Source organism: Cajanus cajan, chromosome 1 (genome assembly GCF_000230855.2).
Source record: "Cajanus cajan strain Asha chromosome 1, NIPB_CcT2T_4, whole genome shotgun sequence".
NCBI lineage: Eukaryota > Viridiplantae > Streptophyta > Magnoliopsida > Fabales > Fabaceae > Cajanus > Cajanus cajan.
In genome coordinates this window covers 82,793,281-82,937,459 of record NC_138517.1, presented here as the reverse complement: position 1 = coordinate 82,937,459, position 144,179 = coordinate 82,793,281, and the positions used below count along the sequence as shown (strand labels likewise).

Genomic DNA, 144,179 nt, shown 5'->3' with positions numbered 1-144,179 from the left:
CCCTACCGCTGAACCACACACTTAGAGTTAAGATAAATTATAATTAATAAAAGATTACAATTTTACCCTTCTATTACGTACGAAAATACTAGTAAAAAGATATTAAGCAGAATGATTGTTCATTAAAAAATAACCGCATTCAGATACACACACTCAAATAAAATAGCAATATAAATGAATCCATTGAAGTAACAAAATGATCTCATTCAAATAAGAAACAAATGTGATTTGAATAAAGCAAACCATTGAAGAATATATTTGAATAACAAAATAGCAAATTTGAATAAAAGAAGCAAAGAGCCATGATCTAAAAGCAACTAGTGTTCCAACCACACTTCCTCTCACCACCTAGGCTTGGCCATCGACCAAGTAAATGGTCAAACTGGAAGGAAGTAAGGAGCTCGAGAGGGATAAGAACTCGAACCTTCCCTGGAGTCTAACAATGGGACTGGAAGAAGTCGATTGTCTCATAGTGACGTTGCTGACAATTCCACTGCCGCTCAATATGCGAACTCCGACAGAGACTTTCCACGATGTCGCACGTGTCTACCACCTCCATCACGTGAATTCTCATGGCATTGGCGCTGTCGCGGGTATCATAATGGGCTGGCTTGGAATTGGTGGTGGTGGTGATGGAGGTGCAAATCCCTTGTGCGAAAAAGAGGGGAGAGAGAATGAACAATTAATGAGAGATTAATTTATAAAAATTAAAATTTATTTATAAAATAATAAATTTGATAAAAATTATACATAACATTATTTAAAGAAGAAGGATCCAACTTTTGAGGTGTCTTTAACATAGTGAGGAGATTAGTTACTATTATCGGCGATAGATATTTCAGGACGAACCAAAAAAGAAGAAGGATCTATTTATTTCAGGAGTAAGTCTATCTAAACTTAAATTTACTTCGTTCAATAACTCATGCTCTACATCAAATTTCAACGATTCAACCGTTAAGTTTAAAGTTCTTAATATATAGATCAAATTTGTAAATTAAAAAAAAATAAAAATTATTTGATACTTCGTTTCATTAATTTAAATCAATGTATAAAATAATTTGATGATTATTCGTCAATTTGAATTAATGACATGAAATATTAAATAATTTTCAAATTTTCTAAAAACTTGTAAACTTGATTTATGCATTAAAAATTTTAAATTTAATAGCTAAATCGTTAAAATTTGATATAAAACATGAATTATTAAATAAAGTAAATTTAAGTAAACTTATTTCTAAAATAAATGAATGTTTCCTCTTATTTAAATAGTCTTGTTCAGATAAATCATACCCTATTTAAATATGAGTTAATCACTAATACATTGTCAGTGTAAAACTTTTTTATACTGGCAACTAATCATATATTTTAATAGTGTCATATCAGTTACTTATTTAATGAAATAAAATAAAATAAAATAATTTAAAAGATATGATTAATTGCTAATATAAAAAATTTTACACTGACGATATATGAATGATTAACTATTTAAATATTCCTAATCACATACAACATTCCCTCTAAATAAAACTTAGGGAGGTGTATTGGATTAGGATTTTAAAGGATTTTTTTAGTTAAAAAAAATCTTGCGGATTTTAAAAGACTTTGCAGGATTTTCATGACTTTTAAGATTTTGCAAGATTCTATAAGACTTCAAATCAGGATTTTAATGGATTATGCAAGACTTTTAGATCAGGATTTTAATGGATTCTGTGGAATTTTGTGGATTTTGTATAATTTTTGTGGAGTTTTGACATTTGATAAGATTTTAAAAAGATTCATACATTCAAATTTAAAAGAGTCAAAGACAAAAATAATAAAAAAATAATAATGTCTAGATAAATAATAATAATAATAATTCTCCATAATATCTTATCATCTTTTTATAGCATCCACTATCAATTGTAACAATTCATCGGAATCCTCCTTGGTCCAAGCTTCATATTTTTTTCTCTTTTCCTTTTCCTTTATTATTTCCTTGTGAATCTCCCATTTGAATTACTAAAACAATATATGTTGAAAACTAGTTATATAAATAATTATGGATAAGAGACAAAATCAATAAAATTATATTATTATTTTTAGAAGTACACCAATCATACAAGATCGAATATATCTTGGCTATCCAAATGGATCAAATACCTCAGTCATTATATAAAAAAAACATGCAAAAACAGAAATATAGAAACATAAGATAATTTTTTATATAAAAAAATCAGTATATTTGATACTGGAAAAATATTTAGATATATAATTTTTTTATATAAACGGAAGTATTTAGATATAGAGAATATATATATATATATATATATATATATATATATAGTATTTTATATTATATGATGATTTTTAACGATATTTATAAATGTAAATTATTCTAACAAATATTTTAACAATATTTCCTTTTTTTTAAAAAAAATAAGCTAATGAAGGCATAAATCCTAAACCCTAAAATATTAGATATTGCAATGTCTTATGTTAATTTTATTTTTTTAAAATATAAAAAAATTCTAATTTCACAATATAAAAATAAAAAGAAAAATTCATAGTAAAAAAAATAAAATAATTGTTGAGTCATAAAAGGAGGATGGATAAGAGTAACAAATTCAAGGGAAGGAGAGAGATCGCAATTTTTATGCTGAGAGGGTTCTTCCCCTAACTAAGATTCATTTTCATCTCATTCTACTCACACAAACCCTAACAAATTCATCTTATATATATTGTAGAGATTATGATATCAATTTCATTTTTCACCTTTTTATTTTCTTGACGTGTGTTATAAAAAAAAATTACTACTTGAAAGTTAAAATTTCAAGCATATTTTTTGTGTTATATAAAGGAACAAATTCAATTACATAGAATAAAATAAAGCAAGTCAATTAAAGAGAACGAACAGAAAAATAGAGCAAGTCAATGACACTATCATTTACATATCGGAATTTCACAAAATAGGGGAATGAGATGAGAACAGTACTACAATATTATATATGAGCAATGAACAATAGTGCAATATTATTAGTAGAGAAAAAAATGGAGAAGACAGGAGCATAGAAAAAAAAATGAAAAACTCACTTGAAAATTCTTGAAACACTTGAAAAGTCACTTCAAACAATCCTTCAAAATTCGATGGATTTGAATGAGATTGTTTTCTGAATCTATTATTTATAGATAACACTAAAAAGTCCTTCAAAATCCCTTTCATACAACAATCATTTAAAATTCTTATATTTTTGAATATCAATGGATTATTTTTAAGTTGTAAAAAATCTCAAATGAATACCAGTGAATTTTAATGGACTCTTTAAAAAATCTTGAAAATCTAGATTGAATACCACTGAATTGTTTTTAAGTAATATAAAATTCTGATTGAATATCAATGGACTTTTTTACTCAAAAAAAATATTTTAAAATTCTACGAAATCCTAAACTAATACACTCACTTTAGCTAAAAGCATAGTTTTAAAAACCGGACCAGTCATCGAACCGGTTAAGGTACTGGGTCAGTGGGTCAAAGGTTGAACCGGTAGGTCATTAGTTGAACCGCATGACTCGATTTTTATTTACTTTTATTAAAAAAATATTCATATTAAATATATTTTATACTTATAAATTTTAATAAATTCATATCTTATTTTAAATTTTAATTTTTCTATCTTATTTAAAATTATTTTTATTTTTATTTTGTAAAAAAATACATAAAAAATTACATGTTAAACGGTATATTAATACAAATTAAAAATAGAAATAATATGTACATATATAATATGTTTGTAATTAATATCACAAAATAATATATGTAATATTTACATAGATATTATATTATTAAATATATAATTTAAAATTAATAATATACTATAAAAGTTATTTAAGTTGTATATATTGCAAACAAATATATTAGAACAAGTAGTCATTATTATATTTAATAAGACTCCTTGCTTTTCTATTAAGAGATTCAATTTTTTTTATTATTTTTTGTGGTTTATGGTCTCTTAAAAAAAAAAAAAGTGGTTGAACCGGTTTGACCCATCGGTTTACCGGTTGAACCGGAAAATTGACCGGTTCAATCCGGTTTGAAACGGGTCGACTGCATAACCAATCCAACTTAAGATTCGGACCAGTTGGACCACCGGTTCCGGTCCAACCGGTCCGACCGGCCGGTTCGTTCCGGTTTTTAAATCACTGGCTAAAAGGAATTGCCATTTGTTTACTACCCTCTTTATTTCCTTATTTCGTGTGTGTTTCTATAGTAACAAACCGAGTGTTAAGGAAAATATAGCAGGCTGAGATGGCAAACGGCTGAAGCAGATAATAACTCCATCCCTGTGTCTGTCCCCACCAACACCATCGAAACAAACGGTGATGATAGCATGCCACCATGCCGCGTTTTGATAATCACAACGGCTAACGCCAAAAAGGTATCTCATCCTGATTCTCGTGCTAAAATCATCATCCCCATCGCGCGGGCCCCACCTGCATAAAACAATTTAATTTCTCCAATTAGTGACGGAGTTATAGATACAACAATGTTTTAATTTACATCGCCAAATGACACCAATGCCCTCGCCCCCTCTCTTTATAACCAAACGCACACTCCACACGCACTTCCCATCCCATTCTCAATCGCGTGTTCTTTCAACTTTTGTCTTTTTTTTGTTTTTTTTTCTTTTTCTTTTCTGTAATTTTATCTCTAGAGAGAGAGAGAAAAATGTTGGGAATCTTCAGCAGCTCGATTGTGTCGCCACCGGAAGAGCTGGTGGCTGCCGGGAGCCGAACGCCGTCGCCGAAGACGACGGCGGGAAGGCTGCTGAAGCGGTTCGTGGAGAGCAAGGCGTCGGCGGTGTCGCTGCAGGTGGGGGAACACGTGCAGTTGGCTTACACGCACCACAACGAGTCACCGTGGCAACCCAGGTAACAACATCGTAAATTCCGCCATGCACACTAAAGTCACGTCGTTCTTAATTGTTATGCCATTCATTTCTTCGCATTTTGTGGTTGGTGGAATTCAAAACGCTTCCTGATTCACCAATTCGGAATTCTCACTCAACTTTTAGTAAATCATTTTAACTAATCAGAAGAAAAAGGGATTAATTAATTCAGAAAATTTCTGAGAGAGTATGTGATCGGTTATATATATATATATATGCTCGTGCCAGGACATGGTTGGTGGCAAAACTTTGTTGCTGCCGCTGATTTAATGTAACGATCCTTCGGATCGATCACTGCCCACTTGATTATCGCCCTTGCATGCTTTCTATATTCTATGGTCTTGATGATTGATGGGACTTGAGAGCTGTTTTACGGTATGATACAACATGGATTTTTAGAAGGTTGCGTAATTTTTATTAAAAATTTTATAATAAAATAAAGTAAATGAAAAATTACATTCGCAATAAAAAGAACTTTGATGTAAGATTCTCCATATATAATGAAAAGACACATATATAGCTCTAAATTTAATGTTGTATATTTGTAAATATTATATTTTATATAACACTAAAATTTAAAAAATTGTCCTCTTATTGTTATTATTATTATTTTTTATTTTTATACATTTCAAAAAATCATTATGAAAATAAATATTATTTTGTATATATTATATTTTATTATTATTTTAATAAATACTTAATGTGCACTTATTAAAATTTGTCTATTCAAAATTTTTTAATCCTTTATTGTTTTTTTTTTTTTAAAAAAAACTCGGCTCATTACAAATTTCTAGTTTAGGATATAGCGGTGGAAAATGAAAATAATTTGGATTTAGGTGTATTGTTGAAGAAGGTCTTCAGAATTTGCGGAAGAGAAGGAAAAAAGGACCGACAGGAAAATAATTTTGATATTATGTATTTTCCCCAACTCACATGCGTTTTACAATTTCAAACAAATATTTTGGTCATTTGGTTGTAAATTATTATAAATCATCTAGTATCGATTTTGACTTCCATGTCTGGCAAATATATAACTAAGTTATTTATTTTTCAACGTTTTATTTTATTAGCATGAATTTTTATTTAATGTATGTATAAAAATATTTTACATCGATAATATATATGAATTACTTTAAGGGTCTTTATGATTATCAACTTTATTACCATTCTATTGATGAATGAAATGTTGGAGATTTTGCTGGCTCACGACACGATCTATTTGTAGCACTAGAGATTCCTTTCACGTCACGGTTTACGGATCCTAGAGTGAATTATTGATCCATTTCCATGGTCCTTGTGGTGTGTATAAATTTGTATTTTTTTGTTCGTCCTTGAAACAACAGTGATTAATTTCTTCGTTACGTTAGAGTTATTTCAAAAGAGTAAAATAGCTAATTCTAAGACCTTTTTTATTTGGAAATTTTCAAATATACTTAGTTTAAATTCGGAAAACCGCTGCTTTTAGTTGAACGTGCATTTGGTTGAATTTCATCGCCAATACAAAGTACAAACAATCCTTAGAGGTCAAGAAATGCAATGGGACCACTGGGTCCGATAATATTAAGTTTTTTCCCCTTTCTTTTTATGTCGCTAATATTCGAATTTTCGTGGACGTTATATTAAATGAAGACACTCGGTAGTCTACGCCATTGTTTTAATTACTATAATAGTCGCTTGATTTTTTTAAATTAATTTTTTACGATAAATGAAGTAGCGTTTGCACGCTATGTTTTATTGCCTTTTTCTATCAAATTAAAATGTATTTTTTTAATTCATGTTCAATTCTGTTCTATTTTTAATAGTTATTAAATGCTTTTTATTTTTTTATATATATTATGATTCGTCTTGATCTAATCTTTCTGCCAATTACTATCTTAAGTATCCTTTAATAAATTGTGATGAGAGTAGAGTCTATATTAAATAAAAAAATGAAGATATTTTTATGTACTCATTTTAGAGGCCAGACACTACCGTATTTAGTGTTAATTATTAAGGTCTTTGTTTTAGAGAAATAGATGTGAAATTCGGTGGCCCCTGTAACTGACTTGGTGTGTTCACATGCAATTATTAGTCTTTTGCGTCTGCATTTCCACTTCAAAATGCTGACTTTTATTCGCTGAACTGTTGTTTTCATTCCAGTCTTTTGCTTTTATGGCCCAAGGAGGATGAACGAAGATAAGGATAACAATAACATATATTAGGTTGGTGGGACCGGAGGATAGTAAACACTAAGATGAAACTAGTATTTATATTCTAAGTCTCATTAATATTAAATATCTTATTATATATACATTTTTCCTTGTTTGAAGTATCTCTCTACGTGTTCTTTTAGAGTTGGATGTCCACTAATTATTTTCCTTATATTCTTGTCATGAAGTTTTTTTAATCAAATAATGGCAGATGTTTTTTTTTAAAACATTAAATATTTTTATTCAAAATATTCTATTGAATTTGAAAATAATACATACCTACATGTTACTACTTGATTGTAGACAGTAAAAAATAAAAACTTGATTTAAGTTGTCCAAACATCTGAACTTGATGCTCTCTCCCAGTAGCACGCATATAATACATAAACATCGTTTTGTATAAAAAAACTATGATTGTAATAAACTATAATCATGTTTGATTTTAAAAGTATATTTAATTATTTATTTATTTTTACTTTAAACTGGCAATTTTTTATTACATAAATTTAATTTGAATCAAAATTAATTTTTAAATTAAATTTGCAAACATTTACAAAAACATACGGATCATATTACAATACCTGCTATAGAAATTATCTCTCAACGCATAAAAAGAAAATAATTTATTATTTCTCACTATAGAAATTACTTTGCTTTGGAGTAAATACTTTTTTCTTTACCAAATGTTTTTTCGTGTAATGTTTAAGCTTTATCAATTTGTTATTTAATAGAAAATTTTAGGCTTGAAATGAAAGTATAATTTTGTTGGGTTTCTAGGTTCCGTGGGCCCTTTTAGCGAGCTTAAAAGCAAAGTAATATACAAATTATGTGGTGGCTATTGCTATCTTGTCTCCCGTACTAATAAGAGCAATGATGCATACCGATTCATACAACATAACATGTAAAATGGTGTTGTACATGTTAGGGGAGGTTTTATATAAACTAGGTAACAATCTACACAATACATAGTAAATAATCCTATTTCATACGTAAATCATATAAATAAGTTTGATACCACGTCATAATCTAAAATCTTAAAATATTATATAAGTGAGTCTTTTTCACTTATATACTATTAACATGTTCAATTTTAACTAATATATGATTTACTTCACACTTAAACTCTAATAATTCAAGAAACATTTGCATAACTATTTTGTAGATCTTATAATTAATGGGTGAGGTTGTTTCAATTAAAAGGGCAATGCCCTGTTAATCTTTGTGTTCGAGGCTTTGAGCATACTATAATAAAGGCATTGAAAGTTGCACATTTTGCATCTCAAGATTCTCAACTAGTAATTGTTTTAGGTCAATAATGAATACAATAGCAATGGTAGTGTAATATGTGTGACGTGTTTAGCTAGATTACACTGTTTCAACGTTTCAAAATTGATTTTTATCAATCATTTATCTTTATGGTCTAAATGCTGAGTGGAAAATGGCAGATCATTTGCTGTTAAGGATGAGATATTCTGCTTGTTTGAGGGAGCCCTAGACAATTTGGGCAGCCTGATTCAACAGTATGGACTGGCCAAGTCAGCCAATGAAGTAATTTTGGTGATTGAGGCTTACAAAGCTTTGCGTGATCGAGCACCCTACCCTGCCAATCGTGTTGTTTGCCACCTCAGTGGGAGCTTTGCTTTCATAGTTTTTGACAAGTCCACTTCTACCCTCTTTGTGGCTTCTGTAAGTTATTTATCCCATCAATTGTCTTGATCATCCACCACACCATCTTTAGTCATTTTTACTCACAACATTGTGCTTGTATTGTTTTGACAGGATCAAGCTGGTAAGGTTCCTCTGTATTGGGGAATCACAGCTGATGGGTACGTAGCATTTGCTGATGATGCTGATTTGCTTAAAGGTGCTTGTGGCAAGTCACTTGCTTCTTTCCCTCAAGGTGCGTTTAATCATAACATGATTACTATTTATTGCGTACAAATAAAAGTGCTTATAGAGTTATAGTCATAGTCATCCCAGATTGGATCATTCACCCCCTCCCCTTCAAAACAATGATAATTCATAATAAGTATAAGACTTGGAGGAAGTGTTTGTCAGTAGAACAATGGAAGATACTTGGTTTTGGCTTGGTGATGTTTCGGGCAATTTCTCAGTTAAATCGGCTTACTCAGAGCTTCTTAGTTTGACCTTTGGGTCGCAACATCTAGATTTTTTTGTGGATGTGTGGAACACTAAGATACCTATGAAAGTATCTATTTGCATTTGGAGGATCCTCTTAAACAGGATGCCATCTCGAGACAACCTTATCAAGAGGAATATTTAACTTGTGGAAGAGGACGCTTTGTGTCTTGCTTGTAGAGTTGAGGCAAAATCTATAGCTCATGTCCTATTTAGGTGTAAAAAAGCTCAAAAGGTTTTGGAAAACTTGTTTTTGGTGGTTCGACGTCGTCTCTGTTCTCCCAGGTACACCGAGCTTACACTTTTATCATTACCCTATGCTATCTTGGAACACTACTTGTAGAGAGATGGAAAGTACTTTGGTGTGCTGTGGTCTGGTGTATTTGGAAACACAGGAATGCATCTTTACATAAAAATCAAGTTTTTGACTCCAATAAAGTGATTCAAGACGTTCTGTATTTCTCTTGGACTTGGCTAAAAGAACTGACAAAGGACTTCTCATACTCCTTCAATCAATGGCAAAATTCACCTGGAACTTGCTTTTGTAATTGATTTATATTTTATTAGGCATGGTTGAGTTTATTGACATTTCTTATTTATCACTTGTTAAAGTGTGTTAACTACCTTTGTATTTCTAGGTACTTCTAGTGTCTAAGTATTAATAAATTTCTTTTGCTAACAAAAAAAAAAAGTATATGGCAATTTACTAGAATAAGAGGGGGAAAATGAAAAAAAATATAAGATTTAAATGTTTTTAATCTCTCAAATTTAAGATTTCTCAAATTTAAAATTGATCTCTTCAGTCCCTTCAATTTCTAGAAATCTTGTTTTTACCCCCCTTAGGACCACTAGTAGCATAACTGATAGTCGTATAGTTATGCAGTATAAGTTGAGTTTGATAATTTTTCACTCATTATAGACATTGTTATTTTGTGAATTGCACAGGATGTTTCTACTCCACAGCAGTTGGAGGACTGAGATGCTACGAGAATCCAAAGAATAAGATTACCGCAGTACCTGCTGAGGAAGAGGAAATCTGGGGTGCATTCTTCAAGGTAACAAGATGACATGAGTTTAAATATAATTGCTGGTACAGTTCTCAGTTCTCTTAGCAGAGCATTCTTTTCATTTGTTTAGAATAGAGAGTCAATCCCAACAGTATTTGGAGGTTAATGTCAGGTGAGGTTGCATTAGGTACAAAGGGAAAGTGTAAGGTCAGAGGCAATAGAACATGAGTTCATAAACAAGCCATGCATATAGTGACATTTCACTAAACAAAGGTGTAGTGTCCAAAATGAATGAGTGACTACTTTAAACTTAATCTCCATATCTCTTTAGAAGGTATTGTTAGAGCTTAAGAGGTTAGAGTTGAAAATCCATTATGTAATTAGGCTTGCAAGTTGCAACTGAATTTCACTGAGGTAATAACATTGTGATCCATACTCAATCCTTATCTTGAAACATTTGAAATAGCAAAATTAGAATCAGTGCAAGTTTGATTTGGCTCTCAAGTGGTTGGCAAGTCTTGTTTAGGTACAAGTTTTATTCAATTCCTTACAGGTTGATTATTTTTGCATTCATGGTTTATTTCTTTTGTCTGTGTCACTCTCTCCATAAATGAACTCTGATACATCTATCTTATGATCTGTTGTGTATATTTCATGCGATGAATTATCAGGTGGAAGGGTCAGCAGTTCTTGCAGGCACAGAATAGAAGATCCATTTTCAAATAGAGTACCGTGTGGTGCATTAATGAAGTAATGTCTTTATGTGCCTGTGAAGTTAAGGAAAGCTGAGGGGCCATGTAAATAACTTAAATGTTAACTATGAGAAGAGTGCGACTGGTAATAGAGTTAATATTATATTATGGTGAAGTTTGTTCATTAGATAGGATTTACTCTGTTTTCGTGTACAGTTGCGCTTTCTGATGTAATAAAAATATGCTTCTGGCTTGAGATTCTCTAATACTCCTTCAATGCAAAGTGTGTCCGAATAAGATAAAAAGGATCACCTACTCACATACCCATTATTGAGAAGCTTCTACATGTCGATATTGTTTTACTAACAAATTACAATTACAACCGAACATGCAATTCAAATTACAGGAACTCTTTAATTAATTGGCTTGCGTGGTATGTACATGTACACAAGGGTGTTCGCGAATCGTTTAGTTCAAAACTTCAAATTTTAGATAAAATATATTTCAGTCAAATATAATAAAAATATAAATTTAGTTTGTTTTGAATTTAAAATTAAACTTGAAGTAAAACAATTCAAAATTATTTTTTTTCTTCGTTTATTTTAGTTTTTGCTTTTATTTTCTAATATATCTATTCTTATACTATAAATTTAGAATCTCTAACATAGAGAGTAAATTTCTGTTTGTTTACAATTTTAAAAATAATTTTTTAGGTTTTTAAAAATTAAAAATTTTAAAACTTGCTTGAATAGCCAGTTGTACAAAAAAAAAAAAATTAAAAAAATTTATTTTTTTTGGATTTTTTAAAGCAACAAACTAGAACAAGTTTGAAAGTGTAGGGTTTAAACTATTTTTCACCTTTTCTATGAGGTACATTTTACATACTATCTTCACAACTACTAAAAATATCTCTTTTAGTCATTTTAAAGTAACCTCATGTCACAATTTATATAATTTATCATATTTAAAATGACATACATACACGCGCGCATACACACATACTCACACACACATATTTATATATATATATATATATATATATATATTATGTGTTTACTATGAGTTGTAATTATAATATTGTATTCGATTGGTCATCATTATCTAAATCAGTCAATCAATTATGAATTATTAAGTTGATTATGCTTTCTTAGTAGTTTCATGGAGACAACTTCACCTTAAACGCTATGAAACAAGAGTTTTGTCAAGATAAAGACTTCAATTGTCACCACTCCCATGAGTATTAAGCCTAATCTTCATACATTTGTACTAAGAGTTCTCTTATATTTAAAAAAAGAAAAAGAAAACCTATGTATAAGGGTTCCAAAAAGTCTGTAAGAACATTTGATGTCCAACTATGAAGTAAAATGTTTGCCACCACATTTCACAATGGCATGATGTCGAATCTCCAATACAACTAAACTATGGGATCAACAATCTTGGAGCTTATGTCACAAATGGAGCAAATGTAGTTAAAGAATGAATGTATGTGAAAGAAAAATGAGAGAATGCAAGTTCAAATCAATGAACTAAAAGTTAAGAAGGAATAAAAGGTAAAAGTCTCTTAGTACACCACTCAAAAGAAACAAGATGATAAACCCCTAACCAACCAAGACAATGGTTTGACAACAAAGAAGTTGGTCCATAATTTTGAAGAATGAACACTAACTTTCTTAAATTAGTTTGACTCTAATGGCATATACAAGAGAGGATAATCAACTTCTTCAATCGTTTCTCGTAAGATAATGAACAAATGAAGGATTACAAAAATAGGTTCAATCAAGAGGTCATGTAAGCGAAAGATTTGGTCCCCACAAACTACCTTAGAGTTATCACCAATAGATTGAAAAACTATTAAATTATATATGATCTCGCTAGCCGTCCCCCACCAATATGATTGGATTAAGAAAGAGGTCGTAAGGGAAAATGATGCAAAAGAGGTCACAATAGCCAAAAAGAAATATAGAGATACAAGCCTAAGGCCATGATGCAACCTATAATTGTAATTCAATGGAAAAAAGTAGCCTTATAAGGGATGACATATGATAATTGTCACTTTTTACTTAATTTTGTTATCTTTATTGAGTCAGTCAGTCAAAGAAGGGATTAAATATGCTATTGACCTATAGTGATATATCATTAAACTAGTTTGAAATTGGATCACACCAATGAAATTAGTTTCAACCAAACCAAACCAACCAAACTTTTTCTTATCATAAAGCCTAATAAATTGCTGACAATTGTTGTTATTGCTTTCACATGACCTAAAAGGTGTATCTTATTGCTTTCTTATGACCTATAAAACTAAGATATTACTGGTGAGTGACATGGTTTCTTTGTTAAAGAAAGTTATGAATAAAATGTAATACATGAAAATTTAACAGAGGCCCTAACATTTTCAAAGTCTACAACTTACCCTATACTACTAAACTAGTAATGCTATTAGCTTATTATGTCACACAATTATTGTATAATTTTTTTTAATGTAAAATCAATTCAAGTAGTTCAACTAATGACTTACTAGTTTAACCAATAATCCATCAACTTAACATATTGATCGAGTTGATGACCGATCCTTGATTTTGATAACATTGGTTTATATTCAATACAATGTTGTTTAATTCATGGAATGATAGTTCATCATGAGATGAAGATATTAAAAAAAATGTGTTCAAGAATGCAAATGAATCTGAAATTTAAAATGATGTGTACACTTAAAAGGAAATTTGATTAATCAAATATTTTTAAAGAAATTATGGCTTACAAAAAATCTCAATTGAACTTTGACAACACAATTAATATTTTGTTGCATGTTGAGTTCATCAAAAAGAGTTTGTTGTAAAATTGGAAGTATGCTCTTTATTCTCTCCGGATAATATGACATACATGTTTTTCATCTTTTCTTATATTATAAGTCTATTTTGTAACCGAAACTTATTATTTTTTATATAATAATAAATAACATTTTAATAATAAATGTAAATTAATATAAATATTTTTATCATAATATTTTTTGACTAATATTTCTTTTTCTTTTTCTAAATTTCAATATTTTTATGATTTCAAAATATGTGATATCAATTTTATGAAGAGAAAAATGCACATATCTTAACCTCATTATAAATTTGAAAAATAGTTATATATATCTTCATTATTCAATTTTCTTTAGCAATTTAGGCCCAAAATTTATAACTCGTGATGATTTTAACTTTTGTAAAAAATATATATTTGGTGCCTTTTTTTAATATATATTTTTTTTTAAAAGTAATCATTTTTTTAAGGAAATAAAGTTAAATTCAAAATAATTTATTTTACGTTTGTTATAAGGTAATAATTGTCTCATCGTGAGGACATATTCGTCATACAAAAAAGTTATTGTAGCATTAAAATGGTCCGAGCTCGTGATTCTTTCTTGAACTTTCATTGTCACATTTACTTGACTTGAATTTCTCTCTCTCTGATTTGGATTTGGCATCTCAGTTTGTTCAAAGAAAAAGTAGGTATATCTTTTTCTTTTTTTTCCTGTGTTAGTATTTTCTTATTGCTAGAGGATAATCAAATATAACTTTATACACCATATTTATGTTTATATATAATGTATATAGTTTACTTTTTTTGTGATTTTTTTAGTGACAAATTTTAAAAGTTCTGCAAGATGTTTTGTTGACAAGAAAAAAAAAATTCACTTAACTCAAGGCTTTTAATTTGATGCTTGTTGATGTTCTAGGTGTTGTTGCATACATTTTTCATGTATCTTGTCACTTATCTTGCATACATTATTTTAATTTTTCACTTATCTTGTCACTTATTTCGGAAGAATGGTGTTGTTGATGTGAGTGAACCCGTTTAACCAACAAGTAATTTTCTTATTGCATACATTTTTCATGTATATTGTGACTTATCTTGCGAATGGTCATATAATAATTTGAAGTCCATTACGACAGCATGGATCAAAATCAGCAAGGTCAAGGGGTTAATCATCCAACACAAGCAGCACGTGGCAAGAACAAGTATGAATTCAACCCCATGGTGGGACCTAGCAATCCTCCAACTCAGATTGTTGGTCCTTCTAACCTTTCACCCCACCCAAGAGATGCTCCTGAATACACCAACCAGTTGCAACAAGATGTCTTACAACAACAACTCAACAACTTTTGGGCAAAACAATGTCAGGAAATTGGGGAGGCTACTAATTTCAAGACTCCCAACATGCCTTTGTCTAGGATTAGGAAGATCATGAAGGCCGATGAGGATGTGAGGATGATATCAGCTGAGACTCCTATGGTGTTTGCTAAGGCATGTGAAATGTTCATTCAGGAGCTCACAATAAGGGCATGGGCTAATGCTGAGGAAAACAAAAAGAAGACACTTCAAAAGAGTGACATTGCATCTGCAATCACAAAGAATGATATGTTTGATTTTCTTGTTGACATTTTCCCCAGGGATGACAAATTGGAGCATGCAGACATACCAAGAAGAGGCACTGCTCCAATTGAGAATGTTCCTTACTATTATTACATGTCACCCCATCAGTATGTTGCAAGGCCACCACATGGGGCTCCAGGAATGGTCATGGGAAGGCCCATTCCTGATCAGAATCAAAATGGGCTGCAAACCCGTCCTTTTTTTCCAACTCCAATGAGGCCCACTTCGGATGAATGAGAAACAAGGACTTTGTTGTTTATTTCCTTTTCCTAATGGTATGTTGGAGAGAATGTACTAGTTCTGTAATGAATTCAATCTAAATGTATGAAACTCTTTTCTGTGGCATTTGAGAATGATAACTCCAAGGTTGTTTATGGGATTGAGAGTCACATCCATTTCCAATTATCTCAGCCACATTATAAATTGATTGCCTAGACTGTGTTTAGAAATTATGAGACTTGATTTTATGTTCGAAGCTGAATTTTAGTAATTAGTTGTTAGTTGTGCCAAATTTACTTTCAATTTTTTTTTCTTCAAAATGTACACACTCTTAAAATGTGTACAAAAAAACATTTTCGTTCCATTAACTGATCATTGAATATTATATGTATTTATTTATGTATGTAACAGTAGTAAATTCATGTTTAATTGATTAAAAAGTTAATTTAAGAAAATAACAAAATATATGTTTTATACTTATAAAAATATAAAAATTTATTTTAGTTAAATATATAAACTAATGTATTAGTTTTTTTTTTCTTTCCAATCTTGTCAATCCAGTGTCTATTTCTGCTTTAGATGTTGTGCATGTTGCTTGTATGCCCACGTTAGTATTATAAACATGTTTATTTTGATTAAAATTTCTACTTATTAAAAAAAAATTGTTACGAAATATTTTTGTTTGTTTCCTTTTTCTCACTCGTTACTAGACGTTTCTCACCGATTAAATAAGTAAACTAATTTGAAAATTTTAGAAAAATCTAAAAACCTTGAATTTGAAAAAATCAAACTTAACAATTTCGGAAAAAAATAACCAAATTTTCAAAATTAAGCAACACTAACAAGTGTTCAAATTTATAGTTTTTTTTTCCTTCAAAATAAAAGGAAGTTTGATGAAATGTTATTATGAAGGATTATTTTTATTATGAATTTATTTATATTTAAAAAAACTGTAGAATGAAATGAAAACCAAAAAGATAAAAGAGAGCAACCGTAGGTCCCTTAATATCACATTCAATTCCTTAAAAGAATAAAGAAAAATGAAAAAAAGGTATCCCATCATCCTATGTGGTTTTCTCTTAAATTAATTCATCTTATGCAATAAAAATTATACTTAAAAATATGTGTTGTTCTCTTAATTTGTTCAATTATATTTATCAAACAAAACCTTAGTTTTTAAAAATTAAAGAGTAAATATTTTAAATTGTTATGCGAGGAGGAGAAATACATGTAAGTTGATATTCAAGACTATTAAAAATTCACTGATGTGCATGGGACGAATATATATATATATATATATATATAAAGATGCAAATGAATCTCATTTTTATTTAAAAAATGTATATACATAAAGGGAAATTTGATTAATCAAATAATTTTAAAGAAATTTAGAAATAAAAAAAGATTTTTGGCAATGCATTTTATGTTATTTTAAGCACATCTAATTAAGATAATTTGTTCTGAGATAGTGTTATAAAATTGAAAGTATGCACCTAATTATGAAATATGTATATTGTTTATCATCTGATATTGTTTGTGCTAAGATGATATTTTTAAATTGGTAGTATACACCTTATTCATTGTTATTCATTGCGGATAATACGGCATGTACATTGCTTATTATCTAAGATTGCTTGTTGTGAGATACTGTTGTAAAATTGGAAATATGCACCTAATTCATTGCGGATAATACGGCATGTGCATTGCTTATCATCTAAGATTGTTTGTCCTGAGATAGTGTTGTAAAGTTGGAAGTATGCATCTCATTCACGACAGATAATACAACATGTATGTGGTTCATCATCTAAGATAATTTGTCCTAAGATAATGTTTTAAAATTGGAAGTATGTGCCTTATTCATTGCGGATAATACGGCATGTATGTTGCTTATCATATAAGATTGTTTAACATGAGATACTGTTGTAAAATTGGAAGTATGCACCTAATTCATTGCAAATAATACGGCATGTGCATTGCTTATAATCTAAGATTGTTTGTTTTGAGACACCGTTGTAAAATTGGAAGTATGCACCTTATTCATTGCGAATAATACGGCATGTGCGTTGCTTATTATCTAAGATTGTTTGTCCTGAGATAGTATTGTAAAATTGGAAGTACACACCTTATTCGTTGCAGATAATACGACATGTATGTTGTTCATCATCTAAGATAATTTGTCCTGAGATAGTGTTGTATAATCGAAAGTATGCACCTAATTCATTGCGGATTATGCGGCATGTACATTGTTTATCATCTAAGATTATTTGTCTTGAGATAATATTTTAAAATTGGAAATATACACTTTATTCATTGTGGATAATATGGCATGTATGCTCTTTATCATCTAAGATAGTATCGTAAAATTAAAAACATGCATTGTATTCATTGCAGATAATACAACATGTATGTTATTCATATTTGGTCATATTATATATAATTTATAAATGTCTAAATAGTTAAAAATAACATTTATTGATAATAAATGTAAATAAGTATAAATATTTATTTTCCATAATTTTATATTTGACAACAATGGTTTTTATTAAAAAAATATTAGTATTTTTATGTTTTCAAATATGTGATTTAAAATATATAATATCAATAATATAAAGAGAAATTATATATATATATATATATATATATATATATATGTATGTATGTATGTATGTATGTATGTATGTATGTATGTATGTATGTATGTATGTATGTATGAAGAGGGATCCGTTTATTCTATAAGTAAGTTTACTTAGACTTATTCCGTTCAATAACTCATGCTCTATATCAAATATCAACGTTCCAACAGTTGTATTTAAAGTTATTAATGTATAGATCAAATCTATAAATTTTTAAAAATTTTGAAAATTATTTAATTACTTTGTTTCATTAATTCAAATTGACATATAATCGTAGAAGAGAGATCTGTTTACTCCGGAAAGTAAGTATACTTAAACTTATTTTGTTCAATAACTTATATTCTATATCAAATCTTAACGATCTAACAGTTGAATTTAAAATTTTTAATGCACAAATCAAATTTGTAAATTTTTAAAAAATTTAAAAATTATTTTATATTTTGTTTAATTTAAATTGATAATGTTACTACATTTAAAATAAAAAAACAAGTTGCATATATCTTCTTTATTAAATTTCTTTAGTTAATTGTTGTTATAGACGGAAACTTTTTCAATAAGCACTTGATGTTACTATAGAGATATATTCTTTTTTAAATATTTTTTTTTTACTTTTTAAAAAAATCTATAAGTTAAACACACAAATTTTTTTTTCAATTTTGTTATTATAAATGCCTTGGTGAGAGTACACATTCGACGAAGAAAAAAGTTACTGAAGCATTGTAATGAACCAAACCCGTTTTTGTTTCTTTTAATTGCGTTATCACCTCCTTCTTCACTTCTTTTTTTCTCTCTGGCTCGGAACTAAAATCTCAATCTATATATTCAAAAGAAACTCAAGGTATATCTTCTTCTCTTTTACTCTTGCTGCATGTGTTTTCTTAATTCAATCCAATTTCATAGTTCATATATACATCATATTCGTGTTTCTGTATAATATACATATATGGAGAGAGAGAGAGTAAACCACACACTTATTTTATGAGAGATATGAATATTATACTGTTTCTGTCTCTTAATTTAAAAATTACAGTCTGCTCATTGAAAATTTTTAATAAATGATACCTTATCAATTTTTTAAATTTTTCATTAAAGTTTTTTAAATTTTTATTAAAAAAATAATTATTATTAAAATATTATTTACACTAATATCTCTTCATAAATCTAAATATTGCATTGTCCCCTCTTTCTGTGTTATGATAAAAAAGATATTCTTAATAAATATAAATGTTACGCTTTTAACAATTTATCTCATTGTGCCCAAAAAAAATAATTTTTCTGTTAATTTTCATATTTAATAATTATATTAAAAATTATTATGAATTTTATAAAATTAATTATATATTTAAAAAATATTTTAATTATTAAAATATTTTAAAGTCATCAAAATAAAAATAATATATATAAGTAAAATAAAATAAAAATGCATTAAAATAATATTTAATTAATGTAATATTTTATAAATATTTAAATAAATAATATTTTTATTCTATAGTATTAATTATATATTAAATTAAGGTAATATATAAGTTTTAAGATATTATTTAATTGATATTATTAATAAAATATTTTAAGAAATATTTAAATAAGCTGTTTTTTTCTAATAAAATTCTATTTAAGATATTTAATAAATATAATTTTAAAATATGTACATTAAACACAAAAAATTATATTACAAATTTATTGTTAAATAAAATATATTTATTACAAATTTAATATATATATATATATATATATATATATATATGTCTGTACATATATAATTTATTTTATAAATTTTATTTTTTTATTAATTTAATAAATTGGTTTAATTTTAATTATATTTTATAATTTTTTTATCAAGTAAATAAACATAATGAACTAAAAATATTTCGAAACATATATTAATTAAAAATATATTTTAAAAATATTATAACGAATATTTTTTTAGAATGTTAAGTTAAATATTCTAAATTATATATTTTAATATAATAGGAGAGTGATGGTCTAACAATCATATTTCTAAAAGATAAAAGAGTAATTTATTCTATATTTTAATATATAAAGGGAGTATAATGTAATATTTTTATCTCAAAAAGAAAAAAGGATAATGCACATAAATTTGAAAGTTCTGCGAATTGTTTGGTTGACTTGGCCAAAAGCGTTAACTTAACTCCGGCTAGCCAAAAGCATCATATTTGTGTATGTGTTATGCGTTTTACATGCAAGCCCATAGTAGCATTATACATATAATTGTTTTTTTTATTAATGGTTTATTAATTGCTAGCTATTAAAAAAAGTTTTATGTTTTAATCTTATCAACTTTGATTGAGATTTTGATTATGGATAATCCAAATAATTATTATGACATATAATTTAAGGTTTTAACACATTTGATTTGATTTATTGAGTCTAAAGTAAAAAGGTTATGTAATGTGAGTTTTTGGGCCTAATCTTGTCTAAATTGGCAAACATGATGTGTGGATCAAATTTTGTTATTCTATTGATTTTATTTTTTTTACGACATATACAATGTTTATTTTTTTTTTTAGGATTCCTTTTCACACTTAAAACTCGAAAATTCTTCTCATTTATAGAACTATATGAGACTCTGATACATATGGTTTTTATCTTTAGTCTTTTTTATTTGAGATCCACAAATTAGGGATATACAATGTTCATTTTTCATGAATTCTTTTGTTTATTTGTTAATGGTCAAATATTATTTTGAAGTGCACAAGAACATGGATCAAAACCAACATGGTCAACCAGCAAGAGGGATTAGTCTTTCAACAAGAGAAGCACGTGGGAAAAACCCCATGATGGAAGCTACCAATCCTCCACCTCAGGCAACTAATACTTGTATACCTCCACCATACCCAATACAACAACAATATGCTCCCCATTACATGTATGACCCACAAGAAGACCACTTGCAACATCAACTCAACAATTGTTGGGCTAGACTGTGTCAAGAAATTGAAGAGACCACCGACTTCAACACTCACAGTTTGCCTTTGGATAAGATTGAGAAAATCATGAAGGATGATGGGGATGTGCACATGGTATCAGCTGAGGCTCCTGTGTTGTTTGCTAAGGCTTGTGAGCTGCTTATTCATGAGCTCACAATGAAGGCTTGGGTTAATGCTGATAAGAGTAAAAGGGACTTAATTCAGAAGTGTGACATTGAAGCTGCAATTACAAATACTGATGAGTTTGATTTTCTTGCTGATGTTGTCCCCATAGAGCATGTAGGCATATCAAGAAGAGACATTGATCCAACTCAGATTGTTCCTTACTATTACATGCCACCTCATCAGCATGTTATAGGCCCACCATTTGATGCTCCATAAATGGTCATCAGAAGACCCCTTCTTGATCAAAAATACCATGGACAACCTACCCCCAACAACAAAACACAATCATTCTTCTGATTTGGATGATTGAGGAAATAATAGGCACTTGGTGAAAAATATGGTAATTAAGGATCTTGCGTTTGGTCAATATTTTTTAGCTTTAAATAATTAAGACCTTTATTTGCTTTTAGCCTTTCCTTAATGGTATGTTAAAGGTGAATTTAGTAGTGTTGTGTTTATATATATATAAACACAAATATAGGTAAGGTGTATTTTTGTCTTTTTTTTTTCTTCTTCAACTTTTTTCCCCTATTTTAAAATAAAAATATTTTAGTTATCCTAATTTTTAAAATACAATTTTTTTGTTATATTTTTAATTTGATATCTATTTACTTTAAAACGTTAATGCGTGACTTGTTAGCATTTAAGTAAAAAGACATTTATTTATTTACACTATGTTTGATGAATATAAAATCATATTTTATTTTATTTTTAATTAAGACCAATTTAGTCTGATGATTGACATGGACCAGATAAAAAATTAATGGATGAGAGTAAAATAGGTCAATTCAATCTAGTCCAAAATCTTCATTTAACCTGTTCAAATCAAGCTAAACTAGACTAGTACAACTCATTTAACCGTTCTAGCACCAATAATGTTATCTATCTTTTTTTTTTTATTTTTAAAAATTATACTATTAAAAATTACCTATTCAATTATGTTACAAAACATACTCTATCACAAATTATAATGCTATTTTAAAAAAAAAAATTAGAATATCATCAATTCCTTAATTGATTGGGTGTCACTCATAACAGATTTTCAACACCCTTTCCCTCCTCCCCTGCAATTGACTAGTCTTGTATTAAACCACAAATAAAATTATTATCAAATAATAATAAAGAAATAATAATTATGTTTTATTTTTATATTAAATAAACTCTTAAAAACTAATTTTACTTTTATTTTTTCTGAAATCAAACAACATTTATTTTCATCTTATTTTTCACCTATTTATTTTCTGTTTCTCTACATCTATCTCCTTATTCTCTATCAAATACACTTGATATTTAAATACAGTTGATATTTAGATAACTAAAATTACAATTTATCGTACAAATATAAATTTAGAGAAGCGGATAACAAACTCGCGGCCCACTGCAAGAAACTATAGCAACACATGCCACCATATAACCGGGCTACCCCATATAAAGACTTCAGTTTTGTTCATTGAAATATATACATTAACTAAGCTTTATGTATATTACATTTTATCCTATGAACTACCTGATGCTTGAATATATTCTTAGCAAATTATTCTTGATAAATTAATAAAAAAAATATAGACAGCAAAGACAAAATCTGAATATTCGTAATATGTAAAGTGTGAAATAGAAAGTTTTAAATTTTTTTAATTACATCTCAAAAAAGTTAATTTATTTTACATCCTGTTGGAAAACTTTCTTAACAATCTACTCTACTCTATTGCACTTCAAACCAATTTATCCACTAAAGACAATGATACACACAAAAATTAGAATTTATAAACGTGTAACTTTAATCATAAGAAATATTCTTATTCCACAAGATATGTGTATCTACTATTTTTGCACAATAATTTTATTTATTTATTTATTTATATTGGAACCCAAGTTTACAAAAAAAAAAAAAAAAACACTTTGTTAGAGCAACGAACATTTTAAAAAGTTTAAACAAAGATTACCATTATTATTCTTTGGGCAAAACAAGCAACTTCACACGTTTTATATACATGTCTTGAGTCAGAAACAGCAAGAATTGGCAGGACAAATATCTTCCAAACTGTAAGAAACGATGCAGGAGCTTAAAGGTAACTCAACTTACTAATAGTAACGCACAAGAAAATTAACAACACGTCATTTGACACTTTTTTTCAACACTTTTTTAAAGTGAATGAATTTCTATATAAATCCTACTAAATAACCTAAGCTCACTCTAATAATGGAGCAAGCATGATATTTCACCTAATTTGCTTTTACGACTTGAGCTATTGGTTCATCTCAAGAAAAGACCAAACTGTGATTGTATGAGTTACTTCTCTCTTTCAATGAATGACAAGCTACAGATATAATCACAAATTCACAAGTTGCCAAAGGAAAAGTATCAATACAAGGAAATATATGATTTACTTCTCTTTCAATGCTTGATTAATGAAAGCTCTAAAAGCTGTCCAACTTTGCCGAGAGTCTTAATTTGTTTCTTGAAAACAGCAAACTAACAACGAAGGAAGGAGCAGATGTATCACAATAAGAATAGAGAGGAGCTGTCTAAGCAATAAGCATACAGTATAATACTTGAATAATATTCATAAACAATCTGAGGATTACTGTAATATATAAATTATACATAGTCATGATAAAGCAGTCTATAGCATAATATATCATCAAACACTTCTCAAGTCACATTACATGTATCAATGCTGTTTGTTTCAAAATCCAAAACACAAACCCCCTATTCTATTGATAAATCTAGGCGAGTTCAGAGTTCAATTGGATTAGTAAACTTTCAGTTCTATTTTCTTGTATATAACATGCCCATGATACAGTGAAAGTAGCTATTTCTGTTTTTGAGAATCGAATGAGTGAAAAGAATGGAGTTGCCAACAGAGAAATACAACAAAACATTTATCACTAGAGTATTTTACCTAAGATTATATGGAGCATTATCTGCCATGGATATTACATGTCATTTATGTGACTCATCGGTGAACCAAATCCTTGACAGTTGTTCATCATCTGGAATGAGTATTCAGTATTATATACTATAATGTTTAATTATACGAAACTAACCTTCACCAAGGAAATTTTACAGCGCAGCATGCAGTGGACTAGAAACTTGTTTTAGATCTTTCTCAGTATGAGAGGCATGCTTGTTTGGATATACCTAAGTTAGAATAAAGAAAAGGCTTGTGCTTACACAACCAAACTGACTACCATCAACAGATACACATCTCAGAAATAGAAAAAGTACATAGACAAGGACTAGTTGCCTGAAAAATGGTTCTAGCGCAAAAACCAGTACCTTGAAATGAGTAACTGTTTGGACAGAGATAGCACAGCAGTTGCTAAGTAGCATCTGCGTCATGTACTTCAGAACTTACTTTCTGAACAATATTTGGAACAAGAAAAAGTCCATCCTCAAAAATGTCCAAAAAATTGATCAGAATTATCAAAATCATACAGCCTATATTGAAATCAATATGCACATGGTAATCAGACTCAGACTGTGAGGTGCTTAAACATCAACAACCAACATACATACCCCATCTATTACAATTGTGACGTTTGACTACCTTTCATGTCTCATGGTTTCATTCACACAGTCCTTACAACATTGTGTAAATGTTAGGATCATACATGGAGGCTATTGGCAACGGGTAAGTTATCTCCAATACAATAGTATCATAGAACTCAAATGGGGAAAAAATACATATTCCACAACAAGGACCGAGAAAACTATATATTTGATAAAACATTATATCTTAAAGGCCCAAATTTCTAACACAGACGTAAAATCTATGTACCCTAGCCTAACAATAACTAAAACTTTTAGACATAGTATTAAAAGCTGGATAACCAGGTGATATATTGTCGTATATATGTGAAGTATTTTAAAAAAATGAAATCTCACATTACTTGATATTAGTAAACCCATAAGTACTTTGTATACTTAAGTTTGTCTTAGAGTTTTCAAAGAGGAAAGTGATAGGTGGTGGATTTGTGTGTATGAGAATGAATCTCATGGTCTAACTTTGAATCATTTTTATTTTCGATTTAGATTATTTTCTTTAATTTTTGCACAGCTTTTGAACTAAAATGTCTCTGTTATATCTTGTGATTTGTGCAGATATCACGGATAAATTTTTAAGGTTAGTGTCATATGTCTTAAGAATTTTTTTTTAACATTTTGATTAGTATTTCAAGTTTTTCTACTCGTGACATCGACCATCCATTTTTTAAACATATATTTCACCCTTGCAAATTTCAATTTTACTATCAAAATTTCAGCACAAAGTAATGTCAACTTTCTCAAGTTAAGATCTCATGCACTCATACATTTTAAGCTAAATGAGATTTTACATGAGTAAAAACTGCCTTTTAACCTCTCCTCCAACTGTTTATTTTTTTAGAACCACTAGTTCTTTGACTGTCTTTCATGTAACACTACGCCATAGTCGTAATTAACATCACCTACATGCATGTTATCATACATACATACTGGAAAAGAATAAGATCACTTGGAGACCAAAAGCAAACATTAGAAGATAAAGATAAGCTAATTTCATAAACAATTACGCAAGTATCCAGCATCATTTCAAGAGTAAGCATACTATAAGAAATGGGTCTCTTCCAAGGCCTGGATCAATGACAAGACGGTCAAATCTTTTATCCACTTGTTGTCAACTTCAGCAAGAGCCGTGATAGGTTTTTCTTGTTCTCTTCCGGTCTTCTCTGAATTAGTTTCCCACTAACAACATCCACTTGGTTTTCTGAAATGTGAAGACAGAAATATGAAGATTACATAGAAGTTGTAAAATAGGGTGCATAATCAACTCAGGACTGTAGCTTTTGCCTTTTGGTGACAGGAGCAGCATCCTTTGTACAAAATAGATGTGACAAATCTGCATACTGCAAGGGTGGAAAAATAGTTGGATAATTGGGTTCAACAAGAATAGGTAAATATCTTCCAAAGATAGCAAAATAAGGGAGAAGTTAATCGATGTGTGTTATACAATCAGCCAAACTTGGTGGAGATTTCAGCATGAGAGGGGAAAGGGTAAATGAAAAAAGAGTTCAAGAACCAACAATTTTTAAAGCTTATATGGCAGCAAAACATGGGGCACCTGTATGTATATCCGTGGCAACCTCTAATTTCAATCCAGCCTCAAACAACAATTAAATCAAACAAGGTTACCTGTATGTACATATGATTTTGAAATTTCTAACCTAGATTAGCACAACTCATCAGTCCCAGGAAATTTCGACAGAACTCCAATACCAATTTTCAAAACAAATGAAAATAAATAAAAAAATTAAAAAAAAATCAAATTTTTCGTAGGATGCTTCTACAAAGTTTTTAATTTAATAGTTGTAGGTCTTGTCTTGAGACACTGAAGTCAACCTAGTACTCTCATGTGCTTGTCTCTATTAAAATACTATTTAGCATTTACAAGAAATTAATTTTAAAATATTGTGTGAACTATATTAAAAAAATATCAATAAATAAAAGAGGTTGAAAAATAAATAAATAAAAATGATGTAAATATTAGTTTTAGGTTAAAATATATTTTTAGTATCTATAGTTTCACTTATTTTTTAATTTTAAAATAGATTTATTTAGTTCTTATACTTACTTTTTTAATTATTTTTATTCTTTATATTATAAGATAAACTCTTTTAATTTCTATATTTACTTTTGCAAACTTTTTTCAATTCCTATAGTTAATTTATTTGTCAGACTATTTTTAACTTTATGTTTGTATGAAATTTATTTTTGTTAAAATTATCTTAAAATAAGTCCATTGACATTTTGTGTTTTTTTTTTATCCTTACTTATGTCTATTATTGAGACAATCATTGCTCAACTTTTTTACTAGCTACATTGTCATATTTTTATGATTAGTCTCATGTTAATTGATATCAACAATGTGGCTCATGAAAAAATTATACAATTGACATTTTAACAATGAACATCATAATGGTAAAAAAAGTACGAGACATCAAAAGTAAAATTTATCATAACTTTGATCAAACAAATTTGACATGAAAAACATAAAATTAAAAACATTTGTCATATATCAATACAAACATAAAAAAATGATATTACAAAAAAATTAAAAGTACGGATCGAAAAGGATTCAAAGATGTATGTATAAAAATTTAAAAAATTTATCTTAAACTATAAAAAATTAAAAAAGATTAGAAAAAATAAATATAAAAAACTAAAAATATCTATTTAAAACTATAAAAAGTAAAGTGTAAACTAAGTGATATATTAAAATTATATTTTAATTTAAGTTTTATATATAACTAGCATTTTAATTTGTGTAATGTACATGTACATTTATTATATATAATTAAAATTTATAATAAATTAAATATAAATAAATATTTTATTTGAGTATATAAGTTATATATAAAAATTGAATTAAATAAAAATTTGTTTATAATTTTTTTTTATAAAAATAAAAATTAAATCTAGTTCTTGATATTTCTAACTACCCGACTTCTGGTGGTTAAATTTGTGGATAGTTTTATATAGCTGGGAAACAATTTTACTTATTCACTTCCTCTTACAAAACATAAAACCTAGACAGGCTTCAAATCCCCTGCCTCAGAGTCAGATTCATCTCGGATGGTTTAGCTCAGAATTCAAAAACGGTGAGAAAGTTTCTCTCTTTTTCATTTTTTCCTTTTCTAGGCTTTGTGGTTGTGGTTGGGTGTTCTCAATTTGGAAGATATCCAAGAACGACGTGTCGTCGGCACCGTTTTATCACTGCTATTTATTTCCTTTCATCAAAGTTGTGCTGTGTTGACTGTTGTGTGTTGCTGTTGAGTAACCCTGAAGAGACATGGGTCGAAAAGCAAGTTCAGATATGAAGATGAACGCGATTAGGTCAGGGATAGTGGTGCTGGGAGCGTTGGCATTCGGCTACTTGAGCATACGGATCGGTTTCAAGCCTTATCTGGAGAAAGCCCAGGACCAGACTAATGCGCTCTACCAATCTCACCCTTCTCACGAATCATCTTCTTCTTCGGTTTTCCCAGAAAACCCTTAATAACCACACTCTCTTTGGCTCAGGAGAAAACGAAGGAAATTTTGTTGTCCCATTTTGGTAATTAACTCGTTTTGTATTCTCTCTCTCTATTCTATTTGCTCACATAATAACATCATCAACCTTCACCCTTTTGTGGTCATGTCATCTTTAGTTTTGTGTTTGGAAATTCGCAATAATGTTGTTCTCATTACTCCCACAACCTGTAACATAGGTAATTTGATGGGGAATTTGTGTGCATTGGCTATTTGCCTGTTGCTCTATACTTTCTTCATAAATATAAAGCATATAAATATACATTATACATAATTGGGGGTTAATCAGACCCCAAAGAATTGTCACATTTCTTAGTTCACTTTTAACTGAAGAGGGATTCGTGCCAAGTTTATCAATATGCTTACTTGCAAGAGAATGATGCAGCACCTTCCTCAGACAATCATGCTTCGAACTCATGTTGAGCTATTGGTCAATCATAAAGAATCTGTCAATTGCAGAAATAGTTTTGTGATATTTTGAGTACACAGACAGCTCTATAGCAGGTTACAGTTGTATTTAGGCTGCATTGCTATGGTATTTTCTGTTTTTTCTTTAGGAAATTCATCTCATTTTAAAATTTTAGAAAATTATAGAAACTTAATTTTTTTATGTTTGACATTTAGATAACAATTTTAGAAGAACAGAATTTTTTTAATTTCTAAAATTTTATTAGTAAACTTAAGAATTAGATATAATTAAATTGAAGGTTCTTATTTGTATTAGTGTTATAAACTTTGGAGTTTGGATTATACTTCAGGGTGGCTATACTTGTGGCTTCTTTCAAAATCTCTGTTTTGTTTGATCATGAGTTGAATTAAATTGCATGATTGTTGAGGATTTTTGATCACTCCACTTGGCAATCGGACCAAGTTTCGAAGTAGTATTTAAGTATGGTCTTTAGGAATTTGAGAGTTTAACAATTCTTATATATGTTTGCAACTGAGTAAAGGTGAAGTGAAACAACACAATAAAATAAAAGTAGTAAAAACAATGTTTGAGAAATAAGGATCGGCTTAGAAGCACTTGCTAACACGTAGATCTTCTTAAAATAAATACGATTTTAATTTCATTATTTCCATGTTCATTTAATAATCCAACAAGATTCCTCAAAATTGAATTTTAAAGTCATTAATCTTAAAACATGATTCCTCTATGTTTTGAGTTTAACACTTTGCATTAAGAACAATGACTTGAACAATGTGACTAACCAAATCAAGTCTATTCCTAGAACAAGAAATGATTAGGTACACGATTCAGTTCAGGTTTTCAAAAACGTTTTCTAACTGGATTCAAAAACCAAAATCATACCACGGGTGATCAAACAACTATAAGCATTGAGTGAAGAATCAAGCACAAATAATGAGATTAAAATGCATATATTTAAGAAGAAGAGTTAGTAGTTACATCTAACCAATCCTTAATGAGTTTAGTCACACACTGCCATTACAAGATAAGAGAGGTGAAAGAAGAGATTACAAAATGAAAGATGAAGACAAGGGGTTGGGCTTCGTTCCCAAATGACCCAGTTGCCCAAATCTTCGTTCTTCTCTGTTTCTCCCTTCTCTGTGGTCTCAATCTTGTTTTTCTCTCTTGTGTTTGTGATGCCCCAAAAAGTTCCCGCCTTTTCCTTTTATATCAACCTCAAAACAGGGGAAATTTCCAAATTTTAACTCCAATGCTGTAGTTGTAGAACCATAGCTATGGCTGTGGAGAGTCCTTCAAGGTGAAGCAACTCTTGATGCTGCAGCTGTAAATCCACAGCCATGGCTGTGACAGCTCCTTCATGATTAAGAAACTCCCAATGTTGTAGCTATGAAACCACAGCTATGGCTGGGAATCTCTGTGACTATTCTTGATCTCCCAAACCTCAACGCTCTAGCTGTGAACCTACATCTTTAGCTCCAAGTCTCTGGACCCAAAAATGTGCATTCTAGATTTCCACAGCTATAGCTGCAGAACCACAGCTATAGCTGCAGATTCACAGCTATAGCTGCAACTTTCTGACCTCCTAATTCCTTCCCAGATTTCCACAGCTCGAGCTCCAAATCCACAGCTATGGCTGTGGATCTCTGCCTTCTCAAATTTTTTGCACAAATGGAGGAAATTCATTAAGATTTTGCTACTACTCTTCTACCCTTTTAGTATAACTTGATTCTTCTAATTTAGGGGGTAAAATAACATATATAAATATCTACAATTACTAAAAAGAGGACCAAAAGTTGAGTGTAAATGAAGAATAAACGACACCGGTGTAACTTTTACTAAGTGTTACACCGCTCAATAACTTTATATTAAATGTGAATTTTGTAAATCTAACCGTTAGATTGAAAGTTCATATCTCTTAGATCATATACACAAAATTTTATAGTAATCAAAGATGATTTGATATTTCATTTTCATAAAACAAAACTGACGTAATATATATATTTTAAAATATACTAAAATATGAACACTTTGATTACCTTCAAGTTGTTGTTCAATTTTAACAAAATTTGACATATATGATCTAAGAGATATGAACTTTCAATCTAACGGTTGAATTTTCAAAATTCACATTTAATATAAAGTTATTGAGCGGTGTAACATTTAGTAAAAGTTACACCGATGTCGTTTGAACCCTCCTCATATATATATATATATATATATATATATATTAAACTAGTAGTTTATTATAACAAATTTTATGCACAAATATTCGAAAGGACGATTTTGTTCCATCCTTATCGCAGCAGCATTTATCTTTCTTTCTTGAAGACCCATGAACCACCTTCTATCAGACAAATTAGCAGCATAATTAGTAACATATTGCTTGAACTTTCATACTAACGAGCCTTCGACTCACTTTATTAAAATCCACTAATATAAATGTCATCTTGCTCAGATGTTAATATACAAACTTGAAATTTGGTAATTATATATTTTCAAATAATTATAAATTTCTAAATGAGTATATAATTTTGATATATTATTATTCTATTTTTTTTTATCAATGCAAACGAATTAAAAATAAGTTTAAATATGAATGTTAAATAAATTATTACACAAATCAATAATTTTGACACATATAACAATTGATAGTTAAATGAGTAGCGTGTATGGTAAAATATTTGAGGAACTTATAAGCTAGTCTCATAAAAAAAATTGTTTAATAATAGAATTTATATTATGATCTGATATTTTATTTCTATAAATTAATTGAAGTAGTTTATAATTTATTAACTCTTAACCTTTTATTTTCTTTACTTTTTTTATTATCATTAATTTATTCTCAATATTTCTTTTTTACACTTTTTAAGTTAGAAACTATTTTGCATACATCTTACACCAAATGAATAAATCTTTTATTTTACACTAATCATTTAGCTTATTAATTAGTATTATTAAACACTTTCAATTTAATAAATTAACTTATGAACTTTTAACTTTTTAACTCTTAAACTCTTAAACTATAAGCTTTAAGTTGGTTTATAAGTTAGTTTTACCAAGCGCATCCAATTAGTAAAGAGATAGACTATCAATATGTTTTTATTAAAACTTTCATATTTAATTAGTTCATATTGTTTATCATTTTAAAATTTTGGATAATTTTTTTTTCATTTTAATTTTATTTGTTTTTATTAAATGAAATTAGACAATGTAAACATATCAAGTTGCCATCTCCAAACAGCATAATCACCCAACCATATTTCACCATCAACATCATAAATCTGATTGTGTTTTTAAACCTTCATACTCTAAGTGTGTATGATAGAGGAAATAAATAAGGGAGAAATACAGTGGAGAGAAATTAAAAAAAAAATAAAAATAAATAAGAAATAAGGTATATATAAGAGAAAGGAGAAAAAAATAATAATAAAAGAGTGGGATAACCACCTTTTAATTTTTTTCTATTCTATTTTTTTTTACCAAATAATCTTACTTATTTACATTATCTTATTTTCACTATTTTCATTATTTTTTTTTTATCTATTCTCTTTTACCAAACAAGACATAAATGATTACTCACCCAGACATGACAAATGTAGTACAAGTTAAAATTAAAAAAAAAAAAAAAACTAAATGTTATTCAAAATAGTTTTTTAAGAATTGTTACAAGTTATTAAAATAAAAATGTTTAATTTGCACAATAGTAAAATAATGTTGGGTTAGTGAAAATTATGTCTTGCTAACATAAATTACTCCTTAATTAACTTTGAAATATTGTATAAATTATATCTATACTTAAAAAAACTTGTATACATTATTTTTTAGTTAAATGTGGTCGAGGTCTTATACTTTCATATTGAATCATTCAATCATCAAATCTTAAAGTAAGTGCTTTTTTTATATAAAAAAAAATATCATTTTTTTTAAGTTAGGATGTATAGAGTTCACGTTTTTTTTTATATTTTTTTTTATATTTTTAAGTTTAAGGACTATATTTATCGATTAGAAATTACATGATTCTTGTCCACTTTTGACAGAATATTACACATTTTCTCGTAAAATAATTTTAATTTATTTAAATAAGCTTTTAACACATGTAGAGACTTTTAACACATTGACTACTGGCCCACGTCCGCGCGTGAAAGCAAGTTCCAATCAGAAGCCGAATTTCAGCCACTTTCTTCAAGACAAGTAGACAACGTGGTGCACGTCTCTTTCTTTCTTCACTTCCTCCATATTCCTTCCAATTTCAATTTTAAAATCACCCACGTTCCCATTTTCTATTTTTCTTATATACTCAAAAGTCCCATAACTCTTACAATTTTCTTTTTAACTTAATAGATAACCCTTCTGATTTTTCCATTTGGAAACTAATCCTCCCCACTAATAATAATCAAAATCTGAACAAAATAATTGAATTCAAACACACGGACGTTAAAATAATTGTAATCGAAGAAAAAAATACTAATTAGTCATTTTTTTTATTATAATATTTTTATTCATGAAAATTACAATAATAATACCATGATTTAAACTAGGACCTTATGTATATTATCTTAACTTTGACTTATCTTAATAGTTTTATAATTATTATAATATGTAATTTATTATGAGTAAACACTCAATTTAGTCCTTAAAAGATCGTAGAAGTCACCAATAGATTTTTAAAAGATTATTTGTGACATATAAACTTCTAAATTTAACTAGATTATGCAAATTAGTCTTTTCATTATACTCAATTACTTATTTTGTTAATTTCATGACTAGACTCTCTCCCAATTACCATGTAATAATTACAAGTTAACTAGATTTAGATATATGACAAAATAAGGTTTAATTTTTAATTTAATTTAAAATAATTAAAATAAGTTTGAATGATTTATTTCTTCTCATTCACTCCCATTAAGTTCTTATTCATTTCTACTAGAGGAGTTTTGCAATTCCCTAAACATAACACATTATCGAGTTTGAATGACTTGTTTCTTCCCATTCACTCCCATTACCACTAAGTTCTTATTCATTTATACTAAAAGAGTTTTGCAATTCACTAAACATAACATAAACACCCATATTCGATTGACGCATCCTTATTTGAGATAACTCATTTTGCTAAACTCCAAATTCAATATTTTAGGATTTATAATGTTAAATCTTTAGCCAAAACAAACAAGGAAATTAAGGATGATTGGGACAAAAAAAAATTCAATTATAAGAAACTCACGAAACCCAATAATAACATTCTATTTTAACTAGGGCACACATGACCAAAATATTTAAACATGACAAATTATCTATTACTGATTGAAAAGTATCAAAATCTTCCATTATAGTCTATATTAGGTGATTAGGAAAAAATAACTATTTGAGAGGAGAATCAGTGTAAACTTGACACTTAACTCCTATTTAAGAAATTAACATAATTAATAATAAAGTATTATGGAAAGATTAACTTGTATAACAAAATTAAAATCACTTAGAAACATGTTATAAAAAATCTTTTAAGAACCTATTCACCTCCTCTATCATCTTTCAAACTAAATTAAATGTTTACTCAATTTATTATACTTAAAATTTAGCAATCCACCTATATAAAATAATTTTATACTACTATTAATGAATCGTAAATTATCATGTATGTTAAGTTTATTATATACTAATTAAAAAACCATATTAATAATAATTTGTGCTAATTAACGATTTAAAAATAATAAACGGTCATATAAAAAAGTTGTAATAGTCAAATTGTGATTTGAGTTTTTAATTTTAATCACAACCAAATTAAATAGAGTATTAAATACGAAGGCATGAATATGCTTCCTTGCTTATTGATCACCCATATCTTTCCTTTATTTTATTTTTGGCTTTTCATTCACGATATTTTCGAAACTGACCCGTCAAGCAAGCCTCGCCAAAGGGGCCAATGAACATTACTTGCATGCCACCCTTCTGCGTTTACGAACTTGTCACCATCTTTCTCTTTTTTTTCTCACAACACAACTTCAACTGCCACTAACCCAGATTCTCGAATTTCAATTATTTTCCTCTCTCTCTCTCTCTCTCTCAACTCAATCCAATGTCTTCTAAGAGGTCCACACAACAACACGTGGAACCCATGCCAGTGTTTGAAACTTTAAGGAGGGTGAAGCGTTTAAGTTTAAGGTTGTTCGAACCGTCCTTGGTCGTTGCCGGGTTTTTACTAGTATCTGCCTTTGTTATATGCAGCTTTTTCTACTTGGATTACAGAGAACTCGCTGCAAGATTCGGGTTCTCGGGTCAACCTGAGAAGTTTACTTGGTCGCAAGAGAAAAGAACAGGTTCAGTAGAGGAACGTGTGCATATAGTTGAATTTCTTGGAGAAAAAGGTGGTGGGTGTGATTTGTTTGAAGGTAACTGGGTTTGGGATGAAAGTTACCCTTTGTATCACTCTAAAGACTGTAGCTTTCTCGATGGAGGATTTCGGTGTTCGGAGAATGGAAGACCCGATTTATTCTACACAAAGTGGAGGTGGCAACCCAAAGCTTGCAACTTGCCCAGGTAAAACTTACTCGTATGATGTTTTTTTTGCCCCATCTTTGGGACCAATCACAAACTAGAACAAAACATTGGCCATTGTTTTCACCACCCTTTGGCTGCTCAGAAATGTAGAATGGAAATGGTAAATTCAATTGTTTTTAGTTTCTACCAAGGTGTCAGCAAATGTCAATGTTCAATTTTCACTAATAGAAACTCGAAGTAATATTTTCCTTATAAAAAAAAACACTCATCTTAGTGTGTGAAATTTTCCACTTTGGTCACGTCATAGTGTTAATGATGCACGACTTCTTGACTTTGTGCACGTCTTACTCTATTCTTATCCGGCATCTTTTGAGAGTGACCCCGCTATTGGCCTATCGGGTGACTATTGGTTATTTTTTATGGTAATTTATCTGACCTGGGAACTTTGAGAAAATGACAATTTTTGCCTAATGCTGCTTGACTTGGCCAGTTGGGATAGATGATTCTCGATAAGTTTTTTAAGTGGTATATATATGATGATATAACGTGCTAAACAAAATTTTGAGGTATCTAATTTTCACGCGGAACTACAATCCTTTCGGGATGGCCGCATTGAAATAGACGGGGAATTGTCAATTAGTGACCTAAGAATATTATTTTGTCATTCATATTTTTAGTTTAATTTTCACTATAATAGATTATAAGTTCAAATTAATTATTACAAAACTCAACAGTTTTAGTATTATATGACAACTTACATACACATGCACACTGTCGCTCTTCTTTCTTTTTGGATTAAACAGCATTAGTTGCATCCATAGCCGTTAATCAATGCCCTGGAGGCTGGAACTATATGTTTATTCATGCTTTGTATTTGTGAAATAACGATATATATTGGTTAATTTACACCCTTATTTTTTTCTGCAAAACTTCATCTATTTTATTCGAAGAGTGATGAAGTGGACACCTTTATTGCTATTTTTTCCCCAATAATTTGTGTTCAATAACAAGCCTGACAGACTAATTTTGTTTCTGTTCAAACATAATTCATACTCTGACTGATTTGATGGATAAGTAGAAGTGAATCTAAACATTGGACTTCTCCCTAACAAACACAGATTCAATGCTACAATGATGTTAGAAAAACTGCGAAACAAACGCCTAGTGTTTGCCGGGGATTCGATTGGGAGGAACCAATGGGAGTCACTATTGTGCATGCTCTCTTCTGGAGTTCCAAACAAGGAATCAATCTATGAAGTGAATGGTAGCCCAATTACAAAGCACAAGGGGTTCTTGGTGTTCAGATTCAAGGATTTTAACTGTACCGTGGAATACTACAGAGCTCCATTTCTTGTGTTGCAAAGCCGGCCTCCTCCTACAACTAATGGAAAGATTAAGACAACCCTGAAATTGGATCAAATGGATTGGTACTCTTCGAAATGGAGACATGCAGATGTCCTGATTCTTAACACAGGACACTGGTGGAACTATGAGAAAACCATAAGAGGGTAACTCAATCCCCCCCGAATCTTATCATGTTATTTTGACTTATGCATGATATCATGCATTTATGTGTATTTTTCACGTTGGGGGAAGGATTTGATTTTTTCTATAATTGTCCAGGGGTTGTTATTTCCAAGAAGGTATGGAAGTAAAGTTGGAAATGAAGGTAGAAGAAGCATATAAGAGGTCCATTGAGACAGTGTTGAAATGGATACAAAATACAGTAAATCCTGGGAAGACCCAAGTTTTCTTTCGTACTTATGCCCCTGTGCATTTCAGGTATGCAATTTGTTTCATTTTTGCAAATGACACTCTTCTAATGGTATCATTTGCATTGCTCTCCTAAGTTAGGTGTGAAAATATGCAATGTCATAGTACATATTCTTGGATACGTGAGTAAAATTGATAGAGTTAAAAATTGTATTGAACTTAAAAAAGTTTGTTTGAACTAAATTGAATTACACATTAGTTCAAGTAAATTGAATTGAACTATATTGTAAAATTTTGAATTGAATTGTAATTTAAAATATATTAAACTATTATGATATTTTGAATAGAATAATTTTAACTTGTTGATCTATCAAGATAATAAATATTTTTAACTTTATTTTATTCTTTTATTTAATTTTTTCAAAGAAAATATATATAAAAATTTGAGTCAAAAAATTAGTTGTCCTACATAGTCTGGTTATCCTGTTGAGCTCGACAAAATTAACACAATTTTTTTGAATCACTTTTGTTAAAGCTTGGATTGTTAGATTGTTGGACTAATCTATTAAGACAGAATATGTTAGATATATTTAATTTTTACCGTTTTGTAAAAATATTTTAATTTTTGTAATTCAATTTAATTTTCGAACAATTTAGTTCAATTCATTTTTGATTCTCTGATGCAGAGGTGGAGATTGGAGAAAGGGTGGAAGCTGCCATTTAGAAACACTGCCAGAGCTTGGTTCGTCATTGGTGCCTAATGATAACTGGTCACAGTTCAAAATAGCGAATTCTGTGATATCATCACACAGAAACAGCAGTGAAGTTTTGAAGTTGAAGATATTGAACGTAACTCGGATGACAGCTCAGAGAAAAGATGGGCATTCATCCATATATTATCTAGGCCCGAATGCGGGCCCCGCACCTTTCCATCGCCAAGATTGCAGCCACTGGTGTCTCCCTGGTGTGCCAGATACTTGGAATCACCTACTCTACGCCTTCTTCCTAAAACATCAAACTTCTCTTAGACGCAACTAGTAATGCTCAATGCCCACCATTTTATTTTGCTTATGGATGTAAAGCAAAATCAATATACCTATTCTTTCCTACGAACTCCATTTCTTACTTTTGCCTATAGATTAGAGTGGATAATGGACATGTAATTATCCATTTTTGTTTATTGTTCAATTGTCAATATAGTTATACAAATTAAAATTAGCAATATTATCGTTTTCAGGGAGCGTGCAATTCACATTTGGAATCCCGTTGCATTTAAAATATGGAAGCTACACGTTAATTTATCATAAATATGAATTCACATTTCCTACTGTTGAAATGAACACCACTTAAAGTCATTCTCTGTTGCAACTTGCAACGTGACAAACATGGAACCAAACGAGATTTACGTCCCTCTCTTGCACTCAGTTTCATCTAGCAAGTCATTTCTTGAAAAATGCAGGCTAAAATCACAACCCCACTATGTTAATTTTAACTATTCAAGCAATGGTTCTTTGACCCATACTAGTTTATGGGTACCGCGCGCTTACTAATTATTAATCGATTATGAACAAAACTTTCAAAAAAAGATATACTTAAAAATAATGAGGTTTAATGGCGCATTTTGCCATTAAAATTGCACGATTTGGTAAAGTTTATTTGCTAATTTTTTTTATTTTTGCTTAATTGTCTATTAACATTGCATGTTTACTGTTTATAATATGAGAAACAAATGAGATGAGAGATGAGATGTTCACAATAAATTAATGATTCTTAATGTGAAGTGATAAAATATGTAGAATTTTAAAAAACAAGCAAAAAGAAGTAAAAATTAAAAATTAAGAAATAAAAATTAGGAAATATCATGAGATTTAGTGAGAAAAATGTGTAATTAAGCGAACTAATTCTTAATTAGGAGAAATAATGGAAGCATAAGAATGATCGAGATTGAAGAAATTGGATGCTGCCACGTCAAAGTCAAAGTAAGGGGTTACACTTACATATACATAGTGTATAGGAAGTTACAAAACTGGTATCCATTTCCGAAGCACGATTCATCACCAATGGCGGAAGCGTCCTTCGCCTTCTTCCTTCTGTTTCTCCTTCCCGTAGCCCTTCTGGCCCTGCTCTTCTTCCTGGTCCGCCCTCGTCCCGTGAAGATCCCAATCAAGAACCGCCACGTCTTCATCACCGGCGGATCCAGCGGCATCGGTCTCGCGCTGGCGCACCGCGCGGCGGCGGAGGGAGCGCGCGTCTCCATCCTGGCGCGCTCCCCGGGCAAGCTGGAGGAGGCGCGCAATGCGATCCGCCTGGCCACGGGCATCGATGTGGCGGTGTTCGCGGCGGACGTGCGGGACTTCGACGCCGTGAAGCGCGCCGTGGACGAGGCCGGCCCCGTGGACGTGCTGCTCCTGAACCACGGCGTGTTCTATGCGCTGGAGCTGGAGAAGATGGAATTGAGTGAGGTGAAGTTCACGATGGACGTCAACCTCATGGGAACGTTGAACCTCATCAAGGCCGCGCTGCCCGCTATGAAGAACCGCAAGGACCCGCTGCCCGCTTCCATTGCCCTTGTTTCCTCACAGGCTGGTCAGGTACACCCCCTCACCCTGCCCCTCTTTCTGCCCTATTTTATTTGTTCTGAAACAATTTTTTATGTTATTATTGTTTTAGGTGGGCATTTATGGTTATGTGGCTTATTCCGCGAGTAAATTTGGCCTTCGTGGTTTGGCAGAGGCGTTGCAACAAGAGGTTGTAGCAGATAACATTCATGTTTCTCTGATTTTTCCTCCAGATACCGATACTCCCGGATTAGCAGAAGGTGTGTATTAAATTGGATTTGACTTTATTTCTCATACATGTTACTTTTGCTACTTCCACTACTAGATTGTCTTTCCTTTTCTAATTAGTTTCAATCCATGATTATCTTTAGTTGAATAAACTTTTCCATCAACAGTTATACATGAAGAAAATAAGAAAGTATGTCTTTCATAAGCTAAAATCAACTTAGGATCTATTTGGAAAAACTTATCCAGAAAAGATGAAATAAGTTCTTCAATAAATTAAAATTAATTTATGCATAAGCTAATTTACAGAAGTTCTCTCTTATTAACTTCTCCAAAATCTTTATTTTAATCTATGCATAAGCTAATTTTAGTTTATGGATAAGTTTAGTTCGACTTTCCTTCCTATTTTTCTTGCCTAGAAGTGCTTCTTTAGAAAACTTATCCAAACAGACCCTTAATACATGTTAGTTTTTGAAGAAGTAAGATGATAAAGCTTAGTAAATATCTGTTGTGCTTCAGAGGTTTACAAAGATGAAAGTTGTGCTTTCGGCATGTTAAATATCTGTTTATACATCATAGCATCTTTTGTGAAGTTTATGTATCGTGTAATCAATGAGGAAGTACAAGCTGAAAGGTTACTTTTACAGAGAACAAGAGAAAACCAGAGCTTACCAAAATCATTGCATCCTCGTCTGGTTCAATGAAAGCTGAAGAAGTTGCTCAGAAAGCTTTGGATGGCATAAAATGTGGCAATTTTACTGTTTCTTGCAATTTTGAGGGAATTGCACTATCCCTAGCAACTGCTGGATTATCCCCTCAGAGGTCTTTCTTAATGGCATTTGCTGAAGTTGTTGCTGCTGGAATTCTACGGATTGTTGCACTCTGTATGCAGTGGAGTTGGTATGGAAGTATAGAGAAATACCACAGCCAAAGGAAGAGTAAGTGTTTCACAAAAAGATATATTTATGAAGGGATAGGGAAATCATCTCTTATTTTTTCTTGGTGTAATTTGCATTTGTCCAATAACTTGTTAATATTAATTAAGTTTTACATCTATCTATTGGTTCCTATAGTTAAAAATTAATCTCTAGAGTTAGAATGTTTCACATAGGACTCTTAGAATTGCAAAATTGTTCTGATTGGCTTTCAATTATTACCTAGTATCCAGTATCTGTTAATTAGAGCCGACATGGCAAATGGAGTGAGTTTGTGGCAATCAGTTTTGCCCGCTTGGACTAGAGAGGTGGCATGAAATGGGTTGATTTGGTCACCTTATGATACATTCAAGCCAAAAAAAAAAATTGCCACATAAGCTCACCATATGCTACCGTATCACTAATTAACGGATGCCTAATAGCTGGTAAAGGTGTTGGCATGGGACCAAATTAAATATTACGTTTAGTAATTCCAAGGACCCGTTTAGAAACTTTTGAACAGGAATTAATTCAAAATCTGGTTAAACTAGAGACCAACAAAATGGTTAAAGTATAGAACCAATACTGTTAATAAACTTCAAAGTTGTTACGAAGAGTTTACTTTGGATGTCAGTCATTAACAATTTGTTTTGCAATTTGCACGAAACATCCCCATTTATGTTTCTAAGCTTTTAGAAGTCAGCTTATTATATTAGGGCGGCCTTTCTAAAAATTTAGAAGATACATTTTATAATTTTTTCTTCGGTTACAATATAACAATGGATCAATGCAAGTTGAAATGAAGAAATAATTATTTATATTCTTATTTATTTTTTCTTCAAAATTTGTCTCCGTTTAGTAAAAGTTTCAATTCTTCAAAAGCATTTAGAATATTGTAAAAGGTTAGTTGGATGTTAATTTTATCTGGCTGAAGCCTCTTAATGAAAAGCCTGCACCCTGTAAAAGGTTAATGATAATTCAAATGAAATGCCAAGGTAAAGCTTGTGTAGTTGATGATTTATACTTCTAACAGGTTCATCCCGAAGGAGCTGAAACACTCCGAGTTCTATGCCCTGTTTAGGAGTTACATGCAGATATGGGGATGTGGCTCTCTTCCACTCTGTTCCACAATGATCGTTAACAAATGATAACTCCATAAACTTCAATTATTCAGTTTGTTTCTGACTTTCATCCCTATTACTTGATAGAGAGTGATAAATGAAAATACGGTACGTCTCGTTTTAATGGCATTTTTGTTGTGTTATGCATATGTATCATTAGCAATTTAGCATCCTATATTTTGAGCTACTCATTTTCCACCGTTGTACTTTTAAGTTTTAACTGTAACAAGTTGACCTTATAATTGTTTTCTTATAGTGGAAAAGATTTGCTTCCTAGTTCTTTTAATAGTACGGTGTTTTATTTTCATTGTTATGGTTGTATTAATCCGGTACCCTGTGAGTTTGAGTGAAGATATCGTCCTCCTCCTCTATGTTTCGGAAAGCAGAAAAATTGTGCTCTTTACATGAAAGACGTCATTTTCCTATGAAATGTTTGTATCAAATAGAATTTAACTAATGTAACGTAACTTATGTAACCATGTAATGTGATATAATGTTAGGAGTCCCACGTTGAGTAGAATATGAAGTTCATATGATATTTAATTCTTGAGGTTGTTCTACCTAATGGGTTTGTTTTTTGAGTTGGACTCTTTTTATATACTTAAGTTCTAACATGTAACTTATCAAATTCAAAAATTGTGCTCTTTATATGTATCCGAAGATCTGTGGAAGGAACTATTCTTATTGGCTATTTAAACATGTAATGTAGCTTATTAAGCTAACGATCAGCGTAAATCTATTGCACTAGAGCTACGAATACGATGACCCCAGAGATAGGAATACGATGACTATTCTTATCGGCTATTTAACCATGTAATATAGCTTATTAAGCTAACAATTAGTGTAAATCTATTGCACCAGAGATAGGAATACGATTACCCCACTGTTTTTTTTTTTTTTTTTTTTTTTTTTGTGTTAAGGAGGGCTTGAAAGCCCTAAACATACTAAGTACTCTGCCGAATCTAGGCATAGGGAGGTCCATTTATCATGCAACAGCAAATTAGCACAGACACGGGGAGCATTGTTTACAACATGAAAACCAATGGCAGTATTGTGAGCCAATGTTGCCGTACAATCAGCTACCATGTTTGCCTCACGATACACATGGGTGAATTTGATTGTTCATGACTTTCTTCTCCACTGTTACATATACGCATATGTATTATTATATTCTTTATGAGTGGTGATTTTAAACACCTAATCAACAATTCTTATTTTTCTTTCTCTTTCTTTTTATTAAGTCAAATAATCTATTGTATATACATTTTTCTCTCTCGCACTAGGTGTTAAATATCATGTGGTGGTAGGCCACTATTGACTCAAGTAAAACATCTCAGTGTTTGCACTTTGCACGTTCCCACCTATTACACAAACCAGTCCGAAGTCCTCTGGGTCGGTCCAATCCCGCATTGTTTGGACTTTAAGTTAACATACTGCTATAGCTAGTCCGGCCCATTGAGCAAACATAACTTGTATCTCTATCTGCATATTTCGAACCAGGGGCAGAGCTAGAACTTTATTTTGAGGGGACTAATTTTTTTTAACACTTATATGTACATATTTTTATATCATAAATATTTTATTATTATTTATATTTCTTTTATCTCTCTTTCTAGGACATTATATATATATATATATATATATATATATATATATATATATATACATATTAATCCAATATATATTTCTCTCTTTTTTCTTTTCATAAGTGTAAACTAAAATAATAATTTTGATCTATCAACTTATAATAATTTTTATAAACAAAAATTATATTCTTAAAAGTAATTTTGATACATTTTAAAAAAATAGGGAGGGGAAGAAGGACCATGTCCCCTCTCCAGGCCCCCCTCACTTTGCCCCTATTTCGAATAAAACAATTATGAACAAGAAAAATATACTCACACTATCACAATTAATAAGGGAAAACAGTAAATGGCATAAAAATCAAGCAATCCAACTAAGTTTCTTAGTTTAGTAGATGTAACGTCTGTTCTGTTAGGGGTGTGCAAAAAATTCAAATTGATCCGAACCGATCCATAACCGAACCGATCTATATTGAAAAATCCGATCCATTTTGGAAAAAAATCCGAACCGAACCACTTTATAAAACTGGTTCAGTTATCCGATCCATTTTTACAAAGTGGATCGGTTCGGTTCGGTTTGGTTTTCTAAAAAAACCGATCCATATGTGAGTAAAAAAGTGGATAACTGCATCGCACCGAACCGATCCAATTTCAAAAAAACTGATCCATATTTTAGAAAAACCAAACCGATCCACTTTATAAAAAATGGATCAGTTAACCGATCCACTTTTATAAAACGGTTCGGTTCGGTTTGGATCGGTTTTTTCAAAAAATCGATCTATGAACACCCCTATGTTCTGTGATACAGGAGGTCGATTTAGTTTTTTCAGGTTTAATTTTTGTCTATGTTGAAATAATGATGCTAGACCAATAATAACCATGTTTCACAAGTACAGATTAATTTTTAATTATCAATTTTGAAATGTTGCGTGTATCATATTCAAAAAAAAAAAAATAAAGGAATTGATTTAAAATACAAATATAGCAGAAAATTTTAATCAAACAAAAAATTAAACTTTTGACTGGCATGAGACACAACACAACAAAATCTGAAGCGTCCAACTAGGATTTTAAATGTCATGCCTGACTCAAGTGTACGTGACTCACATGAGACACTAACTGGCATGAGACAATACAAGGACTATGAAGTACTAACTCGAGTGTTTGAAATGGTAATTTTTTGAACTTTTGTCTAAGAATCACTAATCAGCAAGAAACACAGCACATACAAGGACACACGGCAAAATCTAAAGCGTCCCACTAGGATTTGACCAGTTGTGTGTGAACATGACCTTCCTTTAATGTGTCTGCTTCAAAGATTTTGACGGTGGCTATTTATAATTGGAAGCCGTACTGATCTTAGGCCTGATACCTTTTACTGTAAAGTATACATTATTTGTGTTTATACTATACATTTAAATTTTAACTAATGAATTTGATATTGACTTTTTTTTTACTTGAATTCAGGCAACTCATATCTCGGTGCATCTTTGGTATATATGCCTTCTAAATTCTGATGTGTTTTCAACTAAATTGTGGGAACAATTTGAACATGTTTAGATTCACACCAATTTTAGGATGTAGATAATGGAAGTAACAATTCATTACTTTTACATCAATTTTGACGTGATTCTTAATTATAGTAGATCATGCATGTCAAAAGATAAACGATTAGTGAGACACCTTCCATCTATATGGCACCTATTAACAAAAAGATAGAGAAGTATAAATATGATGAGAAGAAAGAAATATAGATAATTAATAGTATTAAGCAGTAATATTCGAACTCGACATTAGTGAATATTTTTGAGCTATCACATACTAATTGAATTACATGCTCATTGATATCCTTTTATTTCTTTAGTTTTTCTTTCTGCTTCCCCCTCACTCTTTTCCATCCCAAATCCCAATCCTCCCTTTTTAGGGTACTTTATCACTGCAGTGTGTAAACTTACCGAGGATGTTGTCCATGTAAAGCGTACAACCAGCTAGGACGACAGAAAGATTCTCCTGTCCCAGAAATTTAAGCCTTGTTTTCAAAGGAGTTAGTGGGGTTACTGATATGGATACAGCTGGAGGAACATAATTTTGGACATGCAAATATACTTCACTGCTGGAATTTTCAAGGTTCCACCACCATAATTGCTTGATCAGTATCTGATATCACAAAAATTTGCCCATATTGATTAGACAAAGTTAACTGCTTCTACCCTGTAAAACTTATTCGCGGATGACTAGTCAATACATATTGATGCCGTGGTTTTGTTTTGTCACCCACATGACCATGAGTTTTGCTTTGGCTATTCCATTTTACAACATTCTCACGGCTTTTATCTCAATTAAAAATATCTTGATCCTGATAGTTTGTTAATTTAATTTGTGTTAGAAAAGTGATGTACATGTCTACGTGCATCACTTGGCAAGAAATTATTGATACGTTGAAAATTACTATACCGGACTATTTACTAGTGTTAAGGAACCATGTCAGGAGTGGAATAATGGTCCTAAAGAAACTTTTAGACTTGTACCTTGTATGCTTGGGAGGATAAATGTAAGACCTCATCATACACATTGTAATTGAAAGTAGATAATAGATATTGAGATTTATTATCTGATTTAAGTTTACAACGATTCATTAACAAGGCATGCATTATTATAGATAGAGTTGGTTTAGTACATATATATGGGAGGTTAGAATAATATCCATGAAGTTTCAAATTCTATCTTTAGTGTGATCACTGTAAGAAGAAAAAAATCTGCTTTGCGATTCAAATAGATGCCTTAATGTTGAATTTTCATGACTATATGATGCCCGTCAATGACATATTTTTATGTTTAGTACTTATTTATGGACAAAAATATCATCTTTACTTTTACTTGATTGATAAGTTACGAAAGATTGCTTGCTATGTGATTCATGTCTATGGATGTGTCAAGTACGTATTATATTTGGGACCATTTACTATTGTGACCATATCATGTCAATAATACTATCATAGTTCTGATGAGAAGTGGGACGATATCTGAGTTGAAAATTAAATAAGATGTTGGTTTCTAAATTCGAACCTGCACTTCCAGGAAGGTTCCTCCCTTCACTTGGCCGTAGACATTGACATACTGTCAAATGTTTTTGTCTTTCTCAACTATTCATCACTTTGGTCCAAATAATATGTGGATAGGAATATTGTTTCAACATTTATTATTAAAATTAGTACAAATTTTGAAATACGATTAATATTGAAACAATATAAAAAACTAACAAATTTATGCATAATAATTTATAATTAAACAATAAAGTGAAAATATTTCAGATTATTTACTCTATTTTTTTTTAATTTATTTCATTTTATTATACTTTGTTTAATTTCATTTTATTTTACTTTGATGGAGAACAGGGGAGAGTGAAAATTTGATGGACAGCAGCCATGGAACCGAATCTGGTGGAAAAGGATTCCACAAAGTGTGGAAAACTCGCCCGAATCCCGATATTTTTTTATCAATAAATATATTCAAAATATGATTTAAATGTATTTTTAACCCTATAAAATAGATAATTTTGATTTTAATCTCTGTAAAAAAATAATTTTTATCCTTCTAAAGTTTATAAATATTATTTTTAATTTTTTTGTAAAATGAGTTAATTTTAAATTTAATCTCTGTAAAATATTTTTTTTATATTTTATTTTCATCCCTCTAAAATTTAAATTTATTATTTTAATCCTTAATAATCATTTTAAGATAGATAAATAATAATAATTTTAAAGACCTATAAATTTTTTTAGAGATTTTAAATATTAATATGATATCATTAATGGTTTTAGATAACATATAATATTGTTACTTCACTTTTCAATAAGTAAAAATGTAGTTAAAAATGATCAAATAAAAATAGGGACTAAAAACAATAGTTCTAATCTTATAAGGATGAAAAACAAAGAAATTATTTTTATAGAAACCAAAACCAAAACTTGCTAATTTTATAGGGACTAAAAACATATTTAAAATTTTATGTAAAGATGTCAATGATAAAAAAAATTGTTTAAATTATTAAATACCATTTTTTTTCAAGCAGTTTTTGTGAATTTCATTTTTTAAGTTTCTATAATTAAAGAATTATATTTTAATCTCTATTTTTACTGCTTTTATTTATTTAATTAATTTTTATTTTTATAAATTTATTTTTATTACATATTAATTAAAATTATTTTATTTTAGTTTCTATACATATTATTTTTAACTATATGAATCAAAAGGTAATATTTTTCATTATTATAATATTTAAATTTTTAATTAAGAATCAAATAATCAATTATTTTCAAGTATTAACTTTTTCTTTGAAAAAAAATATTCATCTTTCATACATTATTTTTTAATTCAACAGGTAAGCACATTTTATTTTTTGTCTCGATATATTGTTTTTGTTATGAGAATGCGAAAGCTGAGAATATATATATATTTAATTACCTATACACTGTCAGTGTAAAAAAAATTTACACTGGCAACCAATCATATATTTTAATAGTGACATGTTAGTTGCTTATTTAATAAAATAATAATAAAATAAGCAACTTTAAAAGATATGATTGGTTGCTAGTGTAAAAAATTTTATACTGACAATGTAGGAATGATTAACTCATATATATATATATATATGGGGAATGCTAATGTACTCCCACCTATTTTTTAGTGGGAGTATGTTAGCAACCTACACCAAAATTTTAGGACAAAAAAACCACTAATTTCTTTTGATTTGATTAATTTGTATAAAGGATATTATAGTAATTTAATTTAATTTTAAATGAAAGTAAAATATTTTCTCTCTCTTATTAACTTCACTCTAAGTCATTTATCTCTCCTATTAAATTCCTTCTCCTACTCATTTCTCTTTCCTATTAAATTCTTTCTCTAACATATTTATCTCTCTCTTATTAAATTCTTTCTTTAACTCATTTCTCTCTCATCTCTCATGATGTCTCTCCCTTTTTTCTCTGAACAAATAAAAATTAATTAATTAGAAAAAATAAATGAATTGGAGAATGAAGTTAATAAGAGAGAAAAAATATTTTATTTTCATTTAAAATTAAATTAAATTACTATAATATCCTTTATACAAATAAACAAAATCAAAAGAAATGAGTGGTTTTTTTTGTCCTAAAATTTTGGTGTAGGTTGCTAACATACTCCCACTAAAAAATAGGTGGGAGTACATTAGCATTCCCCATATATATATATATATATATGAGGAGGGTTCAAACGACATCGGTGTAACTTTTACTAAGTGTTACACCGCTCAATAACTTTATATTAAATATGAATTTTGTAAATCCAACCGTTAGATTGAAAGTTCATATCTCTTAGATCATATATGTCAAATTTTGTTAAAATTGAACAACAACTTGAAGGTAATCAAAGTGTTCATATTTTAGTATATTTTGAAATGTATATATTACGTCAATTTTGTTTTACGAGAATGAAGTATCAAATCATCTTAGATTAATATAAAATTTGATATATATGATCTAAAAGATATGAACTTTCAATCTAACGGTTGGATTTACAAAATTCACATTTAATATAAAGTTATTGAGCGGTGTAACACTTAGTTAAAGTTACACCGGTGTCGTTTGAACCCTCCTATATATATATATATATATATATATATATATATATATATATATATATATATATATATATATATATATATATATATATATATATATATATATATATATATATATATATCAAATGTCTCAATATTTTAAGGACAATTTTGAAAAATCAATTTAAGATATATTTATTAATCTTAACTAAAAAAATATTTTCTAATTTTGATAAATTACTTATTTAAATTTTATAAGAAATATCATAGATAGTAAAATTTATAAAACTATAAAAATGAATGATTATTTAAACTTACAAAATATTTTGCAACAAAAAATATTGAGAGAAATGTATGTACTAATAATCATATTAAAATTTACACTAAATTAATATCTAAATTAACTATTTAAAAAATGGTGAGGGATTTAGGGTTTAGGGTTTAGGATTTAAAGTTTTACGTCATTCGGTTAAATGATTAAGATTCAAATCTTAATTTTTATGAATATAAAAAATTTAAATTGATATGAGATATTCACTTATTTTGTATCTGTCAAACTTCTAAAAGAAATTATTTTTATATTTGACTAATGAAAAAGAAAAATCCTAAACTCAACATACAAAAATATTTATATAATTTTATCTGTTGGTTTACATCTTTTCAATAATTGGTCTTTGATAAATAGAATACGTAAATATTATTAATTTCGCAAAAATTGTAATCCAGAAGGATAATTTGATAGCAAGATCAAACTTTCTCTTAACCTTATTTTAAAATAATTATATTATTCTAAATTAATTACAACAAATATTATTTCTTGAATTACGTAAAATTAAGGATGGCAAAAATATTCGTACTTATAAATATTCACAAAATCAATTATAAATTTTAAAAATATTAAAAATACTCTTAATTACATATAAAATAATTTAATTTAATTTATTTTACACTAAATATATATGTCATACATATTTATTTTATATAAATATATATTATAAAATTATTTTTAATATAAATATATTTTAAAATTATTTAATTTTAATTACCTTTTTATTTAAAATTTTACATGTTTTAAAATATTCACAAATATATAAAAGTTTCATAAATACTTACTAAATAAATAGTGGTATTAAAGAAGGTGAATGAGAAAAAAGAAAGATAGTATCCGTCCCATCCGATGTGATCCTATACTTCTTAAGTATGATAGATGTTCCTTAAATAAATTGACGACTAAGTCACTCCCTTATCTAAAAATCATTTGACGTGCAACTCATGAGTCATGGACCATACAAAGAAAGATAAAAGCATTTATAGGGGTGCTGAAAAAACTATATTAAACTAAACTATTATTAAAAATTAAACTAAACTAAACTATAAAAAATTAAACTAATTTTAATAAAAACTAAACTAAATTATATTTTAAGTTTAATTTTTAAAAACTAAACTATTATAAGAAGTAATTTAGTGCATTTTAATTATTAAAAAAAAAGTTGTAATTAGGAAATGTTCTAAATAATTAATTAAAACTAAATTAATAAACAACTAAATTAGATTAAAATAGAAAAAATTAAATTATTTTTATAAAAATTGAACTAAAATGAATTTTATGTTTAGTTTTATAAATCTAAAACTACTTTTTAAAGAGTAGTTTGTTAGACTAAACTATTAATAATAAAAAAAAAATTCTTATTATTACTGCATTTTTCGTAACTTTTCAATTTTTCCTATTGCCTACTTTTGAGTCGGTATACTAGTGGCTTAGTGTTACTGTGCATAACTACACATTTTTCTTTTTATCAATTTACAGGATTAAAAGAAAAAGTTAATTTTTATTTATTAATTGAATAAAAATTTATATACTTTTGGTAATTATTACTCTTTCTATATTTTTAATATAATTATTATAAAAATTAAAAGAAATATGATATATGTATTACAAACTTATCTCTTTATTATCCAAATAATTTTATTTTTGATGCTAAAAAATATTATTATTTTAATTAAAAAATTATAATATTAATTAATTGAGTTTAACGATTGAGTTCGCAACATTATAAAAGTAACGGTATACATTTTTATAATATTTTTAAAAGTCATACTATTTTGTAAAGAACGTATTAACTTAAAAAAAATAGTTACATGTAATATTTAGATATTATTTTTAAACTTTTTATTTAATCATTAATAAGATCAGTAAATTGATTAAAAATTAATAAGATTTGATTGATTTTCAAAAAATATGAGTAAAAGATCCATCATGTGGACTTTTATCAATGTTATACTTGTTTTACATTTCAAACTATTTTAAATTTAATTCATAATTAATATCAATGATTTGGTAACTCAATTTAAAAATGTTGATTTTAAATTTATTTTTTTAATGTAGTTCAATTTAGTTTATAGTTAATAATAATTTAATTTAGTTGATATTATAGTTTAGTTCAAACTCCTAGAACTATAGTGCACTAAATTAGATAATAGTTTAATTTAGTTTAGTCAATATTTATTTTAGTTCAATTCAGTTTAGTGAACTATTTATTATAGTTTAGTTTAGTTTTCTTCTAATTTAATTCAATTTAACAATTATGAAATGAAATGAAAGTAATAAGGTTTCTAAAACTCACGCGGTTCACCTCACGTGACCACCGACACACACTATGTCTGCGCTGTGGCTTCGGATGGTCCATAAAAAATTCTCAACTATTCTCAATAATTTAATAACTAAGAGTAAGAGATATTATCGAGGGAGTCTAAGGTCATGAGTATTCTAAGCCTCTTTAATACACGTTTCGATTTCCATAAATTTTAAAAATAACTACGCGCTATTAACATTAAAAAAAAAACGTTTTATATATTCAATTAGTATGATTTTGTTAATATGGTTCTTGAAGAAAAAGAATATTCATGAGTAATAACACTCTTTTAAATTTTTTTTTTATTTCTCAAGTTTCACATATTATTTATGAATCGACCACTAGTTAGTGGTTGGGTGGGGAAGGGTTGGGGTTGTTAGAAACATGAAGACTTAGGTTTAATCCTTCTGCGATCATCTTTGTAATCTTTCCTATCTTTACAAAAAAAATATTATTTACAGATCAATCAAGATTTAGTAGTAGATATAACCCATTAAAACTTATGACTTTTAAGGAAGATTAAAATACTTTTTTAATCTTTACAATTTCACTTATCTTTTTTATTTTTATAATTTAAAATAATATTTTTAGTTCTAATGCTTATCTTTTTTAATTATTTTTAGTTCCTATAATTTAAGATGTATTTTTTTAGTTTTTATATTTGTAGTTTTAATCATTTTAATTTCTATTGTTAATTATATATATATATATATATATATATATATATATTAGAGATATTTAATTTTGACACAAAACATCAAAAGATTTAATTTAAAGTAATTCTGATAAAATAAATTTAAAATAAGATAAAAAAATTGAATTAATATTATTGTCATGTTAACACAAAAGAGACAATGTTAAAAAAAAAAACTAAAAAGATTAAAAAATTGTAAGTATAAAAACTAAAAAATTTATATTAAATTATAAGGACTAAAATAATTAAAAAAAAATACAAGTATAAAAATTAAAGAAAAAATATTTTAAACTATAGGAATTAAAAATAGATTTATAAAGACTAAAACATAATTTTAACATTTAATTAATTGTAGACAATATTAACTATATAGTAACAGAGAGAATGTGACTAGTATTTTTTGAGTTTTAGAATAATTATTATAAATGTTAATAAACTTATTGTTATGATTAGATAAAAGTATAGTACATATTTCTCCTTAATTTATGATTAAGTGAGAATATAAGAATATCTTATATCCTATGTATATTATCTTAGTATGTATTAATTAATCATGGTATTCTGTTAAAAAGATTAGGATTTAGGATTCAAAAGTTCACGAGTGATGAGTGTTGGATTCCAGTGGATCCTCAGTGCAAGCAGTTAAACAAGTAGATCCACCGACTTATACTGGTTGGTTTAATCTTAACCATGAGCAACCACATGAGATGGGAACGGATAAGAATCTTTGGGACAAACATTCGTTTGTCGCCTATGCATTTGAATAATTAGAGCCATAACTTACTGTTGAATGAGATGAGAGAGAGAGTGAGGCCCATCCACAACCATGTGTATTTCAGGATTGAATATGATCTGGACATGGGCTGTTTCCTACTGTTCCTCTCATTACTTTTGATCAAATAGGATAATATCACTACACATTTCCATGATGCTAATTGCTAGTGCAACCCTTATGTACACCTTAGCAAGATTGGCCAACTGTCACCATGACCCCACCAACCCACATGATCACCCTTATATCTCAACTCACCCTTCCTTACCTTTTTTCTCTATATAAACTTGTATATCCATAAGTTTTGGAGAATAGGAGAAAAAAATAAAGTAAAATTAGAAACCCTTGTACTTGGTTTCATGCCAAATTAGCGAACCCTTTTAGTTGCCAATTAGATCACACTAGTATGGAGGTTGCAGTGGAACTGGAAGATGATCTCTTTTTTGCAGATTTGAGCAAGGAAATTTCTCTCCTAATTATGGATGAAGAGGAAGACCCTCTTGCTTCTTGTCCTGCACACTCTCTTCAGGTTCTTTAATTATTCCTTTCATCTCTTCAAACACATGCACCACTCACTTTTTTCCACCAAGCATGTCATAAGGTTGATCAGAGTGCGTGAATTATTATAAATCTTCTATCAAATTCGATTCTTACATATAAAAAAGAAAAAAGAAAAACATGCATCACAAACTTTTTTTCTCCACTTTGGGGAGGAAGTTTTTGTATGTTATAATTCATGATTCTTAACATGGCTAAACTAATTTTCAGGGCTTTTCTGGGGCAATTCATCCTCCTCCACAGTTTGCTTTCCTCTATGAGCATGCTTTGAGAAGAGAAAGCAAAGGAACAGGTGTGTTTATCCCCCAGGCAACACAGCCAAGAAGGAAGCAGAGGAAAGGCAGGTCCAGTAATTCATATGCAAAACATCAAAAGCAATCTCAAGAAACCAGAATGGTTTCTCAAGTTCCTAACAAGAATTCTTTCAAATCCAGAAATGGCTGAGGATCCTTGTGAACACCTGCATAATCTTACAAAATCTAGTGATTAATTTGTTTGCCAAGTTTAATAATTTGTGGATCTAATTCTTTAGCCTTTAGGCAATAATTATGTGGTTAATAAATTGGTATTGTTTATATATAGGTAAATGTACATGGGAAAAACCATATATACCTAAAATATTAGGCTTTAGGTACCATATAGGAATAGGAAGGTTCATCCAAGGTTTTGTAACCTTCCTCTGCAGACAAGCATTTCATTGTTATCTGGTTTCTTGTGATAAGTTTGTCATATGGTTGCAAAGATATTAGTGAGAGTTCTATTTCCTTCCTTGTTTTGCTTTTGTTTTCCTTTCTACTCATTATATAACTACATATTATCCTTTGTTTTTTATTTTTATATATCCATTAACTTAATATATCCTGTTCATATGCTTTTATGTGTTAAGATTGGAAATGAAAAAGAAAAGGAAATAAAGGGGAAAAAAGAGAGGAAGTATAAATTGATTTCATACCAAACCAAAACATAAGTTAAGGCTAGATATTTACAAAGTTTCAATCTATTTAATCTATTATCAATGAGTGTTGGAAACTTGTTTTGAAATGATATTGATTTTACTTATAAATAAAATTGAAATTAAAAGGAAACAACTTATATTTTAAGTTTCTAGTCAATTATTAACTTAACAAAAAAGTTCTATTTTTCACATCTAATTAAATTTGTTTTCAAAATAAACTTGATTTTGAATTTTTATAATCAATCACACCTTTTTTATTATTTAAAATTTGCGTTTATGGAATAAAAGCATCTGGAGAGCTCAAAATCTCTCCGATCAGATTTAATTTTTTTTAGTGAATTTAGAATATCTCTGGTTTGAGAACTAAAGATTGAGATTAATTTGTCAAGATACTAAAATACATTTAAGATATCGAACCAATGGGAACATGCATTTAGTGCTAATATATCGTGTAGTCTTTGTCTTCACATATGTCTTCCATATGGAGAATCTTCCAAGTTTCAACTCATGAAATTTCAGAGCATGTTCTTTGTAGAAAAAAGAGTCAATTTGGATTTTTTTTTCAAGTCTTCCCAAAATGATAAAAAAAGAAGAAAAAAAAATTCCACCGTGATGTACATTTTAGTATAAAAAGTATTGATATTTATTATGTGAATAAAGATTTAAAATTAATTTTATCAAAATCAACTACACTGAAAAAAACCTTCAAGATTTAAAACCAATTTAAGTATGTAATTTATGAAAAATTAATTAGACAAAATTGTAAAACGGATGAGATAATATAAATTAATTTTAATTTAAGAGAGAAAATATTTTATTATTTTTTCTTTATTTCCAAATATTTATTTAAAAATATTGAAACTAACTAATAATATAATTCCTGGAGAAAGATAAGGCTGCATGTGAATATGGATTTATAGATCCTTTTGTGGACTTGAGAAGACCATGTTCCACTATAGACTTTTGATAGTGAATAGTATAGAGAAAGCTTGGAACAATTGCTTTCCTGGAAGACAACCAGAAAGGAAAAGTCACTAAAAAAATAATATACATTTATCACTTTATGATTTACTAGATAGATCCTATTAGTATTTGCACCGTTGGAAAAGTAAAGTGTTGTATATGATTGGGATTGGAAGCATAAGCTTTGGGGTTTGCCTATAATAATGAAATTTCCAATGAATTATTCTCGGCCTACCTACCTCCCATGATCTTCTGTTTAAGAATGTCTTATTACGGTTGTCGCATGGCCAAGCCATGCATGGGATCTCACTCGCTTCTCTTTTCTTACAAGTTACAAGACATTCCTTTTATATTATTATTCTAAAAATAGGGTTCTTCCAAGAAATTTATCTTCTAGCCAACACCCTCAACAAAAATGATTTTCTTTATGAAGCTTTTCCTTTTTAGTCCAAAAGTTTTATCGCCACCAAGTACCACTTCTGTTAAAGTTTTTTGTCTTAATAAGACGGTGTAAGATGGTAGAAGAAACAAGTGAAAGAAAAATTGAATAAGAAGCATGGGATAAAAGAAATGAATGAGAATAAAAATGTCAAAATAAAAAAATACAAGAGAAATTAAATAATCTTTTCTTCCTTATTTTGTCAATAAAAATATAGAAAATTGTAATTGTATTAGATAACATTGATATGATAGAACAAAATTAATCCTAATATATAAAATATTGGCTATTTTACACAATAGTGCTTTTATAATTTTTTTTCGAGAGAAACCTTTTAAGGATTCTTTTAAATTTATATTTAATTTAATTAATTTTTATTTATTATAAATATTTATAAATAAAATTTTAATATTTTAAAAATAAAGAAAAATAATCTTGTATAAAAAATAATTAATTCCTTTATATTTTGAGCTGCTTTTTTTTTAAATCCATGATGATGAGAGTTCAATTTTTTTGTTTATTATTATTTAAAGTTAAAATATGAAAATACAAAAAGAAAAAATTGAGGAGAAATTAAGTTAAAATTTAAAATATAAATAAAATATTTGATAATAAAAATAAAATATATCAAATATGCTGCATCACATCAATCATGAATCATGATACGCTTAATGTTTTGTCTTATGAAAATATCAATGCCCATATTGCTTTCAAGTTCATTAAAGCCTGCATGTTACAACTTACAACCAAAAGCAGATTAAGGACCTTCATTTTCTTTGCTATAAATAATTGAGGGACATATTGACTGGATCAAGTCATTAATAACACAAACAGCCACGGTAGCAAAGTGGCAAGGACGCTTCGTATATTTTTAGGATATTTTCCTTAACAAAAATCTTCCTTCAGCTTACATTTAAGAAAAATTAAATTGGCTATTTAGAAGATGTTTACAAAAAATTATATTGAGCTCATTTAAACTTACACATATATAGTTTTTCTATGTATTTCAATAATTTTTAATATTAAATTCATAATACAATATTAAATATTTATCTAATTGCAACGCATTAACTAATTATACTATTTTTAAAAAAACTAAATATACATGCTTTAGATCCGTTCCAATGAAAACGTGGATAAAGTATTTAGCCCATACTCCCCGAGTTGGGCTAGATTAAATGGAGTGGGCCTACCCTAAGAAAGGGCCCATAGTGTGAGAATGTTACGTTGTTGTATCGGATTGAATTGAGAGTTGAGTGAGGAGGGTGGGAGAATTGTGTGATGGCATCCGCTATGGTGAAAGGAGGAGGTTCTAGGCTCATCAAATCGGTGTCTGCAGCTCTTGGTACGAGGTTTTACGCCAAGGTTGCAACTGGCACTGACATAGTCTCTGCCGCACCCAATGTTTCTCTCCAGAAAGCTCGTACCTGGGACGAGGGTATTGCTTCCAAGTTCTCCACCACTCCTCTCAAAGACATCTTCAAGGTCCCTCCTTTTTCTCTCCTTTTTTTCTTTTTCATCAATTGCTAATGTCCCCTTTTTCCTTCATGTTTCAGGACAAGAAGGTTGTCATCTTTGGGCTACCAGTAAGTTCATTTCCATTTTTTTTCTCATTTTATGTGTTTTGGCCTCTCTCTTTGCTGCTTCTTGTTCTAGTTTTGTAAAATTGGGTGCTATTTTGCAAAAAAAACATTGTTTCCTTTGGTCTAGGAAATGGAATTGTTTGAAAAATAAATGTGATTTTTTTTTGTTGTTGCTATATTTATTTCCGAGTAATGATTTTTATGCTTTGGCTATCTCTCAGGGTGCATACACAGGAGTTTGCTCTAACAAACATGTTCCTCCTTACAAGGAGAATATTGATAAGTTTAAGGCTAAGGGGATAGATTCTGTTATTTGTGTGGCTGTTAATGATCCATATACCATGAATGCGTGGGCTGAGAAGCTTCAAGCCAAAGAGGCTGTAAGTTATCCTTGTCTTCGGCCTCACTATTACAAACAAGGTTTAGTATGCTGAGATTTTATTTTTCCTCTTTTGAATTTGCATTGGTCATTAGTTTTTTTTACTTTTTCTCTTGTAAAACACTTGGTATCTCTGTTGAGATTTTTGTTTCCAATTTCTTGTGTCACAACTGAAGGATCATTCAATCTGTAAACTCGTTTATAATTGAGTTTGGGATAGTACTAGTCATGAGTTTGTAGATAATGCATCAATAGTGTAGTGATTTTTGTTGGTGTGCGAAAAGAATGAAGGGATTCATGAGAAGAGAACTTCTATCTCTGGGAAATCCTTTAGTTTTTAAATCCATGTTAAGATTGAGCTCTTCAGAAAACATAATATGTACCGTAAATATGGAGATTTCTATGTTGATTATCATGCATCTATCAATACCTTAAGGAATTAGGAAATTTTCTATTTGCTGCCTTATGGTATTCCCATTTCCTTTATTTTGGGAATTGACTATGAGCGTTGTCTTTTCTTATTATATAAAATTTGTCTCCAGATTGATTTTTATGGGGACTTTGACGGGAGCTTTCACAAAAGTTTGGATTTAGTTACTGATCTCTCGGGTGCATTGCTTGGAACTCGATCTGAAAGGTATATTATATACCCTCCTTGAACTAAGAATGGACTCATTCACTTGAACATGTACTTAGTTACATGCACCAAGATTGGATGGCTAGTCCTTAGAACTTAGAACATGGCTTAATATGCAAGACACTACTATTCTGTTTTGCATTATAGATTTCAATTCTATAAAGAATAGTTGTTGTTTCTGTTAGGTCCAGAGTAGGCTTAATAGTTACTCACAGCTAAAATAAGAGATGAGTAAAAAAGAGACAAGGGAGAAAATAACCACAGTAAAAATATTATTTACTGAAAGGGAGGAAATTACAACACTTCTCTCTCTATAACTTACTCCTTTCTATTAGGAGACTACTACTACCGAGAACAGATCTCAAGGTGTATAAGAGAGGAAGAGAGAAGAGAAGAAGATTTGGGATGAAAATTATGATTTTCAGCTTCCCTATTTATAGGAAAGTCCCAATGGCATTTTCGTAATTTCTCCTAAACTTTTAATATTATTTTATTATCATGTGGGACCCGCTTTTAATTTTAAATTAAAAAACCACCGAAAGGTGGTGGCAGCTGTACCTAACATTTCTCCCACTTGAAGATTATGATTAAGTTAATCATATCTTCACACCATTGATACTTCATGTTGCTTATGTCTCCAATAGGCCAAATAAGGATCGACACCATGTAAACTTGTCAGTGTTGACAGGCTTTGTCATTACGTCTGCTATGTTGTCTTTTGTATGGATCTTCTGCATATCCACTTTTCCTTCTTCTACTACTTCACGAACAAAGTGATATTGAATTCCTATGTGCTTTGTCCTGGAATGAAAGGCTGGATTCCTTGCAATGTGCAAGGCACTCTGACTGTCACAATACACAGTAATTTTCTCCTGCTTGTGCCCGAGTTCTTCCAGTAACCTTTGAATCCAGATTGCTTCCTTGCATGCTTGCGTAGCTGCCATGTATTCAGCTTCTGTAGTAGATAGAGCTACAACAGTCTGTAACTTAGACAACCAGCTCACTGCTCCTCCAGCAAGTGTAAACACATAACCAGTAGTAGATTTTCGTTTATCCAGATCTCCTGCAAAATCTGAATCAACATAGCCTCTGACAACAAACTCCGATCCTTCAAAACATAATGCAACATCTGAGGTTCCTTTGATATATCTAAGGATCCTCTTTACAATACTCCAATGCTCTCTACCAGGATCTGCCATAAACCTACTGACCGCTCCCACTGCTTGTGCAATGTCTGGTCTCGTACAAATCATGGCATACATAAGGCTTCCCACCGCTGATGCATACGGCACTCGAGACATTTCCATCCTCTCTGCTTCGTTGCTAGGACTCATACTTGAGGATAATTTGTAATTGACAGGAAGTGGGGTCGAAATTGGCTTACAGTCTTGCATGTTGAAGCGCCGCAAGACTTTCAGTAAATAATTCCTCTGAGAAAGCCAAATCTTCCTATCCTTTTTATCTCGGTGAATTTGCATCCCTAAAATCTTGTTTGCCGGTCCCAAGTCCTTCATATCAAACTCCCTAGCCAATTGTGCCTTTAATTCTTGGATCTGATCTTTGTTGGGGCCTACCACCAACATGTCATCCACATACAACAGCAAAATGATGAAATCATTGTCATCAAACCTATTGTAGTACGTACAATGGTCTGAACTCAGTCTGTTGTAACCAAGGCTAATAATGAAGGAATCAAATCTCTTATACCAACACCTTGGCGCCTGCTTTAAACCGTACAGAGATTTGGTCAACCTACAAACCAAGTTTTCTTTTCCTTGTTCTTTAAAGCCTTCTGGTTGGAGCATATATATTTATTCTTGGAGTTCCCCATGAAGAAAAGCAGTCTTTACATCAAGTTGCTCAAGATGTAAATTAAATGCAGCACACATAGCCAGAACAACTCTGATTGTGGTTAATCGGACAACTGGCGAGAATATCTCGTTAAAATCAATGCCCTCTTTCTGAGCATATCCCTTAACCACCAATCTTGCACGATATCTCTCCACTTGATCATTGCCATCACGTTTGATCTTATAGACCCATTTGCAACCAATGGCTTTTCGACCTTTTGGAAGATCAACAAGTTCCCATGTTTTATTTCTATGTAAGGCCTCTATTTCTTCCTGCATTGCTGCCATCCACTGAGAAACATCAGAACTCCTCAACGCCTCTTGAAAGGTTGATGGTTCTCCTTCTTCAGTTAAGAGACAGTACGCATCATGACTTGCCATAACATAGTCTGAATGCCAAGATGGTTTCTTCGTCTGACGTGTTGTTCGTCGAACATCTCCATCATTGTCCTCATTTGGTTCTTGTTCATCGTGCTCTTGTTCTGCTTCAGAGGTGTCATTTTCTTTAGATTTTCCTCCTATCTCCACTATACTGGTGTCTTTGATAGTGCTGTCATTTTCCTGCTCCTTTTGCAGTTCAGTTTCTGCAAACACTACATCCCTGCTAACAACAACCTTGCGGGCAGTGGGATCCCACAAGCGATACCCCTTAACATTGTCAGCATAACCCAAGAATATACATTTCCTGGATTTTGGGTCCAGCTTTGTTCTTTCTTGGGAGTTGTACATCACGTACACCGGACATCCAAACACATGTAATGAAGAATAATTTGATGGTTTTCCATTCCACATCTCCATTGGTGTTTTCAAACCAATTGCTGTTGATGGTGAGCGATTGATCAAATAACAAGCAGTTTTGACTGCTTCTGCCCAGAAAGACTTGGCTAATCCTGCAGTTCTCAACATAGCTCTTGTCCTTTCTAGAAGAGTTCGATTCATCCGCTCTGCTACCCCATTCTGCTGAGGTGTATGAGCAACTGTAAATTGCCTCTTGATACCCTCTTGCTTGCAGAATGCCAGAAAATCACCATCTATATATTCTCCTCCATTGTCTGTCCTTAAGCACTTAATCCTTTTTCCAGTATCAAGTTCTACTTGTGCTTTAAATTCCTTGAATACTGGGAACACATCTGACTTCTTCTTGATTGGGTACACCCACAATCTCCGGGAATAATCATCAATAAATGATACAAAATATTTTGCTCCTCCCATGGAAATTTCTGGTGATTCCCAAACATCAGAATGGATCAAGTCAAGTATGTGTTTGCTCCTTGTAGTTACTTTGGCAAATTGTAATCTATGTTGCTTGCTTGTCACACAGTGCTCACAAAATGGTAAGGTTACCATTTTAAGCCCTGACAAGAGATTACGTTCCGCAAGAATTTTCAGGCCTCGCTCTGACATATGTCCTAGTCTACGATGCCACATCATCGTTGCCTCTTCTTGACTTATTGCTGCAACTGATGCATCTGCTTCTTGCAACGTTTCTCCCAAAAGCAAGTATAGATTTGATGTGATCTTCTCAGCTTTCATCACCACCAAATTGCCTTTAACTACCTTCAAGATTCCACCTTCAACGTGGATCTTGCACTTGAGATCATCTAGTTGCCCAATGGACAATAGATTCTTTTTCAAGCCCTTCACATGTCGTACCCCTTGAATTGTACGAATAGTACCATCATACATTTTTAATTTGATAGTACCAACTCCAGCAATTTCCAAAGCATGATCATTTCCCATAAATACGGATCCTCCTGAGATTGATTCATAAGTGCAAAACCAATCTCTATTTGGAGTCATGTGCCAGGTTGCACCTGAATCCAATATCCAACATTCATGGAGTTGTTTTTCGCCTCTGGAACTTATTGCTTCACTGTACAAGATTTCTCCATCTTCTTGGGTACTAGCAACACAACCTTGAGAGGTTGACGCTTCAGAATTCTTCCCTCCTCCACTCTTCTTGTGCCAACAATCTTTCTTCATGTGCCCTCTCATGCCACAATTATAGCATTTGAGGTTCTTCCTTCCTCGAGATTTTGATCTACCATGATTTTGACTCCCACTGGAGCCACGTTCCATTGATCTTCCTCTCATCATCGTCAAAGCTTCTGCTTGCTTTGAACTTTCCAGTCTGTCTTCCTTATTCTTTCGCCTGGACTCTTCTTCAAGAATAGCTCCGGCAACATCCTCAAAGGATAGACGACCAACAACATTATTGTTTGTTATGTTGATGATGAGTTGATCATATGAATCTGGTAAACTCTGAAGTAGAAGCTCCGCACGTTCATTTTCCACTATGTTGAAATCAGCTGTTGAAAGCTGAGCAAATAGCGTATTCAGATTGTTGATGTGGTCCGTCACTGCTGTGGACTCACTCATTCGAAGAGTGTAGAGTTTCCTCTTTAAGAATATTCTGGTGTGAAGTGACTTGACCTCGTATAATTTTACGAGCGTGTCCCAAATCTCCTTTGCAGTTGTCTTCTCTGCTATGCTCGACAAAACTGAATCAGCCATTGCTAAGTGCAAATTGGCAACAGCATTGTCATCCATTTCTCTCCACTTTTCATCAGTAATATCTGATGGCCTGCCTTCAATTGCTTTAAGACAGTTGTCTTTTCTCAAAATTGCTCTTATCTTCAATTTCCACAGGGAAAAATTGTTCCCGTTGAACTTCTCTATCTCAAACTTTGCTGCCATAATTTCTTCTATTAAACCGACTTAAGTAACTTCCACTAGAATAGTACCGCCTACTGGAACAATGATAAAATCCAGTAACAAGAATAATTCTTTTCTGATGTGACTGATCAGACAATACTGCAGCCACAGAGCATACTAAGAATTTTCTCCGATACTATACCAATGTACACCACAGCGGAATAATAAACAACCTAGTGGCTCTGATACCACTGTTAGGTCCAGAGTAGGCTTAATAGTTACTCACAGCTAAAATAAGAGATGAGTAAAAAAGAGACAAGGGAGAAAATAACCACAGTAAAAATATTATTTACTGAAAGGGAGGAAATTACAACACTTCTCTCTCTATAACTTACTCCTTTCTATTAGGAGACTACTACTACCGAGAACAGATCTCAAGGTGTATAAGAGAGGAAGAGAGAAGAGAAGAAGATTTGGGATGAAAATTATGATTTTCAGCTTCCCTATTTATAGGAAAGTCCCAATGGCATTTTCGTAATTTCTCCTAAACTTTTAATATTATTTTATTATCATGTGGGACCCGCTTTTAATTTTAAATTAAAAAACCACCGAAAGGTGGTGGCAGCTGTACCTAACAGTTTCCGTGTAGATGGTCAGCATACGTGGTAGATGGAAAGATTAAGGCTCTCAATGTTGAAGAAGCTCCATCTGATGTTAAGGTTTCTGGCGCAGATACCATTTTGGGACAGATTTGAAGTTTCCGTTGGCTTGAATGTATGTAGTAAATCCTCAATAAAATGCACCTAATACTTTATACTCCAGCTGATTCAATGTTGTGACTCGAGAGTTTTTGTCCGAGTTTTGGACTTGTTTCTGTTGTCAGCACTCCCTTCTTTCCGGATGCAAGGTTATTCGATGAAGGAAGTTGACCCTTCTTTTTTTCTGGATGAAGTCTCACTTTATATTTTAGAGCATGTAATTCCTTATTTACAAAATACAATGTTGTTTTTTTGTCACGTTTCTACTATTGACACCGTTAGCTTCCATATATTTTTGAAAGATATGCCATTAAATCTTATTATATATCAAATTCAAGTTTTCACCTTTTTTTTTCTGTGGGATTTTGGGACAAGCAAATCCTCCTTCTTTGAGTTCATGTCTCGCTAGCCTTTCTCTAAGGCTATCTTGGCAAGGACAATTTTTTACTCTTGAAAATAAGACAATTTCTTCATATATCATCTTTTGATAAATATCACCAGATATCTCAATAAATATCACTAAGCATGTTGATTAAAATAAAATTTCAATTTCATTTATCTAATGTACTTATCTCATACTAGTTAAATTTTTTATTACACATAATATCAAAATAAAACTTTAATTTTAATTGAGAAATTATTAAAATTTAAGTGTTTAAGTGAATTTCACATCAATTAGGAGTGAATATGTTAAATCATATATAAATAAAAAAATTAACTTATATAATATCTTAAAGTTTTGGATTATGAAATGGTGTTAAATTCACTCATGATTTACTTACTACCTATTGGTGAAATGCTCGTGTTTAAGTCTTTGACTCAACAATAATATCAAAAACGATGTTCGATCAAGTAATTGATAACTAACTTAGACAAGTATTGAATAATGAAAGGCTAAAAATTTATTTTGGTTTCTTATAATAATTGTTTGTTTTAATTTAGTCCCACTTTTATTTTTAGTCTCAATTTAGTCTCTAATAAATTAATTGGTTGCAATGTCGGACTTCCGTCCAAATTATTTAAACGGAGTTAACTGTTGGCCACGTGGCATCCACGTAGATGCATAGGTGGATGTCACGTGGATGCGAAATTCTTTGAAAACACCTGGAACCAGAATGGCCCGTTCTGGGTGCTTTCTTGGTGTGTTAATTTTGCATCTGAAACGGGTCGTTCTAGATGCAAAATTAACACACCACCAATACATCAGAACGATCCGTTCTGAAACCAGAACGGGTCGTTCTAGTTTCAGAACAGGCCGTTCTGAATCCAAAACGGCGCGTTCTAGAACGCTAGTGGAAACAATAGCATATTCTATATTAATTTTATTAAAAAATATAATAATTTTGAAAAATATTTTTTATGGTAAAAATTTTAAAATGACTTATTTTTATAAAATACAATTGTCTTATAGATAGAGTGATAACTTTTCTTTTTTCTCTTTCTGTCTGAATAAATATTTAAGTGTCATTTTATAATTTTTTGCAATTTATTTAAAATTAGAGAAAGAAAATGATAAAATTTATTAGGATAAACATAATAAAATTATTAATTTGTTTTCTTTTAATGTCCTCTAAATTTTTACACTCGTTTAAGACAAAAATATTTTATATGTTAATTTGAATTAATTTAACGAAGTATTATATGATTTTTAAATTTTTTAAAAATTTTATAAATTTGATCTATACATGAAAAGCTTTTTAATTTAACAATTAAATTTTTAAAAATTTGATATAGAACATTAATTATTAAGTAGAATAAATCTATCAAGACTTACTCTTGAAGTAAGTAAATTTTTTCTTAATTAAAAATGAAGATAATTTTATCACAAAATAAAAAAAAATTAAACAATGAAATAAAATATAAAAAAAATATTAATGTATTTATTATATTAGATATAACAACATAATTAAAATATAATTAATAATATATATTTTATAAAATTATTAATATTTTATATATAAAAAAAAAAAGAATTAAAAAAATTTTAGTCCGGTGTATCTTCTTCCTTTACTTCATGTTCTACCTTTTCAAGAACAGGTTGTTGTTGTTGGGGTACATCATTAATGACTTCAAGGAAAAATACTATGTCATTTCATCATTTACTGTATAGTGTCAATTTGGTAGTAAGTGATTCACTCCAGTTTGACTAACAATGAAAAATCTGTTACCATTATCTTTAATGATACATTGCATTGTCCTTAATGATACACTGTATAACTCAACTGTTTAGTAATTGAAGTTATCAATTTCCATTGATAATATTACCAAATCCAGTGTTTGAAATGTTTTGTATCTGGGGTCTTTTTCCTTCCACGATTCACAACCGTGAACTATAATTATTTTGTGTTTAGCAATCTGGAACCAGAACGGCCCGGCCCATTCTAGTTGCACTCTTAGTGTGTTAATTTTGCAACTGGAACGGGCCATTCCGGATGCAAAATTAACACACCAAGAGTGGAACCAGAACGGCCCGTTCTGATTCCAGGTGTTTTCCAAAAATTTGGCATCCACGTGACATTCACTTATGCATCTACGTGGATGTCACGTGACCAACAGTTAACTTCGTTTAAATAATTTGGACGAAAGTCCAACATTGCAACCAATTAATTTATTAGGGACCAAATTGAGACAAAAAATAAAAATAGGACTAAATTGAAACAAACAATTATTATAAAAGACTAAAATACTATTTTAGCCATAATGGAATTTGGTTGTCAGTGGCGGAACATCAATAAAAAATTTGGGGGTGCCAAATTATTTTTTTTTATATATAAATTAATTTTTTTACTAATTAAAATAATAATAATTTTTTTATTTAAAATAAACATACATGATAATAAAATTCAAAAAAATATTATTATTTACTAATCTTTTTATAAAATAATCATAAATATATATATATATATATATGAATATATATAAAAAAAATATTTTAAAAAAAAAATTGGGGGAGTCGTGACTCCCCCCTGTCCCTTAAAAGGTCCGCCACTGGTTGTCTTGCACCAAGAGTGAATTGGCGTACGATCCAAGACTAAATCATCTTTGTATTGAAAAGTCTATTTAATGTGAAAGACATGTCTATTGATGTGCAATTGTAATACAAGTAGGCTGCTATTGAATACTCTAGACGAAGAAAACAAAAACTCCCACTTAAAGGAGAATTGACTATGTAGAAAAGATTCACACTTAAAAATAAATGTTGGTGTTCAAGCAATATAAGTCATGTGTTGAACTTTGCAAACCAAAACTTACAATATTGTATGTAAATTAATTATAATTTTTGAAAATTTTGAAACATACAACAAAAATTCATCGTGTAAAAGAGACTAAATTAACTCATTAAAGAAAACAAGTATTGACATGTAAAAACAGTAAACATGGACAAGAAATCATTAAATAATCTTCCATCAAAAGAAACCACTGTCTCTATAAATTGATCTAACATAATTTTAATTCCTACGAAAACACTGTCTCTATAAATTGATCTAACATAATTTTAATTCCTACGAGTAATTGATCATCGATAACAATGCGAGTAATTGATCATCGATAACAATGCAGGACGAATACCAACGGGTATATTGGTTTCAAGCGACGTCTCTTGCACTTCTTGGACAATTGAGACCAGCACAGTAAAGTCAAGCCAACTTTCCCAACAACCAAGTCTTCATAGCATATTATTTCCGGTCTAAATGAAGATATGAAACACATTGGAAATATTAGTCAATAGTCAACTTTAAAGTAATATACTATACCATTCAAAATGAATTGCTCATATTTGCAAAGTTTGGTGGTTATTAATGTATGTTTCTCTTTTCTTCTTTTGTCTACTGTGTTACCTAGAAATTATATGACCAATTAACTTGTGTAATAAACTACAATTCAAAGGTTATTAATGTATTTTTCTCTTTTCTTCTTTTGTCTACTGAGTTACCTAGAAATTATATCGCCAATTAACTTCTGTAATAACCTACAGTTCAAAGTAAAAATAAAGAGATTTGATAGATGATAAAGTTACCTGAACAGGTGGAATATTTTTCATTCGAAAAGATTGCATGTTAGTAACAAGTGGGAGAACATTTGAACTAACATCATCAACTGCACCTCCACTCTCTTTACTTGGAGAAGACCCAATGCCATTCTCTTCAACAGACTTCTCTTTTTCAGGTAAGCCTGAAGTTCCCCCACTAGAGACCAGAGTAGAACTGGACCGTTTTGAGCTAAGTTCAAGGCGTTCAATCATCCGTGAAACTCCAGCGATGCCTGCATTCATCTCGCGCTGAACACCTTTACTCAGCTCTTTTACTGAGACATTGTGAGCAAGTAACTTCTCTTTGAGGCCACGCGTACCTTTAGAAATTGATTCCTTATATCTGTTGCAATATTTCAGATATCTTAGCACATAGCACTGAAGGGTAATAGTTGGATCATACAACAATCCAAGTGCTAACATGTTTACCTAGCTGAAGCAGCAGAAAATTTAGATTTGATGGACTCAGGGAAGGAAATCATCTCAGAAGTGTTTTGTCTCCTTGCACCCGCTGGCGTAGCATTTGATGCCAGAGGTGGAACATTAACTGTATATGGTACAGTGGAAGCCAGAAAACTGCCCCCAGGTGGTGAAGTTGCAAGTGTTGTTTGCACCCCAGATACGTGCATGGAAGAGTTGGAACCAAGTACGTCCGATGAACCAGCACCAGGTGATCTCTTCCTTTCCCGTCTTCCAAGACAACGAGCTCTACTCGCAACAGCAACTAGGCGCCTCATAATTTGGTCATCAGAATCAGAGTCATCTGAGCAAGAATCATCCTGCAACGGAATAATTTGCCTCTGATCATTGAATGGAACTATGATACTTATATCAAAGAAACTAATACCAATAGATACACAAATAAAAACCAATTCTTAGATATCTTACATCGCTATCATTAAGCTCTTCAATGGAGACCCTAGAATTAGTCATGTTTCTTGATCTCGTGCGCTTTTCAATTTCCACTGCAGCTAGAAGCTCTTGACTACAAAAGGATAGGGAATTATTGAAAATTAAAAAACATATCCATAAAAGCCTTGTATCAAGTATTTGAGAGGGAGGAGGGGAGTTGCAAGTAAACATATACCTGGCAGGGTCTCTCAAAGCAAGTGATTGCCAACATATTGGACACTCTTTACTTCTTTGTGACCTAAAACAGAGGAGAGTTTGGTAAGAAACAGGTATCATGATTCACGCTATTGTCCATGTTTGCAAATAATATATATATATATATATATGTATAACTTCTTTAAAAAAAAAAATGGCTTACCATTCAAGAATGCAATGCAGATGGTATTCATGTTTGCAACAGGTAACCTGGAATTAGAAATGAAACATAACAATATATGCTCTGTTACCATTTAGATAGATAGATCCGGAAATTGTAAAGCAAAAAGTTCTAACTTTTTAGCAAGTTCAATCAAGGCAACATAACCCAAAACCAGTAAAAAAAAAACATATTAAGGTGAAAGAAAACATATAACTTCTCAGAAAGCACACAAACTTTCAAGTTTTAACCCAAACATTATCAAAACTCAATAGGACTGAACCAACAAGTTCATGGGGACCCCGATCACGGATTTAAGTTAATAACTTTTTCAGAAACCAAAAGAAAATAGTAGGGATCACATCATACAATGGATGGGTCATGAACGTTGAAGGACTCTAGGCATATACTACAGGAGTCTTCGGAGGAGTCGTCAACAGGTGCAGCAGAAATGGATGGAATGTGTGACAGAGAAGATGAAGAAGAGAAGAAGGTGAAATTTGCCATGGTTGACGGACAGTGGTAGTGGTGTGTGAAGGAGAAGAAGAAAAGAACCCTAAAAATGGCGAAGGGATTGTGCAAATGGTCAAAGCAAAGAATTTTAGTAGGAAGAGGAGGGAAGGCAGGAAAAAATACAGGGAAATTCCGATTAAGACGCTTTGATGAAATCAACTTATGACTCATCCATCTTCTTTATTATTTTTTTATTTTTATTTCTTTGTCTTTAAACTCTTAATTATGAATCATCCTATAAAATATATTTATTTATTAATTACATTGCTTTTGAATTTATTTAATTATCCTTATGATTTTTTATGTTTTCTGTTTAACCTGAACTCCTTATACTTTGTACAACATCTTTGATATCATTTAAAATTGCATTATTTTTTAATTAAAATTAAATTTTTATTTTAATAATATATAAATATATATTAATAAGAACTAGATTAAATACAAGTATATATATCATTGTAAATCTTCCATTTAAAAAAATAATATAACTATATTTTAAAATTTGTATATAAATTTTGTCCTTTCCTTAATTATATAGTATTGAGTATATTTTGTTAATTTAATAGTTACTATAGTAATAAAATGTTAGATCAATTTAATTTGATATAAAAATATAAATATAATTTTCATATTTTTAATATGATAGATTATTTAATATTAATTTTATAATATAAGAATATATTTACTTGAGTATCATGCTCCAACTAACTCTGTCGGTAAGTTACGAGTACTTTATCCATAAAAAGAAAAGGTACGTGTACTTTTCTTTCCTCTGCATTATTCTTTTCCTCCCAATATGCCAAAATTTATTTCATCATAACATTGCTTAAAACGTCAATCTTTATACACAATACTATATTATGGAATAGAATCTTTTGAATTACAATGAAATTAATATTCTAACTTCAGGAATTGTTTGTTATTTTTTTCCCTTTCTTGTATAAATTTATACTAGTTCATTATATCATTTGTATTCAAGCTACTCTTATAATATAAATTAAAATTCTTAACTTGGGGATTGAGTCTAAGAGTGTCACTTTTCTCATGATGAACATTTCCGATATTATTTTTCTTTCTCAACTTGTATGATGAAATCCTATTTGGTTACATATCATGCACAAAAAAATTATTCAGAAATTATTGATTATAAAATAATAATAATAATAATAATAATATAATATATTGATATAATTATCTACAATTAGAAATCATGGTACATTTGATAAAACTAATTTATAAAGTATAAATTAAAAATAAATAATTTATAAATAAATAAATAAATTAAACTAAAAATATTTAATAAAATTAATTGATAAGTTAATTAATCAATATAAAATAACTTAAAAATATATATATAGTATATCAGATTAAAAAAAAAGATTTCAAATAAATTAGTGTAAATGAAGAAAAAGTTAATAATTTATAAGTTAACTTATTTTGTTAAATTATTTCAAGTAGTTTATAAAAATAATTTATAAACTATCAAAATAAGTTTTCATAATAAATAAATTTATTTTAACTAAAGTTATTTATAATCTATTCAAAATATATAGCTTATAAATTTCCTCTGACATATTCTGAAATACATTTGATTAGAAAAAGGGCAACAGAGACGTGACAAAGCTCTGATACCATATTCATAAATGTACAAATGGCTATATATAACATAGACACGTAATGGTGGTGATTTAATATTTAACAACTTTTTTAGAAGTACATTTTGCATGTTATCTTACGGGTTACAACCAGAAAAGAAAAAGAAACATTTCTCAACCATTTATTTATGTATTTGGCATTCTTCAACTGTTTATCTATTTTTTTTTTATAAAAATAAAGTAGTACTTCTAATTTGTAATTTTATATTTAAATTAAAAAAATTGATTCCCAGTTAAAAAAATACAAATGTTAAATTACTTAATTTAATAATTTTTATATACTGCTTATTCATTTTAATGTAACCTCTTTTATTTTTAAATTGAATTTTAATAATTTATAAAATAATAGTGACATTAAATTGAGTGGATGGGTATGTTCAAGAATCGAAGTAACTAGAACGTAATAGAGTATGAAAGTAGTTCAGTTCGTGATGCCAAAGACAAGTGCCATGATGATTGATGAAGCGTTAGATTACACGGCGATGCAATGGGACCAACAAGTAATGTGGTTGGCAAAATCTTCACCCTGTGAGTTTAAGAAACTGCATAGTTTGGTATCGTCAGCCTTAGCCAAAATAATTTTATCCTTTCATTTTCTGTTCATTGTCACCAAAAATATAATCATAATTGAATATTTATGTATCCATTGCAATGTCATTGTTGTTGGAGTTCAAGACGAGTATTGGTTGGATCTAAGAGTGAGATCCTAAATGGAATTGGCAGGAGATCCAAGAGTAAGATCATCCCTTGTACTGAAAGTCTCCTTAGAGGTGTGGAGGACGTGTGTCGTTGAAGTGCAACGATAGTGCAAGTAAGGCCACCATTGAATACTCATGGACGAAAGAAAAAAGTTTCCGCTTGAGGAGGAGCGTGACCATGTGGAAGGGATTCACACTTGAGGGGGAGTGTTGGAGTTCAAGTGTGAAGTGAACTCTCCAACAATTGTTGTATCAATTAGATGTTTTTATGGATATTGGGTAATGCGTTAAAATCGATAATTAAGGATTTTGGGAGATATAATTTTTTGTTCGTGAAACATTTTTTTAATATAGATAAAATTTAGTTATAAAAACATTAGGTTCATCTCTAAAAAGGTTTAGAACTACTGAATTAAGAGACTAATCTTAAGAGAGGTATTATAACTACGAAATTAAGAGATTTGATCATTGTAAGCCAAACAAATGATATGGAGGTTACTGTATCATGAATTCATATCATCTTCAATTAATGCATTTTTCAACACAATGGTAATATTAGAAAGAAAGTAAAAATTCATGCAATCATAAATTTAGTACTAGTTTAAGTGTTTAACATAAACATAAAGTAATGAAGAAATTGTAATAACCTCCTCTTATATTTGTCAAAATGATAGTCACTTGTCTTTTATTTTATTAATTCACACTTACTTTTCTTATTTTATAATTTAATTTTTATATACTATCTCTTTTTATAATGTTAATTCATCGATATATTAAAATTCATTCTCTTTAACTCTTGTTTATATTTAAACTTACATAACTTTAAATTTATTAAAGATGTGACTTTATAATCTCAATACTATGATTTTATGTCAAATATCAAAACTATCAAAGGAATAATTATATAAGATTTACAAAATGACCTTTTTTGCATAAATAAAAAAAATCTGTTTAAACATATACATCAAAACGAATAGATAGTGCAACATTATAAATTCGTTAGTAATTGTTGAAGTTATTGTATAATTAATTTACTACTTCTATACTGTATTGTTTCTTTTAAATCTAAATTTACCATTACATTTTCTTGTTGAATTGTGATGATTATACTTATTATAAAAATAAGACAAAATTAAGTTAGAATATGAGCAAATTTTTTAGAATTATGTTGGACGATGGCAAAATTGTTGGGTTACCCTAATGTAGTTATTGTTTAATCAACAACTTAAGTTTATGCTTTTAATTATGATTAATATATATATATATATTTTTTTTTATTTTTTTTTTTGCATGTTAATTTTATGTTTTTTATTGTCTAAAATGTTGAATAATAAAATATAAAGACCTATTGAATTTATAATGAAGAGAGTCTGTTAACGAGCGAAGGAAAAAATCATGTATTTTAAATATTTATTATTTTATACTTAAACAATTTTTTAATTTTATTTATAATTTATAAATTTAAATAGAATTAACATTAGAAAGGATCTTTATTTTAAAAAAAACTAAAAAAAATGGTTTTTGTAATTTAGGTAAACTTTTGGGGAGGTGAATAGAATTTCATTGACTCACATATAACATTTTATTGTTGAATTCTCATGACGATCACTATAAAGTTCATGTGTTCAGAGCCACAAATCTTACAATATATGTAAATATTGTCCTCTAAAACAGCAGTGTTTGTCTCACGCACTGTGAAAGGTGACTAATCACAAACATAGATAGAAATATAGCAGGCCACTTAACAAAAATTATAGCTTAATTTATATAAACTCGTGTCAATTATAATTTTTTTAATAAAAGAAATAGGTTAAGTTGAAGTTTTTTTTTATCAAAGACTAATTAATTGAAAAGACTATACTTTATGTCATTTAAAAAATTTACTAAACCTAATAGGCGACTTATTTAAATAAAAGTAAATAATATTTATTATTATTATTGTTATTAGTTATAAATAAGTTTGTTATAATATATTAAAATCATACATTTATTTATCTTTTTAAAGTATTAAGCATGTTGACTTATATAAAAAAAATAAACCTTATAAATTCATCTAATGAAAACTTAAAAAAAAAAAAAAAGATAAATTAATTTTTGTCTTATTTAAATATTTCATTATAAAATATTTTTTTAATAAGTTATTATCATGAATGTAATATTAAACCTAAAACAAATATTCATATCATATAAATAAATTAAATTCAGCTTTTAACATTTTATTTTCATGTCTTGATATTAATTAAATTATTACAAAATAGACCTTTATATAAACTTATAAATCAGATCAAAATTTTATAAAGATCAAGTCAAATTATTAAAAAATGACTATTAAAAAAGTAAATAGATCAAAGTCAAATCTTGTATTTTCAATAAAAGTTAGACTGATAAGTGATACCTAATAAAGTTTTACGTATCTATTTCACCCACAATCACAATTTCAAATCTTATGAGATATGAAAAACTCTGGTTGTCTCCTTTGATTTTAGAGAATATCTTGTTGCTATATGTATAAAAAATAAAAATAATTATAATTATAATAACTATATATATATATATGTATATATATATATATATATAAGGTGCAAATAATGCAATTAAAAATAAAAGCAGTACGCCAATATTTAATTTGCTTCAATTTTAATTCTCTTATTAACAAATTTTAAGGAGAATGGATATTCTGTATCTAAGGCAGGGGAAATTTTTATCTGTATTTTATTTTAGTTTTAGTTAATTATTCTTGGAAGTTTTAATTTGAGTAAGTTATTGTGTTATTAAGCATTTTGTAATTAATCAATTTTACCAATCATTTTTAATGTTCTCAATCTAAAAAGATGATGCATTATTTTTTTTTATATTTTTTTTAGCAAAATGTTTTCTAATGCGTTATTGAGTAGCAAAGATGCATGGAACATAGTAATAACTCAAGAAAATTAAGTTGTCGTCTGTTTAATTGATTATTCTAACATTCAAATAGGCAATTGTTTAATGATATAAATTTAAAAAATACAAAGATATAGCCCGCATTTTAATGATTAATACATATTTCAGTTAACTAATTGAGTAAATAGTCTATATATTAATAATATATGTGTTCTTATTATTTATAAAAAAAAATATTGTTATCTAATTATAAGTTTTTTGTATTGAAAAACTATTAAATTTTATAATAATTATTTTAAAAGTCATATCTATCATAATTTTTTAGTTAAATAATAGTGTAAAAGAAAGAGTTAATCATTCACACATGTAAAATTTTTTACACTGACAACCAATCATATCTTTAAATTATTTTATTTTATTTTTATTTTATTTTTATTTTTACACTATTAAAATATATGATTGGTTGTCAGTGTAAAATGATTTTATACTGACAATGGGTGATTAACTCTAAAATAAATTATATTATGGAAATTAAATTATAATTTATTTGAAATTATAAATCTTTTATGACACAAATGATAAATTGATAATGAGTGGATGAGGCATGTAACGAGTTATTTGATATCCTTCACCAACGACTTGCATGGTGTGCAGATTGGTATGATAGGACAGCCTGGGTCGGCTCTAATGGGCTGATTTCCTTCCCTATAAGCCCATGCATGTACATCATCAGATCCAAACCTTCCAACAAGCCAACGTAGACAATTCATCATATGCCCATGAGCTTAGAAGTGAAGATAAATTATTTTAAATCTTTCCCAAAGAATATACAATAAATGCACTTTAAAAGGATACATTTGGATTTGAGTTTGATTCTTATTGTTGTTGTAATTTTTTATTGATAAAAAAATATAATGAGTATTTCTTTTATGATATTTAAGAATCAGAATTTAGAATAAGAGATTATAATAATTCATGTACATTATTTAGCAACTGAACTAAATTATTTAATAATTAAGATTGAAATTATTAAGTTAATACAATTTCAAAGTAACCAGTAACATTGAATAGTTCATTATCTTTATTCACACTAATCTTTTCAATCAAACAACACAAACCTTTTGTGTATGAGTATTTAATTTATTCTATAGTAAGTATGGCAATTTGAATTCATACATACTCGTTCAAACTATACATACTCGTTCAAACTAGAATTGACTTTGATAGGAAAAAACTAGTTTAACAAAGGTTGAGTTCAAGTTTTTTCCGTTTGGTAGAAAAATGACAAAGACTAAGTTTAAGAATGCCACCTCTCAAAATTCGTTCTATAAACACATATATAAAGAAGCAACTTTTTTCATTAAAGTGAGATAAATAAATATTGACAATTTATATTATCATTTATATAAATTCTGTTCTTTGTACATGAAGAATTGTACTATAATGATTTTGGCTTGGATCGCACTTTTCTTACTTTCATATATAAATGATCCTTCCATTGAAAGTCTTGAATAAAAATATATATAAATATGTTATTTTACATTTATCAATTACTTCCGCAAATAATCTTATCACACATTTATACTTCTATAAGTTGGCTCAATAGCTAGTAATTATCATCTTTTAGCTTCCAACTATCAACTATAGGTTAGCTTTAAAGCTTCCAATTAGTTTCTTAACTTTTAGTTAGTATTTTTAGCTATTTTTATCAAACATAATCTTTATAGTTAGTTTAGTAATGGCATAACTAATTAATTGATAAAAATATTAATTAAGATAATAAAAATTATTCTAAATCAAAATAGTTAGATTATTTTTAGGTATGTGAGATAATTGAGTAATATATCTATTTTATTAAAAAAATATCGATTTTGCTTCCCAAGAGTGACACAGCTAGTTACTTGGTAGTTAAGACTTGAAATCAAATTCTAGATTCTCTAGTATTTTATATCCTTCTATACAAATTTGCATTAAGGATTTAATAAACAATTTATAATTCTATTGAAAATCTTCATAGAGATTGATGATTAATCCTGTTTTATATGGCGTCTTGTTTTACTCTAATATAAACTTTTTTTATAAAAAAAATTAATACCGATTTTTTTTATTTATCAATTAAGCATATGTTTCAATTCTTTTAAGTGGGCTATGAAACTAATTTTCAACTTGAAACTTTTGTCTCTTTCTAAAGATAGGGAGGAATGAATCTAAATTGTTTCTCCCATAAACTGAATAAAGGAATGAACGGATGGCCTTAATTGATATATATATTTGCTTTGATTTACCTGGTAATGTTGGACCCTACACAAGGGTGGTCTCTCTCTGCATGATTAGAAATAGTGCATCAATAATTCTGCTCAACCTGTAGCTCCCGCCCCTTGTGAACCGCTAATTCCATTGCAACTGTTTCGTACGTATGCCTAAAACGACAACCATCGACTTGAGGGCTGAGAAGAAAAATCTTAGGAGAAAGACAGACACCACCTGGTGCTGACATGCAACTTGTCACACATGTTTAGCACATCATCACACTCATTACCAATGTTTTTCCCACTCAAAATATGATAGATTTTTATGGGAGGATTTTTCAAGTCACTATTGACGGCTGGTAAAAGGCTAGACTAGTATTATTTGGAGTACCCAACATTAACATACATATGGTTTGGTTTGGTCTGGTCCAATGTGATTGAAAGGAACATGATTTTATGTCTATATTCTAATCATAGCTCTGGCGTTTTGGAAGTAAGCTGGAAGCGCAATTTTAGTTCGTTTTGCGAATTGAATTCTGGCCGTTAACAGGCACTGGGAGGCCTCTTCTTTCTGGTTAGGGTCACGGAATCGCTATTCAGTAGGGTCATCTTTACAGACAATTTAGAAAGAGTTGTATCTTATAATATTTTTTTTTTTATGTGTTCTTCATATTTTATGAAATTTAAAATCAAAAATAAAAAAATACATTTATGTGTAATTAATGTAAATATATATATATATATATATAGTGAACCATTTAACAATCATGATAAATTTAGCTGATGCGTGAACTAAAAGTAGCTATAAACATGAAAAGAATCACGTTAAAATCAGAAAAATAATTTAATATTGAATTTTTCGATTTTTTTTTGTTTATTAAACTCATTTTTGCATGATTTTTTATTATCTTGTTTATGACTTTTTTTATTTGAAAATTAATTGGGTTTAATAAATAAATATGATGCGCTATAGTATATATCTTGAATTAATCAAATAATAATTTTAAATTGTGTCTCAAAATAGAAATCTATTATTTTTTAAAAGATTAAAATAAATATTTTAATAGATAAAAAAATAAAATAAATCTTAAAAATAAAATAAAAATAAAAAATACAATTTAGTCATTATTTAATTAAACTAATAAATCCAACTAAATATTTAATTCTCAAGTTCACGAATGTAAAACCCTAAACCCTAAAACACTCAAGTTGGAGAGGAAAAGATGTTGACCTATTTAATAGTTGTCAAACCTCCAAATTAGAAGATGTTTACTTATTCAGTACTTATCAAACCTTAAAAAAAATAGTCATATGTTCGACCGAGAATACCCTTTATAAGCCGTCAAAATATAAAATTAAACTAACAAACTTAACGGATGTAGTTAAAATAATTCACAAATTTCACACTCTTTATAGAAAATGTTATTAAAATATCTTGAAATATTTGTAAAAAAAAAATCTTGCAATAAAAAGAAAAATGTCTTAAATATTTTCTTGTTTTCTATAGTTAAAACTTAAAATGTACGCGGTACAGTTGTTTGTTAGAAAGGTTGTCATCCCTGTCCTTCCTATATATAATGTGGAAGTGTAACACCTCCTCTGCTCACCTAGCAAAAAGCGTTTCCAACTCTTCCATTTTCCCACCAACCCTCCTCTCTAAACTACTTAGTACACAACACATTTTGTCACCATCATGATCTCTTCAATGAAGTGCACAGCCTCATCTCTCACCTCTTCTGCTTTCTCATGCAGAAACCTTTCCTTTCCAAGGCCTAAACTTCTCACATTACCCACCATTCAACACTCTCACTTGTGCTCCCAGAGACCCCTGCATCTTTCATCCACTGAGGCCTTTGCATTGGTGAGAAGAAGGAATGTGACGGAGTGCCAGGCCTATGAAGCTGACAGGTCACGCCCACTGGAGATCAACATTGACCTGCCCGCTGAAGAGGCAGCCCAGAGGCTCAAGATTGGGCTCTACTTTGCCACCTGGTGGGCTTTGAATGTAGTCTTCAACATTTACAACAAGAAGGTTTTGAATGCTTTTCCTTACCCCTGGCTCACCTCCACCTTGTCCCTTGCTGCTGGCTCCCTCATGATGTTAATCTCATGGGCCACCAGGGTTGCTCATGTCCCTAAAGTTAACTTGGACTTCTGGAAAGCCTTGTTCCCTGTAAGAATACCTTTCCTTTTCATTCTTATAGTTTTCCATCCTAACATCATTAATAAGGTTTTAAATTGTGTTCGTAGTTGTGTTTTCATTGCATCCTTAATATTGTGTGTTGAGAAAATGGGGGCGGTTGACACCAAAGAGAATTTCATCAATGGGCTAAAAACAAATCACACAAATCAAACTCCACACTATAAGTTAATCTAAAATTTTAAGACATCAGAATTATGAGTTTTAATCTAAAATTTTAAAACATCAGATTTACGGTTCTTTCTCATTTATATGTTACTCGACACACTTAATTAGTTCGTTTAAGATTTTGGAAAGTCGGAGACAAATGCAGTTGAAGTAACTACTATATATGTGGTTGCAATGCAATCTCAAAGACTCCAAAAACTTTGATGTTGAGAAATAAGTGTATAGTTTGAGGCTACTATGTATCTATTGTCTCTTTCAGTCTTCATACAATTATGTATCATCTGGAGATTGGTCCTGTCCATAGACACATGGTAGTCCCAGACTCCCAGACTATCAATAATTTCTTGTCGGTGTCGCTATCGCAGGCCCTTTTTTGAAACCATCATCATGATACATAAAATTTGGAAAGGTTCATTTGAAAAGAAGAGATAGGAAAATTACTTGATAGAATTCAATTCAATAATGCATTCGTGGTGGCAAAATGGTGAGAGTGAGTTTGAACATTGAAGTAAGGGAAGTTTGATTTAGTAGTACTCACTTGAGAAATTTCGAATTTGTTTCATCAGGTTGCGGTGGCACACACAATTGGGCATGTTGCTGCAACTGTGAGCATGTCCAAGGTTGCTGTTTCATTCACTCACATCATCAAGAGTGGAGAGCCAGCTTTCAGTGTCCTGGTGTCAAGGTTCTTACTTGGAGAGGCATTCCCAATGCCGGTTTATCTATCACTCTTGCCAATTATCGGTGGTTGTGCACTAGCTGCTGTGACTGAGCTCAATTTCAATATGATTGGTAAGACTATTTACTTTGAAATTTTCTCATAAAGTAGAAAGTTTTAATAGGATACAAAAATTTGTATGCATAAATATATTTGCTAGTTCAATACTCTAAAGAGAGAATACTTGATGTTTCAGGCTTTATGGGGGCTATGATATCAAATTTGGCATTTGTCTTCAGGAATATATTCTCAAAGAAAGGGATGAAGGGGATGGCTGTTAGTGGAATGAACTATTATGCTTGTCTTTCCATGATGTCTCTATTAATTCTCACACCCTTTGCCATTGCTGTGGAGGGCCCCAAGGTTTGGGCTGCAGGCTGGCAAACAGCTGTGTCTCAGATTGGTCCCAATTTTGTATGGTAAGCACTACATCAATCTTCAGTTGAAGAAGTTGTATTTGTAATATTTTACCGTTAGTTTTTGAATTAGTTCAACAATATTTCTTACTATTCTGCTTCTTACTTCATGTTGCTAGCCAAATTAGCATGAGGGATTTTGTTCATCAAGTGTTTTTAACTAATGGATTTTGATGTTTGCAGGTGGGTAGCTGCCCAGAGTGTGTTCTACCACTTGTATAATCAAGTCTCTTACATGTCACTTGATCAGATTTCTCCCTTAACATTTAGCATTGGGAACACAATGAAGAGGATTTCGGTGATTGTCTCTTCCATACTTATCTTTCACACGCCTGTTCAGCCCATCAATGCTCTTGGTGCTGCCATTGCAATTCTTGGCACCTTCCTTTATTCACAGGTGCATTCTCGTCTCCTTCTAAATTCACTTTGTTTTTTTTATATTCTTGAGAATCCTATGGGCCAACATGCTTTGTGTATTCACATGATTGTTTTTTGTTTGCTTTAGCTATATACCTAGTAAATAAAAGGAAGGATTACAAAAATTACATATCTCTCAAAAGAGGGAAACCAGCATCATATTCTTTAAAAGTGCTGGATTAGAATCATTTAAATTTATGCAGACAAAGTCGAAGAAGTCGTATTAAGTGTGTAACAGCCTCCAATTAAAATGTCAATTTGTTGAATGTACCTCTTCCGAAAATTACATTTTTACAGACCCAATGAAAACTCACAAGTTGTTGTATAGTGTTTTTCTGACTTGAACTTTAGAAAAATTTAAATTGTATCCATGAACAACATAAATCACAACTAATGGTTTATAAAGTGAGTGACCGAATTATTATAAGTTAATTTTAGTGTTTGAAACAACTTATTTCATTTTTTTCTCTGTTAAAAATGCTTACCGAAAAGTTTATTTAACCTGACACTAGTTTTTTTTTATCTATGATCTTATATTATTTAAACAGTTTACTCAACTAGTGATACATTATCACATATATAGAACACAACTGACAGGTTTCCATTGATTCTGTGAGCAGGCTAAACAGTAAGGTGGTAATTTCGAAGGTGTTATGTAACAAAAGGGAGCAATGAGTCATGGCTGGAGCTCAAAGTTGCCACTGATGAGGACTATGACGTTAATTAGCTAGTATGTTTGTTGTCAATAGAAATTCAAGTTGTTTTCCTTGAAGCCATAGCAGCAGCGTTTGTAATCAATCATGTTTTGATCTGTATAAATGTGCTTGAGAAGAGTGGACTACACTATGCAGTACTTGCATCTTGAGGCTGAAAGTATATCAAGATTTTCTTAAAAAATAAAAAATAAAACATTGTAAAATCATGTAGAGCAGTAATTATTATTTTGTTGGTTTGGTATTATTGTGTCGACTAACTTTTGTTGCTTAAAGCCCAGTAGGCCAATATTGATTATTTGGCAATCCATCATTGTTTGGTCACTGTTCATTTGGACCATTGGTGAGTTTCCTCTTCAACCTCTTTTTTCTTTTCACACCCCACTTTAATATTTTTTTTGGTTTCTTTAATGTTTTCAAAATACTTCCCTTCCTTCTTACTTTCACCTTCCTCTCCTCCCACCAACCTTCATTCATCCATAGCTTCTCTTCTTTCTCTGAAGTCTCACCTTCACCCCTCCCTCTCCCCACCATTCGCACCCCCTCTTTTCATTTGTTTCTTCTCTTCAAAGCTTTCTCGGACCATTTCAATCATCCATTTTTTCCCTGCTTTTCACCCATCTTACATAAACTAGTTTTTGTAATATATAAAATATATAAAAATATTATATTTATGAAAATCAATTTCTTGAATATAAATAACAGTGCTAGATCACACCTTTTAAAAATACATTTCAGAAATTAATATCAGAAAGAATTTTTTTTATCAAAAAAAATAGGCAAGCGGTGCAAAGAGAACAGAGAGAAAGAGAGTAAAAAAAAAAAAAAGTATGCTTATAGCTATTTGATAAATTTCGGCTTGTAGTTCAGTTAGGGTTGGTTGGGTTTATCTTATCCATTTTCGGTTGTTCTTGCATCTGGGTTTACTCTGTATATATCCGTTGGTTAATGATATATACACTTCCATTTTTTATAAGTACACATTTTTTATAAAAAAAAAGTTATTTTAAATTATTTTAATTTTTAATTTTACATTTTCAATATTTAATTTGTACCCTTTTTTTTAAACATTTTCTCTCATTTTTTTAATTTTCACATGCACCCTCCCTTACCTTTCATTCATTCAACCTATTTTGATAGGTAATTTTAATTTTTTTAATTTTATATTACTCTTTCCCTCTCTTTTCTTTCGTTTTCTTATTATTATCTTCTTTCTCCTCACTTTTAGTTTTCACACACATGCAAAACATAGAACTAATTTTCAACAATATTATAGGTGTTATGACTTTCTCGATAATGTTGATTGTGTTTTTTTATATATTATTCTGGAAAGTAATTTCTGAAAGTATGTAAAAAAACACAATAGAAAGATCTTTCTAGAACATTAATTTCACTATCCTGCACAGTACTCTAAAATAGTGAAAACATTTTTTTCATAACACTAAATTTAATATTAAGATTTGTGGAAGGGTGAAATGAGATGAAGTGTTGGAAGAAAAAATATGTGTCTAGTTCGATAAAAACTGTCGAGAAAGTCGCACATACCTATAATGTTGTCGCGTACCAGTTCTACAGTCTGGGTACATATGATAAGGTGAAAGAGGTGAAGGAAGAAGAGAATAATGTAAAAATTGAGAGAATTAAAACTACCTGAAAATAGAGAAAGACAAAATAGTGCATGTAAAAACTGAAAGAAAAAAAAATGTTTGAAAAATAAAAAGAAAGTAACAAATTAAAAGTTGGAGGTATAAAATTAGAAAAATTAAAAAAAAACTGCAAATATTTTATAATTTTAAAAAAAAATAAAGGAGATGTACATATTAAAAAAAAAAGAGGTGTATATATATGAACCATATCCATTTTGAGCTTTATTTGGGCCAAAGCCCATGTATTGTCACTTGCCACTAAGAGCATCTCGTGTCAGATCTTATTGGAGTTCTTAAACATTGGAATATGCCAAGTGGCTGTCACATGTAAGCTACGTTGCTTAATTAAGTAGCAGTGTCTTAACGGAATAAAAAATATATTTTTACTGTAGGATAACAATTAATGGAGGAGAGACTGCATTGGAATAGAGGAAAAATATATTAATTATAGGCTCCATAGTTAAGTTAAAGAACTTAAATAAGAAATTTACCATTGGAGCAATATTTTGTAAAAATTCCTAAATCTTACATGGAATAATGGGGTCCATTAAAAAAATTAAGAAATTTACTTAAGCAACTAAGCATTGGAGATGCTCTGAGAATGAAAAAGATTACGTTCTACTGTATTTTATATTTCTTCTTTTCTTGTTGTTTATTAATTATTATCTCTTGAATAGTTGGGCCTCTGATATTTAGTACAAAAAAGTGTAATTAGCCCAACTAAATATTAAAAATATGTTAATCAAGTTCGATAATAAATAATTGATAAATTATAATTAATGAAAAAAAGTATTTGTGTAATCAATAAATAAAACTAGCTTTTTTATACTCGTTTTTATCTTCATCTTGTTAGATTTTGTAGTTTAATTAATTCTCAAAAGCTCATTTAAGCATAAAATTAAAATTAGTATTTTCTCATATATATATATATATATATATATATATATATATATATATATAGCAAAATTGAATTAAATAAGAGAGGTACAAGAAATACTCCAATCCATATACACAACAAAATCAAAGTAAGTAGTGGACCTCTGACATCAAGAGATATTTAATGAAAACAACACAATAAATGCAAACCTCCTAAAACCAATTTGCAAACATCATATAATAAAAAATCTTACACCAATTGGTAGAACAGTCAAACTAGCAATTCCAAAAAAGATAATTAGCTACAAAGTGACACCAATCACCATTATCAAAAGCATTCCTACAGTTAAGTCAAAATCACACATCCAGATAGCAATAATCACCAATAAATATCACTTAATAAAAATTAAGAAATACGAAAGGTGACTCAGAAAAAAAAAATGAGTATGAAAAAAAATTATATCTCGCTTTTAACCATTTCCAAGAATGCAATTTTATCATCTAAATATCGCTTAAAGTCTTATTTTATTTCTTTTAATTGTGTTTTATCAACAATATGAGAATAAATTGAGAGTGTGTTTATAAATTAATCAAACACTAAATAAGTAAGTTGTTAATAATAACCATTTCAAAAATACTTTCTACTTGGCGGCCACGAGAATCCAGTGAATTGGATACGTATGAATTATTGCGACAATTTTGGTTATTCCTATTTTCCAATAATAACATATTTATTTGCTTATTAAAAAATAATGAATTAATTGAGATATAACACCTTACTTGTCCAATAATTTTGAAACATTTTAGTTATGATGTCATACTTATTAATTAAAATACCAATGCTCTAATTTATACTTAGTTATACAAAGCTACTTGATTTTATTTAAAGTATAAATTGTAACGCCCCAAATTTTTGTAAAATTAGTGAACGAGATTTAATTAAATAAATTTTTGAAAGAATAATTGAGGTTTTTTTTTATATAATTAAATTATGAGTGTTTTATTTAATTATTAGAGGTTGCAAAATTATCATGTGCACGATTAATATTATATGAAGGGGTTTTTAATTAATATTTTTATTTTATTTATTTTATTTATTAAAGGAGGGAAATTGGTTTTAGAAAGAGAAATTTTGAAGGTAAGGTCAAATTTTGCACTTCTTTTGTTTCATGCTTGTTTTCTCTAAAACTAAAGAATTATTTGAAGAATAGGAAGACATTAGAGATTATCTTGGAACTAGCATGCATCTTCTAGTGTGTGTGTGCGTGTGCGTGTGTGTCTGTGTCTGTGTCTGTGTGTGTTGTGTGTATATATGTATTTAATGGATTCGAAATGTTGAATACGAGTGTATTAACATGAATATAGTGAACAATGAAGTTGCGTAAATATTTTAATTTTGCTATGAATTATAAAATTGTTACTTTGTTTATTTAAGTATATGTTGAATATGTTAGAATGAGATATTTCCTACTTCTCTCTATTTTTTGTTGTTCCACATTAAGTATGTTGCAGATAATTATTGTTATGATGACACGGGCAACAAGGCATGAACCTTGTGGGTTGTGTATATGTTCTAATAGGATGTGACACCATTGGACGTGTAACATAATATTTTCTCATTATCTAAGTTATGAATAATATTAGATATTTGATTTGTTTATCTTATGTACATTCTTAAATATTCTTTTGATTTATCATGTGTTAATCTTGTGAACGTTATTGAGCTTGAACACTATTATGGTTATCATATTTGAAATATTTTGAATATTGCCTTAAGTCGGTGGGCTGGCGGGTCAACCCACAAAGAAAAAAAACAAAAAAGGAAAAAAGGAAAACAAGAAAAGAAAAGTTTGCATCTTTATTTTGAGCTTTTCTTTCAACATATTTTTTTTCTTAATATTTAAAGGATCTACATATATCGGTGTATCTAAATAATAAAATAAATATCAAATTATAACTAATTTGACTTGATTTGTTTCACAACAAATTTCGAATTTGATACATAACAAAATAGGTATGTAATTATAATATTCATAGCTATTCAACATATTTACTGCACCACAAACTCAAATTACATATAATAAAATAAATAAATACACAAATTTATAGTTCAACAAATCACAAATGACACACTTAATAAATTTGAAATGACTTAAGTAAACTTACATTAAAAATAATAAATAAATCTACCCCAACTCATCATTTAGCTCAATGAGCTTACGAGTTAGGCAAGCTAGGATACTTAGCCCAACACACCAATTTTTGATGGCCATGGGCCATTAGGCCACCTCGTAGGCCATGACCCATTTTGCTACTTCTAGCAATCTCTACCTGCTTGTCAATGACAATGAAGACATCGTTGTTGCATCAGTCATCACTCCCATCCATGACGCTTGTTCCAACATTATAATCTCTCGTTTTCTCGCTCTCTTAGTCTCTTCAAGTTGTGAGAGTGCTTGCTTTGTGCTAGCAACACTTCCAAATGCCATTCCTTCCCATTGCATTCATCTTTAGGACAATCTAGGCACAAAGTTCCACTTATTAGTTAGGAAGAGATTTCGTCCCCCTAAAAACTCTTTATATTGACTTAATTTGATATATGAGAAAATTAAAATGAACATTTAAGAGTTACTTATGCCTACTGGTTTAGATGGATGGATTCTTGAAATTCTATCGACTTGAAGGAAAATATAAAATAAATAGTTTACATATTATTGATGGAAAAAACAATCTAAATTTTTTTAAATAGTAATAACCGATAATTATTATTTGTTTTAAAAAATAATTAACAAAGAGTTAAAGATAAACAATATAAAAACTTAAACGAAATAAAAATAATTTTTTTTTAAAAATTGATATATCATCATTAATCGACATATATTTATTTTATTAACACACTTTAAATAAGTTATTAAAACAATTCAATTTTAAAAAGTACAGGAAAAAATCTGTATCAATAATCATAAACGATTCCATTTTAAAAAGTAGAGGAAGAACTCCCTATAAATAATCATATATGTATCTATCACTCTTTCTTCTTTTGGACGGGAAGAACTCCCTATAAATAATTATATATGTATCTATCAATCTTTCATCTTTTGTCTTCTCTCTTAATTGAACTTTTTTAAGCATGGAACCACTTTGCAAGTTGTTGTAGACATTTCCAGAGTCTTATCATTCTACCTCTTTTGGAGCGTTGTAAGCTTTGGGGTACCATTGGCCTTGGCCATTGCAAGTTGTTGCCGTCCTTTTTTCTTTGGTCCCATGCTTTCAATATTAATATATTTATGATTAAGTATGTAATTGAGTATATAAATTCTTGTCAATTAGTTTTTAAATAAATTTTATTTTATTTTAGTTCTTAAAATATAATTTAAAAAAAAATTAGATGTGAAAGATTAAAATGTTAACGAGAGATAAAATTTAAAACTAAAAGTAAAATTCAGGAATTAAAATTAAGAGAAAAAAATGTTCAAAACTAAATATAAAAATTAACAAAAATTCAAGAATTAAAAACATTTAATCTACCAAATTCTTTTTAAGTCATATTTATTATTATTGTCCTATTTATTAAGGATATTTTTAAGTCCTATTTATTATTATTGTCCTATTTATTAAGGATATTTTTAAGTCCTATTTATTATTCTCAAATGGGATTTTTTTTATTCTCCTATTTATTACCTATTTTTTTTGGATTATATGTTATTGTTTTCTTTTTCTTTATTATAGTTACTAAAATCATAGTTGAGATTTTACTAGATCATGTATTGAGTATTTGTCATTTTTTAATTTAATATTTTTTTCTCGGTTTATTCTTTTGTTTCCATCGATATATTGAGAATTGTCGATATAATTTTAGTCGATTGATTGATTTAAGTGTATTATAGTTAATTATATGAATATATAGAATTTAGAAGATCAATCATAATTGTTTATGTTCAATTAGTAAATTAATTAATTGATTCATTATTTTTTCTTTTTTTTTATTGTTTAGGGTTTAGGGTTTAGGATTTGACATTAGACGTGAGTGAGATAAGAAACCTCCTGCTTCAATGGCGTTGGGTGTCCAGGGATGACACTGGAAATAAGTTGCATAATTTAATTTAAAGTGATGTTTAAGTTGTTTTATGATTTATAGATGATGATTAAGTTGTATGATGAAGATGATATGATGATAGTTCATTATGTTTCAAGTTGTATAGTATATGATGACATTTATGTTGTTAACTTGTAAGCTGATAAATGATTAGGTTGTAAAATTGTGTGTTGTTATAGTTGATGAAGTTGTTAGGCATATAGTGTATATACATGTCTTTGTTGAGATACATAAAAAATTAGAGGAGGGTAAAAGTTGTTTTAGAAATTAAAATATTTTATTATGCGAATATAAATTGCGGTGCTCTGAGAGTTTGAGTTAAAACCTTTTGGTAAGTAATCTAACTTCTAAATGGGTAGTTATTTTTAAAGTTGTCTCCTCTAAATTGCATGTAAAAATCTATATGTGAACAAGGTCGAGACATGCATGTTTAAAATGACCAACCAAGTGAGATACAAGGTTGGGAACTTAGTTTCCTAATTGAGTACTAAAAGAACTTAATATTTGGAAGGTAGTCAGTGGGCTAATCTCATAGAAGGTTTTGTGTTGTAAGTTAATGTCGTGGTAGATTCATACCCACATATTTTTCTACCCTGATAATAATACTATACTTCCTAATTTAAGTGACAAAAGTTGAGAAATAAAATAAGTTGTAAACAGATACTTTGAGAGCTCTGAAGTTGTTTGTATCTGACTTGGTTGCAATAGATCAAACACTGTGATTTGATAGGGTTTAACTACTTAAACTGTTTACATTTGTTGTTGAAGATCTCCATAGTTGATATGCGTGATGATGCATTTATTGTTTATTGTTGTTTATGTTTAACATGTTGAGTTGAACTTGATAAGTTGTATCATGTTGTAAGTTGTTTATATGGTAGTTGATGATAAGTGAAGTTGCATGGTTGACAAATTTAGTTACTTAAGTTGTTATTAAGTTACTACTTATTGCATGTTATCATGTATGTTGATTCTTTTCACAAGTTTACCCTTCTTTTTCTTATGGTCGAAATTGTAATGATCATATTTTGTATGAGAATAAGACATGATTAACAAGATTGACTTGTCTAGAGGTTGAGAGTCATGCTGAAGATGACTAGTTTTTGTGATGATACTACTCTTATGTAATTTTGGTCATGTATAGACACTTGATCGACAAGTAAGAATGGCAATGGAACGAGATAGGATGAGTATGGGTTTCAATATTCTCGTCCCCTATCCCCGTTTCCATAACCTATACCCATCATCGTTTCCATACTTGATGAGTATGAAATTTGCATCCCATTTCCATCTTTATCAAGTATTAAGTATACCCGTATTCACCCAAAAATTAATTAAATATTTGTTTTGTTAAGAAATATTTTTAAAAATTCAACATAAAATAACAATTAAAAAATTACATCAATTAAGTTTCATTTGAAATAAATTTATAATAAAGTAAGAATTACATAAATATTAAGTAAATTCTAAAAAGATATAAGTTTTTAAAAATTTAAAATGGGTACGGGTACATGACAAATATGTATATACCCATCCACATACCCATATATGATTCAATAAGTCGGATATTGCTCATACTCATACCCATGCATAGTTAAATTGGATTTTTTTTTTTATATCAAAGTTGGGGCATGTTCAAGCATTACCCATAGGTATATATTTACTTGTCATCCCTATCGAAGAATAGGTTTATTTTATATTCAGTGGTATTTTGTATAGATTGTACATATGTATAATAACTATTTTAAGTTTTCTATCATATACATATATTTATATGCATGAATGACCATGTATCTATTGTATGATAATCATAAGTTAGTTGATTTTTTTTCCGTAATGTTAAGATTAAATTATAATAAGTATAGTAACATATCAAGTTATTATAATCAAGAGTTTGATTAATCCAATACAGAAAAAAAATTATTAGAAAAATAATATTTATTTTAAATACTAATTTTTTATTACTTGTTGACTAGTATACTTACTCTCCCCAACAAACCTATTAAGATTTAATTGATAAAAAAAATCTTTTCAATAACTAATACCCAATTCCTTCACATGTCAACGTTCTTTAATTCTTATAATCCATATATATATATATATATATATATATATATATATATATATATATATATATATATATATATATATATATATATATATATAAAGCTTTTTTTTATTGCTTACACAATTCATAATATTGGTTTACGAGTGCCTATTTTATTAAATTAGGTTAAAACCCTATTTTGGTCTCTTATAATCTTTTTTTGTTTCAATTTAGTCCCTCATTAATTTTTTGTCTCAATTTGGTCCCAAATTAATTAATTGGTTTCAATTTAGTCCTAAATTAATTAATTGGTTTCAATGTGGGACTTTCCGTCCAAATTGCTTTAACGGTGTTAACTTTTGGCCACGTGGACGCCACGTAGATGCATACGTGGCATCCACGTGGATGAGAATTTTTTTGAAAACACATGGAGCCAGAACGGCCCGTTCTGAAACCGGAACGGGCCGTTCTGGGTGCATTTTTGGTGTGTTAATTTTTGCATCCGGAACGGCCCGTTCCAAGTGCAAAATTAACACACCCAAAATGCACCAGAACGGCCCGTTCCAGTTTCAGAACGGGCCGTTCCGGTTTTATTTTATTTTTTTATATATAAAATATTAATAATTTTATAAAATATATATTATTAATTATATTTTAATTATGTTATTATATCCAATAAAATAAATATATTAATATTTTTTTATATTTTATTTTATTATGTTTATCTTATTAATTTTTATCATTTTATTCCTTTAATCTTAAATAAGTTGCAAATTAGAAATATATATCTGATCTTATATATTTATATTTTTGTAAAAGTATATTAATATATATTAAGTTATATTTATCAAATTATTAGTTTATTTATAAAAAGGGTAAAAATATTATTGATATTAATTTATCAGTAATATTAAAATACTAATAATATATAAATTTTATTTATTTAGTAATAGTAAATATATATCATTTGATACATTAAAAAAAAATATACGTTAATTTAAATAAACAAACAATTATATAGTTTTAAAACATTATATATATATATATTAAAATTTTAAAATTATTAAATTTTTAATGAGAAAGACTAAAATTCCACAATTATGATATTTGAGATATTAAAATTGTTCAATTAAAAATTGTGAGACTAAAATTACACAATTATAATCTTTTAAGGACTGAAATTACTCAATTAAAACCTTAGAGATCAAAATTGCATAATTATAATATCAAAAACACAATTAAGTAAAGAATATTTTATTCACAGTTCTGGAACGGGCCGTTCTGAAACCAGAACGGCCCGTTCTGATTTCAGAACGGCCGTTCTGCTTCACTGGTGGTGTTTTAATTTTGCAACCAGAACGGCCCGTTCTGAAACCAGAACGGGCCGTTCTGTGTCCAGGTGTTTTCAAAAAAATTCTCATCCACGTGGATGCCACGTATGCATCTACGTGGCGTCCACGTGGCCAAAAGTTAACACCGTTAAAGCAATTTGGACGGAAAATCCCACATTGAAATCAATTAATTAATTTAGGACTAAATTGAAACTAATTAATTAATTTGGGACCAAATTGAGACAAAAAATTAATGCGAGACTAAATTGAAACAAAAAAAGATTATAAGAGACCAAAATAGGGTTTTAACCATTAAATTATTATGAATAGATGTTTAAAATTAAATTAAATAAAAATTTTAATATAATACCCCGAAACTAAGGATAATCAGCAGGAATTAGAATAGATACATAAAAAAATTATGTTTAATTTTCATCATTATTATTGTGCTTTTCTTACTGATATAAGAAAAAATACCAGCAACCAAAAGTTGATGAAAACTAAGTAAAATGTTTATAACTAAACGGTATTTCTGAGTTAATATAATTAAAATTAAAAAACCTAACTAACTAGCTGAATTATGTATATGAACCAAAAACAAACAAAAAACAAGGCCAATGATTTTGGTGTCAACTGTGAATTTCACTTTATGAGTACATTGACATTTCAATATATATTCGTTGATAATAGGTTCTTAATTTCTACATTTGATACTGCATGAGATTCCCTCAACACACATACACACAAATGATGGAGCTTCCACTCCTACCGCTCTTTGCACTTAGCTTTTGCTTCTCAATTTTCTTGGGATCCTGTGATGACTTTCTATCCGTAAAAGAGAATTCAAGTTCATCTCCATTTCCAAGCAACTTTCTTTTTGGAACTGCATCTTCTTCATATCAGGTTCTTTTGCACCTTTTCTTTATAGAATACAGACTATATATATATATATATATGTATATAATTAAGATTATATTTCTCTCACTTTTTGTTCTAGTTATCTTGAGTACTTAACATGCCAAGTCATGAATGATTTTTCAGTTTGAAGGAGCTTACTTGACTGATGGCAAGGGACTAAGTAACTGGGATGTTTTCACTCATGAGCCTGGTTCAGATTCTTACTCGTCTATTACTTGGTGCTCCATTATTTTCTTAAATATAATATTTAGTTGGAGGGAGGTAGAAAGGGAGAGAGCCAAGAGAAAAGGAGAGAGATGTTCATAAAATTTTAGGAGAAATAGAGGGAAATAATTTTTCGTATCATCTAATTTTAATTACTCTACTATTCCCGCTGACTTGAAGGAGAATGGAGATGATTTAAAATATTTTTAGTATAATATTAAAATATCGTTATTTTTTTTAATTTATGATTTTAATTAAAAGCATAAAGGTAAATTAGTTTTTAAAGAGAATTAGAAATTAATCGCTTTATTCCCTTCTTATCAGCAAGTCTCTTAAGGAAAATATATATTAATGTTTTGTTTATGAAAGAAACATGAAGGGGAAACAAAAGAATAAGAAGTGGGGAGAGAAAATAAGTAAAAAAATTAGATAATTATTTAATTGTTTAATAGAAGAGAAATTTTAAAAAAATGAAAGAAAGAAAATATAAAAGTATATTTATAAAGGATATAAATAGTCCTGATATATAAAAATGAAGTATAATCATATTGTTTGCATGTGATGTAATTATGATAATAATTTTAATTTTTTTACTCTTTGTTTTCTCCACCGAATTGGAGAGATCTAATTTTGGTGTAGGACTCGCAGTTTTTTTTTTTTTTTTTTCTCTTTCTTCTCTTGTTTCCATATATGTAGCAGAGGAAGAATTTTGTTTTTTGTTTAAAAAAGAAAAAAGAATATGCACTCCTTTCATTCCTTTATCTTCTTTCCTCTTTCTCCCATTCACAATGTTTACCTCGACTTGAAAGGTACAGATGCATGGAAGAGAAATATAAAATGCCAAAGGGGAGAGAGTTAAAAGAATATCATAAGTGATAGTATAATAGAAAATGAAAGAAAAAGAGTTAATCATCTAGTAACCAATTATATATTTTAACAATGTCATGTTAGTTATTTATTTAATAAAATAAATATAAAATAAAATAATTTAAAAAATATGATTAATTGTTAATGTAAAAAACTTTACATTAATAATATATAAATGATTAACTTAAAAAAAAATATAAATAAATAAGTTAATCATCTATATACTATTAATATAAAAAAAAATTATACTTATAATTAATTATAACTTTTAATTATACTATATTATTATAAACACATTGATTTACAAAATTAAAGAAAAGGTTTATTGGTATGGCTCACTCTATGCAGTTACGTCACATTGCAGGCAAAATAATTGATGGAAGTAATGGTGACGTTGCTGTTGATCATTACCATCGTTATCAGGTATCTTTCTATTTTTGCCCGATTAGCTCGGGCCCCCTGGTAGGAAAAGATTTGATAGCAAAATCGAGAATATGGACCCCAAAACGATTCCACTTTATACAAGTAATATTTTTTACCTAGATAAGAGTTGCTTATAAACAACTCTCTCTGTCATATCACTACTAAATCAGTACTGGCTCACTTTATAAATTTCTTAAATTTTAACAGAGTTGCTTGTATTAATAACTCTGCTAAAATTTAAACAACCCATAAAATGGATCAGTGCTAATTTAATAATAATGTGATAGAGGGGATTGCTTATAAGCAACCTCCACCAATGCTCTTATATATATGACCCAACAATTATATTTGTCTTCTTTTCATGGGGGTGTAGTCAAATTTCTAATCTGACTCTTATTTTGTCAAAATTGAATTAATTTATAGCCTCACGCAACAATTAATTATATGTCAAGTCAGTGTGTTTGGAAATCCATTTAAATTTTTTAATGCACAACACGTAGAAAAAAAAAGGTATATATGACGTTTAGTTCAACTGAAAAAGTCTAAACACACTTTATCACTTGAAAAAGAAAAGAAAATGCTGGCAACAACTAAGAAATCCTTGTGAAACTTTCATTATTAGTCACTCAAATAAAGTTAATTACTATTTGATTTTTTTGGTTTGATTTAATAGTTATATTGTGGTGATCGAATAGTGTTTAGTTAAATTATTTAAGCCCTACACACTTAAAGGAGGGATAGGATAGGATAGGATGGACCCTTAGTATCTAGGTATCTCCCTACAGGCTTGAACCTAACTTGTGATTGGAGAATGGAAATGCACATATTCTATCCAATAAATGCATAGGATATTTTGTGTCTATTTCTCTTCCTAAACAACATAAGTCAAAAATAATTCCAAGTTCCTTCAGACCTTGATGGCTTTCATTATTAATGTTCTTCAATATACTAGTGAGAGAAATAGTTTGGAAATAGCTTGCACTGTCAAAGAATTTATACCAGTCAAATATGATCATTTATAACTAAATGAGAATATAAACTTTTTTATACTATTAATTAAATTATTTTTTATTAATAAAAATATTATAACCTAAATTTTCATCCATCTATATTTCAACCTTTATCATTCAATGCATGACAAATAAACTTTTTTTTAATATAAAAGGCTTATATATACTCATGCTACTTAATAATATTTTAAATTTTTTATTTAAAATGTATTTATTTATTTTCTATATTTAACAAAATTATTTTCAAATTTTATGCCAAAAATTAAATGAACATATTTTTTATTTTTTTTATTTTTAGCAACTAAAAATTCATATATCCAATTCTTGATATAAGACTCTTTTTAACAACTTCACGATAATTGAAATGTTTAATTAATTTATTTGATGGATTTAAATTTGATAATAATTTGTATAATTTTTAGAATTGTCCTTAAAATTATTGAGAATTTATTTTCAAAGTTAAATAACTTGAAAATAACAGTAAATATATTTTTAAAGCGTTCTTATAAAAAAATTACTTATATAATTAAACTGTATTCAATCAATGTTGTTTAATCATTAGAAAATAATTTTTCAAGTTTAAACGAAGATCTTTGTGTAAGTGAAAAGATAAAATGAAACCAACTAAAATAAGACAAAAACTTAAATTAGATTCTAACGTTAGAATAAAAATTACTAGTAAATATTGTAAAATCTTATATCGAAAGGTTAATAAAGAATTGCTACTAAGAACTAATTCTTAGAATGAAAATGCTTTTGGCATATTGCTGGTTATTTAATGGATATTGAAATTCAAAAACAGGAAGACGTGAACCTTATGCACCACATTGGAGTCAACAGTTATCGTTTTTCATTATCATGGACCAGAATTCTGCCCAGTAAGTTTCTTTTTTTTTTTTTTTAAATAACAAGCTGCATTTATTTTTATTTTTATTTTCTAACTCTCACTCTAAATTGAATCCAGAGGGTAGATTTGGCAAGGTGAACTGGGCAGGAATTCATTTTTATAACCGCCTAATTGATGCACTTCTCAACAGAGGTTAATTACTTTGTGTGTTTATAATTTTATCCTAATATTAGCACACTATTTGATAAGTGAATAATTTGTGTTTTTGTGAAGTTAGGAATAGAACCTTTTGTGACATTATCACACTATGACATTCCCCAAGAACTTGAGGAGAGATATAAAGGTTGGCTAAGTGATGAAATTCAGTAAGTAAAATGTGTTAAAGAATGTGTTGCTAACTATTGTCAATGTTTGGTAAATGTAACGTTGATGGACCATGTCCTTAGGGAGGATTTTAGGTATTATGCGGACATTTGCTTCAAGAATTTTGGAGATAGAGTAAAATACTGGGTGACCTTGAATGAACCAAATGTTGCAAGTATTCGTGGTTATAGAACAGGGATGTGGCCACCTTCTCGTTGTTCTGCTTCATTTGGCAACTGCAGCTATGTTGGGGACTCAGAGAGAGAACCTTTCATTGTAGCTCATAACCTTCTCTTATCCCATGCCACTGCCGTTCATCTCTATAGAACCAAATATCAGGTAATATTTAAATAAGTTTCATCTTTGTTATACAAAATATTGTACAAATTCAATTCCTCTATTCATAAGATAATCTTGTGATCATATTCTTATTTTTATTCTTAACATATATAATATTTCTCCTCTTCTTTCTTGCCTTAATTTCTTTTCATAAATGGTAAGCCTAGAGCATGAGTATTAAAAGAATAATGTGCAAGAGTAGCATTATTATATCCTATAAATTGAGAGCACCAACCTAATGACATCTCTAGTTTTATTAGTTAAATGATCACCTATTGTGGTCGTATTAATTAATTTAATCATGTTCTACTTGAATGTCAGAAAAAGCAAGGAGGAAGCATTGGAATTGTGATGAATACTGTATGGCATGAACCCTTCAGCAACTCCTCGGAAGACAAGTTAGCTGCTGAGCGAGCTCAATCATTTTATATGACTTGGTAAAGCCTTTATTTTTGTTTATCCAAAAATAAATAGTTAATTTGGTCTCTAAATTTAGAAAATATTGTCATTTAAGTCTTTAAGACTAAAAAAAAACCAAATAAATATATAAATTGACAATTACATTGGTCTAAATTTTTTATTATAAAAAAAAGTGTGATTAAAGTGATTATCTCTACAATTTGCAAAGATGAAAAATGAATTGTGCAGGTTTTTGGACCCAATTATCCTAGGGGAGTATCCAGCGGAAATGCGTGAAATATTGGGACAAGACCTGCCAGCATTTTCAAGAAAAGATATGGAAAAACTCAAGAGTGGATTAGATTTCATTGGAGTAAACCACTATACCAGTTTCTTTGTAAAAGACTGCATCTTCTCTGAGTGTGAACCTGGACGAGGCTCTTCAAGGACGGAAGGTTATGCTCTAAAATCGCCACAAATGAATGGCATCAGCATTGGAGAACCGGTATATACATATGAAACTCTATATATAACTTTTCTTTATTCACGTTCCATTTGGTCAATAATATGTTAATTAATGCATATAGACTGCACTTGACTGGTTGTATGTTCACCCACAAGGCATGGAAAAGATGGTGACTTATATAAAGCACAGGTACAACAACATACCAATGTTCATTACGGAAAATGGTGAGCATTATGGACAAAATATTATTCTATAATCTATGATCACCATATGTCTATAGTTTTGGTCAATTTCTACATAATACGTAGTTGAGATTTTTAATTCATAAGAAAGAGTTGGAAGATATAAAGTGAAAATTGATCAGAACTAGACATATATGGTACAATAATTTCTCACTCATATGAACTTTTAATTGTGTTATTGTCTTTGCATAGGACTTGGGACGAGGGAGAGTTCCAATCCGACCAATAACGAAATAATCAACGATGTCGAAAGAGTGGATTACTTGCGTGGTTACTTGGATTCCTTGGCAGCAGCAATAAGGTGTTGGCATACCCTCTTAAGAAAATATACATACCAAGCTTCCACATATTTTTTCCTTAAATAATTTGTCACGTGTATATATATATATATTTGTTTCCCGTGTCTAATAGGTTGTTGAAGTGTCCAGCCTTGTTTTTTAAATAAGTGGAAATTGGTTAAGAAATTGTGAGTTGAAATTTGCATGAACAGGAAAGGAGCAGACGTGAGAGGGTACTTTGTGTGGTCCCTGCTTGACAACTTTGAATGGAGTGATGGATACATCATAAGGTTTGGACTTCATCATGTCGACTATGCCACTCTCAACAGAACCCCAAGACTGTCGGCAATTTGGTACAAAAATTTCATTGCTCTTCATGCCCCTCCTGCACCCACAAATGCCTCATCATACTAAAGACTCATTTTTTGCCTCATGAAACTAATTATGTCAAACAACTTTAATCAGTTATTTGAAAAAGCTAAATTTAAAAGATTTAGCTTGATTTGTGGGGGACATAAATAAAGCTTAACTTTGCCTCCCCCCTTTTTCTTTTTTTAACTTGTGTATACATAACTTAATTTTCATTTGTAATATAATACAACAAACTATTTGGATTCAACATATGATTATGATTCGGAGTCATATTTTATAAAACTTTAGATGGATGATTCAAACATTATAAAGGAAAAAAATTATATATGGTAATAGGGCAGTGACCCATGTGATACACGGACATGTTATTTTTAAAATTTTGAAGATGTTATTTCAATTTACGTTCTTATTTAAGAATTATAAAACAAAAAATTTAGAATTACAATTAAGAATAGGAACCTAATTTAAGTGTCAAAAAACTCCTTTAACTCTAATTGATAATATATAAAAATATTTAACAAAATTAAAATATTACTTAAGTTACTCATTTTACAATGACAAGATTCGAATTAATAACCAGATTTTCACTATCTTGTTTGGCATTAAAAGGAGAAAAAATGAAATAAAAATTATGGTTGTCATGAATGACGTGTGCATTCTTTAGTTTAATAAACGAAAAAACTATAAATATCTTATTAAAATTCAAAATATAATCAATTGACTTGAAAATAATAAATACTAATAGTCCGTTTGAGAATGCTGCTTCGGAAGGAGGAGAGAGAGAGGAGGAAAGATGTGTGATGAATCAAAGGGAAGAGAGAGGAAGACTCATGTTTGGTGTAATAGAAAAAGAAGAAAGAGGAGGTATTAAAACTGCGAGACCCGTGATAAAATAATTCTCCAAAAAGATGAGAAGAACTGAGTGAAAGTTCTTGTTCATACTTCAAACTTTGTCGATTTTCATTTTCGTCGATCTTCACGAAACTGTTTATCATGGTGCCACTTAGTTTTTTTCTTTTTTCTTCTCATCTTCATGAAACATGACTACAAGTTTATTATAATAAATTTATTTTGAACAATTTCTTTTATTAGATGTTATAGATATAATAAACATAATCAATTATCTTATGTAATTGTTTATATTTATATGATTTTTATTAATTTTTAAAATAAATAATTTAAATATAAGACTAAAAATATAAATATAATGATATTAATATATAAATAAATAAATAGATGAAACAAAAAAAAATATTAAATATCCTAAAATTTATTAATTTAATTTTTATTTAATTCAATATAAATTAATTAAAAAATTCTTTATTTTATTTCTCATCTAATTTTATTCAATTAAACAATTATAGATTTCACTTTATTTTTTATCAAATTAATTTTCACCTATTCTCTTTCATTGTCTCCTCCTCGTACCCCAAACAAAGCCTAATAGTATGTTTGGATGATAAATTTTACAAATTCAAGGAATTTTAAGTTTTTGGTATTTGAATTACTTTGATTTCATTTTTCATCATTCTTAAAATATTTTGTTTGAATAAGTCAATTCAAATTTATCAAATTTTAAATTGTTGGGTTGGATATAATAATTTGATTCCACCATGGTAAATTTGATTTTAAAATATATTTATATGTTGAGCTTCTTAAATTAAATTTTATAAAAATAAATATTAGCTAATTTTTAAATATTTAATAATTTTAAAAATTAATATTAGATAATATTTAATAATTTTAAAAATATTTTTGAATATTCAATAATTAAAAATATGAAGAGATAAGAGATAAGATAAAATATATAAGTGAAATAATAATAAGAAAAAAAAATATGAGGAATTTCAAATTCTTACTTTTTTGGGAAAATTTGAAATTCTATTATTTCAAGGAATTTCACAAATGCTTGAATTTCAAATTCCTTATAAATTCTTCATCCAAACAAGGTATTTCACCTCAAAAAATTTGAAAATTTTCAAATAAATGAATTACTCTATTTAAATTTCTCATCCAAACACACTATAAGGGATGCGTTGCTTGTTCATCGCACGGCATGACTACAATGAGATGCTCCCATAAAATTTGGTTGAATAAAATAGTTTGAAGAGAACTCCAAAATGGCAAAATCACAAGCTACTTAGTCCAAGCAACTGATTGTTGAGCATAAATAAGACTCCCTAGCCAAAACGGGAAATGTTTGTACAAACATTTTGAGATTGACCTTAGTTTAAGGCGTTAATAACAAAACTTAATCAGATGTTTCCAATACGTAGTGACATTTTCTCAGTTCTTCAATCTCTCCTAGTAAAACTAAAATATATAAACTAAATTCTCTTCTCGAAAAGACTTTATCCAATTATCCGTGAATATCCTATCCTCTGGTTTACCTGTTCAGACTTGATTATGCTAGACAGGATGCTACCAGGCTCACCATTATATGACAGCATGCACAATTTAAATCCCTATATGGAGCTCCTTTTCTTTCCTTTTTATTTGGGTTTGTCTCTTCAAACCAGCAACAGTCTCATCACCTTCCTCTACAACCTCAGGGAAATATTGCTTTCTTATCCCGGCAGAAGGAGAAACTATCATACGGTTACAGACTAAGAGTGATCCATGGCCGCTCTTCTACATGTTGAATATCTGCATCTGAATATAAAAACGTTTCATTTTTCAGGCAAAGAAATCAGTTGTAACACCGAATCAGTATGTTTTCGATTTAAATGATAGTATACTCACGTAAAATTGAGGCAAGATGAAAACATAACTATAAAGGTGATCCCTGTCCTCAACTCCAGCAGTCATTTCAAGCATTTTAACTCCTCCACCAAGGTGAACCAGCTTGGTAAAAGTGTTCATCGTCATCCCATGAAATTTGACATGCTTGAAGGCCAATTGCAACACTCGGCTCTTTTCCATGTTGTGAAATCCAATTCATAACAGCGGTTTCCTTTTCACTCTCACTACTGAAATCTTTCTTGTATTTTCCAAATGGATTAAGTCCGGGATTACTGATATCCGCAATTGCAGCTGGCATATACATGGAATCACCAATTAATGGTGCCCTGCATGCAGCAAATTGAGCTCGAATCTGCATTAAAATTTAAGTTACTATTCAGGTACAAAACATATTTTTATATTAAAACCCTCCTTGCCACAAGTATATTCCAATATTAGAGACCCAACAATGGCAAGAAACATATACTTTACTGGAACCCTTTATCAACTGTAGCAGTCGAATAATTGTTAACTAACAAGGATAGCTGGTAAACACTAAACAGTGTTCAGGTCATGATGGCATGACAAGAAAAAGAGATGTACAATAAAGTAGGACATGAATTGCTTATCAGTACTTGAGGATTAGAAATATCACTCAACTATATCTTCATTAATTTTTTGAATTTATCACCTGTTTATTTATTCTAATGTGCTGACACATGCTTATTAACAAAATAAAAACCCTTTGGTAAAAACACAAACAATACATAAAATGACAGCTAACACACCTGATGTGTTCGACCAGTAAGAAGGTTGATTTTGCACTCATAGGCATAATCTTGAGAAGGCCACCCACAGTCTTCAATACAATACTTGTCTTGAACAGCAGTAGTTGGCCAGGGAACCTTTCTGCATTCTATGACCTCAAGTCGACACAGATGCCATCCCTTGATGAATTCTGCACTCAATAAACCTATTGGGTTGAATCCACAATACAAGACCCTTTTTTGGAAACTTTTTACCCATGTCACATAGCAAACAAATGTTTCAAAATTTAACTTTTGATGGAAATGTCTCGTCCATTGACACATCATGCTGCTGTAGTACACTAGGCTAGGCTAAACCATTCAAATTATACTCAGTCAAAGAACATAACAATCATTAATGTTGACTAGTTTACTAATTTCTATCTTGGGTTATGCACCTAAGCAAAGTATACATGGTTGAAAAGTAAATACTATGTCAATTTCCATCTAAGTAGTTTAAAACAAATATATTATTCTTAAGAGCATCACTCTATCTTCTATTATTCCTTTTCAAGGGGTGGAATATTGATCATCAAAAGCTAAATGTCCCAAGTTAAGATTATGAGCCACCAATACCATGAGGCATGGTTTTGGCTTCTCCTGAAAACTACTAAAACAAACAGGGTTAACGGAAGCACACTTCATTATCACTATTTAGCTACTTCTAGAACAATCATTATTTGCTAATCACTACAACTCATGTGCTTACCTTCAGAAATAAGTCTAGGAGCCATGTTAATAGGACGCATATAGTGGGAAATGATTCCAGTTGGCAAAGGAGATGCTGCAAGAGCAAGATAGAGCTTCTTCACCTTTTTCTCCTGAAAAAGTGATTGCACGAGTACTAAATAACATGAACAATGCATACAAGATTAAATTAATTTTTATTTTCACTTGGTGAAAAAGGAACTCATTTATACAATAGAACCCCATCTCATGATGAAGACCAAATAGCTCATGCCTTATAGGAGTGTGCCTTTTCATGTAGTATAAGAACAGTAGAAGGTTATTCTAGCATAAGTTATGAAATGACAACATAGACATACCCTGATTTTGCCATGAAAAACAGAGCAATACTCTTTGGTCCTAGCCAATACCACGCTGCATGTAAATAACATTCCATTACTATCTCTGTGTCTGGCGGTCAGAATGACAAGGTGCACTGGAGCAGTAACTACTTTTAACATAAATGCAATACCAGCCTTCAGTGCAATTATCAATTTGATGGGTAGTTATCAAAGGGGTTGTCATTCCCAAGGCACGAGTTGCAAAGGTTGCACAACTTTCTTCAATGTTGTCAGTAGTGCCACCAACCTAACCAAGATTTAATAATTAAGAGAACCCCTAAATAATTAATTAATTAATTAATCATGTAAATATATCAATAAATTTAAAGACATAAAAAAGTTGTTGAGTCTCAAAATTAGACAATTAGTAATTATAATTAAGGTATAATCCATTTACCAAAGATTGTTAACACAAGTGATTTGGCATTCCATAACCAAAGATTAGGGTTTGATATTTGATTTGAGCATGAAGACGTGACTGAAGGTACTACTTTATTCCTATAAGAGTCAACCCAATGGAAAAAAACTATACCTCCTTATTAAACCCAAAAAAAGGTATAACCCATTCAAGGCTAGAATAGAACCTGAATAAAGTAAACATACTCCACCTTAAAGATGACCATTACTGTTTGATACTTTTCTTCACATATAAAGCATCAAACCTCAAATCAATCAAAATATATAAATTATTGAGATTGCTATATCTATATTAAACATTGTTTCACAATATCATTCTTCCTTGTTAAGGATGCAAGTGAATGGACCTAAAAGACTCAAAAGATGGAGAAATTGGGAGGATAAGAATTATAACTTAGAAAAGACATTTTAAATCTCACCTATTCTAGAAAGAAATAAACAATCTTTGAGGATTTTGATGAGGGCTTTTATGGTGTTTTATGTTAATTAAATGGCATTTTGTAAATTTTTGCAGTATTACGATATATTTTGTAAAAAACAGATATTGGGTTGTATATAACCTTGGAGTGACATTAGTAGGGTGCTTCAGAATTTTATTTTGATGCTAAAGTGTTCCTTACTAGATTATAAAGCATAAATCCTCATAGGAATTAATACCTTATACTTTATAAAATAATTTATTGGAAATCTATTTAAAACGGTGATAATGATTTCTTTCAGATACAATGTTCACTTTAAGTGATAATCGATAATTAAGGAAACACTAGGTGTAAAACTTAAACTAACTTTCTTCTTCTGAACTTTCATGCTATTTCATGCTATTTTCTAAAAAAATTCTAAACACGAACCTAATTAGATTTAACAAAAAGTGCTAAACATCCTTCCCTAAAAGATGCAGCTCCTCCTGGTTTGCATTTACCCTAGAACCAAGCAATCAAACCTGAAGCTATGTTATCGTAGGTTTCAGGTCTCAGGTACTACGCTTCCCTTAGCCAGATAAACACCTTCAACTTAAAATCTTTTTACCCTTGTTCTTTGCCCCCAACGCACTTACCATCTCTCAAACTTAAATCACCTTATAAAACCTAATTTTCAGCCTACTAAATTCTAATTCCATCTTATCTTATAACCAATACATTCGACTAGTCTAACCTATCTTAATGTTAGATACAGTGCAATTAAGTTTACAGTATGCTGAAGCTGAAATTTTGGTAAACAGCGGAAGATTTACAGAAATCTAAAAGTACGGGAAAATAGCCAATTAGCCTAAGCCTACTTTAAATAACAATTTTCACTCACTAGATGTAGAACACATGACCATTGGTTATAAAATTTTCAAGATGCCGCACTATCTGTCTATCTAGCATACAAAATTACAAAAACAAATACATTGGGCACATATACGAGAATTAAAAAAAAAATTTGATTTCATATTGAGGGATTGATTACGTACAGATGTACCAGCAGGTTTATCCAAAACTACATAGGATTCCGCCACAGCTATGATCCTTGATTTCCAATCAATCTCATAACACCTAAAAAACGAATTGAAATGTCAAACAATATCTTGCCTTCATAATCTCAAAGCCAATTCCAACAAGCATTCTGATTGTACCTAGGAAAACGTTTGGGATGGACATGCACTCGCAAATACGTCCCTGGCTCAACAAATTGATCCACGTGAATTACGCGGAAAGTTTTCTGCGCCTCTCGCACAGTTTTTCCTTTGATGGAAGCTCTTTTGCGCAAGACCGAAGGTTCCGTTACTTCTTTGAATATCCTAATTTGCTCCTCAGTAGCATTCGGAGGAGGCTGCGGACAAACAAGAGCATAGTACACAGCTCCAAATTGGATCAGATCTGAAACGTACCTTCACAGAATGAAACATGGCATTTAATCCAATTTATATCAAGAAATTAACGAATCGTATGTTACGCAGAGGCACAGAAAAACACACTTACAAAGGAGGAAGATCGAGAGCCTTGCAAATGTGCTCTAAAACAGGTCCTCCTTCGGTTACGACTAGGTGTTCAATTCTCGGTGGAGTTTTGTGCGAAGGACATGGAAGCAACCGGTCATAGTTCGGGAAACTTAAACAGAAGCAAGTTCAGTATCAAGCAAAATGCGAAAGTAGTTGAAAGATAATACCTATTGGAGAATCAATGAGAATGTTTGGGCACCTATCGGAAGAAGAAGTGGCGGTTAAGTTTCCGGCGTCGGTTGTTGAGCATTCAGATTCATCGGCGAGTGCGGTGTAACTGTTGTGTGAACTCCGACAGCACCAACTCGGAGCCTGCTTGTTTTGGCGATAGCTGAGAACTGCTCGCGAGACGCGAAGGGCGCGCGCCGCCGCAGGCACGGCGAGGCTCCGGCAGCCGCCTGCGAACAACATTGACGCTACCGCCACTGCCACCGAGCCCATCCTTACTCTCGTGTCTTCGACTCCGAGCTTCTTCAAAATTAACGGGTTGGGGGCGGCTTTTGATTTGAAAAATATAGGCCCGTTTTTAGAGAGATCGAATCTTGGGCCCCCACAAATGAACTGGGTTTTATGTGAAATTTTTACTTAAATAATATTTTTTTTAAAAAAAATTACAAAAGTATCAACTGTGCAGGTTTATTTACCAATGTAGAACTGTTTACTGTTTATGCTCAGATATATTCTCTATAGTTCAGGGATAATTGTACGTTTTAAACGCCAGATATTATCTTAAGTGATTGTCTAAATATATTATTTATAGCTGATATTAAATGTTTCTTAACTTCTAAACATTAATATTAAATATTATTTCATGAATCCTGATTAATTGATATTATTATAATTTTTATGTTAATTTTATTATTTTTATTTATAAAAAAAAATAATTTAATCTTTTTTTACTGTTTGCCCAGAACGGGCCGTTCCAAAACCAGAACGGCCCGTTCCAAACAAAGGTCTACTTCCTGAAAACGTCCTCCGGAACGGGCCGTTGCATGGCCGTAAAAAGGCCTCTGTGTCTTTAAGCAGAACGGCCCGTTCTGCTTTCGGAACGGGCCGTTCCACTTCCAAAATTTGCCCAAAATGGGCCAAAAACACGAAAAAAAAAAAATTTAAAGTAACTCAGAATTCGGTTCCCCGGGAACCGAATTCTGAGTTGAAAAAACAAAAAAAAAATAAGATTTTGAATCTCAGAATTCGGTTCCCGGGGAACCGAATTCTGAGCATGAACAGTAAACAGTTCTACATTGGTAAATAAACCTGCACAGTTGATATTTTTGTAATTTTTTTTAAAAAAAAAATATTATTTAAGTAAAATTTTCGTTTTATGTTCGGCCTTCTTGTTTAATAGTTTAAGTTTATAATGAATGGATAATTTAATATCACACACATACATATTATATATATATATATATATATATATATATATATATATATATATAATATTTTAATTTTATAATTAATTATTTAAATTATGAAATAAATTTATTATTAAATATTGAAAATTAAAAAATAACTATTGAAATTTAATTTAGAAATTGAGATAAAAAAATATATAAATTAAAAGAGATAAGTGATTAAAATATTGAATATGCATGTAAATAAATATGCATAAGTAGTTTAAAAGATCTAGCTACTCGTAAGTGATAGAATTACACTTTAGAAAATAAATTTTAACAATAAAAATTGATAATAAAAAAATAATGATTGAAATTTTAATTAATTTTAATTTTATTTTTGCAAAATTTGATGTATCACAAATTTTAATCGTAAAATTTATAGTAAATAATTCTAAGTGTATTTTATCTTTTAAAGTACACCACTCACTTTAAAAGAGTCAAATCTTAGTTTGAGATGGTTGATTGAGATTTATTTTCTTGCAAGTTATAGAAATATTTGTAAAATAGTTATACCAACTTGAGTTGACACGAGTGATAAGAGATTAAAGTCGCTTAACCAAGTAGTCAGAATTGAGTCTTTTACAAATACAAAATACTCAAATTGAGATAAGATATTTATGTATTTAATATTTGTCTTGGTATTTAACGAAAAATATTCCTTAGTAATAAAAAAATGTGAGAAAAAGAAAAATATTGAAAATTTTTAGTTGAAAGATTGATAACCAAATCATTCTAAACTAATATATTGTTAGTCCTATTGAAAAAATAAATAAATAATTTAATGAGATAAAATCATTTTTAAAAGAATTGGTCTGTTTTAATTTAGAAATAGAGATAAAAAAAATATAAATTTTTAATTAGTGTGAAACTAACAATCAAAATCAATATACCTCTTGATTAAAATCATTTTTAAAAGAATTGGTCTAATTCTAAAAAAAAAATACAACCAAATTCACTTCTTGAATTGTGTTCACCATTTGTTTAACAAGTAACATAAAAGATAGTTCTTGAAAGAAAGAAAAAAAGGCTTAACAACTTCAATATTTTGAAGAAAAAAATGTTTAGAAACAATAATTTCCTTGGGTAATTAGCATAAACAAATTGTCCCCTGATTTCAATAGTGAATAATACTCTCATTGCAAGATTCAAATAATTTATTTATTTTGATTAAGGCATGCAATTGATGTTGATGTTTGGGATGTAAGAGAGAATGGCTCATAGTTTCACATGCACGAAGTAGGTGGAGAGAAAAGAAAAACCCAAAAAAGATTTGAGTGGAGATGGCAAAAGCAAGAAGAATCAATACAATCTCAGGAAAAAAGAATATCACATTTGCACCTAGTTACCATGAGTTACTTAAGGTGTCTTTATCAATTTTTTGGTCAGGGTTTCGTCTTTGTGTTGGGCTTTCGTGTCTTGGATCTAGATTGGTCTCCAACTCTCTCTGTGTGTTTTTTGAGCTAATTGGCTAGTCCAGCTACAAAAATGGTGCTTTACTTTTTAATTGTTTTTTATACGTTGAGAAGGGTCATATTAAGTCGAGTCAAACTTCTTTTTTTTTTTTTTTTTGTGAGTGTCTTTAAAGTTTTTTTATTATTATTTAGACGTATTTATTATGAATTAACAACTGCTGTGTTATTCGAGTTTTTATATTTATTTTTTAATATTTTTCTTCCTTTATTTTTAATTAGGTGAAATTAATTGTAATCTAACTTGTAGTAAGTTGGAATAAATTTGTATTTTTTTGTCAATAAAAATATTAATTAAATTCAACTAAGTCTCATCTTAAGCAATGAACGGTAATAAATCAAACCAATATTTTTTTGATGAGTGAAGTCAAACCAATATGAAGCATGTTTAGGTAAATAGTTTAATTAAATGTTTATTGAATAATGCTTAGATTTACAAGTATATGTAGAAGAAAATAAGAGGTTAAAATAAATTAAAAAATTTTATAAATTAAAATTAGTTTAAGTACTTCAACTTATATAGAAATTATACTATTTAATTTCCTCAAGGTTAAAATATATACAACAATTTTAACTTAAGATTTCGTTTTAGTAGAGAACACGTGTATTTTCTATATGAAAATTTGTTCATTCAAACTTATAAAATCACCATGAGCACTAAAATTCTCTTTTGAATATTTAATGTAAGTAAATATTTAGAACTCTAATTCAAGACTAGTGGTTAAATTAGAACAATTACTTATGGAAAAGAATTTAATTCAATTTTTTTTTTATTTTTATGCGATTATTGAAATTTTAATTAAAATGAAACAGAAATATTTATCATATAAAATACTTATGTATACGTTATTTTTATAGTTGAGGAAAAATGATATTAAATTATTTTCATATAGATTATTTTGTATACCTTGTCAAAGTAAGTTACAATTAACTTATAAATATATCATAAATTATTTTTATAAGATATCCAAAATATACATTAACAGAATTTATATCACAAAATAAATTTAAATATCGTAAATAAACTCTTGAATGGTTGTGTAGCTTTAACAAGTGCATCGAACTACTTTAGTGACACGCCAAATGATAGATATGTAAGAGTACCTAGATCTACAGATATTTTAACGGGCGTAAATATTAGCATTTTTTTAACATGATTTTATTATTAAAAATTAAATAATCATGTGTCCAATAAATAAGTTGGATTTCAAAATTTTTGGACAATGAATATGAAATTAACAAATACAAAATTATTTTAAAAAAAATTGTGGTAGAAATATATTAATAATATTACATCTTACATTTTCTATGAAATTTTAACACTAAATTTTAGTAGAATAAAGAAAAAGTATCGATTGTAATCTACTAACCAATAACCAGTAAGAATCTTCAATATTGTACAGGTATTTGCAAATTCAAATAAATCTATAAATAAATACAAATTAAAATAGTGTGTATTTTATTAACAATAATAAAATTCCCTGCGTTTAAAAATAAACAGAAGACAAAAACTTAAAATTAATAAAGTAAAACATTTTTATTTGTAAGCTGTGTTAACTTCAAAATTTAAAAATATCACATTAAAGTTAATGAATTAAAGTACAGCAATCTTACAGTTTTCTTTTTAAAATATTCTTAAATTAATATAACCTATCAAAATTTAACATTTAAATTAAATTTATATAAAGTTAATTAATTAAAAGGTATTCGAATGAGAAAAAGAAATTGCAAATATTTTTTACTTAATGCAAGAAAAGTTATATAATTTAATAAGAAGGATAGTAATTCCAAAAGTTACTCTCACATAAAAATATGGACCTAGTTATTATTATAAAAAAAAACTGTGGTATTTCTTTCTGTACTGAGAATATGGATTTAGATTTATAATATATGATTAATTTTTTAATACGTCTTTTATTTGTCCACCAAAGAGAATAGCATATAAGATATATTATATGATAAAAATAAAAATAAATATAGAAGCCATAAGAGAATGATGTACATATTTATCTTTTCTCTAAATCATATTATTACAAATCCTCTTCGTCAAGATTATAGACTTAGCTGTTACACACTTCTGTGGAAAATATATGGTCCAAACCCTCCGTTCTCTATAGGGTAAGCTATCTACTAGTTACGTAAAGTGGGTAAAAAGGTACGTAACTCAAAATAGAATATTGAGATATAAAGTTGAACATATCATAAAAAACCAAAAACACGTAAAGAAAAAACAGAAGATGCTTCTTATTCAACACATGTATTGTTTTAATCTCATTTTGTCTATTGTGATCAACTTGAGATCGATCATTATTTGATTATATATTATATATAGAGAGAAAGGGGAATCACAGATCACGTACTCCAAGAATTTTTTATAAACTTACTTTCTTAATATTTTATGTTATATATATCTTTTCCATCATCTTTTTTCGTGTCAATATTGATGTATAATTTATCTATATTATTTTTAGTTATTAAATATATAAAATTATTTTTAAATTATTAAATATTATCTATCATTAAATAATATCTTGAGTGTGTGATTATGTAAATAAAAATTTCACTATTTAAGTTATATGTAATAATATGTAACATTCTTTAGATTTGATGTCTCAAAATCTTCACTCCACGACACTTGACATAGTGACATTTTATATAATTTCTCATCGGTAAAAATCTTTTGTAATAGCCCTTTTTGATATGTCCAGTCACCTTTTAAGTTCAACGACTAACCCTATAAATTAACACAAGACTTTTCAGTATGTTTGGTCCTCACTAGTACACTTTTGAAGAAATTTTCAAGAAGGTCACTCGTCCCTAAATTGCTCCAAGCCAAACATGTTTACTTGTGAAGTTTTTAAGTGACGAGTTTCCGAGAAGTAAATGTATTTTATTGGTATTGGTAATACAAATTAATTCTTTTAAGTCATCATCAATTGTATAGTCTCACACATGTGCAAATTACTATGTTCCTCTCATTTTGATGTGTTCAGGTCGTTGTGCAATATCAACTTGAATACAATTAAATTAATATGTATTTATATATATACTTGAAAATAATTATTTATTTTGAATAATGTTACATGTAACTTAAAAGGAAAATAAAATAAAATATCATCAAGCTAGGATAAATTGGTCTGATTTTTTTCAAACCTAAAAATAAAGACTAATCTACCTTAACCTGGTAGGTTAATGAGCCAACTCATTAGTCTGTGTCAATTTTGCCAGTTCTATCATTTAATGAATACCATAAAATTTGTACATATTTTTCAAATTCAATAATATGAATGAGAAAATATCAATGCATGAAGAGATATATGTAAATAAATGTTACTTAGAAGGATATAAAGTTGGAATCAATTGTTTATTAAAAAAATTATATCAATATTATTATTCTTTATTCAAACCTTATTTGAATACATTCCATTTTTATATGTTAGAATAATGTATCATAAGAAACATGGAAGAAAAGACATGTTTGATTCATCACATGCAATGTCATTGTTTTTGTCAAATGTAATCAACTGGTGAGATACACGTTTGTCTCAACCGAACCCCGAATCCAAGCCAAAATCTTTAGCATTCATGTCTTACGCTAGCTTGGACAGTATCCATGTCTAGGAAACATCCAACCTAATGTCTTGTGTTTTGACTCTCCAAAAGTTCATCTAGATACTCTCATCTGTAACTTGATCGATCTAGATACCCTCCTCAGTCCTCACTACAAATTCATTTTTTTTTATTACAAATAAACTAAACATATACAACAATATCACATAGTGGGATATATTTACCAAATTAACACGTTTTAAAGTTTTCACATCTTCTAACTCCGACTTCTCAACGGAAAAGTATTTGTTTTTTAAATCTTGTTGCTGAGAAATCAAGATCATCTGAAATTTTCAAAGTAACTTTTTATATTTTATTTATTTTATTTTTAATTGTGAGAAATTTGGATGATGAATTCCATTTCTCAACAACAAAATTTTAAAAACAAATACCTCTCTCATGCCGAGAACTCGGAGCTAAGAGATGAGAAAACTCACTGGCACAATAAACATGCTTTGGTAAATATATTTCAGCTTGTAACATTGTTGCATGTATTTATCTGTTTGCAATAAAAATAAATAAAAAATATTACAAATTGCCTTTTTCCACGATATAAGTAATGATGGATAATTTTAGTTATTTTTAAATTATGATGTGCTTAGATTAAAAAAACAACTTGATTAAGTGGTGTTTAAAAATATAATTTCCAAGGCTTCGTTTGGTAAAAAATAAAAAAAGTAAAGATTAATAGAATCATGCTAGTTAAGTTATCCTAGTAGTCGGTGATAAAAAATATTACTTTTTTTAATAATAAAAAATATAATAATCTATCACATATGGAGATTCATGATTATATATTAGTATATATTATATTTTAAATAATTCAAATATGTATACATAAGTCACTTGGCCTTCCAAATACGCATATATAATTAAGAACTAAAAATAATAGAATTTTCTTTTAAAATATTAAAAATAAAACTCACTAATTTTATAAAGATATATAAAAATCGTATACAAGCCTCATAATTATTTTATAAAAAAAATGGTATATTCTTATGGCGATCACTATGATACTTTTATTTTTATACATTGATATGTTTTGGAATAATCACCTTTTAGACAAAAAAAAAATGAAGGAAAAGTTGGGTTCACGTTCATGTTTACACATTTACTGAATTCTTATGTTAGTAAAGATCAAAAGATGACATTTAAAACAATAAACTATTACTAACATGATCTTTCACCACCGGCACTTCACTGTTTTTACGTACTTTTTTATAGAGTTATGATTTTTTAACACTTAATAATACAAGCATCCCATTGACATGTTGGATCCATTCATTTCTCCTGAAAATGGAGATCTTCAATTCACTCAATATGCAAATAATATATGGAATAATTTTTTTTCCTAACATTTGAGATTTAATTTCAGGAAATTTAATTCTAAGTTAAAAAATGGAATAAGTTTCGTAATAATTCTACTTTTTTATGTGTTAATAAACACATATTAAATAGCTTAATTTAAAAAAATAATAATAAAGAAAAAGGTGGGACATGGGAGAGAAAAAGTGTACTTTGTATTGTTGGGGGATGAAAGAAACCTGTGAGGAGAGTAAAAAGAAATGTGGTCCTACGCAATATAATTTGTTCACACAACAGCCAAGACTTTGGTGAGAAGTGATAAAAATATGGTCTCTTTCTCACTTGCCTTCTCTTGGAAAACATGTTCTTCTTTTTGGCCTTTTCTATGTACAGCAGCGCGCCTAATAAATGCTAGTTCTTGAGTTTAGAAAGAAAGAATAATGCTAAACGTTGCGAATGAAAATTTTCGATCATCGTCCCAATTATTCAATCATGTATAGTTAATTGGAAGGATGTATCATTTCTGGTTTGAAATACCAAACCAAAATAAACCTTAATCATGCGCTGATTATGAGTGATAATTATAAATATAGGTGATTTAAAAAAATCGGAAAAATAACTGTCGATCAATCATTTAAAATAAAATAGGTGGTTTAAAGATATTACTTAATATCTTTATTTATTTTATAAGAATTATTTTTCCAAGCTGTAAAATTAAATATTAAGGCAAACATTTAACTATACAAGTCATTCAAAATAATCACCTTTTTTTCCAACCATTTTGAAAGGACATAAATATCATTATAAGAACATCTTTTTTTTCCTAGTCAAACAAATTGAGAAAATATTCATTTTATATTTTTCAAAATAAAATACTTAAAAATTCATCTTATTTTTTTATCCAAACATGTCTCAATATCATGTACTTAGTATTAATTTATGATATACTTTACTCCATTTAACACAAATATATAGTTAAGACTTGAATACTCTCAAACATTCAAAAGGTAGTTAAGTTTGTAACACTAGGTGTTTAATAGCATATGTTTAACCTTATAATTGGGATGGTCAAACTTTAATTGATAAACATTACCCTTCTTCTCTTAGACTCCAAAAATATTAGAGTGTGATTTTATACTGAAAGCAACGTAAAGTACATGAAGTTAGTGATTCTTAAAAATGGTTGAAGCTCAATTGATTAAGGTGGTGCGGAGCTCTCTAAGTTCATTTCCTTGATCTTTCTCCCCTTTGTTGACAAAAGCTCAAAACACCTTCCTTGTTTTGTTTCTTCACTTTCAAGTAGCTTGGAATCAAGGTAGGGGGAGTTAGGACTTCATCTTGATGGATGATTATGTAGATTTTCATGTTGCATATATGGTATGAATGCTCATTTAATGCATAATTGTGTGGATGTTAAATTGGTTTGCAAGGAGAGACTAATTGGTGTTTTTAATTTTTTTAAAAGATTTTTGAGGTATTAGAAATTTTGGGAGAAAAATGTTGATTTTGTACCCAAATTATTGTTATGAGTTGTTTTTATTGTTGAAATTGATGTATTCTTGTAGTTTAAAGGAGTTTTTATGGTTTAGATTTAAGTTAATAATGAAATGAAGTTTTAATCTCTATAAATAAAATTTTAAAAAATCAAATTAAAAGTTATTAAAATAATAATTATAAAAGTTACATCATTGTAATTGTAATATATAATTAATATTTTAATCATAATTACTCATTATGAAATTTAATTATTAATATTTATTTATCTCATACTCTTATAAAAATAAATCTCATTAAATACATATATTCCTCATTACAAATAGAGATATACAAAAAGTGTCAATATAGATACAATATATGTAGATATATATTTATTTGATATATATTTACATATAATTTTTAATTAATTTTAAATGAGATTTAACACTATATTTTATATATTACTATAATCTATATCTACTCTTATTAATAATATACTAACATATATTATATTTATTATATTAATAAAAATTATTTTTATATATTGTATCACTGTAAAATATGTGTTATACACTTGAGTCACTATCGTAACAACTAAGCATACTATACAGCGGACAATGTTGCATATACATACATGAAAAACGTGGAGAGAGAACATTCTGCTATTACAAGTGAATAAGTGATAGTTGTGTAGTTTCCAGATACGCTTTGTAACAATAGTACTGAGAAGATCTTTTACTAAATCTTCTGGAATAAACCTAAAGAGAAAGATATCTCTGCAAACTGCAATAATTCTAAATCTTCTGAAATAATGAGAAGAAGATTTTAAATGCGGAAAAGTATATCTGAAATAAGCATAAGTCTTCTTACTTTTACATATATATAAAGATTTTTTTACAACTGTAACAACATAAGCATATCATTCATGTTCAAAACTAGATTGAATCGGTCAATGAAACCGAAAAACAAGTAAACTTATTTAGTTTTCAGTCCAAATACATTATAAAAACGGTCTTTAAAAATTCTGCTAATTTACACATACAAAGTATCGGATCCAAAACACTAGGATAGTGAAAAAAAATATTTTTTAAAATTAATAATAATCATTATATATATATATATATCAAAACATAAATATTAAAAATAATTATCAGTAAATTATATATATAAAATTAGAAAATATAAAATATAATATTTTAAATATATACTAGTAATTTAATTAAAATAAGACACTTTGAAAATAAACATTTAAAAAAAAATATTAATTTTTAGATTACAGCTGAAAACAATTAAAGTTAAAATGTAAATTAGAATCAAGCACTAAAAGACAACATATGATGTAAGACACACACAAATAGGCGTTTCAAACAAGAAACATTTAAAATAAAATAAAAATTAATTTTTAAATTACAAATAATAATAACTAAAGTTAAAATGTAAATAGAATTAAGGACTGAAGGACAACATATAATGTAAGACACAAGGTAGACGTTTCAAATAAGAAAGATCTAAAATAAATAAATAAATAATATATATATATATATATATATATATATTAATTTTTAGATTACAAATAAAAACAATTAAAGTTAAAATGTAAATTATAATTAAGCACTAAAAAACAATATATCATGTCTAAAAGACAACATATCATGTCGTGAATAATGAGATTCAAATACAAAAGCGATGTTAGTTATTAAAAAATCATATAACTTTTTGAATTGTTAAATAATAATAATAATAATAATAATAATAATAATAATAATCACACACAATAAATAAATAAATATATATATATATATATATATATATAATAATCTCTTAATTAATTATAAATGATCATTTAATTTTTATCATATTTTGAATTATTTAATTCGATGTGAAATAATCTATAACTTCCCATCAACACTATTATTATCAACACATTGTGATTCAATTCATATATATATATATATATATATATATATATATATATATATATATATATATATATATATATATATATATATATATATATATATATGTAGTATTGTTTTCTTTGACCACTAGTATTCCACTATAAGATTCATTAGTACAACTATAAATTTAATGAAAATAAACCTACATACAATTTCAAAATTCAACAAGAACAACAACTACTTTAATTATTGGTTCTAAAGTTTTAAATTATCAATCAACAACAATAACTATTAGGAAAAGGATTTTACAAAGTTCTAGAAGGTTAGTGGAATAAAAGAATATCTCAAGTTATTCTCTCTAGATTCTTGATTTAATTAAGTTTTTAAAAATGAACTTATGAAACTCAAATTTTTAAGAAAATCTTATATAATCTTTCTCAACAAGTCAAACTTGACATCTACTTAAAGCAACTTCTAAACTATTGAAAATTTCTAAGAACTCTTAAATTTCTAGAGTACTAAACATTTAAACAATTAAATCACGACAACAAATATTCTAATAAAATATACAGATGTTAACAGATTTCACAATGTTACATAAAACATATTAAAGTGTAATGTTAAAAATAAAAGAATACATAATACAAATAGTGTGATGATTTAAATTAATAGTTTAGTATAAATAATATTTATAAATTAATAAATAAAATAAAATAAACTTATCATTATCGATGTCTTAAATTATAAGGTTAAATCAATAAAATAACTACTGTAAATAGTAATATAATATAAAATATATTAAAAAATCCTATTTTTTAAAATATTATTAAGAGGAAAAAAATAATAAAATCCTACCTAATGTGAAAATAGCAAATGAAAAAATTTTAAAATATTATAAGAGTAAAAATAATAATAAAATATTAAAAGCTAAAAGCTAGCACTTAAAAAACTAGTTAAAATAATGTTTCAAAGACGCCACAAACCACTATACATATAATATTTAAATAAAAATAAAAACTCATTTACCAAACATGATTAATAAGATGAAACAAATTTTTTCCAAAGCTATAAAATTGTTAAAAGTGCTTACCAAACATGACCTTAGATAATCATAACTATAGTATCATTTAATTTCTCCATTGTATCTTATATATTTTGGTGGTCTGAATTCGATGTAAAATAATTTACGGTTATGCGTCAACGCTATCACATAAATACATTAATGACACCTTGATTTCTATTCACATGCATATACTTGGTATCGTTTTCTTCAACGATCACCATCACCACCATACACTCAGCTAGTTTTATTTTTTCTTTCTCTTTCTTCTTTAAAATATAATTTTAGTCTGAAAATATTACATTATTTAGTAACAATTTTAGTCTTTAGAAACTAAAATAAATATTTTTATTGAAATTAAAAAATAAATATTTTGATATTTTAAGAGATTAAAAAATTATTTAATCTTTTTGTGTTCTACGGCTATTATTTGTTTATTAAAACTTATTTACTCAAACTAATTTTATTCATATATTTTACATTGAAACATGCGTAGGACGTGGAGAATTTATTCTGTGTAAAATAAATAGTTCTTATACTATTAAATATAATTGGAATTTAAATTAATATTGATTATAATTATATTTAAACATGATTTTTTTTGGACAAGATTTAAACATGAGTTATGATAAGAAATTAATTCTTAGGTATTTATGCTTATATATATATATATCATTACAGGTATTTATCCTTTGTTTGAATTAGAAGATAAATAAGGTACAAAAATAATAAAGAAAGGAGATAAATAGAAAATATAGAAGGGGAAGAAAACTAGAAAAGTACGTAGAATAAAAAAATAATAACAAAATCTATTTGATTGTTTAAACTAGTGAACATAAATATATAAATTGTATAATACCTTTCTACTAATTAGAAAAATTAAATATTTCACTATATTATTTTTTATAAAATTTTATTTTAATTTTGAAAACTAAAACAAAAGCAAAATAGAAAAAGAAGTCAGCAAACATCTCCCACCAAAACTTTGGCTTAAATTTTTAAATGTTAGAGTAATGAAAACATTTTTTTTCATTTATATTTTTCTTGTAGAATAAATAAACAAAATTTTCATATGTATGATCTTTTAGAAACAATTCTATAATTAGATAGTTTTCCAGCAAAGATTTAAGCATTTGAAAGACTTGGCTCGTAGTAGACTGATTGAGTCTATAAAAGGAGTGTTTGGTGTGAATAAGTAAAAGTAAGCAATGGCAATGAGAAAAGGAAAATAGTGAGAGGTTACGTGGAATAATGTGGAATGAGTGAAAGGGGGGACACATGTTGGCGTCAAATCCATTTATGGACAGACCACATGCGCCCATAAGAAAACATAAAGAAGATGCAATGTATACGAAGTGTAAATGGCGTTGTACAATCACTTTAGTGCACTTCAACCTGTAATATTGACTTTTCACAATATCTTTAATTCTCCATCCAAAGAAGCTATGTCACATCCACAAGTCATTCCTATAAAGTTATGCAAAAATTGCTTCCTCATTTCTCATTCGTTACTCAAATGTTTCTTACGACCTCTTCTTTTTTCTTCATTTTACATTCTAATTTTATATCCAATCACACGTGCTTTATAATCTCTTTTCCACAACACTCTCTTCCATTTTTTTTTTCTCTTTAACTTTTTATTTTATTAATCTCATATTTATAATTCTTAAAGGAAACAAACAGTATTGGGTCGTATGTTGGTTTAAATGAAAATAAAGAGGGAAAAAATGAAAAAGAGGAAGATAGAGTGTAAATATTAAAATTTAGTGATAAAAAAATCGTATATAGATATACGATTAAAAAAACTCAAGCTTATATCTAAAGATAAGAAAAATGTAGTTTGAATTGAAAAATCAAGATATTTTTTTTAACTAAATGTAGGAATAATACGTGAACTACAATTATAAAAAATTAGAAAAAAGAGATAACTTTTGCCTCTCTGTATATTTATTTTAAAATTTGGAGAAAAAATAATAAATATATCAAAAAAGTGGAAAAGAGAAAAAAATTAAATATCATATTTATATTGCTATTAAGGGTAAAATGATCCAATAAAATGAGAACACCAAATACAGCTACTAACACAAATGGTTCCTTTATTAATAAATAACAAAGAAAAGGACATTTTGTACCTCTTAAAAAAATTAAATAAATTGATAGTTACTATTTTTTAAAAAATAGTTATTATTTTGTATAGACATTCTTTTCCTATTTTATTGATAAAAAAAGATTAGAATACAAATATAAAATTATAATTGCCTTGAAAAATATTGACACAAAAAGCATATATCTCCTTTATATACTGTTATAAATATAAAACATAAATAAGAGAAAAAAGTATTTAATGTGTAATTAGAAAAGAGAAGAGAATACGACCAAATAAATTTGTGAAGTCAATACTCTTATTATAATTTTTTACTGTATTTCAAATTATAAAAATAATTTATAATTATATCATATATTATTATAAGTAAGTTCAAAAAGTTAGTGAGGACAACACTCAAATAAATGGATTCGTTTGTGTGCCTTAGTGATTACAATTGTAATAAAATATACGAATATAATGTAGATATTACGGTTGGCGGTTGTCAAGTTTCAGTTGAGAATTGACTCGAAAATACACTTAATAATTAAAGGACGGCGTAATAATAAAAGAAAATTGCAGTATATTTTCTAATTTTCTTTGTTTCACATGTCTCAACGGACAAAAGAGATTGTATATATTATTTTTAAGTTAGATAAACTGTATTATTTTCTTTTGAATTATTAATATGTTATAATTATTCAAATGAATTTTTATCCACTTTTGTTTTTATTTCTATTATTTTTTCATTAATTTACAATTTGAAATCATATTTTTACTTTTTGTAAACTATTTTTTTTATTCTTCTAAATATAAACTTGTTATTTTTAATCTTTAAATATTTTTTAAATAATAAATAATATTTATTTTAAGATTAAAAAATATTTTTGAATTATCATATGTTGACCTAATATCATAAATATTATTAAGTGTCATTTAGAATAGTCACTTGAATTTCCATTAAATATGCAACAATTAAGAAGTGTCATGGAAAAGAAAAACAATAATTTCAAAGTTTTGAGAATAAAAATCAAAGAGTAAACATTTAATTTGGTCCTTGAAAGATAGTAGATGTCACAAATTAAATGTGTTTCTAAAAGATTTTTTAAGGCATGTAAATCCATAATTTTTTACTTCATCGTGTAAATTGGTTCTTTTGTTATATTGTGTTACTAATTCTATTGATTTCCTTAACACTCAACAATTAAGTGTTAAATTAACATCTATTATCTCTCTTAGTTGATTGTTTTCTCTCTCCTAATTACTTAATATGAATCATAATGCAAATTTATGATATTTTTCAATCGACAATGAACATTTTATCATATTTAAATGTTCTCGTCATGGATATTCTAGTTGAAAGAAAGGTGATTGTTGAGTTTCATGAGATTTATTATAATTGGATTTTTCTATCTCAATCATTCTTAATTTATTTGTTTGTTATGACTACAATTTTAGAATCATAATCCCTGAATTATTGAATTTGGAGTTTAGCAAAATAAGTGATCATTTTAAAAGATCTTAAGCAAAAATGCATTAATTGAATGAGTGTTTCTGCTATATTTAATGAATCACAAAACTCTTGTCATAGAAGTGGAAAAGAAATTAGTGATAATGATCCTCTATGTTAATTATAAGAGATAATATGTGACAATTAACTGTTGATTGGTTATAAAATTAACAAAGTTAGTAACCGAATATAACAAAAGAGTTAATTACCTATACATTACCAGTGTAAAGTTTTTTTACACTGACAACCAATCATATCTTTTAATAGTGTCATGTCAGTTGCTTATTTAATAAAATAAAATAATTTAAAAGATATGATTGGTTGTCAGTGTAAAAAACGTTACACTGATAATGTATGAATGATTAACTCATAACAAAATGACTAACTTCCGTAACAAAGTTAAAATTTAAGTACGTCACAATAAATCTTTTAAAGACCTACCGACCACTTCTATTATTTTTTTAATATCAGATTGAGTTTTTACTCAAAAATCAAATATTATTTTTTCAGAGACAATAATTAAAATTTTAGGATAAAACTTAGGCACATTACCATAAGTACATGTAGTTTTGTTCTTTAATCAAAATTGGTGCATATATTAAAGATAAAATTTCAATTAGTTTTAAGAAAGTGATTTAGAGTTTAATTCATAATTTTTATCGAAAAATGTTAGAAAATTAGTGAATTATGTTAACCAGAAAGATTCACATACTCTCTCCTTATCATTTTGATTCCTATGTTCCTCTCCACACACACCACTTTATAAGTTTAAAACTTTAATTTAATTTTGTAGTGGATGAAACTTGAATTGTAATTAAAAAGAAATGCTATGGTAGCTAAATAACTGTATTTTTTAATGAGATAAGAAATCCTGTTTTACACGTTATTTAAAAGTAGCTGATTTTTACGCTAGTTAAAAAAATGGAAAAGTCATGCCGCGGTGGCGCTATCGTTTTGCGTGCGTCCCTGAGTGAGCCATCCATATACATAAGCAACCAAACTCTGGTTTTGTCTGAGTTACATTCATTCCGCAAAGAGAAGAGAAGAGAAGAGAAAGAAAGAGGATGGAGGAGTGGTGTAAGTCAATGCCAAAGGTCGAACTGCATGCTCACCTCAATGGATCCATCCGAGACTCCACGCTCCTGTAACCGCCTCTTCTTTTATTCACCTTTGATTTCTTTTTTTGGAACCTTCACTTTCTTATTCTTATTTGTTTATTATTTTTGCAGAGAGCTTACGAAGGGTTTGAGTCGAAAGGGTGTCATAAATTCATCCGAAATGGAACATATCATCAAAAAATGTATGCTTATCTTGTTCATTCATTCTCCTGTTTGGTTGCTCGAAAAGACAAGACCGCCAACAAACATGTCCCTCTCTTGTGTTTTTCTGCGCTTCTTCCCGTGTTTGTCCACCCTGTCTCTCTTTCAATGCCGATTTTCAAATTTATGTTGACGTTTCATTCTCACGCGCATGTTCAACCCTGCTTTCTCTTCCAAACAAAGCCACAAGCTTCATCCCTCCATAAACTAACTCACACAACCATCCATGAATTCTCCTTTTTTAAGGGAAAACCACCTTTGCCTTTTGCATAACTCTTGCTAGATTTTGCTTTTATTTTATTTTTATGCCTAATTCACTTCTCTTTCTTCATGCTTACACTGATGCTAATTATGTCTTTTAAATACAGATAATCGGTCCTTAAACGAAGTTTTCAAGCTGTTTGACCTAATCCACATTCTCACTACGGATCACAATACCGTTACAAGAATCACAAAAGAAGTATTGCTTCTTTTGTTGCTATATAAATTTTTGTTTTTGCCTAATTAATTTCCTTTTCATTTGTACAAGTAGTGGTAATAATAATAATAATGTAATAAAACAGGTTATCGAGGATTTTGCATCAGAGAATGTTGTCTATCTGGAGTTGAGGACTACTCCAAAGGTAATTCAGGCTGTTTTTGTTCTTTCTATTGATGTGTTACATGTATTAGAGAATGGCAATTGATTTGAGGAAGAAAACGTTTGTTGATTCCGTCCAGAAAAATGATTCCGTGGGAATGAGCAAACGCTCTTATGTTGAAGCTGTACTGAAAGGTCTAAGATCAGTAACTTCTGTTGATGTGGGTTTCATTCCACATTGTGATGATTCCAAGAGGATTTTCACTCCTCTTCCGGCTATTAATGGACATGTGAGAAAAAGAATCTTTGTTAGGCTTCTCTTGAGCATTGACAGAAGGGAGACAACAGAAGCAGCAATTGAAACTGTAAGCTAAATAGTGCAAGTAATTTGAGAAACTTGCACTTTGTTGGGTGCTGCCTTTGAATGTTGCATTTCTTTGATTCAGGTAAAGCTTGCACTGGAAATGAGGCAATTTGGGGTGGTTGGAATTGATCTCTCTGGAAATCCAAGTATTGGTGATTGGTACATCAACTTGATCTGGAACTCGAGCGTAGTAATGCATTTTCAATTTTGAAAAACGATGCTTATTCTCATCCTTCTTTAACTTTTGTAGGACCACATATTTGCCAGCATTGAAATTTGCTCGAGAACAAGGTCTTTGTGTAACACTTCACTGTGGCGAGGTGGGATGATCTATAACTTTGACCTGTTACTTTTGCAGTTTCCCTGACTTGGTCTATTTTTCCGACCTAGTGTTTTTAGGTACCTAATTCAAAGGAGATAAAAAACATGCTTGACTTTCGTCCCCAAAGGGTTGGACATGCTTGTTACTTTGAGGATGAACACTGGAGACAGCTGAAGTCGTCTAAGATTCCGGTCAGACTTTTTTTGCCAACCTTATAGTTAAAGTAAGATAATAAAAGTAAATTATGGTTGAAGTTAAAAGGGAAATTTCAAATGTGAATTTAATTGTCACATCTGAGAAGTTCCTCATAGATAATCAATAAAAAAGATTATATATACTCCTCATAGATAAAATAAAAAGGTTATGCTTTCACCGATCAACACTTCAGGGCTTCTGCTCTATGCGAAGTTTGAATTCGAATATCTTACATAATATCACTTTACAATTAGTAGCCAGCTAAGATACTTATTATTTATTTCATCTTTACTATTTTCAGGTTGAAATTTGTTTGACATCAAACGTTAGGACAATGACTGTCCCATCCATAGATGTTCACCATTTTGGTAGGTGTTTTTTGTTTATAGTTGAAGTTGATGATCATAAATATGGAATCAATAAACGAGCTGTTATTTTAACTTCACAAAGCAGATGCTCTACGCTTGAAAGTGATTTTGGATTTTGGCTACCTTCTTTATTGTTGTTGGAGAAAAACGTTAATAAACAAAGTAACTTTTGGAGAAGTTAGAAGTTGAGCTTGTTTTTTCCTTCCTCACTTTTTTGTTTTAAGAACTTTCTAAAACAATTCCATTCTACTTGGCAATCAATTTCGTCCTCTTCTATTTTCTTCATGTGCTCCCTCTTCAGGTGTTTAGGGTATAAACGATTTCAAATATACTCGGGACAAATAAATTTTAGAAACTAGAAAATTAATTTTGAAAACAGTAAGCAAGCAAGGCCCGTTTTCCCTTGTTGAAATTGGCTTTCCAAAAAGTGATTATTACATGTAATGTTCGTATGCTTTGCAAGAGAAGTTTATCTCTTATTGTTGGAGAACAAGTATTTAGTGGATTGGAAACAGGTTAAAGCAAGAGAGTTATAACTTCCAAGTGCCACGGCATATATATTTAGACAAACAGACTACAAGCTAAAAGTTCATAATACCCTTGGACATGGTTCATACATAAATTATACTATTGCGACTTTTGCCTATTTTTAAACCACTAATCTAATATGGGAGTTACTCTCCAACACTTCTAAAGTCATTTCAGAGTTGTATATAAACTTTCATCAGGGGATCCACTTCAAAAAATATCCTCTCTGAACATCATGCTCTTGCTGATGCAGTTGATTTATATAAAGCAAAACATCCTTTAGTCCTGTGTACTGATGACTCGGGTGTGTTCTCTACCTCTCTCTCCGACGAATACAAATTTGCTGCTGATGCATTTGGTAGGTTTCACTTTACTTAAACTAATTATAACTAAAATGATAGATAAGATTAACATGTGTGATTGATTATTATCTAGGGCTGGGAAGGAGGGAAATGTTTGAGCTATCAAGGAATGCTGTTGAGTACATATTTGCAGACAGCAGAGTAAAGGAGGATTTAAGAAAAGTTTTTAATTCAGTGGCAAAGAATATGGAAGTGTAAGCACAATTTCATCTTAGAGAGTATCTGCATTTAGCATGACTTAACCAGCCCAGGTATTACAATGATGGACACAAGTTGTAGCAACGTTAGATATTATTAGTATTAGAGATTAGCTAACAATCCAGCTGGGGCATGCCATTATCCGAGATTAAAATTGGTGATCAACTCCTTCACATGAAAAAATGTGTAAAGTGATAAAAATAAGGGTGCAAGTGTATGAGTATTTTAATTCATGTCTGCAACAAAGTTAGCCTTTATTTTCTCATTATACACGTTGCTTCAGAAGATGAATCCTTGCAATTGCTAATTGGCCTTTGATAAAATTATTGAATCAAGCGACTCTTCTAGGGGTTTCAGTTGATGAGCCATATGGCATACGCCACTGGTCACGTCACGTCACTGGATATGTGCTGAATAGTGACAACCTTGGCTAATAATGCTGCAATTACCACTTAAATTTGGCCATGATAATGAACTTTTCCATTATGCTATTCAGGGGTGAAAATAGTGGGTTGGGTACTTTTTGGATTAAAATTAGAGTTTAATTGTTATGCATTCATATTATTAAAGTTTTCATACCGTTATTTAATCAGAATTACAAATTATTTTTAGAGTGATTTTTAAGATAATTTTTGAAAAAAATAATAAAATTACTACATAGAGTAATTTATGATCGGATGATAATATAATTTTTTAATAGTATATTTTTATTAATTTTCTAAAGAAATAAACTAATTATTTATAATAAGATTGGATTGAGATTTTTTTCTCTCCTGAAATTCAACGCTAAATTCAATAATTATCCAATTGGATTTTGGTTGGATGATTAGGTTAGCTTTCTTTTAATATCAAATGTTCTGAAAAAAATAATTATTATTTGGATTGGCTAGGGTTTAGGGTTTGATTAAAAGAAATTGATACCCAAACCGATTGGGATTGCGTTAATCTGTATTGAACAAAAATTAAGTTGGTCAAAAGATATAAATTAGTGGTAATTGACCAATTGTAACTTTATAAGGCAGGATAATATCACAGAGCGATCAAGTTATAATAATATTATTTTGTTATTCGTAGAGTGTTTTTGCTTCAAAGTATTTTATTTTCATGCCTATCGTTATGCCAGTTGTTAAACGTATTGATTGAAAGCAACATAACTCGACAACAGTGCTTTGTTTATCCGATGAATTTTAACCTGTAGCTAGGCGTCATTGGACCGCTACTCTCCTCTGTAAATCACTTATATGATGCCTTGATGACAATAAGAAAGACACATAAGTTTTGTCTTCTAACATGAATTAACTATCAGACTCATTTGAATTCTTTTTACGGTTACAAAAAAAAATTAATTATAGATTTATTTAGTTAGATTTACTTTATTTAATAATTTATGTTTTATATCAAAGATTTAATAGTTAAATTTAAATTTTTTAATAGACTTACTTCATTTAATAGCTTATATTTTATATCAAATTTTAACTATTTAACCGGTAAATTTAAAATTTTTAATGCATAGATCAAGTGTATAAATTTTTAAGAAATTTGAAAATTATTTAATATTTCGTTTCATTAATTTAAATTAATATATAAAATATTTTATGATTATCCATCAATTTGAATTAATGAAACGAAGTACTAAATAATTTTTAAATTTTTTAAAAATTTGCAGATTTATTTTACGTATTAAGAACTTTAAATTCAACCATTATTGAAATTTGATGTAAAACATGAGTTATTGAATAGAGTAAGTTTAAATAAACTTGCTTCAAAAAAAAGTTTAGATAAACTTACTCATAAAATAAATGAATCCCTCGTCAATAAAAATATTATAAAAATAGATCCTACAAATATTGATTTGATTTCTCCTATCTCAAGACAAATGTTATACTTATGATCATCAAAATAAAAAATTTAATTAAAATCATTTAAATTTAATCAATAATATCAAATTTAATTTGAAATTATTTGGTTACATTAAATATTTTTAAGAATTATTTTATCCTTTACAATAATGTTAAGTAATTCAAATAAAATTAGTCTATAATAAGAAAATATATAGTCTCCTAAAATAAAGATTTGGTCATATGTTAGTATGACATGTAAAAGATTTGATCATCTAAATCCGAAAATGGATTGGTACGAAGTTATTAATATTGGGCATTAAATATTTAGACTTTTTTTGTGTGTGTATTTTTATAATAGTTTGTCCAATTCAAGCATACTTGTTTCGTACAAAATATAAATAGTCTCCTAAAGAAAGATTTGGTGATCTATTTTTTTTCTTAAAAAAAGGTGTATAACGTGTTTTTCCCACGTTTATACAAATTAAAAGGAAGGTAGTCAAGGTCATCGCTTGGGAATATAATTTGATTTCGGAAATTGACAGTCAAACTTGTTTTACCTTCTAAAATACGGCTGGTTTGTAGCTAATCAGAATCTATTTACTCCACAGTGAAGGTAGGTCATGAGATTTTGAGTTTCTTGTGTGAATTGAAAAAATATACTCTTATAAGTTATGACTATTTAAATATTGTTTTCTTTCTATTCTTTTTTACAAAATTAAAAATAGTTTATTTATAGTCAAGGTTATTTAAAAATATATTTTTGATAGAAATTAAAATACCACCTTATGACATAATAAATACTGTATATATTTTTTCATTGGACATGTTCTGTTGATTTTATATTTGTGTTTTAAATGATATCTATAACATCATATTTTTTTAATTATGTTTATGGCAATAAATATAATTAAGTAATATGTTTTGTATTGTCTTATTGTTTGTAGTTTTTTGGAGTGGATGTTAGAGTTGTGATAACTCTAAACTTAAGTTATAGATGATATAACTTAAATGAGTGAGAATTGGTCTCAAGAAGGCTAAAGTATATAAGGCGAATCTTAAGAAATAAATTTCATAAGTTCATAACTCAAGAATTTTAAAGAGAATTTAGAGAGATGTACTCTGGATTATGATATTTTTCCTTCTCCTCCCTAACCTTTCTAAGGGTGCAAAGATTTGTGGTTAAGCAGAGGAGTGGTGATTCGAAGTCCACATAATTGAGAATCAAAGTGGGTGTAGTGTTGTGTGGAGTTTCTGTGCAGAGTAAGAACATGGAACTTATCTTCTTCTTTCTCCTATATTTTCTTGGATTCCAAAGGTAAAGGAAACTTGTTTGATTTTCTAAGTTATGTATGGTATTTTTGTCTCGTTGACTCATGCTTTGGTGAGCATTAAAGTTGAAATTGTGTATAGAACTTGGTGTTCCTGGTACTTTTGGTGAAGAATGAAGAAATTGATTGATGTGTTTGATGGTTTCCAATGGTATTTTATTCAGTTTTTTGAGTTGTATGATGATAGTAGATGACTATTTCTAAAGTACATGTATGAATCTCGTAGTTGGATGAGAGAACTTATGAAGTTGTTATATTGTTCTTGAGTTGTGTTCTATTTTGGATTCATGCATGTATGGGTTTAATCACTTAGAGCACCGATGGGATTGCTCAAAGCAAGCAATTGAGGTCAATCAGAGTGCTCTCTGACTTAGCTTGCTTAAAGCGTTTGTTGTGGATGCTCCAAGTGAATTTCTGTAGCTTTGACATACTATCAACATAATCAACTCAACATGCTTCAACATAGCATTAACCTATAACCTAACAACACAATATATAGACAACACCATGTAATCAACACATCATGTTCACAACACAATTTATCAACTCAACAACATATATACAACAACACAACGAAACATATGCATCACACAATTCTACAATATCGACTGCATATGCACAACAAATCAACTATATGCGTTATCACATATTTCAACTAGAAGATTTCCTACAACACAGTTAAGTAGTTTAAATGGCTTGACACTACCAAAACAACAACTCATTCTTTTCAACTAGATCAACAACCAATTTTGGATAATAATCCACAACACAACATGGTTTCTTAGATTTTGTTGCTTCAATTAGAAAGTCTAATATTCCTATCAAGATAAAACAATTTGGGTGTGAGCTTATCACGACATTAGCCAGTATAACTAAGTCACTTATGAGATTAATTCGCTGATTACCCTCTAAATATTGCGCACTTCTAGTACTTATAGTTAGGGATTTTCGCTCCCAACCTTATACCTTACTCTAATTTGATCGCTTTGTACACATATGTTTCAACCTGACTCACATATCACATCAACTAAGGTCTTAAAAGAGACAAAATTATCCATTTTAAGGGTCAATTTTCCAAGAAGGTTTTCAACGAACTAGGCTCTTAGAGCACCATTACACAGTATCCTCATAATGAGATATGAAACTTTAAAAACAAATTCTCTTCTAGTCCTAGGTCGATCAACACAGTACAACTTTAATGCCAAAACATTCTCAACATAGCTACTTAATTAAACAACATGCAACTTAACCTAACTTTCAACCATTTAATCAACTTTATACATTATACTACACCAAGGTATATAGATTCAACATATGACATATAACATAACATAATCATGATACAAAATGTAATATATTCACCTAACTTATTCATGTTCACCATATCATTAATCAAACAATAAGAATTTTTAAAGTAAACTACACCTAACACCACACACCTTGTGTCCGATACCATTGAGGCAAGAAGCTCTCTGCCTTATCCATGCCTAGCGCAATTCGAATTACACTCGACATGAATGAGGTAGGGAACCCTTAGGAACTCATGCCTGACATAGAAAAATCCACATACAACCCCATTTCAAGCAAAGATAATTCTCTCTTTTCACACCCAACGTCATTTCTTTGACGCTTGACGCCAATCCAAGTAGAGTCAATTCTTTCACCTAACGCCCAACTTCATTCGAACCACACCTAACGTGACTAGGTCAAAGGCTTTTTTTTTTCTCATCACGCTCTCACCACCACTCCCACCCTTGGCGAGAGTGAGACTGAGATCCTTGATTTGAGCCACGTCTAACACCCTAAAGGTGCGAATGACATGACGATGAGTTCTATACTTGCAGACTCACAAATTTGGCTTAAACACTGAAAATTAGAAAATCTCCAACATGCAACACAAGATATTATTCATGTACATCTTTAACAACTTAAATCAACTCAAAATAACATACATTCACAAATCATTACAAAACATCAAATTCTCTCAACACATTCAAGAAAGCACCAAAACCCCAATCTCAACATCCAATCTACACAAAATCAACCAACACAACTATGAATTAAGTAAGATCAAGTATCATATAACTTCACAATTCAACAAAATTTTGAAATCTAACTTCCCTTGCCTCTAAGTCTCCAAATCTGAGAGAAAAGAGGAGGAAGAAAATGAATGAGTTCAGAGAACTTCGCACCGCCACCAATACAAGATTGATTCTCAACTCCAACAACTTTGAATCACCAACTATTTGCTCGAGTAAAAGCTTCTAGGATTCTCAGGAAGCTAAGAAAGAAGAAAAAGGTTTAAAAAATTTAGAGCTCTTCTCACTACTCTCTCTCTCTCTCTCTAAGGTTCTCTTATAAATGAAGTTATGAAGATTAAATCTCAAAAGAAATATTATATAACTCTCTTTAGGATCAAATTGGACCTCTACTTAGAGAACCTTTTAAATGCCTAAAACTCATAAGGAATTACTTAATTCTAGAGTTTCTCTTCTCAACAACTTAATAGTAAATCAACACAACACAAATTTTAATAAAATCTGTAACAATTAATAAAAAAATGTATAGTGTTACATTAACAAAAACCGTTAAACGGAAGAAACAAGACAAATTTTAATAATATTATTAAAATTGACAAAATCAAGAAATAATGAAATATAACAAAGAGAGCAAGATAGATAAATAGAGATATGGGAGGGAGGGAGAGGGGGGAGAGAAAGGGGGAGTGAGAGTCAGAGAGACAGAAAGAGCAAGAGAGATACAAAAGATGAATTTCAATTATATATATTTTATGTTTTAATAAAGAATATTGTGATTTATATATATATATATATATATATATATATATATATATATATATATATATATATAACCTTTCTTCTAACTCGAGAACGATTTTCAATCTCATGAAAATATTCTTGTGAAAAAATGGGATAAAAATGGTTTTAGAAAAATTATATCTCCTGAAAATCTTTTTCTTAAAATAGCTATCAAATATGAAAACCAAAATTTCTAATTTAAGATTTCCAAGAAAATAAAAATATTCTGCATAGTATCAACTATATAAAGTTTTAGTTTGTTTCATTTATTTATATAATGAAACCTAAGTTAAATGATATTACCAATTCTATTTTTATAAATATTTTGATATTAAATGATATATATATATATATAAAATAAAGGATACCAGCTGATAATCTACGCATAGAAATATATATGTAACATGTTATATGTAAAAATAATAATAATAATAAAGGACTATTGCATTTTATAATCCAGTAAATAAAAATTTCATAATTTTTTGACTTTTAAAAAAATATCAAACTTCAAAATTAATTTTAACATTTTTAGCAAAGTTTTACATATTTTCCTTATGAATACGTAAATAATAAATATTAACAAAATTCTTATCACCAATTTACATAAACAATCTGTTTACAAGTCATTAATGTTAAGTTTGTTAACTTTGAGTTTAACTCATTTAAATAACTAAGTCTGAATTTTACATTAGATAAACAACTTAAATTGAATATTAAATGAATCAAATTTAAATAAATCATAGATAACTAAACGCATTTACACGCTAAATGAGACATTAAAGCTGCATATTTCCAGTTAAGTCCCGCTATAAAATTAATTGATCTGATCCAAGGGATGTCCTCTTGTGCTTTTTATCGATAGAAAAATGACACGAAGGTAAGAAATCCAATGTTTATAATTATATCATTTGATTTGATGGAATGGAGATATCTGTTGAACTGGACAACACAGCAAATAGCAATAAGCTAACAAAAAACAATGGAAAACCGCCTCTCTTTCCAGTAGCCAAGGCATGAAAGGCGGAGAATAACTTTGACCTCACAAATCAAGAAAAAAGTGAACCATTGAACGCGTTGGAATTTAAAATTTCTATTTATTTATTCATAGAAAGTGCAGAGGAATTAAGGTCACACAAAACCAGCTTATATATATATATTATCATTAGTATGGAATATTATTGATTTAGTCGACTAACCATCTATAATGAGATTTCCTTTCTTAAACATATATATTTTTTTTATGAGTTAATTACTAATATATTGTCAGTGTAAAGTTTTTTTACACTGGTAACCAATCAAATCTTTTAATAGTGATATTTCAGTCGCTTATTTAATGAAATAAATTTTACACAAACTTTATTTGAAACCCATCGCATATGATAAGCTACCCTCACCAATAAAATATTAGCAATAATAAAATTCCTAGTTACCAAATAATGCCCTTTGTTTGTGATGTTAACGCTAAAATTGCATCAATATCTCTAAATGCTTCCACATATGTCAACTATTTGATAAAATGCCCCAAAAATTGCTCAAATATACGATCATCGCGTTAAAAGTGTAAAGTATGATAACCGGAAAACAAGCTAGTTTTCATCAAGATATTAAGAGGAAGAGATTATGATAATTTGAACTTTTTAAAGTTTCAATTATGGGAAATTTCATGCTTTTGCTTTTCATAAAGCAACTCAGTATCAACTATTTAATAAAGACCAAAAGATTGATGCTCCAAATTGAAAATTAAGAACCATGACTACAAAGTTCTTCATGTGGAAGCCTCATTCATTTTTAACAGTAAATTTATGCACTATATATATATATATATATATATATATATATATATATATATATATATATATATATATATATATATATATATATATATATATAAAGAGTAGTGGCATAACATAAGAACTAGTGCAGATGAAATGGCTGCTCCTGTTGCTATAGGGACAAGGGGCACTATTGGATCTCTAGTGAGGAAGGAAATTGAATACTTCACAAAGATTGAGTTGGAAAGAAGAGGAAGTTCACAAAAACCACAGCAACACTTTGTGGAAATGGACATGGTTTCTGGCAGAAGCTATTGCATGTCTAGGCCTAGTTTCTGGGTGTTGCTAACAACTTGGAAGAGGAGGAAGAGAAGAGGCACAAGTGGGTTCCTCCCAAAAATATGTTCCGTTGCAGATGTAGCTGAGAGTGAGAGGAATCAGTTGAACAGGATTCCTGGTTACAGCTACAGGATCCTCAAGATTCAAGAATGATATCAACAACTTGAGTTAGTCTGCACAGCTTTTTGAGGGGAACCAAAACTTGCAACATATTCATTTTATGCTACATGTTATGTTGCCTGACTCAGGCAACTTTTAATTTTGGGCTCATGTTTTTCATTTTCTGTCATATCCTGTGTTTCATATGCCTATAGTAAGTACTGCTGGTTTTTCAGATCTCAGATTCAGTTTAAAATTATTGTTATAATCAAGGTTTTAAAAAACGGTTTATAATTGTAATTTATCGGATGCAACATCAAGATTTTTGGTGTAACTGCATTAGTCGCATTTGTCTATAGTTTCCCGCATTTTCAGAAAATGCAACGAAACCGCAAGCAAAGTTTAAAACCTTAAAATTCTAATAGTTAATGAAGGGTGGCAGTAAATAAACGGCATATTCTAAATGCATTTAGAAAAAAATATAATATTTGTTATTGAGGAACATATATTCATGTTGATCCGACTATACAACACTTAAATCCATTTCTTAAAGGTACCTTTTGAGACATGTTTTGTTTTCAGTTAGGAGATCTCCAAAGTATTCAAAAAGTAAAATTGAATAAGTTTCTTTTTTGGTTTTCAATCGAATTTGATTATTGTTCTTACCGGAAATCTGTCGTAGAGGTGATTCGGCAGTACGGATAGTACAATTATAAACTGAATTTTGTCTAATTTTTTCTTGAAACTCAGTTTGAAATGAAAACAAAAGAGTGTTGTTTTTGCTAAGTTTACATAATAAAGTTCATTCAAACTTAAGTTTGCAAACTTTAATCTAAACAGGCACTTGTTCTTTGGTCAGAATAACACTTTCAGATCAGTAATATATGCTGATCTTTAGTGCAAACCTTCAATTGAAAAATAACACCAAAAACACTTGAGAAAATGCAACTAAGTTTTGCAATTTTGGATGGTGTCAAATGCTCAAAGATGAAGTGAAATAAAAATAGAAATTTCATATAACGAAACAAATGAATTAAAGAGATTTCATTTCAGTCCCACAGGGAAAAAATTGCATCCTAAAATTTAACTTTAGGATGAATAAATTACAAACAGAATTAGTGAATTACACTCAGAGGCCAACCCAATGATACGTGGCGTCTAAAGCAAATAATGAGAGATAATTTATTTTTTAAAATGAAAAAGGCATATGTTAGATTTTTTTCTCTCTAACATATGAGGCCTTTTTTTTTTTTTTTTTTAATATATAAGACCTTTTTACATTATAAAAACTAATAACAAATATATTTTTGTTAAAAGGCCTAAAACTTAAAGCTTTAGTAGCCTTACCCTTGGGTCGGCCGGTTAATCAATTCCATCTTTGTGAAACAATTTATTGGGCGCTTTCCAATTTTTTCTGTAATCCTAGTCTGTGTCTGATCAATGAAGCTAAGTCCTTTCAGATTCAGCTAAACTTGCAACTCTAAAAGATTCAACATGTCCGGCGCTTTTTAAAGATTCACCAGCTATGTCTTTTTCTTCAATTGTGTGCACTGCTAGGTGTGTAACAGCTGTCACAACATCATCCATGTAAGGTCGTGTCTCAGCTTCCTCTTGGAGACACATTGCTGCCACTGCAAGGGCTTTAAAGAGACCCTTTACAGGGAACTTACCTTTAAGCAAAGGATCAGCCATTAGAGTGAACTTGGTTCTATCGTTAAACAAAGGTTGTGCCTACCAAATGAAAAACAAGAACCATAAATTCCATGTTCCAAGACTAATTGTAATTGACAGACATCAATGCTCATCAAACCTAGAAATTATGTAGTCATGGTCTTGGTCAATCTTTTTGTGACACAGCCAAAACTTTCAATTTATGAGAAAAAGTTAATCAAACTCAATAATATGTCACATGGAAATTGATCAGGATGTCCAAGACCGTGGACATGTGCTGGTTTAAGACTACAATCATTTCTCCCTCAAACAACATATTCTTTTAAAGAAAATAAAGATCAAAATATAAAGTATGTTATGTAACATACCCAGTCGATCAAATTTTGCTCTTCTGTAGCTCTTCTAGTGTCAAATACTCTCCTACCCGAGATTATTTCCAAAAACACAACCCCAAAACTATAAATATCTGACTTCACGCTTAGCTGACCTGTAGCAGCATATTCTGGTGCGCAGTAGCCAAAGGTTCCCATCACCCTGGTTGACACATGTTCCTGGCCTTCTATAGGACCAATCTTAGCAAGACCAAAATCAGAGAGCTTTGGATTGAAATTTTCATCTAACAATATATTAGATGACTTAAAATCACGGTATATGATTGCTGGATTTGCTCCATTATGCAAATATTCAAGTCCCCTAGCTGCTCCCTCGGCTACTTTCATTCTAGTCTTCCAATCCAAAGGCTCCTTATCTTCACCTATTTCTGAGATAAATAAACTCAAGTCAGTGTTGCATACTTTGTATGTGTTTCAGTAAAATTAAGCCCTTAACTATAATGTTTTTGGTCTTCATACCTAGAAGGTGACTTTCCAAACACCCATTGGCCATGAATTCATAAACTAAAATCCTATGAGCACCATCTGCACAATAACCAATGAGCATCACAAGGTTTGGATGTTGAACCATGCTTAACATCAGTATTTCTGCGAAAAATTCACGTGTTCCTTGGGCTCCATCCCTGTTCAGTACCTTCACAGCTACAGTCTAAGTAACAAATATTTAACATGAGACCTTCACAACCTTGTAAAAAGCTAAATATGTTATTAGATAAGAAAAAACATGCCAATGTGTGTTTGAGAGAGTAGTAAGAGACATACTTGATCAATAGTTTTTATGAATCCTTTGTAAACATTCCCAAATCCACCTTCGCCTAACAGGCAATCAGAATTGAAGTTGTTTGTGGCTTCAACAAGTTGTTCATATGTGAATACTTTGATATCATTTTTTGCAGATCCATATTTTCTTATCTCCGCATCTATTTGTCTGTTCCTGCTGCTACCTGCAATTTGAGGTAACCTAATTATAATACAAATGATCCTTTCACATTTACATTCGAAGCCTTGGATTCTAATATGAAATTTCATGCATGTTGATCATGTAATTAGAAAATTCATTACTATCAAGGGAGAATTCCAGCTGGGGGTTCTGAAATACAGTTACATTAAACACTTGAACGGTATTAATTGGTGACAGATCCTTCAAAACAAAATGTTCATGAACCATCTTTATATCCTAAAGAAAAATGTGGCTAATCTCCTCAGTCTGATCACATTTAAGAGGATGACAGAAATTGATTTGAAACATAAACTGCTATAAACGTTCCCTCAATCAGACCAAAGGGTTAAAATTCATTAAAAAGGATAAAAAATGGATTTGTTTTCAAGGTATAATGAGGAAGGAATTATCATGCAATATTAAGATTAATAATGTCTATATCTAAAATGAATCGTGCCACACACCTGTTTTAAGTGACATAGCTGCAGCTAATGATTTGAATGTTCTCCTTCCTTTGGAAGCTTTGTTGGGGGATCCTTTGAAAGAGGTTGTTGATTTATTATTTGTCTTGCAGCATGGAAAGCAACTCATTTTTATCAAATCGTTTTTGGTGTCTGGCTAGGCCCTTTTGTACAAATTTCTTATGAAATTTGCCAAATACCTAACCAAATCACCATAACAACTCGCATGCACAAAGAATTGGAGAAAACCAGAATGATGATTCTCTATCTTTTGCAACTGGGAAACTGTAGGACGTTTATTCAGGGTCGAAACCCTGCAAAAACTGTTCTCTATCTTTTTCTTTTGATCTGTGATCTGTTTTATATTTGTGTCTCGTGGGAATAAGATTACTTATTTTAGTTTTGGGCATCAAAATGGATTTTTTTAACATGGTTAATCTTAGTTGGTTTTCTTTGACACGTAGAAAGTAAAGGAACTCAGTTTTTTTTTTTTTTTTTTAAGGTAATTATGAAAAAGGATAACAAGTTGTTCTAACCATATTTTACAAATTCTTTGGAAGTTTGAATAAGAAAAATAGGTTGACAACTTTTCCCTTCTTTCTTTGTCTTAAAGCCCGTTGTGTTACTTTACCTTATACATTAGATAGTTTAGTAAGGTAGAAAATAAGAACAAGCTAGATGCAAATAAGGTAAAAAAAAAATCATTCTATTCTTAAACCTTGGACGAGAATAGTTTATTATTTATTTACTTTAGTCGCTACTTGCTACCAGATGACCCCTATACTTTTGTATATAAAATTAATCCCAGTTTTTTTTTTTTTTTTTTTGCATTATTATTAGTTTCTAACAACTGTTTTCTATTTTTTAAATTTCATTCGAGATTTTTTTAAGTATCTATATTTGGTTGGTAGTGGTACTTAGGCCTACGGTAGAAACTTCTCTCAAATTGGGGTATTATTTGAGTTTTTGTTATGATTAAATTATATAATACCCATGTATAATTTATTTTATAATAAAAAATAAAATATTATATTATTTTAATTTGCAAATAGTGTTCAGGAATTATTTTGTGTAACTCATTAAAATAAATCAAAGACAATAAAATTATCAAATAGGTCGACTCAACCTAAATTTTTTTATAGGTCACTTATTACTTAAATGTTAAATTAACTTGTTTTATTTTTATTTAATTTTGATAAAGAAAAGCACATATAACACTATATTAAATAAGTTTAATAAATTTTAAACCTTCAAATTATTAAGTTAGTATAGATCAATTAATCCATCAGGTTAAACTAAATTAACCTAATTCTTTTTAGACCACTTTTTTTAAGTTTAGTTTGACATGATAAATCAAATAACTTTTTACCATTCTAAAAAATAATTTATAGATTTATCATAAATTATTTTTATAAATCCTTCTAAACACTATTACAAATATTTATTTTATTCGATGAATTCAAATAAATCATTTTCTTTTCAAAAATACTTTGTTTATAATATACACAAGTAAATCTTGAAAAGTTTATCTATGTAAAGAAATATTAGTAAGGTATTCACAATCATTAAATATACATAGACAATACATGAATATAACATGTTTGGAATAGTGATGGAGCATAATATAAAAATATGGTGACTTTAAAGTTACTCTTTAATATGGTGAAAAAATCATGTTGACACCGTGATTTCAATGTGATTCTAGCATAACATTATCATTTGATAACTTTCAATCCATGTTAAGTTGATAGAAGGCATAAGTAATAGCTTTTGAATTTTACCACCAGAATAACAACAATGCTAAAAGGATGTATGTGCAAACAAACTAAGAATTGAGTTTCAATTTTTTATTTGCATATAAAGTCATGACTTGACATATCACTTTATTTTTAAATAAGTTGATCTAATAAAAAAAAGTTATACTTAAAATAGGTTTTACATCTTTTAACATGTTTTAAGGATCAAGATTTATTTATATATATACTATATTATATTGTTGGTATTATTTAGTATATACTAATTATGGTGCAAATAATATTGGTTTAGCAATAAATGTAGGAGTAAACAACTTCTAATGTGAACATAGAGAAAAGTTTGTGCAAAGACAAGAAAATTAGTTTCACTTCTAAGCACTTTTTTCCCCTCTTGTGTATCTCTAAAACCCTAAACCCCTCCCCTAAGGGGAGAAAAGAAAAACCTAATTACATTTGAACATTGATAAAGAGAAATGAGAAGAATGGTGATATTGAGGTCCCTGCAAACCATAGCTCAAAACTTGATCTCAAAAACCACCTTCCTCCTCTTCTCCTCATTGCATAACCCACCCGCCATTCCTCTCTGTCTCCACTCCAACGTCGTCTTCTTGTTTAAACTCAATCTCAATCTCAATTTATCACTACACTAGCATCATCGCTTCAATTCGACTTCCAATTCCAACTCTAACCACTCAGTTTTCCTCAATGAGCCAAATCTCATCTCTTTTTCTCGGGTACTCTTCTTGGATGGTACTTCCTTCTTTTGTGTACGGTTTTTCTAATTAAATAATGTTTGTTTTTGTGTTGATTTGTATGGCAATTTTGTGCAGGATGATCACAAATGATATGTATACTTTTGTAATGGTGGGGTTGGCCATCTCTGGAGGAATCGATTGGGTGTGGAAAAATATTAACAAGTTTTTCTTTTTTTAAATGTTGTAGACTTTATGCAACTGTGATAAGCTAAACATTGATTTCTTTTCATATAATTGTAGCTGGATGGATACTTGGCTGGGTAGATGAAGATTGATTTTGTGGTGGGTTCTTACCTTGATCCTCTTGTTGACAAGGTATAAATAAGTTGTAGTGTCCCCTTACAAGCTCAGTGTCTTTGCCTACGTTTGTTCTCATCCTCAATTCATGATGTAGGTTGTCATCCTCAATTTTCTAACATAAAGATCTACTGCATCATAAGTTGTATTGAACTTCTGTTCCGATAGTTTAATTTGTGTTTCTTTATGGTCTCATTAACTTAAAAAAAAAAAAAAAAAGTTATGCATTTATATTTTTGTGAAGGTTAAAAAAGGACAAGATAAAATAAAACTCAATAAGATGAGGGTAAACCAAGTTCTCATTTGACCCAAGTATTAGGCCATGGTTACAATTAAAGGCAAGGACTCATGTATGTGTGTATTAATTAATATTTTAACTGTGTCTCCAAATACATAAGCACTACAAGAGTACAATGAATAGCTTAAAAATCTCTTTCCATTCCTTTATGCACAAGTGAAAGAGGAAATTAAACACATTCAAATCATGTATCATGTCTGAGTAAAAACCAATTGGTGCGCTATCTTTACTGTTTAGCACATATACTTTCATTGCTCTTGGCTGGCAATCAAATGCACATAAGCTATGATTTTCTTAATTATATATTGTTTGGGCTTAATGATTTCAGTGGCTGAAAGGGTGTGGTAAGTATTTGCATTCATAAAATGGTTTCATATATAACAATTAAAATGTAAAAATTAGAGAACACAAAAATTATTTTCCATATATATGGTGCATAAACTATGCATGTTTCTTGTTTTTGTCGTCAAACTTGTTGGACTTGTGTTTTGAGATGTCTTCATCATTGGCGGTGCAGTATTTCAAAGAGCAAGTGGCTTGGGTTGGAAGGTAAGAAGTGAGAATGTGATTCTCATATTTTCCTCTTTGCTTGAGAAATTGTAGAGAGGAAGATGAAACTTTGTGTGTTTCTCAGTGGAAAAGTTAGTGGAATTTTTTAACGTCGATGGGATTGGTCACTAAAAGGTTGAACCACTCTGTATAAGTAAGGTTAGCATTATGCATGTCTGAGTTTATTATACAACGCAGGGCATGACATTTAGTTTGGCCTAATTTTATGTATAGTTGTTATATCACCTGATACTTCCCTAGTTATTCGTAAATGAATTGGAATAGGTTGAGATGTTTCCCTCTTTCAATCTCTTGCAATTGTTATTAAATAGTTACCTATTTATCTCCTTTACCCCTTGTTTGGTATAATAGAAATAACAAAGAAATTGAGTAGAAGGAGAAGAAATGGGTAAGAAATGAAATTAGAGGTATGTTTGGTTAGCATGAGTTGTGTGATGTGAGAAATAGAAAGGTGTAAATTTTACCTTTTTTTTTTTATTTCCACATTGATATGAACTACTACTATAAAATGAACATTGATTGAATTTTTTTTTATAGTCCTAACAGTCAGAACTCAGAAACCGCCGCAATTAGTTTCTTTAATTTTTTAAACACATATTAGTGATTTAAAAATCATCAGAAAGTGTTAATCGGTTAAATAGAAGTTCTATTCAATTACATTTTCTTACAAAAGTGTTTACGAAATCAATTAGAATTTTTTTTACATTTTCTTTATTTTTATGATTTTTTAATTGTTTATATACTTTAAATTTATTTAATTAATTTAAATTTATTATTTTAATTAGTTTTAATCTAAAAAAATTACTTTAGAATTATTTACTTACTTTTAATTAGTTATTTATTTATTTTAAATTATTATTTATTTAGTTATGTAATTTTTATTTAATTGATTAAAATAAAAATAATTAATAAGAATTCCTTTTAAAAAATATTTTTATTTTCTATTTCTTTCTTTTTTTTACTGTATTTTATTGATTTATCTCTTCTTCTCTTCTCTTATATATATATATATATATATATATCCTATTTATTGATTGTATGAAGAGAAATAGATGAGAAATATGGTAGAGAGAAATAGAAGAGAGAGAAATAAGTGAGTAGAAATATGACAAAAATAAATTTGTTTGATTTAAGAAAAATATGTAAAAAATAATAATATTATAGAATTGTTTAATTTGAATAGATGAAAAGGTTTGGTGTTTCTCTATCATGACAGTATTTGGTGGTTTTCATGTATTTTTGGTGGTTCTCTTAAAAGAATGTTTTATGGCTTAAAACAATCGATTAAGTTACTTATATTATATAATTTAATATTTGAATTTGTCATTATTGTTATGTTATTATTGATTTAAATTGTATTTTATTGTTCCAAATGTCATTATTAAGACACATGATGTGAAATTGCCATTTTATTGCAGATTATTTAAGATGTCAAGAGCCTCTAGTGGGAGAAAAAAAAAGGTGGAAAACAATAAAAAGTTCAAGAGGAAAATGAAACATTTGTTCCACAAAAAACACTTAATTAGTAAGATCTTTTGCTATTGAAGAACAAATGAATACATATCTTGATGTTTTTTATGGATGAGTTTTTGTGGAACTAAAGATCATAAATCTAGATTATTTTTAAAGTAGGAAATTCCAATTTCAACAACTTTTGTAATATAAAGAGCTTGAAAACTTTGTTTTACTTGGAGAAAGATACTCTCCTAATTTAGTCAAGGTTTTCTATGACAAGCTTACCATCTCTAATGTTGGCGTATTGTACTTAGAATTTAAAAATGTCAAAATATGTGTTATGTCACTTGATTAGTTAACAATTGTCAATATAAAGTATGAGGGGAATAAATTTAATATTGTCAACCTTAATCTATGCGAGAATTATGATTGTAACACTACATTGACAAGAATGAAATGATTAAACTTAAAAAGTGCATGTAATTTATCTATGGGGATAGATTGTTGCGTTACATTTTTGTTCACACATTAGTACCCCAACCAAACAACTATGCATTGCTTACTAGTGATGGCATATTTGTTTTATGGGTTATAAAACAAATGATTGCAATCAATTGGCCATATTATATATGTCAACACATGAAGAAATGCAAAGAAAAAAGTGGCATGTCTCTTTCATATGCTAAACTTATTTCAAAAATATTGGAAAATCATGACATGAATATGATTGGAGATGATGAGATTAGACCTACTTAGACTAATTATTTTAAGCAATGTATCCTAAATAAATAGAATATAAAAAATGTTAATAGTGTGTAAATGGTGATGAGTAATTGTACATTGAATAAGATGCTAAAGATTAAAGTGAGGGTGAGGGATAGAGTGATGTTATCCACCGTGGACCACATTATTCCCAAGATAATGATATTTTAATCGATTTTTATGGTGGCATTCAAGGCTCACAAATTGGATTAGAAAATTAAATGGTCAATGTGTAAGTCGAATTCAAAATTTGACACAAGATTTAAAGAATTGGACAATAAGATTGAAGGACTTGGGAATCTTTACTCATACAAATCATCTGAATAGCTCATGACTTATGTATATCTGATTATGTTTTATGTATGATTGTTTGGTTGCCAAACTTAATTCTACTGTTGTTATAATTTTAATCATCTTTATATTTGTATTATGATGTGTGGAATTATGTTATGCGTGTTTTATTATTTATTTTAATTAAACTCTATTAAATCTTGTATGTTTATATCATACACTTTAATAATAATGTATAAACACTAATTATACTATTTTTTTCATTACGCTTTAGAGAATAACAAAAAGTAGATTATATTTTGAATATGTAAGAATAAAACATATTATATGTTTGTATTTGATTGAATACAAATTTTATTTGAATAAAGCAACTTTCAAGGAATTATTTATTTATTTGTATTCAAATAACATAAATGTTATCATATTACAACCTAATAAATAAGTTTGGTTGACTTGAATAAAAATTTAACTTAATCAATTAAAAGAAAAGAAGAGAGAAACTTATGAATACTAGGTAGTTAACTTTGAAAGGATAAAATGATATGTTTTTCTCTAATTATAATTTCTTTCCTCTCCATCTATTCAAACCAAACAACTATATAATATTATTTCTCTTCTATTTCTTACTTATTTTTCTTAAATCAAACAAACTTAGTTTCACTTTATTTTTACTCATTTATTTCTTTTTACCTTATTTCTTACCTATTTCTCTCCTTACAATCAAACACAATGTAAA

At 29.1% G+C, this 144,179-nt stretch overlaps 14 protein-coding genes, 1 long non-coding RNA gene and 1 pseudogene across 21 annotated transcripts; 12 read left to right on the top strand and 4 right to left on the bottom strand.

The window, feature by feature from the left end:
• The first annotated feature begins 4,596 nt into the window (after window positions 1-4,596).
• Window positions 4,597-11,215, top strand: LOC109807877 (stem-specific protein TSJT1). The gene is made up of 5 exons (XM_020370572.3): window positions 4,597-4,905; window positions 8,557-8,797; window positions 8,891-9,011; window positions 10,196-10,305; window positions 10,929-11,215. Exons 1-5 carry the CDS (start codon window positions 4,703-4,705, stop codon window positions 10,962-10,964), a joined length of 711 nt encoding a protein of 236 aa, XP_020226161.2. The 5' UTR covers window positions 4,597-4,702; the 3' UTR covers window positions 10,965-11,215.
• A 3,069-nt stretch (window positions 11,216-14,284) lies between these two features.
• LOC109795384 (nuclear transcription factor Y subunit C-2) lies at window positions 14,285-16,159 on the top strand. The gene is made up of 2 exons (XM_020354863.3): window positions 14,285-14,442; window positions 14,891-16,159. The coding sequence occupies exon 2, from the start codon at window positions 14,892-14,894 to the stop codon at window positions 15,606-15,608; it is 717 nt and encodes a 238-aa protein (XP_020210452.1). The 5' UTR covers window positions 14,285-14,442; window position 14,891; the 3' UTR covers window positions 15,609-16,159.
• A 4,862-nt stretch (window positions 16,160-21,021) lies between these two features.
• LOC109795398 (nuclear transcription factor Y subunit C-4) lies at window positions 21,022-21,552 on the top strand. The gene has a single exon (XM_020354888.3). It carries the CDS (start codon window positions 21,022-21,024, stop codon window positions 21,550-21,552), a length of 531 nt encoding a protein of 176 aa, XP_020210477.2.
• Window positions 21,553-34,677: 13,125 nt separating this feature from the next.
• On the top strand, window positions 34,678-38,274 carry TBL10 (trichome birefringence-like protein (DUF828)). Its single transcript, XM_020367660.3, has 4 exons — window positions 34,678-35,366; window positions 36,446-36,835; window positions 36,951-37,109; window positions 37,727-38,274. Exons 1-4 carry the CDS (start codon window positions 34,906-34,908, stop codon window positions 38,076-38,078), a joined length of 1,362 nt encoding a protein of 453 aa, XP_020223249.1. The 5' UTR covers window positions 34,678-34,905; the 3' UTR covers window positions 38,079-38,274.
• A 685-nt stretch (window positions 38,275-38,959) lies between these two features.
• On the top strand, window positions 38,960-42,144 carry TSC10A (NAD(P)-binding Rossmann-fold superfamily protein). Its single transcript, XM_020367822.3, has 4 exons — window positions 38,960-39,631; window positions 39,711-39,858; window positions 40,471-40,761; window positions 41,771-42,144. The coding sequence occupies exons 1-4, from the start codon at window positions 38,975-38,977 to the stop codon at window positions 41,788-41,790; spliced, it is 1,116 nt and encodes a 371-aa protein (XP_020223411.2). The 5' UTR covers window positions 38,960-38,974; the 3' UTR covers window positions 41,791-42,144.
• An 11,264-nt stretch (window positions 42,145-53,408) lies between these two features.
• On the top strand, window positions 53,409-54,465 carry LOC109793984 (uncharacterized). The gene is made up of 2 exons (XM_020353465.3): window positions 53,409-53,668; window positions 53,908-54,465. The coding sequence occupies exons 1-2, from the start codon at window positions 53,546-53,548 to the stop codon at window positions 54,139-54,141; spliced, it is 357 nt and encodes a 118-aa protein (XP_020209054.1). The 5' UTR covers window positions 53,409-53,545; the 3' UTR covers window positions 54,142-54,465.
• Window positions 54,466-57,292: 2,827 nt separating this feature from the next.
• PRXIIF (peroxiredoxin IIF) lies at window positions 57,293-67,836 on the top strand. 3 transcript variants are annotated; one of them, XM_083065001.1, is made up of 5 exons: window positions 57,293-57,539; window positions 57,611-57,640; window positions 57,859-58,017; window positions 58,559-58,653; window positions 67,478-67,836. In XM_083065001.1, the coding sequence occupies exons 1-5, from the start codon at window positions 57,336-57,338 to the stop codon at window positions 67,536-67,538; spliced, it is 549 nt and encodes a 182-aa protein (XP_082921127.1). In that variant the 5' UTR covers window positions 57,293-57,335; the 3' UTR covers window positions 67,539-67,836. The 3 variants fall into 3 exon arrangements, with proteins under 3 accessions (XP_082921127.1, XP_082921128.1, XP_020207795.1); XM_083065002.1 differs by lacking the exon at window positions 67,478-67,836 and adding an exon at window positions 63,774-63,979; XM_020352206.3 differs by lacking the exon at window positions 67,478-67,836 and adding an exon at window positions 63,808-64,174 and having other exon boundaries at window positions 57,295-57,539.
• LOC109792765 (E3 ubiquitin-protein ligase RHF1A) lies at window positions 67,295-69,868 on the bottom strand. Its single transcript, XM_020352198.3, has 7 exons — window positions 69,583-69,868; window positions 69,217-69,263; window positions 69,034-69,096; window positions 68,835-68,931; window positions 68,376-68,725; window positions 67,935-68,289; window positions 67,295-67,604 (listed from the first exon to the last, which is right to left on the bottom strand). The coding sequence occupies exons 1-7, from the start codon at window positions 69,718-69,720 to the stop codon at window positions 67,584-67,586; spliced, it is 1,071 nt and encodes a 356-aa protein (XP_020207787.1). The 5' UTR covers window positions 69,721-69,868; the 3' UTR covers window positions 67,295-67,583.
• A 4,570-nt stretch (window positions 69,869-74,438) lies between these two features.
• On the bottom strand, window positions 74,439-80,255 carry LOC145952552 (uncharacterized). Its single transcript, XR_014429979.1, has 3 exons — window positions 80,115-80,255; window positions 77,245-77,379; window positions 74,439-75,700 (listed from the first exon to the last, which is right to left on the bottom strand). It is a non-coding gene; the product is annotated as an uncharacterized LOC145952552 (long non-coding RNA).
• LOC109793834 (glucose-6-phosphate/phosphate translocator 2, chloroplastic) lies at window positions 78,788-82,087 on the top strand. The gene is made up of 5 exons (XM_020353310.3): window positions 78,788-79,381; window positions 80,143-80,368; window positions 80,491-80,713; window positions 80,894-81,107; window positions 81,748-82,087. The coding sequence occupies exons 1-5, from the start codon at window positions 78,902-78,904 to the stop codon at window positions 81,757-81,759; spliced, it is 1,155 nt and encodes a 384-aa protein (XP_020208899.1). The 5' UTR covers window positions 78,788-78,901; the 3' UTR covers window positions 81,760-82,087.
• Window positions 82,088-92,454: 10,367 nt separating this feature from the next.
• On the top strand, window positions 92,455-98,813 carry LOC109793822 (beta-glucosidase 46). 3 transcript variants are annotated; one of them, XR_002239382.3, is made up of 12 exons: window positions 92,455-92,739; window positions 92,878-92,944; window positions 94,190-94,248; window positions 96,061-96,136; window positions 96,223-96,297; window positions 96,383-96,470; window positions 96,552-96,807; window positions 97,129-97,244; window positions 97,456-97,711; window positions 97,794-97,861; window positions 98,107-98,215; window positions 98,405-98,544. XR_002239382.3 is itself a non-coding variant. In XM_020353297.3 (12 exons), exons 1-12 carry the CDS (start codon window positions 92,554-92,556, stop codon window positions 98,604-98,606), a joined length of 1,593 nt encoding a protein of 530 aa, XP_020208886.1. In that variant the 5' UTR covers window positions 92,464-92,553; the 3' UTR covers window positions 98,607-98,813. The 3 variants fall into 3 exon arrangements, 2 of the variants coding, with proteins under 2 accessions (XP_020208886.1, XP_029130434.1); XM_020353297.3 differs by having other exon boundaries at window positions 92,464-92,739; window positions 97,794-97,896; window positions 98,405-98,813; XM_029274601.2 differs by lacking the exon at window positions 92,455-92,739 and having other exon boundaries at window positions 92,891-92,972; window positions 97,794-97,896; window positions 98,405-98,813.
• A 1,891-nt stretch (window positions 98,814-100,704) lies between these two features.
• Window positions 100,705-106,065, bottom strand: LOC109794998 (Pseudouridine synthase family protein). Of its 2 annotated transcripts, none has more exons than XM_029274608.2 (10): window positions 105,756-106,065; window positions 105,537-105,665; window positions 105,191-105,445; window positions 105,029-105,110; window positions 103,290-103,405; window positions 103,138-103,192; window positions 102,801-102,912; window positions 102,074-102,243; window positions 101,307-101,658; window positions 100,705-101,210 (listed from the first exon to the last, which is right to left on the bottom strand). In XM_029274608.2, the coding sequence occupies exons 1-9, from the start codon at window positions 105,995-105,997 to the stop codon at window positions 101,383-101,385; spliced, it is 1,437 nt and encodes a 478-aa protein (XP_029130441.1). In that variant the 5' UTR covers window positions 105,998-106,065; the 3' UTR covers window positions 100,705-101,210; window positions 101,307-101,382. The 2 variants fall into 2 exon arrangements, with proteins under 2 accessions (XP_029130441.1, XP_020209981.1); XM_020354392.3 differs by having other exon boundaries at window positions 100,705-101,216; window positions 105,756-106,064.
• A 16,261-nt stretch (window positions 106,066-122,326) lies between these two features.
• LOC109795313 (N6-mAMP deaminase) lies at window positions 122,327-125,867 on the top strand. The gene is made up of 11 exons (XM_020354769.3): window positions 122,327-122,507; window positions 122,593-122,663; window positions 123,051-123,142; window positions 123,246-123,305; window positions 123,403-123,627; window positions 123,709-123,785; window positions 123,877-123,946; window positions 124,026-124,139; window positions 124,445-124,511; window positions 125,293-125,397; window positions 125,475-125,867. Exons 1-11 carry the CDS (start codon window positions 122,428-122,430, stop codon window positions 125,597-125,599), a joined length of 1,086 nt encoding a protein of 361 aa, XP_020210358.1. The 5' UTR covers window positions 122,327-122,427; the 3' UTR covers window positions 125,600-125,867.
• A 7,648-nt stretch (window positions 125,868-133,515) lies between these two features.
• LOC109807363 (uncharacterized) lies at window positions 133,516-133,851 on the top strand. Its single transcript, XM_020369883.3, has one exon. The coding sequence runs from the start codon at window positions 133,516-133,518 to the stop codon at window positions 133,849-133,851; it is 336 nt and encodes a 111-aa protein (XP_020225472.1).
• A 975-nt stretch (window positions 133,852-134,826) lies between these two features.
• Window positions 134,827-137,627, bottom strand: LOC109790391 (putative serine/threonine-protein kinase PBL23). The gene is made up of 5 exons (XM_020349540.3): window positions 137,265-137,627; window positions 136,623-136,804; window positions 136,320-136,509; window positions 135,837-136,228; window positions 134,827-135,528 (listed from the first exon to the last, which is right to left on the bottom strand). The coding sequence occupies exons 1-5, from the start codon at window positions 137,389-137,391 to the stop codon at window positions 135,244-135,246; spliced, it is 1,176 nt and encodes a 391-aa protein (XP_020205129.1). The 5' UTR covers window positions 137,392-137,627; the 3' UTR covers window positions 134,827-135,243.
• A 1,721-nt stretch (window positions 137,628-139,348) lies between these two features.
• LOC109795219 (cardiolipin synthase (CMP-forming)-like) lies at window positions 139,349-141,094 on the top strand (annotated as a pseudogene). Its single transcript, XR_014432676.1, has 5 exons — window positions 139,349-139,749; window positions 139,846-139,912; window positions 140,011-140,085; window positions 140,694-140,709; window positions 141,000-141,094. The product of XR_014432676.1 is annotated as a cardiolipin synthase (CMP-forming)-like (transcript).
• The last annotated feature ends 3,085 nt before the right edge of the window (window positions 141,095-144,179 follow it).

Excerpts from the sequence above, each read along its gene's own strand:
- LOC109807877 (XM_020370572.3), top strand. The coding sequence starts at position 4,703 with ATGTTGGGAATCTTCAGCAGCTCGATTGTGTCGCCACCGGAAGAGCTG. Across the intron at positions 8,798-8,890 it reads CTACCCTCTTTGTGGCTTCT|GATCAAGCTGGTAAGGTTCC; the intron begins GTAAGTTATTTA and ends TTGTTTTGACAG. Across the intron at positions 10,306-10,928 it reads TCTGGGGTGCATTCTTCAAG|GTGGAAGGGTCAGCAGTTCT; the intron begins GTAACAAGATGA and ends ATGAATTATCAG.
- LOC109795384 (XM_020354863.3), top strand. The coding sequence starts at position 14,892 with ATGGATCAAAATCAGCAAGGTCAAGGGGTTAATCATCCAACACAAGCA.
- LOC109795398 (XM_020354888.3), top strand. The coding sequence starts at position 21,022 with ATGGAAGCTACCAATCCTCCACCTCAGGCAACTAATACTTGTATACCT.
- TBL10 (XM_020367660.3), top strand. The coding sequence starts at position 34,906 with ATGTCTTCTAAGAGGTCCACACAACAACACGTGGAACCCATGCCAGTG. Across the intron at positions 36,836-36,950 it reads TATGAGAAAACCATAAGAGG|GGGTTGTTATTTCCAAGAAG; the intron begins GTAACTCAATCC and ends ATAATTGTCCAG. Across the intron at positions 37,110-37,726 it reads TATGCCCCTGTGCATTTCAG|AGGTGGAGATTGGAGAAAGG; the intron begins GTATGCAATTTG and ends TCTCTGATGCAG.
- TSC10A (XM_020367822.3), top strand. The coding sequence starts at position 38,975 with ATGATCGAGATTGAAGAAATTGGATGCTGCCACGTCAAAGTCAAAGTA. Across the intron at positions 39,859-40,470 it reads TACTCCCGGATTAGCAGAAG|AGAACAAGAGAAAACCAGAG; the intron begins GTGTGTATTAAA and ends TTACTTTTACAG. Across the intron at positions 40,762-41,770 it reads ATACCACAGCCAAAGGAAGA|GTTCATCCCGAAGGAGCTGA; the intron begins GTAAGTGTTTCA and ends TACTTCTAACAG.
- LOC109793984 (XM_020353465.3), top strand. The coding sequence starts at position 53,546 with ATGGAGGTTGCAGTGGAACTGGAAGATGATCTCTTTTTTGCAGATTTG. Across the intron at positions 53,669-53,907 it reads GTCCTGCACACTCTCTTCAG|GGCTTTTCTGGGGCAATTCA; the intron begins GTTCTTTAATTA and ends ACTAATTTTCAG.
- PRXIIF (XM_020352206.3), top strand. The coding sequence starts at position 57,336 with ATGGCATCCGCTATGGTGAAAGGAGGAGGTTCTAGGCTCATCAAATCG. Across the intron at positions 57,540-57,610 it reads CTCTCAAAGACATCTTCAAG|GACAAGAAGGTTGTCATCTT; the intron begins GTCCCTCCTTTT and ends TTCATGTTTCAG. Across the intron at positions 57,641-57,858 it reads TTGTCATCTTTGGGCTACCA|GGTGCATACACAGGAGTTTG; the intron begins GTAAGTTCATTT and ends GCTATCTCTCAG.
- LOC109792765 (XM_020352198.3), bottom strand. The coding sequence starts at position 69,720 with ATGGCAAATTTCACCTTCTTCTCTTCTTCATCTTCTCTGTCACACATT. Across the intron at positions 69,097-69,216 it reads CTGCATTGCATTCTTGAATG|GTCACAAAGAAGTAAAGAGT; the intron begins GTAAGCCATTTT and ends CCTCTGTTTTAG. Across the intron at positions 68,290-68,375 it reads TTTTCTGCTGCTTCAGCTAG|ATATAAGGAATCAATTTCTA; the intron begins GTAAACATGTTA and ends ATATTGCAACAG.
- LOC109793834 (XM_020353310.3), top strand. The coding sequence starts at position 78,902 with ATGATCTCTTCAATGAAGTGCACAGCCTCATCTCTCACCTCTTCTGCT. Across the intron at positions 79,382-80,142 it reads TCTGGAAAGCCTTGTTCCCT|GTTGCGGTGGCACACACAAT; the intron begins GTAAGAATACCT and ends TTGTTTCATCAG. Across the intron at positions 80,714-80,893 it reads ATTGGTCCCAATTTTGTATG|GTGGGTAGCTGCCCAGAGTG; the intron begins GTAAGCACTACA and ends TGATGTTTGCAG.
- LOC109793822 (XM_020353297.3), top strand. The coding sequence starts at position 92,554 with ATGAGATTCCCTCAACACACATACACACAAATGATGGAGCTTCCACTC. Across the intron at positions 96,471-96,551 it reads TGGCTAAGTGATGAAATTCA|GGAGGATTTTAGGTATTATG; the intron begins GTAAGTAAAATG and ends CCATGTCCTTAG. Across the intron at positions 97,712-97,793 it reads GCATCAGCATTGGAGAACCG|ACTGCACTTGACTGGTTGTA; the intron begins GTATATACATAT and ends TAATGCATATAG.
- LOC109794998 (XM_029274608.2), bottom strand. The coding sequence starts at position 105,997 with ATGGGCTCGGTGGCAGTGGCGGTAGCGTCAATGTTGTTCGCAGGCGGC. Across the intron at positions 105,666-105,755 it reads GCCACTTCTTCTTCCGATAG|TTTCCCGAACTATGACCGGT; the intron begins GTGCCCAAACAT and ends CTTCTGTTTAAG. Across the intron at positions 102,244-102,800 it reads TCCTAGACTTATTTCTGAAG|AATTCATCAAGGGATGGCAT; the intron begins GTAAGCACATGA and ends TATTGAGTGCAG.
- LOC109795313 (XM_020354769.3), top strand. The coding sequence starts at position 122,428 with ATGGAGGAGTGGTGTAAGTCAATGCCAAAGGTCGAACTGCATGCTCAC. Across the intron at positions 123,628-123,708 it reads CAGAAGCAGCAATTGAAACT|GTAAAGCTTGCACTGGAAAT; the intron begins GTAAGCTAAATA and ends TCTTTGATTCAG. Across the intron at positions 124,512-125,292 it reads CATAGATGTTCACCATTTTG|TTGATTTATATAAAGCAAAA; the intron begins GTAGGTGTTTTT and ends TTGCTGATGCAG.
- LOC109807363 (XM_020369883.3), top strand. The coding sequence starts at position 133,516 with ATGGCTGCTCCTGTTGCTATAGGGACAAGGGGCACTATTGGATCTCTA.
- LOC109790391 (XM_020349540.3), bottom strand. The coding sequence starts at position 137,391 with ATGAGTTGCTTTCCATGCTGCAAGACAAATAATAAATCAACAACCTCT. Across the intron at positions 136,510-136,622 it reads TCATAAAAACTATTGATCAA|ACTGTAGCTGTGAAGGTACT; the intron begins GTATGTCTCTTA and ends TTTGTTACTTAG. Across the intron at positions 136,229-136,319 it reads TTTGGAAAGTCACCTTCTAG|AAATAGGTGAAGATAAGGAG; the intron begins GTATGAAGACCA and ends TATTTATCTCAG.